Source organism: Chiloscyllium punctatum, chromosome 30 (genome assembly GCF_047496795.1).
Source record: "Chiloscyllium punctatum isolate Juve2018m chromosome 30, sChiPun1.3, whole genome shotgun sequence".
Lineage (NCBI taxonomy): Eukaryota > Metazoa > Chordata > Chondrichthyes > Orectolobiformes > Hemiscylliidae > Chiloscyllium > Chiloscyllium punctatum.
In genome coordinates this window covers 20,940,927-21,085,105 of record NC_092768.1, presented here as the reverse complement: position 1 = coordinate 21,085,105, position 144,179 = coordinate 20,940,927, and the positions used below count along the sequence as shown (strand labels likewise).

Here is a 144,179-nt window from a genome sequence, read left to right as displayed (position 1 = left end):
TGGGGGGAGATGTTCACAGGTAAAGGGATGGCTGGAAAGTGGGAAGCCTTCAGAAATTAGATAATGTGAGTTCAGTGACAGTATATTCCTGTTAGGTTGAAAGGAAAGGGTGGTAGGTATATGGAATGCTGGATAACTTGAAGAAATTGAGGGTTTGGTTAAGGAAAAGGAGGAAGCATATGTCAAGTATAGATAGGATAGATCGAGTGAACTCTTAGAAGAGTATAAAGGCAGGAGGAGTATACTTAAGAGGGAAATCAGGGGGGTAAAAAAGCAACATGAAATAGCTTTAGCAAATAGAATTAAGGAGAATCCAAAGAGTTTTTACAAATGTATTAAGGACAAAAGGGTAACTTGGGACTGATTAGAGCCCCTCAAAAATCAGCAAGGTGGCCTTAGTGTGGAACCGCAGGAAATGGGGGAGATACTAAATGAGCATTTTGCATCAGTATTTATTGTGGAAAAGAGCATGGAAGATATAGAATGAAGGGAGATAGATGGTGACATCTTGAAAAATGTCCATCTTACAGAGGAGGAAGTGCTGGATGTCTTGATTTGGAGATGCAGGTATTGGACTGGGGTGTACAAAGTTAAAAATCACACAACACCAGGTTATAGTCCAACAGGTTTAATTGTAAGCACACTAGCTTTCAGAGCGACGCTCCTTCAGCAGGTGATAGTGGAGGGCTCGATCGTAACACAGAATTTATAGCAAACATTTACAGTGTGATGTAACTGAAATTATACATTGAAAATTTGATTGTCTGTTAAGCCTTTCATCTGTTAGAATACAGTGATAATTTCACTTCTTTCATGTGTAAATCATAAAACCTTTTTTTTAAAAGTTGCATTCTCGGGTTAGCTGTTAACAATGGTGATAGCTAGACAATATGTTGAAGGTGTTAGCCCCCTGTGTTCTCTGTCTATGACCTGATGTTTAGATTGATTCTAATATGAAAAGTGAGATAACAGAGTTTTACATAAATTCATGCAGTTTTTGAGCTCAGCGTTCTACATGAATGTATGTAGTTTTTGAGATGGATACAATGTAACTCTGCAAGTACAAATTCACCCCACAAAATATATGTGTGCATATGGGTCTTTGTCTGTCTGTGTCTGTCTGTCTGGGGTGGGAGTTGTGAGTGTGAGAAAGAGTGTGTGTGTGTGTCTGTGTGTGTGTGTGTGTGTGTGTGCAGTGAGTGCAGAGTGTCTTAAGTCTGTGAGGGGGTGCATGTGGGAGTGTGTGTCTATAAGAGTGTGTGTGGGTGTCTGTATGCGCGTCTGTGTGTACCTGTGTCCGTGTGTATGTGTATGTATGTATGTATGTGTGTGTGTGTGTGTGTAGGAATATCTGTGTGTGTGTGTGTAGTGCAATGGTGGTCACCTGTAACGTGACATGAACCCAAGGTCCCGCCCGGTTGAGGCCCTCCCTATGGGTACCGAACTGAGCTATCAACCTCTGCTCGGCCACTTTTCTCTGCTGCCTGTCCCGAAGTCCACCTTGGAGGATGGTCACCCGAAGGTCCGAGGCTGAATGTCCTGGACCACTGAAGTGTTCCCCAACTGGGAGGGAACCCTCCTGTCTGTTGATTGTTGTGCGGTGCCCATTTATCCGTTGTCGTAGCCTTTGCTCGGTTTCCCCAATGTACCATGCCTCCGGGCATCCTTGCCCGCAACATATAAAATAGACAATGTTGGCTGAGTCACATGAGTACCTGCCATGTACAAGGTGGGAGGTGTTGCCACGCGTAATAGTGGTATCTATGCCCACAATCTGACACGTCTTGCAGCGTCCATCGTGACAGGGTTGTATGGAGTTGTCCTGAGTGCCAGGCAGTTTGCTACGAACAATGATCTGTTTGAGGTTTGGCAGTTGTTTAAAGGCAAGTAGTGGAGGTGTGGGGAAGGTCTTGGTAAGGTGCTCATCCTCATTGATAATGTGTTGCAGGTCACGAAGAACATGGCATAATTTTTCAGCCCCTGGGAAGTACTGAACAACGAAGGGTACCCTGTCAGTTGCAGCATGTGTCTGTCTCCTGAGGAGGTCATTACGGTTCCTTGCTGTGGCACGTCAGAACTGGTGGTCGATTAGTTGAGCATCGTACCGCGTTCTTGTGAGAGCATCCTTGAGTACTTCCAGGTGTCCGTCACGTTCCTCCTCATCTGAGCAGATCCGGTGTATTCGGGAATGGCTGTTTTAATATGTTTTGGGTGGAAGCTGGAGAAGTGTCGCATTGTGAGGTTGTCTGTGGGTTTGCAGTAGAGTGTGGTGCTGAGGTGTCCATCTATGTAAATGTCCATGTAAATGTCTATGTAAATGTCCATGTATGTAAACTCTGCTATCTCACTTTTTAGACTAGAATCAATCTAAACATAAGGTCATAGACAGAGAACACGGGGGCCAACACCTTCAACATATTGTCTAGCTATCACCATTGTTAACAGCTAACCCGAGAATTCAACTTTTAAAAAAAGGTTTTGTGATTTACACATGAAAGAAGTGAAACTATCACTGTATTCTAACAGATGAAAGGCTTAACAGACAACCAAATTTTCAATGTATAATTTCACTTACATCACACTGTAAATTTTTGCTATAAATTCTGTGTTATGATCGAGCCCTCCACTATCACCTGATGAAGGAGCGTCGCTCTGAAAGCTAGTGTGCTTCCAATTAAACCTGTTGAACTATAACCTGGTGTTGTGTGATTTTTAACTTTGGATGTCTTGAAATGCATAAAAGTGGATAAATCCTCAGGACCAGATCAGGTGTACCCTCGAACTCTGTGGGAAGGTAGGGAAGTGATTGCTGGGGCCCTTGCTGAGATATTTGTATCATCGATAGTTGTAAGTGAGGTGCTGAACGTCTGAAGGTTGGCGAACATACTGCCACTGTTTAAGAAAGATGGTAAGGACAAGCCAGGGAATTATAGACCAATGAGCCTGACATTGGTGGTAGGCAAGTTGTTGGAGGGAATCCTGAGGGATGGGATGTACATACATTTGGAAAGGCAAGGACTGATTAGGGATAGTCAACATGGCTTTGTGCGTGGGAAATCATGTCTCACAAACTTAATTGAGTTTTTAGAAGAAGTAACAAAGAGGATTGATGAGGGCAGAGTAGTTGCCGTGATCCATATGGACTTCAGTAAGGCGTTCGACAAGGTTCCCCATGAGAAACTGGTTAGCAAGGTTAGATCTCATGGAATACAGGGAGAACTAACCATTTGCCAGAGGAAGTGGTGGAGGCTGGTACAATTGCAAAATCTAAAAGGCATCTGGATGGGTATATGAATAGGAAGAGTTTGGAGGGATATGGGCCCGGTGCTGGCAGGTGGGAATAGATTGGGTTGGGATATCTGGTCAGCATGGATGAGTTGGAATGAAGGGTCTGATTCTGTGCTGTACATCTCTGTGACTCTATGACCCGATGATGCTGATCATGTCTCATTGTTGTCATTGTCTTTTGTTCATGATCTCAGTCCCTGTTGGAGGCAGCTCTATTGTCCCTCTTACAGGAAAGATGTTGTGAAACTTGAAGAAGTTCAGAAAAGATTCACAAGGATTTTGCCAGGGTTGGAGGGTTTGAGCTATTGGGAGAGACATAATAGGCTGAGGCTGTTTCCCTGGAGCTTTGGAGGCTGATGGGTGATCTTATAGACATTTATAAAATCATGAGGGGTATAGATAGGATAAATAGATGAGGTCTTTTCCCTGGGGTGGGTGAGTCGAGAAGTAGAGGGCATCAGATTAGAATGTGAGGGGAAAATTTAAAAGGACCTAAGGGACAACTTGATGTATGAACAAAGAAAGTCTGTGTCTGGTGTTGGTTTGAAATACTCACAACGTCAGTCACTTTGATCGAAGCTCCATTTGAACCATTTCTCTCATTGTCATGGGATTTTTATTTGTATCACTGTCTACTTCCTTCAGTCCAAAACCCAACTTTACTCTGGGTGGCACAGTGGCACAATAGTTAGCACTGCTGCCTCACAGTGCCAGAGACCCAGGTTCTCTTCCCACCTCAGGCAACTGTCTGTGTGGAGTTTGCACATTTTCCTGTGTGTCTGCGTGGGTTTCCTCTGGATGTTCTCTGGTTTCCTGCCAGAGTCTTAAAATGTGCAGGTTAGGTGAATAAACTATGCTAACTTGCCTGTTGTGTTAGGTGAAGGGGTAAATGTAGGGGAATTGGTCTGGATGGGTTGCTTTTCAGAGGGTCGGTGTGGACTTGTTGGGCCAACTGTAAGTAATCGAATCTAATGTTCAGTGAGAGGGGTTGAAGTCCCTCAGAGGGTGAGTCTGGTGAATAGATCGTCAGCAACAAGGAACTGGCGGAGGCAGAGAATACGTGTGTCTGTTTTCACTGGAGAAGACACAACTGAAATCTAAAATATATTTTGTATCCTTGCTAGAGGTTTGGGGGAGGGTGAGACTGCTGAGAATCCCAATGACTGGGCAAAAGGTGGGAAAACCATGAAAACCAAATATCCCAAGTCCTCTGGACCTGATGGGCTGTCTCCCAGGGTCTTCAAATGTAGTGGCTGCAGAGATAGTGGATGCGACGGGTGTGAACCTTCCCAAACTTTCCCAGGGTCTGGAAAGGTTCCAGTAGATTGGAACATCATTAATGTCCAAGGAAGAATATTCACAGAGAGCAGGAAACTAGGGTTCAGTGAGCTGAAGGTTTTGAAACACAGCACAAAAACACAGCTTTCTTTTTGAGCAATAACCCGCAAACCACAAGCTGGGCAACAGCTTACTTTAACCCAAGAAGTGGTGTGTACAGTTCTGGGTGCCATGTAATGAAGAGAATGGGAATGCACTGGACAGAGTACAGAAGAGATTGACAAGAATGGTTCCTGAAACAAGACCCTTCAGTTGTGAAGAAAGATTAAATAAGTTGGGGTTAATTTCCTTGGGGGGCAGAAATCGAAGAGGTGATTTGATGGAAGTCTTCAAAATCATGGACGGTTTGGAAAGAGTAGAGAAGGAACACTGGGCCCAGCTTTGATTGGACAAAGAGCCAGGGGCTGCCGTTTTAAAGGAATTTGCAAAACAAGCAAATTCAAAGTGAGAGGAAAGGTTTTGACTCAGTGAGTGGCTCAGGCCCAGTGTGTACTGCCTGGGGGTGTGGTGGAGGAAGATTAAATTTCCACATTAAACAATGTACAGAGTTATGAGGAAATGAGAAGGTATCGACACGGAGTTAAAATGCTCAGAGAGCAGTGCTAGACATGATGGGCTGAATGGCTACTTCCTGCACTGGAACAATTCTGTGAATCTGTAATTAACCACATTCACAATGTGAAAGGGGAAGATTTTTGAAGAGGAAAAGGGATGACTCTTTAGAACTGAAATGAGGAGGAATTTCTTCAGATAGAGAGTGGTTAATTTGTGGAACACATTGCACAACAGGGTCCACAGCAGTGGAGGCCAAGTCATTGAGTGTATTTTAGACAGAGATATGTAGGTTCATAATTCGTCAAAGGTTAGTGGGTGAAGGCAGTCGAATGTGGCTGATAAACATGACAGTCATGATCGATTGGTGGAACAAACTCGATGTGCTGAGTGGTCTAATTCTGCTCCTATCTTACAGTCCTGTGGTCTCTAACATACTTGAATTGTTCAGTTTGCTTTTTCGACTGAGCCTGATCACTTTGAGAAGTGGACTTCCTGTTCCATTCCTGAACCTGTTTACATTTTGTTCATCATCCCACCCACAAATCATTATTTTCTGTCATCTCAAATTTCCCAAATTGAAAAACGTGCTCCACAAGAAAAGTTACAGGACTGAGCATGATCGACATTACTTGGAGCTGATTCTTTAAAACAAAACCGGTCTGCCATGTCTTTATATTTGAAGAATGCAGAAACAGCAAGGAGCAAGTTACTTGTGGAAAACTCTCAGAGTGGGGGAAAGGTCCTCCTGCACAATCGCAGTTTCACATCTGTTTTTAAATCAACAAAGAAATCATTGTAGGAAAATCCGAGTCTATTGTTATACTTAGATACTTTGTAGGTTCATTTTGGGGGTAAAATGTGCATTTAACATTAAAACACTACAAAACCCCAGTTAACAAAAATATCTAACTCAAAATGTAGAAAGTAAAACTTTTACAGATATTTCATTTGAATTTCCTGCCTCCTCTTAAGCGCCAATGAACATGTTGTTAATAAATACATTCACATCCTCATAACAAATCCAGGTGATTTCATCACTCACAGTCATTCAAGAAATAAAACCAGAAAATTCGGGAAATATGAGGGGATTGTGTTTGGCCATGAGGTCACAGATGGAGCTGGATATAATTCTGCTGCTGCTGATGGCCCACAGCACCTCAGGGATTCCCTGTTCTGAGTTCTTTGATCTTTTGGAAAGCTATCCCATTCAGCATGGTGATAGTGCTGCACAACACAACAGAGGAGATTGTCAATGTGATGACTGGATTTTCTCTCCAAAAGAGCTGTGTTCTGGTTCCTTCTTCTGATACTACCATGGTCAGATGTATTTCTGATGGGTGGGTCAGTGGCAATGAGGTTAACTATCTGTTTTGCTCTTGCTGGTTCCTTCAACATCTGTCACTCACAAGTCAAACTGTTCGATCCTTTGGGACTGAGCCAGTTCAATGGATAATGGTGCTCCCAGCCAGCTCTTGGTGATGGACATTGAAGTCCAGACTTAGAATACCTTCTGTACATTTTCCACCCTCAGTGATTGTTCCAGTTGACTCTTTGGCCATATTGAACCTGTACCTACGAGACATCATGGGGTCCCAATTCAATGCCAAGATTCCCAGGGCAATCATTTCTGCCTCTATACCACTGCACTGTAACCTCTGGTGATGTGTCCTGTTGAATGATGAGGTTGCTGTCTTGGACAGAGGATTAACAGGCTGTTGGTCGATGACTCCATGGAATAGCTCTCCCAATTCTGGCACAAGCCCCGAGTCATTAGTATGGAATGTTTTGCTTGTTGACAGGACTGTGCGTGCCATTGTCATTTCCAGTGGCTGGATTAATGCCAGTGGTCCATCTGATTTAATTCTTTGTTGGTCATTTCTGCAGTGGGAGGACTGAGGGATGTCTGACACATTCGTCAGAGCACTGGCCTGGACTCATGGATGACACTTTCAGTGACATCATCACTGCCTTCCCCTTTGGTAACTGGTTACTTTTCAAACTGTAGGGAGGTCGACATTGGTGTTTCTTAATGCTCAGTGCTCAGTGTGTGATTAAGATTGTCTGCAGAAGGAATGTCCTGAGGTAACAGGGTTAATTGCAGGAAAGTTGTGATTTGAACAACAGTTAAAACTAAATGAAACAAAGAACAGAGAAGCTACTCCTGCTCAGAAGGCAACCTCCAGACTCGATGACTCCCGAAGGGAATCAATGTTGTGGATGAATGGATCGAAAGGATCATCAATGATGTCACACCAGAAACTTGACAAGGTCGAAAATCCCACAAGATTCATCTTCAGGATCTTTCAGTCCAAAATTTCCCAAATTTTCTCTCCCAATCTCAGGATTGGGTGAAGTCTTCCTTAGATTCTCTGACAGAGAAGAAATTGGCAGCTCTAGAATTGAAGCAGCAGCAGAAACAAAAGATTTCACAAATTCAGGTAAAAATCTTCCAGAGCTCAACATTGAAATTTGAGTTGTTCATTTGTTATTTTTAACACAGTAACATTTTGTTTTTATATTTCTCTGACAGGAGGAATCCAGCAGTCTGCAGACCCACGTCAAATCCGAGTTCACTAAAATGCACCAGATTCTCACTGAGAAGGAGCAGAGTTTACTCTGAGATCTCCGGGAACAAGAGGAAAGCGCTGTGAAAGCAATGGAGCAAAATCTTTGTGAAATTCAAGAGAATTTAAATTCTATTCAAAAGAAACTCTCAAGGTTGGAGAAACAGTTGGAACAAAAAGACAGAGTGGTATTTCTGAAGGCGAGGGATAATATTTCAGTGCAAGTGTAACTGAACAGTGCCAGCATGACTCAGATACCCATCCTCCTTCATCCCCCTTGTCATTCCCTCCCTCTGCTCCATTCTCTCTCATGGGTTTCTCTACTTTCCTGTTCATACATTTTCCTCAGTCATACTGTGACAGTGGATTCCATATTCTCATCACTTTCTTGATGAAGATCTTTTTCTTGAACACCCTGTTGGATTTATTGTGGCTAGATGATGTTCACAGATCCATTTTCAGATTCGTTTTAAGTGAAAACATTTTCAATGAATCAATTGAATTGACCACTTTCTTAATTTTAAACATTCAAATCAGATCTTTACGCCAGTAAAATATATTAATGTTTCTTTTAATCCTTTGCAATTGTTTTAAATTTTTATACATTATCTTGGTATTTAATGTCCATTGTGTCACATCCTCTTTCTATTCAATGTCTGCAACAAACAGAATTGACAATTCCCAGCAGCTTGTAACAATGTGAGTGCAATAGCTGCTTTCTGAATATAGACAGTCAGTGTCTGTCAACACAGATTGTGTTTTTTTTATTTCAGGAGGAAGTATCTCGGAAGACGGGGTAGGACATGCACTTTACTGCAACTCAGTTCACACTTGTGAAATTACTCAGAAAAGCCTTTAAAGTGACTTCATAACCAATTAATGTCTAATATTTACAGGATTAGTGATGAGGCTATCAATAGAACATAGAACATTGAACATAGAACAATACAGCACAGAACAGGCCCTTTGGCCCACGATGTTGTGCCGAACATTTGTCCTAGCTTAAGCACCCATCCATGTACCTATCCAATTGCCGCTTCAAGGTCACCAATGATTCTGACTCTGCCACTCCCATAGGCAGCGCATTCCATGCCCCCACCACTCTCTGGGTAACGAACCTACCCCTGACATTCCCCCTCCTGTACCTTCACCCTTCACCTTGAACTTACGTCCCCTTGTAACACTCTGTTGTACCCGGGGAAAAGGTTTCTGACTGTCTACTCTATCTATTCCTCTGATCATCTTATAAACCTCTATCAAGTCACCCCTCATCCTTCATCGTTCCAATGAGAAAAGGCCTAGCACACTCAACCTATCCTCGTTCGACCTATTCTCCATTCCAGGCAACATCCTGGTAAATCTTCTCTGCATCCTCTCCAAAGCTTCCACATCTTTCCGAAAGTGAGGCGACCAGAACTGCACACAGTACTCCAAATGTGGCCTAACCAAGATCCTGTACAGCTGCAACATCACTTCATGACTCTTGAATTCAATCCCTTTGCTAATGAACGATAATACTCCATAGGCCTTCTTACAAGCTCTTTCTACCTGAGTGGCAACTTTCAAAGATCTATGAACATAAACCCCAAGATCCCTCTGCTCCTCCACCTTATTAAGAACCCTACCGTTAACCCTGTATCCTGCATTCTTCTTTGTCCTTCCAAAATGGACAACCTCACACTTGACAGGGTTGAACTCCATCTGCCACTCCTCAGCCCAGCTCTGCATCATATCTAAGTCCCTTTGCAGCCAACAACAGCCGTCCTCACTATCCACAACTCCACCAATCTTCATATCGTCTGCAAATTTACTGACCCACCCTTCAACTCCCCCTTCCAAGTCATTAATAAAAATTATAAACAGCAGAGGACGCAGAACTGATCCCTGCGGAACTCTACTTGTAACTGGACTCTAGGCTGAATATTTACCATCTACTACCACCCTCTGACTTCGACCGGTTAGTCAGTTTTCTATCTAACTGGCCAAATTTCCCTCTATCCCATGCCTCCTGACTTTCTGCATAAGCCTACCATGGGAAACCTTCTCAAATGCCTTACTAAAATCCATGTATACTACATCCACTGCTCTACCCTCATCCACATGCTTGGTCACCTCCTCAAAGAATTCAATAAGATTTGTAAGGCAAGACCTACCCTTCACCTACCCTGCTGGCTGTCCCTAATCAAGCAGTGTCTTTCCAGATACTCATAAATCCTATCCCTCAGTACCTTTTCCATTACTTTGCTGACCACCGAAGTAAGACTAACTGGCCTGTAATTCCCGGGGTTATCCCTATTCCCTTTTTTGAACAGGAGCACAAAATTCGCCACTCTCCAGTCCCCTGGTACTACCCCCATTGACAGTGAAGATGAAAAGATCATTGCCAAAGGCTCTGCAATTTCCTCTCTTGCTTCCAACATAATCCTAGGATATATCCCGTCAGGCCCGGGGGACTTGTCTATCCTCAAGTTTTTCAAAATGCCCAACACATCTTCCTTCCTAACAAGTATCTCTTCTAGCTTAACAGTTCGTTTCACACTCTCCTCTTCAACAATACGGTCCCTCTCATTTGTAAATACTGAAGAAAAGTACTCATTGAAGACCTCTCCTATCTCTTCTGACTCAATACACAGTCTCCCACTACTGTCCTTGATCGGACCTACCCTCGGTCTCGTCATTCTCATTTTTCTCACATATGCATTAAATGCCATGGTGTTATCCTTGATCCTACCTGCCAAAGATTTTTCATGCCCTCTCTTAGCTCTCCTAATCCCTTTCTTCAGCTCCCTCCTGGCTATCCTGTATCCCTCCAACGCTCTGTCTGAACATTGTTTCCTCAACCTTATGTAAGCCTCCTTCTTCCTCTTTACAAGACATTCAACCACCCTCGTCAACCAACGTTCCCTCACACGACCATCTCTTTCCTGCCTGACAGGTACATACATATCAAGGACACGTCGTATCTGTTCCTTGAAAAAGTCCCACATTTCCACGACATCCTTCCCTGACAGCCTATGCTCCCAATGTATGCTCCTCACATCCTGTCTTACAACATCGTATTTACCCTTCCCCCAATTGTAAAACCTACCCTGTTGCACGCACCTATCTCTCTCCATAACCAAGGTGAAAATCACAGAATTGTGGTCATCATCACCAAAAATGTTCACCCACTAACAAGCCTATCACTTGTCCCATTTCGTTACCAAGTCCCAAATCCAATATGGCCTCCTCTCTGGTCGGACAATCTACATACTGAGTTAGAAAAGCTTCCTGGACACACTGCACAAACACCGCCCCATCCAATCTACTTGATCTAAAGAGCTTCCAATCAATATTTGGGAAGTTGAAATCACCCATGACTATGACCCTGTGGCTTCTGTACCTTTCCAAAATCTCTTTCCCAATCTGTTTCTCCACATCTCTGCTGCTATTGGGGGGCCTATAGTAAACACCCAACAAGGTGACTGCTCCTTTTCTATTTCTGACTTCAGCCCATACTACCTCCAAAGGCATAAGACCATAAGACCATAAGACATAGGAGTGGAAGTAAGGCCATTCGGCCCATCGAGTCCACTCCGCCATTCAATCATGGCTGATGCGCGTTTCAGCTCCACTTGCCAGCGTTCTCCCCGTAGCCCTTAATTCCTCTAGACAACAAGAACCTATCAATCTCGGCCTTGAAGACATTTAGCGTCCCGGCTTCCACTGCACTCCGTGGCAATGAATTCCACAGGCCCATCACTCTCTGGCTGAAGAAATGTCTCCGCATTTCCGTTCTGAAATGACCCCCTCTAATTCTAAGGCTGTGTCCACGGGTCCTAGTCTCCTCGCCTAACAGAAACAATTTTCTAGCATCCACCTTTTCAAAGCCATGTATTATTTTGTATGTCTCTATTAGATCTCCCCTTAATCTTCTAAACTCCAACGAATACAATCCCAGTATCCTCAGCCGTTCCTCATATGCTAGACCTGTCATTCCAGGGATCATCCGTGTGAATCTCCGCTGGACACGTTCCAGTGCCAGTATGTCCTTCCTGAGGTGTGGGGACCAAAACTGGACACAGTACTCCAAATGGGGCCTAACCAGAGCTTTATAAAGTCTTAGTAGTACATCTCTGCTTTTATATTCCAACCCTCTTGAGGTAAGAGACAACATTGCATTCGCTTTCTTAATCACAGACTCAACCTGCATGTTTACCTTTAGAGAATCCTCGACTAGCACTCCCAGATCCCTTTGTGCTTTGGCTTTATTAAGTTTCTCACCATTTAGAAAGTAGTCCATTCCTACATTCTTTTTGCCAAAGTGCAAGACCTCGCACTTGCTCACGTTAAATTCCATCAGCCATTTCCTGGACCACTCTCCCAACCTGTCTAGATCCTTCTGTAGCCTCCCCACTTCCTCAGTACTACCTGCCTGTCTACCTAACTTTGTATCATCGGCAAACTTCGCTAGAATGCCCCCGGTTCCCTCATCCAAATCATTAATATATAATGTGAACAGCTGTGGCCCCAGCACCGAACCCTGCGGGACACCGCTCGTCACCGGCTGCCATTCTGAAAAAGACCCTTTTATCCCAACTCTCTGCCTTCTGTTAGATAGCCAATCCTCAATCCATCCCAGCAGCTCACCTCGAACACCATGGGCCCTCACCTTGCTCAGCAGTCTCCCGTGTGGCACCTTATCAAAGGCCTTTTGAAAGTCCAGATAGACCACATCCACTGGGTTCCCCTGGTCTAACCTACTTGTTACCTCTTCAAAAAATTCCAACAGGTTTGTCAGGCATGACCTCCCTTTACTAAATCCATGTTGACTTGTTCTAATCAGACTCTGCTCTTCCAAGAATTTAGAAACCTCATCCTTAATGATGGATTCTAGAATTTTACCAACAACCGAGGTTAAGCTGATTGGCCTATAATTTTCCATCTTTTGCCTTGATCCTTTCTTGAACAAGGGGGTTACTACAGCCATCTTCCAATCATCCGGGACCTTTCCTGACTCCAGTGACTCTTGAAAGATCTCAACCAATGCCTCTGCTATTTCCTCAGCAACCTCTCTCAGAACTCTAGGGTGTATCCCATCAGGGCCAGGAGATTTATCAATTTTAAGACTTTTTAACTTTTCTAGCACTATCTCTTTCGTAATGGCAACCATACTCAACTCAGCCCCGTGACACCCTTTAATTTTTGGGATATTACTCATGTCTTCCACTGTGAAAACTGACGCAAAGGGCTTGTTAAGTTCTCCTGCTATTTCCTTATCTCCCATCACTAGGCTCCCTGCATCAGTTTGAAGTGGCCCAATGTCTACTTTTGCCTGTCGTTTGTTTCTTATGTACTGAAAGAAACTTTTACTATTATTTCTAATATTACTGGCTAGCCTACCTTCATATTTGATCCTCTCATTTCTTATTACACTCTTTGTTACCCTCTGTTTGCTTTTGTATCCTTCCCAATCTTCTGATTTCCCACTGTTCTTAGCCACTTTATAGGATCTCTCTTTTTCTTTAATACATTTCCTGACTTCCTTTGTCAGCCAAGGTTGTCTAATCCCTCCCCGGTTAATCTTTCTTTTCTTGGGAATGAACCTCTGTACAGTGTCCTCAATTATACCTACAAACTCCTGCCATTTTTGCTCTAGTGTCTTCCCGGTTAGCCTCTGCTTCCAGTCTATTTTAGTCAGTTCCTCTCTCATGCCCTCATAATTACCTTTATTCAACTGTAACACCATTACATCAGATTTCGCCTTCTCCCTTTCAAACTCCAGACTGAACTCTACCATATTATGGTCGCTACTTCCTAAGGGTTCCCTTACTTTAAGATCTTTTATAGAGTCTGGTTCATTGCAAAGCACTAGGTCCAGAATAGCCTGCTCTCTTGTGGGCTCCATGACAAGCTGTTCCAAAAAGCCATCCTGTAAGCATTCCATGAATTCCCTTTCTTTAGATCCACTAGCAACATTATTTACCCAGTCCACCTGCATATTGAAGTCACCCATGATCAATGTAACCTTGCCTGGCAGATCCCCCTCGAACTGCCTTTCTGCAGCCATTATACCATTTTTAATTAGCAATGCCACCCCCTCCCTCCTTTTTAACCACCCTCCCCAATCTTACTAAAAGATCTGTAACCAGGAACCTCCAAAAACCATTCCTGTCCGTCTTCTATCCAAGTATCCGTGATGGCCACAACATCGTAATCCCAAGTACCGATCCACGCCTTAAGTTCACCCACCTTATTTCTGATACTCCTTGTATTGAAGTATATACACTTGAACCCATCTCTGTGTCCGTACGTATTCCCTGTCAGTGCTACCTTCTCCACAGCCTGCCTACATTCTTGGGCATCCTGACAAACAGCTAGCCTACTTGCTGGACTACAAGTCCGGATCCCATCCCCCTGCCAAATTGATGTGTCATTAACAGATGGTGTCCTGTCCACTCAAAAATTCAACAGTTTACCGTTTCCAGTGTGGAGAAAAATGCTGGATGCCATTAAACCTGGTAAAGCTCAAATAAGTTCCTATGTCCTGATTTATATTTTGAACTTTGGGCTGTTATGTATACAATTACCAAAGTAGTATAATTAAGCATTTAGTTACAAAGAACACTGGACAAGTAATCACTTTAACTGTCAATTGACTTGGTGTAGCATAAAGGAGCCCTCACAAAACTAGAGTCAAAAGGAATCAAGGCAAAATTCTCCACCGATTTGAGCCAAATCGAGCACAAGGAAGGTGGTTGTGATTGTCTGAGATCAATCCTTTCAGATCTAAGACATTTTTAGAGGAAATCATCCCACATCTTCAGCTGCCTACATTTTCAACATCTCTTGTCATCCAGGGTTCATGAATCTTGTGGCCCTTATCTTTCATCCTCATAGGAACATCTTGGTTCTGAAGTCTTATATATGCCTTTTCAAATTCCCCCACTTGCCAGATGTGGACTTGCCCTCAAACTGCTGCCCACCCAATCTAATTCATGCAGTTCCTATCTAATGCTGTTGCAATTAGGACCCCCTCAATTTTGCACTTTCACCCAAACTTCACTTTGACCTGAGGGTCATAACTATCCTTATCCATAACTGACTTAAAAGTTAAGGAATTATGATCATTGTTCCAAAATTATCCCCCACTGAATCTGAAAGAGATAATGAAAATTTGATCATCTGGCCAGGCTCATTCTCCAATACAATGTCTAGTATGGTATTATCCCCAGTTAAACGAACTACCTATTGTTTCAAGACCCCCCCCCCCCGACTTCCCCTGGATATGCCAAACAAATTCTGTCCCATCTAAGCCCTTGGCACGAGGGAATCCCTTGGGAAGTTAAAATCACACGTTACAACAAACCTGTTATTTTTACATCTTTCCATGATTCGCCAACATATCTGATCCTCTACCTCCTTCTGGCTGTTGGGAGGCCTATAGTATAACCCCATCAAAGTGATTGCACCTTTCATATTCCTAACTAGATGAACCCTCCAAGATGATTGTGTTTAGTGCAGCTTTGATCAGTATTGCAACACCCTTACCCTGTTTACACCTCTCTCAATTATGCCTGAAACATTGAAACCCTGGAATGTTGAGCTGCCAGTCCTGCCCTTGTCTAAACCAAGTCTTTGTATTGCCATAACATCCATACATTAGTCTGGGCTCTATGCTTATCTGCCCTACCTGTTGTACTCCTTTGTTGTACTAAAATAAACACATCTCAGACTGCCGGTCCCACTGCATCCATTAACCTGGCACATTGTGTATGGTGCTGGAGGACATTGGTGGCGTGTTCATGAATAGTTCAGTTGGCTGGATTGTTGGTTTGCAGAGCAGTGTGATGCCAACAGCATGGGTTCAATTTCCATCACCACTTTAAGGTTACTATGAAGGACTTTCCTTCTCAACCTCTTCCCTCACCTGATGTCTGATGGCCCTCAAGTTAAATCACCACCAGTCACTTTTCTCTAATAAGAGAGCAGGCCCTGTGGTCTGCTAAGACTATGGTGACAGAACAAAAACTTCACTTTGCCTTCACTCAGGAGGAGGAGGAGGAGGATGTTGGAGGGGCAGGGACTGTGGGGTTCTTGAGGAGACTAACTTCAGAGGCAAGGAGATATTGGAGGTTTTGATAATGAACAAATCACCAGGTTCAGATGGGTTGTATCCCAGGTTTCTATAGGAAGTGAGGGAGGAAATTACAAGAACTCTGACACAAATTTAAAATTCCTTTCTGGCCACATTGGAAGTGTAAAGAACTGGAGACAAGCTAATGCGGGTTACATGTTTCAAGAAGGGTGGTAGTGGTAAATCAGAGAATTACAGACCAGTGAGTCTCAGATCAGTGTGGGGAAACTATTGGATAAACTCTGAAGGAGAGAATTAATCTCAACCTAGAGAGGAAAGGTGTGACTGTGTGGGTCAGCATGACTTTCTCAGAGGGAATCATGCTGAACAGAATTGATTGCACCTCCACACAACCACACGGCCCACAACATATGCGCGTGCGCGCACACACACACACACACTCCTTCCACCACACTGTCAAATTAATGCGCCCTCCCCCTCCCCCACGCACATACACTGTCACACGCAACCTCCCTCACAAGCCAAGAGACAACCTCTAATTTTCTGGGGGTTTTTGTTCTTAGTCTCACCTTGGATGTGGAAACTGAGAACCCATGGCTCAAGGTGTCTGAGGATCTGAAGAGTTTGAGGTGGACTGGGACCCAGAGGAGTCTCCCTGACACTGAGAAGAGGTTTACAAACTGTCCCTGTGCCCTGGGATCAGTGTGATTCACATTAGGGAAACACTACTGGGTTGTGGAGCTGGAGGGGAATCGGTACTGGAGTCTGTGAGTAGACTCAGAATCTGTGGAGACGAAGAAATGGGTCAGTCTGAGCCCAGAGAATGGATTCTGGACCATGGGGCAGATTGAGGGTCAGTTTAATATAAATTTCCACCCTCCATTCCATCCTCTTGTTAGTCAGATGCCCAGGAAGGTGGGAGTTTATCTCAGTTATGAATCTGGGACAGTTTCATTTTACAATGTAGACATCAAGTCCCATCTGCATACTTTCACTGGAAATAAATTCACTGAGAAACTTTATCCTTTCTTTGAAACATCTTACTTAAACCAGTTTCTGAGAATCTGATCCAGTTTGAATCTGGATCTGAGAAAGGAGCAGGAACTTGAGGTCACAACATTCCTGACCTCATAGTGATCTAATATCAGTGTATTCTTGAATCATGGGCATCTCTGGCTGACCAGCATTTATGCTTGTCCATAACTACTATTAAATTAAATGGCTTGCTCGGCCATTTCAAAGGGCAGTTGCGATTCAACCACATTGTTATGGATCTGGAGTCACATGTAGGCCAGACCAGGTGAGGATGGCGGACTTCCTTCCCTAAAGGACATTGATGAGCCAGATGCAAATTGTTTCATGGTTATCAATAACTTTTTGACACCAGTTTTCTTTTTAATTGAATTCAAATTCTACCATCTGGTGGGATTTGAATCTGATCTCCAGAACATTACCTGAACTTCTGGATTAATAGTCTAGTGATGAAATCAAGAGGCCATCATTTCCCCATGTCAGGGTGTTATTAAAGTATTAGGTTCTGGGTCAGAGGTCAGGGTTTGGGGGTCAGAAAACAGCATGAGCGAAAGGTTGTCATTCAATGTATCATTGAATTTCCAGTTGTATTTTATAAAATCCTAATCAAGCTGGAAATAAATTTAATGAAATTGCATGTGTCACAATATTAAAATGAAAAGTAAATTAAATCACCTGTGCCTCTCTTTCTTTCACTTATTCACTGCTTCAGTCAAACCCCTTAGTTCCACCTCCTCACCTGTTTCCCAGCCTGGAGCTGGGATTTCTCTGTGTATCCATCTCACATTCTGCACCTGGACCACGAAATCCTGAGGGGCAAGTCCAAACACTGAAGTGTGACAAAGCTGCATTTACATAGCATCCTCTATTAAGCTGCTTGTATCATCTGTTGGAAAAAAAGTGCAAAGTCTTATATCAGTTGATGTGAAAGTAAGAGGTGAGTCCCAAATCCTCTTAAAATCTAGGAAAGGTTCATTCCCAGTGGGATTGAGTGGATTTTATTTTTTGTTACAAGATCCCAATCAAATACAAGAAGTCGATCAGGGAGCCACTGTCCAGTGAAAAGTTAAAAACGTTTTTCAAATGTCTCTGATCAGCTGATTAGAGCCTGGAGCTGGTTCCTGTCGGCGTAAGGGAACAGGAGGGAGAGGCAACCTGAAACATTAAAGTCTCAGATACAAACAGAGTGACTAAAAACGAAACCCAGAAGTAAAAAGGAGGAATGTAGTGAGGCCTGTGAGATGAGACATGACCCACTGGGGTTTCCACTTAAAGAGAAATAATTCAGTCCTGTTCAATACAAGCTAACAGAACTTCTATAAATCAACAGCTCCTCAATAGTTTGTGGACGAAAGACCCCAGATAGTAGCCCTTTATCTACGTGTTGGGATGTAACTAATTTCTGGTCATATTTGGCAAAGGTTCTACTTTTGAATTTGGATGGACAGTTGTTACATGTCGCTGGAGTAGTACTGGAGATCAAGCCCTGCTATTCCTGCACTCTACGACACAATAAAATATAGGAGCAGATGCAGGTCATTCATTCCATCAAGTCTGCTTTCCCATTCAATAAAATTATAGCTCATCCAATAAACCTCAACTCCACGTTTCTGCTTTTTTCCCATAACTCTTGATTCCCTTCCTGATCTGTCAATGATAACCTTGAATATACTGAAAGATCCAACCTCGAAGCCCTCTATGATGAAGAGTTCAGGGTTCTCTGAGAGAAGACATTTCTTTATATCTCTTTTTAAATGTGCAACATTTTATTCTGAGATTATGCCTTGTGCTCATGAGAATATGAGGGAAAGATAGGTACAAACATAAAAAACAGAGAGGAAATGATTCTTCAAACATTTGAGAAAGAAAATGCTGAACAGCGGCAGTGCTTATCTTTTCCCCAGCACCATATTGTGAACATGCAGGAGTAGGACACGGTGAGGAACAACAAGTGTGTAAATCTTTATTTATATCCCACCACCAGGAAGAAAGGAAACACCAGTGTTGCCAATGACAAGCAGTGCCCTTCTCAGCAAAGGGCAATGCTGCATGATCAGTGAAGGGGAGGGCAAGGATTAAATTAAAATAGAGTTGGAGGGGGAAATAAACACTTCACTCCTTATGGTGCCCATCTCTCCCTGAAAATCTCGAGGGTGTTGGTGAACACTGCGTGCTTCTTCCCCAGGGACACCTGGGCTCAGATGTAACTATGGAAGAGGGGCAGGCAATTGGTCCTAACAACCAGCTCCACGGTATGTTGCCTGGATCTGTTTATTACTGGTTTGCCGGGCCCAGGAGCAGAAGGACTTTTGTCTTTCTTATTTTTCTTTCTTGGAATTTTTTCACTGCAGCAGCAAGAGTACATTATGTCTCCCTCCAACTCCAGTTTGATTTTGTCTCACCTTTCATGGTGGATCTCAGTTTCCCAATGAAATACCTCAACTGAGGCTGATATCCAGCATCAAGTCACTTGTTACTTACATGTGGAGAGTACCTTGACACTGATCCACCTCGCTCAGTGCCAGCTGTCAGTTTGAACTGAATGGCATTCCTGTTCTTTTTTTTATCTCTTATTATTCCCATGCTACTGCCTGACAGCGATAGTGCTGATTTTCCCCCAGCACCCACATCACGTATCTGTTAGTGTCGGACACAGTAAAAAACAACAAGTGTGGAAATCATTCTTTACATCCCACCACCAGGAAGAAAGGAAACACAAGAGTGGCCAATAACAAGCATTGCCCTTCTCAACAAAGGGCAATGATGTGTGATCAAACAGTGAAGGGGAGGGCAGGGATTAAATCAACATAGAATTGGAGGGGGAAATAAAACACTCCACACCCTGTGGTGCCTATCTCTGCCTGAAAATCTCGAGGGTGTTGGTGGACACCACATGATCCTTCTCCAGGGACATCTGGGCTCAGATATAACCACAGAAGAGGGCCAGACAATCGACCAAAATGACCCCTCCACTGCCTGCTGCCTGGACCTGTTTATGACCAGTTTGGCCAGGCCCAGGAGCAGAAGAATCTCTGTTTATTTTTATTAACGGCTTGGTTCTCAGCTGTCATCTGCTGAAATCTTGACATTTGAAATAACTCCACAAGAGATTTGTATCCCATCACCACGTCACACCTTCTTTACACATGAACAGTCCTTGGCTTTAGTGCCACCTCTTCAGGGCCAGCTGTCAGAGCGCCAGAATCTCTGACACTCCTGTTTTTTCTTTTACCTTGATACAGCTCCAACTACCTCAGAGCCAGCTGTCAGAGTGAGCAGGATGCCTGAGACTCCTTTTTTTTTCTTTAGGCAGCTCTCAGAGTGAGCAAACCCCTGACACTTTTTTTTAGCTAGCTCAGTACTGGCTTTTAGAGTGAACATAACCCTTGCCACTTCTGTTTGTTTTCTTCTTTTTTTTCCCACCGAACTGCGGTAGTGCTTATTTTTCCCCCAGCACCCATGGTGTGTGTGTACAGGTGCGAGACACAGTGAGAGACACAAGGTGCACGAATCTTTATTCAATTTACACCACCAGGAAGATAGGAAAACACCCGAGTGGCCAGTGACAAGCACTGCCCTTCACATCAAAGGACAATGCTGTGTGATCAAACAGTGAAGGGGAGGGCAGGGATTAAATCAAAATAGAGTTGGAGGGGGAAATAATGCACTGCACTCCCTGTGGCGCCCACCTCTCCCTGAACAACTCCAGGGTGTTGGTGGAGACCGCGTGCTCCTTTTCCAAGGACACGCGGGCTCTAACGTAACTGCGGAAAAGGGCAGGCAGGCATTTCGCCCTAATGACCCCATCCATGGCCCATTGCCTGGACCTGTTTCTGGTCAGTTTGGTCAGGCCCAGGATCAGAAAAACTTCTGTTTTTTTTTGCACACGCACACACACACACACACACACTGATGCAGCACCTCAGAGCCAGCTCTCAGAGTCAACAGGGGTTCTGACACTCCTGTTTATTTTTATTTCTTTTTTTTTGCAGTAGTGCTTATTTTTTCCCCAGCACCCATGGTGTGTGTGTGCAGGTGTGAGACACAGTGAGAGACACAAAGTGCATGAATCTTTATTCAATTTCCACCACCAGGAAGATAGGAAAACACCCGAGTGGCCAGTGACAAGCACTGCCCTTCACATCAAAGGACAATGCTGTGTGATCAAAACAGTGAAGGGGTGGGGAGGGGAGGGACTAAATCAAAATAGAGTTGGAGGGAGAAATAATACACTCCACTCCCTGCGGCGCCCACGTCTCCCTGAACGACTCCAGGGTGTTGGCGGACACCGCGTGCTCCTTCTCCAAGGACACCCGGGCTCTAACATAACCCCGGAAGAGGGGCAGGCAGTTGGCCCTAACGACCCCCTCCACGGCCTGTTGCCTGGACCTGTTTCTGGCCAGTTTGATCAGGCCCAGGATCAGAAGAACTTCTGTTTATTTTTTTTTTTGCTCATATTTTTTTTTTCTTTTTTTTTTCCCCAGCACCCATGGTGTGTGTGTGTGTGTGTGTGTGTGTGTGTGTGTGTGTGTGTGTGTGTGTGTTTAGGCGTGCAGCACCCTCCACCCCAGATCCCCGAGAGAAAGGGGGAGGACTCCTGCGTAGAGAGCCCCCCACTGGGGATCCCCACCGCCCGGTGGCAAACGGGCACGCCAAGGCGTGGGCGGACGGTGGATGAGGGAGAAGAGGTGGAAGGTGTGCAGCAGCAGTCGATACAGGGCCTTCCTTTTTAATGTCCCTGAAAGCAACCAAATTAAAATCCGGAGGCGGCGTAGGTTGTGGGGCACAGGCTCCCGCGGGAAGTACGGGACCTTGGGGCCAATGTGAAATTCCGCCCGGGCCGGGGTGAGCGCGGACGGGATCCCACCGCATACCTGAGCGTCCTCCAACCGGTGCACCACGTCGGGTCCGAGCACCGCCGTTTTAAGGCGTCGGATGGCGGCGGCCACGTACCGGACGTCTACCGCTGCCCTGCTAGCTATGTCCTGCGGCAGCGTCCAGCCCAGGCCCCCGGCACCCAGCACGTCCCCGACCCTGGTCGCCCTCGCCGCCACGGCCCTCCCCTCCGACAGCCACTCAAACCCGCGAGTACGGAGGTGCGGATTCCTGAGCAACGGCTCCCTGACGACAGCCGCTACTCCAGCCCGAGGGTAGGCGCGACGCGATTCGACCATGTTCCAGACAGTGATCAGGTCCTGGTAAAAGACAGGCAGCACCTTGAGGGCGACCTCCAAACCGTCGCGGTCGACGAACAAGAGCTGCGTGTCGTAGTTGAGGTTACGCACCTGGCGGAAAAAATACGTCTCCAGGGCGCACCACCTAGGAGGAGGCTCGACGTAAAGGTATCGCCGCAAGGTCTGAAGGTGGAACGTCGCAACCTGGGTGCGGACGCACACCAGCGACTGACCGCCCTCCTCAATAGGGAGACTCAGAACCTGCGCGGCGACCCAGTGCATCTTTTTGTCCCAGAAGAAGTCGACCAACGTTCTCTGGATGTCAGCGACAAAGCCAGGAGGAGGGACCAAAGTGACCAGCCGGTACCACAGCATGGCGGCCACCAGCTGGTTTATGACCAGCACTCGACTCCTGTAAGATAGCACTCTGAGCAGTCCCGTCCAGCGGCCTAGGCGAGCAGAGACTTTGGCCTCCAGCTCCTGCCAGTTGGCCGGCCAGGATTCCTCAGCCGGGCCGAGGCAGACCCCCAGGTAGAGGAGATGGGTGGTGCTCCAGCTGAACCCCCGTAACTCTTCCGGCAGAGAGTCCACTCGCCACGGACCGACCAGTAGTCCGGAACACTTGGCCCAGTTGATCCTGGCGGAAGACGCCGCCGAGTACACGGCCTGGCACTCGCGCATCCTCCCCAGGTCAGCCGGGTCGGTGAAAGTGAGGAGCACGTCGTTGGCGTAGGCTGAGAGGACCACCCCCGTGCCCGTGCCGCGCAGAACCAGCCCCGACAACCTCCTCCGCAAGAGGCGCAGGAAAGGCTCCACGCACAGGGAATACAGCTGGCCGGACAGGGGGCAGCCTTGATGCACTCCTCTCCCGAAGCGAAGGGGCGCCGTCAGGGACCCGTTAACTTTAACCAGACACTCTGCGGCGGCGTACAAAAGTCGGATCCGGGCGACGAACCGCGTCCCGAACCCGAACGCCCGCAGAGTCCCGAGCAGGTACTCGTGATCGACCCTGTCGAACGCCTTCTCCTGGTCGAGAGACAGGAAGGCGCTCGGCAGACCAGCCCGTCGACAGAAATGGATCAGGTCCCGGACCAGGTGGACGTTGTCGTGTATCCTCCGGCCCGGGACCGTGTAGGACTGGTCCGGGTGAATCATGTGGGCCAGCACGGAAGCCAGGCGAGAAGACAACACCCTGGCGAAGATTTTGTAATCCGTGCTGAGGAGGGAGACCGGACGCCAGTTCTTTAAGGAACGAAGGTCCCCCTTCTTCGGCAGCAGGACGATGACCGCCCTGCGCCAAGAAAGGGGCAGCTGTCCGGCATTTAGACACTCCCCCAGGACCTGTGCGTAGTCGTTCCCCAGGACGTCCCAGAACACCCTGAAGAACTCCACAGTCAGCCCGTCCAGCCCCGGGGTTTTGCCCCTCGAGAGCCGGTCGAGGGCGCCGGTCAGCTCCTCTAAAGTGACGGGAGCGTCGAGCCTTCCGGCGTCCTCCAGGCTGAGCTGCGGCAGGTCCTCCCACAGAACTCTGCGAGCGTCCTCGCTGGACGGATCCGGAGAGAACAGAGCCGTGTAATAGTTTCGGATGTGGGCCCTGACGCCCTCCGGATCAGAGACGAGGGACCCGTCGTCGGCCAGCAGCACAAGGAGCTGCTGACGGGTGCCGCGCCTTTTTTCCAGCGAGTAGAAGAAGGGGGAGCCGCGGTCCAGGTCCCGGAGGAGCTGGATCCGCGACCTCACGTACGCGCCCCGAGCCCCGACGAGCTGCAGGTCCCGGAGCGCGGCCTTCTTCTCTTCGTACACCCCGCGCAGGGCCGGGTCCGCGTCGGGCTGACCGAGGCGTGACTCCAGGTCGAGCGTCTCCCTCTCCAACTCCGCGATCCTGGATTTCCGCCTCTTGGTCGACCCCCTCGCGTACTCCTGACAGAAGACGCAGACGTGAGCCTTGCCCACGTCCCACCATAGCCTCAGGGAGGGGAAGCTTCCCCGCTTCCTTCTCCAGCCGGCCCAGAAATGACGAAACGAGTCCCGGAACCGCTCGTCCTCCAGCAGCAGGTTGTTAAAGTGCCAGTACGCGGAGCCGAGCCTGGCGCCGAACGGAAGGAGTTCTGCCCACACCAGGTGATGGTCCGTGCACGACACCTGCCGCGTGGAGGCCTTCGGAAAACAGGAGGCGTACGCCCACGAAACGTACAGGCGGTCGATTCTGGACGCTCCGACCCCAGGCCTCACGAAGGTGAAGGCGATGGAGTCGGGATGGAGATTCCGCCAGACGTCCACCAGGTCGAAGGACTCGACCAAGTCCCCCAACCTCTTCCCCGACGCGCAGCCAGTGCGGGCACCGCTGTGGTCCCTGCCCTCGAGGATGCAGTTAAAATCTCCCCCGAGGACGACGCACTGGTTCTCGTCGATGGAAGCGAGATGAGCGGACAGTTCTTCGAAGAAGCTCGCTTGCCTCGGCCCGGCCAGGGGAGCGTATACGTTCACCAAGTGAAGCACCGCGCCCCCCAGCCGAACCGTCAGGTGAAGCAAACGGCCTGGCACCGGCTCCCTGACCCCCAAGATCTCGGGCTGAAAATGCGGGGCCAACAGGATAGCCACCCCGCCAGATCTGCGGGTGAGGTGACTCATGTAGACCCCCCCCTCGCCACTCCAGGAGCCAGGTGGCTTCGTCTCCCGGGGTGGTGTGGGTTTCTTGCAGGAAGCACACCGCATACCTCCCGTCCCGAAGGACCGAGAGGGTCTGGAATCTGCGCTGTGACTCCCTGCTGCCGTTGATGTTGAGGCTGGCTATAGTCGTCTCCATGTCGGAAGCGTTGTGCTACCACCACCAATACAGTTAAAACCAAATACAATTACTGGGAGGACGAGGGAGGGGCACAGGTGTCCCTCGCCCTCACCAGGAGTGCCCCCAGGAAGTTCCTGACTCGCTTTCGCTCATTGGAATCGAGCCCAGGCGCCTGGCGAGCAGCGTGGGCCGACCAATAAACTTGTTCGAAAGAGCTCCAGCGGTCGAGCGCCAGTTGGGCTCTATCCCGGCGACCTCGAGTTTCCTCGACAAATTCCCGGAGTTCCTCGAGGGGGATGAGGGGGAGATCGGCGGGGGGCACCAGGGACTCAAAAACGTCACTGCAGACGGAGTCCGCGTCGTCCCCGGTGTCCGCCACCGATCCCGAACCCTCCTCCGGGAGGTCGCCCTCGGTCGCCGACCCCTCCCCCACCGAGAGGATGGGGGCTGGTCCGGCGCCGCCAACCGGCCTCGAACCCCAGGCGACCCCACCCCCAGGGTCACCGGCGGTACCTTCCTCGGCGCACCCCGTCCCAAAACGCCCCGAGTTCGGGTCGTCGGGCGGCGGAGGCTCGGGGCCCCGCGCCTCTCCCGACACCGGGACGCCCGGCTCCTCGGGGAAAAGATCGTCCCCCAGGGCCAAGGCCCCCGGAAAAACAGTCTGGGAGGGAGGAGCGGGGATAACACCTACCTCCCCTCCGCCGCTCGGCGACCCAGTAAAGGGTCCTTTGTCGTCACCCGCACCGCGGCCCTCATGGTTGTTGAAGGCCGCCCCAGGGGCCAGTGGAGTCGAGGCAGCAGGAAGCCCTGCTGTAGCCCCTGGGGGTCTTGGCAGGTCGGGCCGTGGTGCGGGATCATCGGGGGGTACCGTGGGCCCGTCCCCTGGAGAGGGGCAGTGCCGCCGGCGCGCTGCAGGACTGTCTCTCCCCTCCAAGGGCCAGCCTCTCTTCCCCAGAGAGACAGGGGGGGGTTTATGGGCCTTTTCCTCCCCGCCCGCCTTGGTGGTCATGGGGCCTGAGACCCCGCCCCCCAGCCTTTCCCGGAATACGATTGGCTGGGGGAAGGCAGGGGGCGTGGCCAGGGTGGGGAGGGTCAGCCGTGTCACTTCCTGCCCCGCCCCTGGTTTATCAGGTGATGGCGGGCGGGGCAGGGGCCCAGTTCCCTCTCCGGGGCCCGGAGACACGGTCGCTGCGGGAGATTGGGCAGCGATGGTCCCCCTGAGGTTAGTGCCAGGGTGTGGCGGGGCTTGGGCTCAGGGTCCCCCGGGCCAGGTGTTGCAGTGCCCGGGGCGGGCGTCGCAGCCCCAGGGGTTTCTCTATCAGGGTGGGGGGTAGATGTGGGGTCAGGGTCGGTTACGGGTTCGGGGGTCAGGGCTCCCGCGCCGGGGCGACGCTGGCACGGCCGCAGGGGCATTGTCGTGCCGGGGCGGGGCAGGTCGCGGGCTGGGTGTCGGGGAAGGGGATAGGGTGGTCTCCCCGTGGGCGGGCCTGACGCGTCGTTTCTTTTTCAGCGCCTTCCGGGGGGCTGGACGCTCACCCCCCTCCCTGCCGGAGGCTGGAGGATCGGAAGCCTCCGGCTCAGGCTCTGGTGCCGGGGCCTGTGGTGTGGACTTCGGGGGAGGGGGAGTGGGTGCGGCGGCACCGCCGTCAGCCGTTGGCGAGGGCTGGGCGGCCTTCTGGGTGGGGCAGTTTCTCCTGATATGCCCCACCTCGCGGCACAGGTGGCACCGCACGCCGTCTGCCGTCCAGAAGGCGCGGTAGGCCACGCCCTCGTGGAGGAGGGTAAAGGTGCCCTCCGTGACCTCCTCCCGGGCCAGGCAAATGAACACCTGGCGTCGGAAGGAGTAGATGTGCTGGAGGGCGGGGTCCTTGAGACCGAGCAGGAGCGGCTGGATCCCTGACCGGATCTCCCCCAAGGTGGTGAGGTGGGGGAGAAGGAGCTCGTTGGCAATAAAGGGCGGGACGTTGGAGATCACGATCCTCTGGGCCGTGACCTCCAGAGGGTCGACGGGCAAATGTGTCCCGCCCACAGTGAGCCCCCTCTCCACGGCCAGGTGGACCGCCTGCTCGGTCTTTCGGAAAAATACGGCCTTCCCGTACATCCGGGCCGCAGCGACTATGGCCAGTGGGCCGACCACACTAGCCATGGCCTTGCTGCAGGCCTCGATGCTCATGTTAGGGTGGGGATAGGCCTTGACCCCCAGGCGTTTTGTGAGGTGCCTGAAGGGGGTGTGGTTTGCAGCCGGGGCTGGGCCAGCCGAGCCTAAGGCAGCGGCTACCCCGGCGTAGGTGCGGCTGGGCCCCGCGACCTTCGGGCTCGCCATCCTCAGCTGCTGGTGGTGGTGTCGGGCCTCCGGCAGCAGCAGTGGTGGAAGTTGCTGGGAGTCCCAACCAGCGACGGTGAGGACCTGCCTCAGGCGACAACAGCAGTGGAGGCAGGCCTCAGGCGAGTCCCAGGCAGGCCCTCGGTCACTGGTGTGGGGCAGACCTGTTGGGGAGGATCCCCAAGGCAAGTCCCAGGCAGCCCCCAAAATCGAGTCCCAGGCAGCGGATGTGGAGGCAGGCCTCAGGCAACAGCAGTGGTGGAAAGTAGGCCTCCGGCAAGTCCTGGGCAGTTCCTCGGTTGCAGCTGTGGTGGAGGCAGACCTGATGGGGAAGGCCCCCAAGGCAAGTCCCAGGCAGCCCCCAAAATCGAGTCCCAGGCAGCGGTGGTGGAAGGCAGGCCTCAGGCAGCAGCAGCAGTGGAGGCAGGCCTCCAGCAATTCCTGGGCAGTTCTCAGTCGTAGCAGTGGGGGGCAGGCCTGTTGGGAAGGGTCCCCAAGGCAAGTCCCAGGCAGCAGTGATGGAGACAGGCCTCAGACAACAGCAGCAGCTGTGGTGGAGGTCCTGGGGAGTGGCCCCAAGGCGAGTCCCAGGCAGCACTGGTGGAGGCAGGCCTCGGGCAGCAGCAGCAGTGGAGGCAGGCCTCCCCTCAGGTGACAGCAGCAGCAGCAGTGGTGGAGGTCCTGGGGAGGGGCCCCAAGGCAAGCCCCAGGCAGCAGCAGTGAGGCAGGCCCCAAGCAGCAACAGGAACAGTCCTCGCACAGTCACAGAAATGGTCCAATCTCTCCAGAAGGGAAGGAAACACTCGAGTGGCCAGTCACAACTCCAGGGTGTTGGTGGACACCGCGTGCTCCTTCTCCAGAGACACCTGGGCTCTAACGTAACCCCGGAAGAGGGGCAGGCAGTCGGCCCTAACGACCCCCTCCACGGCCCGCTGCCTGGACCTGTTTCTGGCCAGTTTGATCAGGCCCAGGATCAGAAGAACTTCTGTTTATTTTTTTTATATAATATCCTTTAAGACTCTAAGGTGTAGACTACCCTGGAACCTGTTAGATTTTAGCTCCATTAATTTTCCTGTTACTTTTTCTCTATTAATCCTGACTGTTTAAGGTTTCTCCCTTCCTATTGTTCCATGCTTTTCTACTATCTTTGGGATTTATGTTTCTGTGAAGCCTGAAATAACTCCACAAAGGCTGGTATTCTGTCACCAGGTCACCCTTTACTTAGACATGGAGAGTCCTTGACTCTGAGCCAGCTCTCAGGGTGAACAGAACCTCTGACACTCCTATTTATTAATTTTATTTCTTTTCTCCTTTCCCCACACTACCGCCTAAGTGCGGTAGTGCTTATTTTTTCCCCAGCACCCATGGTGTGTATGTGCAGGTGTGAGACACAGTGAAAGACACAAAGTGCACGAATCTTTATTCAATTTCCACCACCAGGAAGATATGAAAAACACCCAAGTGGCCAGTGACAAGCACTGCCCTTCAAACCAAAGGGCAATGCTGTGTGAGCAAAACAGTGAAGGGGAGGGTAGGGACTAAATCAAAATAGAGTTGGAGGGTGAAATGATGCACTCCACTCCCTGCGGTGCCCACCTCTCCCTGAACAACTCCAGGGTGTCGGTGGACACCGCGTGCTCCTTCTCCAAGGACACCCGGGCTCTAACGTAACCCCGGAAGAGGGGCAGGCAGTCGGCCCTAACGACCCCCTCCACGGCCCGCTGCCTGGACCTGTTGATGGCCAGTTTGGCCAGGCCCAGGAGCAGACCCACGAGGAGGTCCTCGGACCTGCCCTCCCTCCTCCGTACCGGGTGCCCGAAGATCAGGAGCGTGGGACTGAAGTGCAGCCAGAAACAGAGGAGAAGGTTCTTAAGAAAATCAAAAAGGGAGTGCAAACGCCCACACCCAATATATACATGGTCCACGGACTCCACAGCACCACAGAACAAGCAGTTGGGCTGGGAGTCCGTGAACCACCGCAATCTGCGGTTGCAGGGGACTGCTGCGTGCAGCACCCTCCACCCCAGATCCCCGAGAGAAAGGGGGAGGACTCCCGCGTAGAGAGCCCTCCACTGGGGATCTCCACCGCCCGGTGGCAAATGGGCACGCCAAGGCGTGTCCGGACGGTGGATGAGGGAGAAGAGGTGGACGGTGTGCAGCAGCAGTCGATACAGGGCCTTCCTTTTTATATCTTTGAAAGGAACAAAACAAAAATTCCGGAGGCGGCTCAGGTTGTGGGGCACAGGCTCCCGCGGGAAGTACGGGACCTTGGGGCCAATGTGAAATTCCGTCCGGCCGGGGTGAGCGTGGACGGGATCCCACCGCACACCTGAGCGTCCTCCAACCGGTGCACTACGTCGGGTCCGAGCACCGCCGTTTTAAGGCGTCGGATGGCGGTGGCCACGTACCGGACGTCTACCGCTGCCCTGCTAGCTATGTCCTGCGGCAGCGTCCAGCCCAGGCCCCCGGCACCCAGCACGTCCCCGACCCTGGTCGCCCTCGCCGCCACGGCCCTCCCCTCCGACAGCCACTCAAACCCGCGAGTACGGAGGTGCGGATTCCTGAGCAACGGCTCCCTGACGACAGCCGCTACTCCAGCCGGAGGGTAGGCGCGACGCGATTCGACCATGTTCCAGACAGTGATCAGGTCCTGGTAAAAGACAGGCAGCACCTTGAGGGCGACCTCCAAACCGTCACGGTCGACGAACAGGAGCTGCGTGTCGTAGTTGAGGTTACGCACCTGGCGGAAAAAATACGTCGCCAGGGCGCACCACCTAGGAGGAGGCTCGACGCAAAGGTATCGCCGCAAGGTCTGAAGGCGGAACGTCGCGACCTGGGTGCGGACGCACACCAGCGACTGACCGCCCTCCTCGATAGGGAGACTCAGAACCTGCGCGGCGACCCAGTGCATCTTTTTGTCCCAGAAGAAGTCGACCAACGTTCTCTGGATGTCAGCGACAAAGCCAGGAGGAGGGACCAAAGTGACCAGCCGGTACCACAGCATGGCGGCCACCAGCTGGTTTATGACCAGCACTCGACTCCTGTAAGATAGCACTCGGAGCAGTCCTGTCCAGCGGCCCAGGCGAGCCGAGACTTTGGCCTCCAGCTCCTGCCAGTTGGCCGGCCAGGATTCCTCAGCCGGGCTGAGGTAGACCCCCAGGTAGAGGAGATGGGTGGTACTCCAGCTGAACCCCCGTAACTCCTCCGACAGAGAGTCCACCCGCCACGGACCGACCAGTAGTCCGGAACACTTGGCCCAGTTGATCCTGGCGGAAGACGCCGCCGAGTACACGGCCTGGCACTCGCGCATCCTCCCCAGGTCAGCCGGGTCGGTGAAAGTGAGGAGCACGTCGTTGGCGTAGGCTGAGAGGACCACCCCCGTGCCCGTGCCGCGCAGAACCAGCCCCGACAACCTCCTCCGCAAGAGGCGCAGGAAAGGCTCCACGCACAGGGAATACAGCTGGCCGGACAGGGGGCAGCCTTGACGCACTCCTCTCCTGAAGCGAAGGGGCGCCGTCAGGGACCCGTTAACTTTAACCAGACACTCTGCGGCGGCGTACAAAAGTCGGATCCGGGCGACGAACCGCGTCCCGAACCCGAACGCCCGCAGAGTCCCGAGCAGGTACTCGTGATCGACCCTGTCGAACGCCTTCTCCTGGTCGAGAGACAGGAAGGCGCTCGGCAGACCAGCCCGTCGACAGAAATGGATCAGGTCCCGGACCAGGTGGACGTTGTCGTGTATCCTCCGGCCCGGGACCGTGTAGGACTGGTCCGGGTGAATCATGTGGGCCAGCACGGAAGCCAGGCGAGAAGACAACACCCTGGCGAAGATTTTGTAGTCCGTGCTGAGGAGGGAGACCGGACGCCAGTTCTTTAAGGAACGAAGGTCCCCCTTCTTTGGCAGCAGGACGATGACCGCCCTGCGCCAGGAAAGGGGCAGCTGTCCGGCATTTAGACACTCCCCCAGGACCTGTGCGTAGTCGTTCCCCAGGACGTCCCAGAACGCCCTGAAGAACTCCACAGTCAGCCCGTCCAGCCCCGGGGTTTTGCCCCTCGAGAGCGCCGGTCAGCTCCTCTAAAGTGACAGGAGCGTCGAGCCTTTCGGCGTCCTCCGGGCCGAGCTGCGGCAGGTCCTCCCACAGAACTCTGCGAGCGTCCTCGCTGGACGGATCCGGAGAGAACAGAGCCGTGTAATAGTTTCGGACGTGGGCCCTGACGCCCTCCGGATCAGAGACGAGGGACCCGTCGTCGGCCAGCAGAACAAGGAGCTGCTGATGGGTGCTGCGCCTTTTTTCCAGCGAGTAGAAGAAGGGGGAGCCGCGGTCCAGGTCCTGCAGGAGCTGGATCCGCGACCTCACGTACGCGCCCCGAGCCCCGACGAGCTGCAGGTCCCGGAGCGCGGCCTTCTTCTCTTCGTACACCCCGCGCAGGGCCGGGTCCGCGTCGGGCTGACCGAGGCGTGACTCCAGGTCGAGCATCTCCCTCTCCAACTCCACGATCCTGGATTTCCGCCTCTTGGTCGACCCCCTCGCGTACTCCTGACAGAAGACGCGGATGTGAGCCTTGCCCACGTCCCACCATAGCCTCAGGGAGGGGAAGCTTCCCCGCTTCCTTCTCCAGCCGGCCCAGAAACGACGAAACGAGTCCCGGAACCGCTCGTCCTCCAGCAGCAGGTCGTTAAAGTGCCAGTACGCGGAGCCCAGCCTGGCGCGGAACGGAAGGAGTTCCGCCCACACCAGGTGATGGTCCGTGCACGACACCTGCCGCGTGGAGGCCTTCGGAAAACAGGAGGCGTATGCCCGCGAAACGTACAGGCGGTCGATTCTGGACGCTCCGACCCCAGGCCTCACGAAGGTGAAGGCGATGGAGTCGGGATGGAGAGTCCGCCAGACGTCCACCAGGTCGAAGGACTCGACCAAGTCCCCCAACCTCTTCCCCGACGCGCAGCCAGTGCGGGCACCGCCGTGGTCCCTGCCCTCGAGGACGCAGTTAAAATCTCCCCCGAGGACGACGCACTGGTTCTCGTCGATGGAAGTGAGATGAGCGGACAGTTCTTCGAAGAAGCTCGCTTGCCTCGGCCCGGCCAGGGGAGCGTATACGTTCACCAAGTGAAGCACCGCGCCCCCCAGCCGAACCGTCAGGTGAAGCAAACGGCCTGGCACCGGCTCCCTGACCCCCAAGATCTCGGGCTGAAAATGCGGGGCCAACAGGATAGCCACCCCGCCAGATCTGCGGGTGAGGTGACTCATGTAGACCCCCCCTCGCCACTCCAGGAGCCAGGTGGCTTCGTCTCCCGGGGTAGTGTGGGTTTCTTGCAGGAAGCACACCGCATACCTCCCGTCCCGAAGGACCGAGAGGGTCTGGAATCTGCGCTGTGACTCCCTGCTGCCGTTGATGTTGAGGCTGGCTATAGTCGTCTCCATGTCGGAAGCGTTGTGCTACCACCACCAGTACACAAAAACAAATACAGTTACTGGGAGGACGAGGGAGGGGCACAGGTGTCCCTCGCCCTCACCAGGAGTGCCCCCAGGAAGTTCCTGACTCGCTTTCGCTCGTTGATGTCGAGCCCAGGCGCCTGGCGAGCAGCGTGGACCGACCAGTAAACTTGTTCGAAAGAGCTCCAGCGGTCGAGCGCCAGTTGGGCTCTATCCCGGCGACCTCGAGTTTCCTCGACAAATTCCCGGAGTTCCTCGAGGGGGATGAGGGGGAGATCGGCGGGGGGCACCTGGGACTCGAAAACGTCACTGCAGACGGAGTCCGCGTCGTCCCCGGTGTCCGCCACCGACCCCGAACCCTCCTCCGGGAGGTCGCCCTCGGTCGCCGACCCCTCCCCCACCGAGAGGATGGGGGCTGGTCCGGCGCCGCCAACCGGCCTCGAACCCCCGGCGACCCCACCCCCAGGGTCACCGGCGGTACCCTCCTCGGCGCACCCCGTCCCGGAACGCCCCGAGTTCGGGTCGTCGGGCGGCGGAGGCTCGGGGCCCCGCTCCTCTCCCGACACCGGGACGCCTGGCTCCTCGGGGAAGAGATCGTCCCCCAGGAAAAGGTCATCCCCCAGGGCCAAGGCACCCGGAAAAACAGTCTGGGAGGGAGGAGCGGGGATAACACCTACCTCCCCTCCGCCGCTCGGCGACCCAGTAAAGGGTCCGTTGTCGACGCCCGCACCGCGGCCCTCGCGGCCGTTGTCGGGCAGGTCGGGCCGCGGTGCGGTGCGGGATTGTTGGGGGGTACCGTGGGCCCGTCCCCCGGAGAGGGGCAGCGCCTCCGGCGCGCTGCAGGACTCTCTTCCCCCTCCAAAGGCCAGCACCTCTTCCCCAGAGAGACAGGGGGGGATTTATGGGCCTTCCCCTCCCCGCCCGTCGTGGTGGTCATGGGGCCTGAGGCCCCTCCCCCCAGCCTCTCCCGGAATACGATTGGCTGGGTGAAAGCAGGGGGCGTGGCCAGGGTGGGGAGGGTCAGCCGTGTCACTTCCTGCCCCGCCCCTGGTTTATCAGGTGATGGCGGGCGGGGCAGGGGCCCAGTTCCCTCTCCGGGGCCCGGAGACACGGTCGCTGCGGGAGGTCGGGCAGCGGTGGTCCCCCCGAGGTTAGTGCTAGGACGTGGCTGGGTGGGGCGGGGCTCGGGCTCGGGCTCACGGTCCCCCGGGCCAGGTGTCGCAGTGCCTGGGGCGGGGGTCGAAGCCCCAGGGGTTTCTCGGTGGGGGTCGGGGGTAGACATGGGGTCAGTGGGGTCAGGGTCGGGTACGGGTTCGGGGGATTGGGGGTCAGGGTTCCCGCGCCGGGGCGACGCTGGCACGGCCGCAGGGGCATCGTCGTGCCGGGGCGGGGCAGGTCGTGGGCTGGGTGTCGGGGAAGGGGATAGGGTGGTCTCCCCGTGGGCGGGCCTGACGCGACGCGCCTTCCTGAGCGCCTTCCGGCCGGCTGGACGCTCACCCCCCTCCCTGCCAGAGGCTGGATGATCGGAAGGCTCAGGCTCCGGTGCCGGGGCCTGCGGTGTTGACTTTGGGGGAGGGGGAGTGGGTGCGGCGGCACCACCGTCAGCCGTTGGCGAGGGCTGGGCGGCCTTCTGGGTAGGGCAGTTTTTTCGAATGTGCCCCACCTCGCGGCACAGGTGGCACCGCACGCCGTCCGCCGTCCAGAAGGCGCGGTAGGCCACGCCCTCGTGGGCGAGGGTAAAGGAGCCCTCGGTGACCTCCTCCCGGGCCAGGCAAATAAAAACCTGGCGTCGGAAGGAGTAAATGTGCCGGAGGGCGGGGTCCTTTAGACCGAGCAGGAGCGGTTGGATCCCTGACCGGATTTCCCCCAAGGTGGTGAGGTGGGGGAGAAGGAGCTCGCTGGCAATAAAGGGCGGGACGTTGGAGATCACGACCCTCTGGGCTGTAACCTCCAGAGGGTCGACGGGCAAATGTGTCCCGCCCACAGTGAGCCCCCTCTCCACGGCCAGGTGGACCGCCTGCTCGGTCCTCAGGAAAAATACGGCCTTCCCGTACATCCGTGCCGCGGCGACGATGGCCAGTGGGCCGACCACACTAGCCATGGCCTTGCTGCAGGCCTCGATGCTCATGTTAGGGTGGGGATAGGCCTTGACCCCCAGGCGTTTAGTCAGGTGCCTGAAGGGGGTCTGGTTCGCAGCCGGGGCTGAGACAGCCGACCCTAAGGCAGCGGCTACCCCGGCGTAGGTGCGGCTGGGCCCCGCGACCTTCGGGCTCGCCATCCTCTGCCGCCGGGTGGTGGAGGTTGCTGGGGGGGTCCCAGGCAACGACTGTGGAGACCTGCCTCAGGTGGCAACAGCGGTGGAGGCAGGCCTCAGGCGAGTCCCAGGTGGGCCTTCGGTCATAGTGGTGGGGGGCAGACCTGTTGGGGAAGGCCCCAAAGGCAAGTCCCAGGCAGCCCCCAAAATTGAGTCCCAGGCAGCGGATGTGGAGGCAGGCCCCGGGCAGCAGCAGCGGTGGAAGGCGGGCCTCCGGCAGGTCCTGGGCAGTCCCTCCAGTCACAGTAGTGGTGGGGGGGGGGGGCAGGCCTGTTGGGGAGGAACCCCAAGGCAAGTCCCAGGCAGCCCCCAAAATAGAGTCCCAGGCAGCAGTGGTGGAAGGCAGGCCTCTGGCAACAGCAGCAGCAGTGGTGGAGGTCCTGAGGAGGGGCCCCCAAGGCAAGTCCCAGGCAGTGATGGTGGAGGTAGGCCTCTGGCAGCAGCAGCAGTGGAGACAGGCCTCTCCTCAGGCAGCAGCAGCAGTGGTGGTGGTGGTAGTAGTCCTGGGGAGGGCCCCCAAGGCAAGCCCCAGGCAGCAGCAGGGAGGCAGGCCCCAAGCAGCAACAGGAACAGTCCTTGCACGGCCACAGAGTCACAGTCACAGAAATGGTCCAATCTCTCCAGCAGGGAAGGAAACACACAAGTGGCCAGTCACAACTCCAGGGTGTCAGTGGACACCCACGTGCTCCTTCTCCAAGGACACCCGGGCTCTAACGTAACCCCGGAAGAGGGGCAGGCAGTCGGCCCTAACGACCCCCTCCACGGCCCGCTGCCTGGACCTGTTTCTGGCCAGTTTGATCAGGCCCAGGATCAGAAGAACTTTTGTTTATATCTGTCATCCAGGGATCCCTGATTGGACCAGGTTAACAGTAAGATGGATTTGCCATGCTAAATTGCCCATAGCATGGGAAAAGCAGGATTATAGAGATAGGGTATGGTCTAGGTGGAATGCCCTTTGGAGGGTTGGTGTGGACTTGTTGGGCCGGATGGCCTGTTTCCATGCTGTAGGAATTCTATGATCCTTCAGGGGGTAAAGACATCAAGGTTGCGATATCCACCATGGCCATCTCAGATTCCAAGATTTCTTTGACACTAGATGGAGGGATAGAATCCACAGATTCTGACAGCCTTGTCGGATCTGTTGTGTAAGTTTGCAGCTTTCATGTGGTCCAGGTGCTTGTTCAGAACTTCCCTACCTACCCAAACTTTGTACAACATGGAACCTGACCTTGCATTAACTCTTACGCACACACGGCCATTTCAGTGGTTTCAGCACCAAATTTCATCCCCTGAAATAAACTGCCTCTCTTATTTAGAGGAGTCTTGTGTCTGGCATTAGTGTTCCCGATGCCATTTCACCCTTCAACTCAGATCTGGGGAGATCAGATTTAACCGGCTGTAGAGTCTTTTTCCAATTAGCAACTCTGCTGGAGCTATCCCTGTAGTTGTATGAGGGTTGATCCTATAACAGGAATCGGGACAGTTTGGTATCTAGTGAAACTGTATGTTGTTTCTTCAAGTCTGCTTTCAATGTTTGGACTGCTCTTTCTGCCAGACCATTGAACAATGGATAGTATGGAGCCGACTTTATATGCCAAAAGCCATTCAACTAGTTGGCGGCACAGTGTTTAGCACTGCTGCCTCACAGCGCCAGAGATCTGGGTTCAATTCCTGCCTCAGGTGACTCTCTGTATGGAGTTTGCACATTCCTCCGGGTGCTCTGGTTTCCTCCCACAATCCAAAAATGTGCAGGTTGAATTGGCCATGCTAAATTTCCTGCAGTGTTAGGTGAAAGGGTAAATGTAGGGCAATGGGTCTGGGTGGGTCGCGTTTCGGTGGGTTGGTGTGGACCTTTTGGGCTGAAGGGCCTGTTTCCACACTGTAAGTAATCTAATCTAAATCTAAGTAAACTTTAGGAATTACTCAAATTCCCAGCTGATAAATGATGGCCCAATGTCTGTGACCAGCACTTCCAGGAGCCCGTTCTCACAGCTTTTCCAATATTGTTCCGATGATCGACAATTGAACTCTATGCACATCCAAATATTTCAAATGGACATCCACAATGACTAAGAACATTGAGCCCATGAAAGGACCTGTGTACTCAATGTGTAACTGAGTCTAAGCCATTCCCACAAATATGATGGAGTTGCTGGTGGTACTTTTTGTCCTTGTTGGCATTCGGGGAACTGCCCACTAATGTGGCTTTCTCTGCATTTAATCCTGACCACCAGACATAACTTCTCACCAACATCTTCATTTTGGACACCCCTAGGTGAACCTGATGGAGTTCAGCCTTTACTTGGGACAATCACCCTTGCTCCCCATAATACAATGCCATCCTCTCAGGTGATCTGGTCTCACTGGGTCTAGAAAGGTTTCAATTCAGGTTGTTGTGGCACTTTTGTTGCCTCCATCAATACCAGCTGTTCTAATTTTGACAGCACCAGATCTTTTTGCGTGCACAGTCAAATATTGTCAGTGGTGACTGGAAGGGTGTCCAGAAAGCTTAAAACCAGAACAGACTCTTCCAGTGGTGGCACCATTGCTGGTATATCTGACAGTGGGAGGCAGCTCAATGCATTTGCCTTTGCTACTTGGCTTCCTGGATGGTGTTCCAACTGTAATTATATGCATTTAGAATGACAGCCCACCGCTGAATTTGACCTGAAGCCAAGGCCAATATGGTCTTGTCCTCTTTGAATAGCCCGAACAAGGATTTGTGGTTCATTACTGTCACAAATTTACATTCTTAAAGGTATCGGTGGAACTTTCTCACACCGAAGAAGACTGCCAAACCTTTGTTCACTATCTTGGGTCTATTTGCACTCTTATCAGATAACGTCCAGGAAGCATGGGCTATTGGCTGTTCCTATCCATTGAACCAATCTGTGAGCCACACTACCCCAATACCAGAAGAGGAAGCATCACACCAGATCTTGTTTGGGATCATAGGCTACCAATGCCCCTTAGATGATGATAGCTGTTTCTTCTCTTCCCTAAAGGCTACTCTTGACTATGAGACCATTTCTAAGGCTGACCTCTTTCAATGGCAGATGGAAGGGGAGAAGAATTACGTCCAGATTACGTAATTTCTGTAATAACTCATCAGTCAAGGAAAGACCAAAACTCCAGTACAGGGATGTGATTTGAGGCACTTTTGATTACTCTCACTTTTCCTTCCAATGGCTGTAACACAGTCCTGTCAACTCTGTAGCCCAACTACGTTGTTGGGGTGCCTGAAACATACAATTTTCTTTTCTGAGGCATATGTGTGCCTTGGGGAAATGTTTACAGTTCAGGTCCAAGTTATGTAAGTCCTTTTTATTGTTCTTCCCTGTTATTAGCACCTCATCCAGATAAATGGCAACCTAGAATAGACCTTGTAAAATGTACTCCAGGGTCTGCTAAAAAATGGCACAGACTTATGACACCCCAAATGGCAGTCTCACATATTAATACAGACCCTTATGGATATTAATTGGAGCATACTTCTGGGAATCCCCATTTAATCATAAATGCAAGCATGCCCAGCTTTGTGAAGGACAGCAGCAGCAGCGCCCAGCCCCATCCTCACCAGCTTTGTGTATAAATTCTCTATGTGAGAGATTGGGTATTTATCCAGCTGTGAGAAGCAGTTTATCATTTGCTTAAAATCCCCACAAAGCTGATCTGATCTGTCGAGCTTCACAATTGTTAAGACTCACACAGCCCATCCTGCAAACTGGATTGGTTTACGATTCCTTCAATTTCCAGCCCCCTGATTTCTGCTTTTACTCTTGCACACAAGGCAAATGGCACTCACTCGGGCCTTGCAGAATCATGAAATTGCTTACTACTCGACTTGCAAAATGATCGTGGCTCCTTTGATAGTTCCTAGATGTTCCAGAGAATCTTCCAGGTGCTTAATTAGGACTCCATGCTGGCAGCCATTTTCTAAATAAAAAATCGAATGGATCAAGCTTCTTAAATAACAGCATGATACCAGAAATAGTTGTGTATATGGCACTACGATACCATACCTATTACAGAAACATGGCTCTGGGAATGGCAGGACTGGAAGCTTAATGTTCCAGGGTATAGATGCTCATACGAAGGTTGGAGAGGGGTGTATGTGTGTGTGTGGGGTGGGGTGGGGGGCGCAGAGCGGCATATTTGGTTACTGATAACATTATATGTACTGTAGATAGTGAGAGTATTCCTGGGAATATGTTGAGTGAAGTTATTTAGGTAGAATTGAGAAATAACAAAGGGTATGATCACCTTATAGGGATTGTCTTACAGGTCCCACAAAAGTCAGCAGGAAATTGAGAAGTCAATTTGAAAGGAGATCTCAGATATCTGTAAGAATAATAGGATGTTAATGGTAGGGGAATTTTAACTTTCCAAACATAGACTGGAACTGGTCATTATGTTAAGGGCTTGGATGGAGAGGAATGTTTTAAGAAAATTTTCTTATTCAGCATGTGGATGTACTGACTCGAAAAGGAACAAGACTTGACCTTTTCATCGGAAATAAGGCAGGGCAAGTGACTGAGGTGTCTGTGGGGAGCACTTTGGGGTCAATGATCATAAGTCTATTAGTTTTAAAATAGTGATGAAAAATTATTTTCTGATCGAAAAGATGCATTTCTAAATTGGATAAGGCTAATTTTGACGGTATTAGACTTTCAAAGAACTTTCAAAAGCTGATTGAGAGAAGTTACTCGCAGGTGAAGGGACAGCTGGAAAACGGGAAACATTCAAAAAATGAGCAAGTCCATCACTGACACAATAGACAAACATTTATTTAGGTTTGAGTTTGCAGTGACAAAGGAAGGCTACGCATATACCCTGCCATACCTTCCCCGAGAGAACAGTGAATATTATCCTCCAGACCCGCAGATCATTGCACCCAATAAAGATGGTGGCAGTAACCTCATCACCTGAGGCCCAGAGCCGGTTTTTTCCGTTTGCTGTAAAAGCGGGAGCAGGAAGTTCAATCTGGAAGCACACTTGTCCACAGGTTGTTTACGGAACCTCCCAGTCGATATTTTCTTTTCTTACAATTACATTTTAGCTTGCTCAAAAACTGCGTGAATCCCTGTAAGATTCTGTAAATCTCTTCTTTAGAAATAGAATCAGTCTGAATATTGGGACACAAACAGACAGACTTTAACCTCACACCTTCAATCAGCTGTCATGACATCTGTTGTTAAAGTTCCTCCCACTTCTTCTGAACCAATCACCTGTTCCACACAGCAACAAACACACCTCACAGCGACACTGCGTCTGCGCGCAAATTCCATCGGGAGGAATATCACTCCGATTGGTTGGAGAACCGCTCCCTCTGGGTCCTCCGAACGCCACCTCTTTTTCTATTGTCCGGATCTGCCGTCAATCACCCCCTGGCCCGAGGTGATCTGGAAAGAGACAAAAACAGTCGAAATAATCCTGAGCATGTGCAGTGTTTCCACGTTCACCAGCTGGTCCTCAGCTCCAGGAGTGAGGAAGGAATGTGTCTCAGGCGGCCTCCAACATGGTTCACAGCTCCTAGACCTGGAGCACAAGCCCCTTTGCAACTGGCGTTAGATTCAGCCAGAACAACGAAGTTGTCAAATCAGAGATTAGGGTCGAACAAGGATCTAATCCTGATTGAAAGTTAAATGGCTGCTTTAAATTTCCAGTCTGAAAATCACTGTGGTCGTCATGGTCCGAAAATTCAGAACATCTGTTCCTCTCAGCATAACGCAATATCTTGCACTTACATATAAACTTTTACAGAATATGCAAAAACAGAAAATGTGGAGAAATTCGGCATCTCATCTTGTTCCAGATAACCAACATCTGGAGTTCTTTGTTTTACTTTCACATATTAATCCACCCAAAGTGCCTCGCAGATGCTTGAAACATTGACTTAAAGAGGTCTATTTTATCTTGCACATCTTAACGAAGGTTGGAGAGATTTTGGGAATGAATTCCAAAGCTTGACTCCTTGGCAGCTGAAAATAAAGGCACCAATAATGTAAAAAATTACCCAACACCAGGTTATAGTCCAATAGGTTTGTTTTGAAGTACTAGCTTTTGAAGCACTGCTCCTTCATCGGGTGATTGTCTTTGTACACTCCAGTCCAACACCGGCACCTCCAAATCATGGCTACCAATAATGGTAAGCATAGTGCCTGAGAAGGGATTTGGCAAGTGTGTATAGGAAGGGGAATTGGAGAACTGCAGGGAGCTCAGAGGGTCTTTAGAGTGGAGGAAGTTTCTGTGTCATTAGGTTAACAATGCCTAACCAGGCTCTTTTAGAGTCTGATCAAAATGATTACCACGTTCTTCAGTTGACCCTGTCACCCTGTTTAACCAGGTAATCTCTTCCATTCATTTGGTAATCTTGTGTGTCAGACTGTGTCATAACTTGTTGACTGTCTGTAACATTTAATGTTACTACTTCAGATTTGAAATATTTGAAGAATTTCTTGGTTCTGCAATGCCAACACAAGACATAATCTTTATCAATAATAATTCAGTTCCCAACTTCATCTGTCATTTCTGCCTGGAACTGTGATTAATTATCGAGCTATTGAGCAGTTGGGAGTGTATTTAAATATAGTTGCAATCTATACCAGTTCCCCAGATTCAGTCACAGTTCCTGGCATGAATATGAAATGTTCGCTGAACATTAATAGAAGGTGCAGGGAGAGCAGAAGAAATATGGAGAATATACAATGTGTGATCAGTTTCTCAAGGTTTCGAATTCAATGTTGAAAACTTGACACTGTAAAGTCTCTAAATAGCAGAAGCGCAGAGAGCTGTGATCAGACTGGCAGATTATACAGAGTGATGGGATGTGAAATTCAAAATATTGGAACGTAAAAGGATCTCTGCTCATGAAGATAGATGATTTTCTACCTGTCGTGGAGGTCTGGGTAATACAAATCGCCATTATTATCGAATTCTGATCAAACTACGAACTAGAGCAGAACGACAATTGTAAAGAGAAATTTCAGTTCTGACAAGTGGTTTCTGGGCTCATTTTTAATCTCTGTCCAAGTGCTGCCAAAGCTGCTGTTTCTCCAGTGTTCTGGTTACAGAGAGAAAAAGAATTGCTCTGTTACAGATTAATTGGATGAGACGGATTGCCTAGATTGGCCAAGAACTCCAGAAATTCAGAATGGTGTTCGTTGAAGCTTGACTTTTAGCTTCGCTGTTCTGCATTCCCATTCTCGAACCATGTCCTCCAATCAGATACAGCTGCATGTAAAACATTCGCTAATGGCTCATGGAATACCCACAATCCCTTGTGCCGTGGAACCCGCTCTATTTGCAATCACGGGCTGGTCCTCCAACCAATGGGAGTGAATGAGGGACGAGACTGGAGAACCCGGCGAAGCGAGAGCGAGACCTTCAGAGAACTTATTATTTCAGTCCTTCCTGCCTCCATTACCAAAGCCAAGAACTACTAGATTTTTCAAACAGTTTGAGCAAATTACACTGTCTATACACTCCCGTTTAATTATATTCCTCAATACCGTTATAACACGCTTAATGCCATAACATGTCCTGAGATACATCTGTTAGTTTCAAGAAGACATATTTGACACCCAGTCATAAAGGGTGTCATTAGAAAGGACAGTTAATCGAAGTGATCATCGTTAATTGGGAAAGAATGGAGGAGAGGTTTCGGTTCGGAATTTCAGAGCTTCACACAAAGTCATGGCCGCCACTGGTGGAATAATTAAACCCAGGGAAACCAAAGAGGCCAGAATGAGAGGAACTCAGGGGGTGATGTGATTGAGGGTGACAGAGATAGGGAATGGACAAGGCCATGCACAGAGTTACTAACAAAGATGTTAATTTTAAATCTGAGGCATTACTTGCTCAGGGGCCAAAGTCGGTCAAGAACTTTCACAGGACTTCCAGGATTTAAAAGATCTTGCATTTGAATGAAATTCTTCTGTTCAAGCAGGTGAGTTAAGTGAGCCAAAAGGATGTCAAGTTAAAGTATTGGAGTTCTTTGAAGAAGTACTTGTGTTCCAGGGAAAAGAGAACTCATAAATGTATTGTACCTAGATTTCCAGAATTTGAGCTGGGCTACATCCAAGGTTATTACAGAAAATAAAAGTTCACAGTGTAGGGTGTAACTTGTTGCCATTGATAAGAGATTGGTTATCTTACAGGAAACAGGGAATAGGAGTAAATGGGTTTTTTTCAGGCTGGCAGAATGTCACAAGAGATGTGCTACAGGAGATGGTGCTGGAGCCTCAGTACATTACAATTTATGTGTATGGTTTGAATGAAAGGATGAAGGGCCTGTTAGCTAACTTTACTGATGACACAAAGATAGGTAGGAAAGTGAGTTGTGAAGGAGCTGATATAGGATGTGGAAATGTTAAGTGAAGGGACAGAGATCTGTGGGAAAGTGGGAAATCGTCCATTTTTGCAGGAAGCATTAAAAAAAAGCATATTATCTAAATGATAAGAGTTTGCAAAGAGATGCAGCGAGTTCTGGGTGTCCTTATTCATGAAACACAGAAGGGCAAAACTGATGTACAACCCTGAAGTAATCAGGAAAGTTAATAAGCATGTTGTGGTTTATTGCGAGGGGAATTGAATGCAAGAGAACGTTCAGTTACACAGGACATTGGTGAAGCTGCATCTGGGGCATTGTTTACAGTCTTGGTCATTGTACTCAGAGAGGGATATTAATGCATTAGAAACAGTTCAGAAATGGTTTACATGACTAACAAATGGAATGAGTGATTGCTGTATGAGGACCTGATAGACAGGCCTGTATTTTCTGAAGTTCAGAGTCCTGATGTGCTTCACTGAAATGTAAGTCCATGAGTGAACTTGATCATGCGAATGTTGAAAGGTTGTTTCCTCTTGTGGGAGAATCTAGAATTAGGACTCATAGTTTAAAAACAAAAGGGTGCACATTTCAGACAGAGATGAGGAAACAGTTTTTTTCTCTGAGGGCTGTGAGTCTTTGGAATTCCCTTCCTCAGAAGGCAGTGGATGTAGAATCTTTAAATATCCTTAAGGACAAGGTAGATTCTTGATGACCAAAGGGATGAAAGATTATTGGAGATATTAAGGAATATAGAGTCTAGGTTAAAATCAGATCTTATCAAATGGTGCAGTAGGCTTGAAGGGGTGAGTGACCAATTCTTGTGCCTTGCTCATGTGTTTGTAAGATCCAGGAAACATCTTTCTGCATCTACACTAAGCCATCTGAGAATTCAGTATGTTTCAATAAGATTGCCTCTAATTCTTCAAAACTTCAACAAGCCCAATCTACTCAACCTTTCCTGATAAGGCAGTTGCTTCTTATCTAGTATTAGCTAAGCAAACATTCTCTGAACTGCCTCCAAAGTCAATAGATTTTCCTTGCATAAGGGGCCCAAAACTGCTCCGAGTATTCTGATGATTATCTGACTGGTGCCTTGATTAGTTCAAACAAAACCTCCCGATTTATACACATCATTTTTTTTAAAAATAAAGGTCAATGTTCCAACTGCTATCCCTATTATCTGCTTAATTTTGATGTTAGCTTTTTGTGATTTGTGGCCAACACCTCCCAATTTCTATTTGCTGTAGCTTTCTGTAGTCTTTCCCCATTTAAGTAATATTGAGTTCTTCTATTCTTCTGCTGATGTGCATTAACTCATATTTTCCCACATACAGTCAAAGGACCATAGAGATGAACAGCACAGAAACAGACCCTTCGATCCAACTCATCTATCCTGAACAGATATACCAACACAATCTAGTCCCAACTGCCAGCACCTGGTCCATATCCCTTCAAACCCTTCCTATTCATACACCCATCCAAATGCTTTTTAAATATTGCAATTGTACCAGCCTCCACCACTTCCTCTGATAGCTCATTCCATACACGTACCACCCTCTGAGTAAAAAGGTTGCCCCTTAGGTCTCTTTCATATCTTTCCCCTCTCACCCTAAACCTATGTCCTCTAGTTCTGGACTCCCCCACCCCAGGAAAAAGACTTTGTCTATTTATCCTATCCATGCCCCTCATGATTTTATAAACCTCTACAAGGTCACCCCTCAGCCTCCAACACTCCAGGAAAAACAGCCCCAGCCTATTTAACCTCTCCCTATAGCTCAAATCCTTCAACTCTGGCAATGTGCTTATATATCTTTTCTGAACCCTTTCAAGTTTCACAACATCTTTCTGATAGGATGGAGACCAGAATTGCATGCAATATTCCAACAGTGGGCTAACCAATGTCCTGTAGAAATTTTGCCCACTCTCTTAATTGTCTATATCCCTCTTTGTGTCATCCTTATCACTTGAGTTCCCACCTATTTTTGTATCATTAGTAAACTTGACTATAGTATTCCAAGACTTAGAGGAGCCGGTGTTGGACTGGGGTGGACAAAGTTAAAAATCACACAACACCAGATTATAGTCCAACAGGTTTATTTGGAAGCACTAGCTTTTGAAGCTTTGCTCCTTCATCAGGTGGTCGTGGAGGTTAAGATCATGCTCACAGAATTTATAGCCAAAGGAGTCCAGAGTCATGGAGTTATGATACAGTGAACAATCTTAGGTTAAAACTCCCATCATTTATAATGGGAAATGCTGGTTTCTCTTCTTTGATATGTAAGTCCCAGAACTTCTTTTAAATTACATTCTCAAGCTTTGTGAAGTCTGTCTGTGTCCCAATGCGATGTCAGACTGACAACCTCTCTGTATAGTTTTACAGGCTTTTACATGGATTCATGCAGATTTTGAACAAAGTAAAATGTAATTCTGCAAAAACAAATTCATCCCATAAGCTTATATGTGTGCGCATGCAGGAACGACGGACTGAGTGTGCCTGAGAGTATGTGTGCATGTGGGTGTGAGTGCACATGATAGAGTGTGTGTGTAAGCTTGTTTAAGTGTGTGTGTGTGAGTATAATGGGGTATGTGTGAGAGGGTGTGTGTATGTTTGTGTGTGTTTATGTATGTATCGTGTAGTGTGACATGAACCCAAGGCCCCAGTTGAGGCCATTCCCATGGATACCGAACTTTGCTATCAGCTTCTGCTCAGCACTCTGCATTGTAGCTTGTCCTGAAGTCCACCTTGCAGGATGGTCACCTGAAGGTTTGAGGCCAAATGTCCTGGACTGCTGAAGTGTTCCTGTGAAGGATTCTGGGTAATCCAAGATGGAGGACAGGAAAAAATTCTGGCTGTAACAGCTGCCCCTTTTTTGAGGTATTTTAGGTGTTGGAGGTGATTTCCTCGAATTCCAGGAGCAGCAGTTACTGTTTTATGTGCTGTTGCATTGTTTTCAATGACTGTACAGGACATTGGTTAGGCCACTGTTGGAATATTGTGTGCAATTCTGGTCTCCTTCCTATTGGAAAGATGTCGCAAAACTTGAAAGGGTTCAGAAAAGATTCACAAGGAAGTTGCCAGGGTTGGAGGGTTTGAGCTACAGGGAGAGGCTAAACAGGCTGGGGCTGTTTTCCCTGGAGCTACAGTGGCTGAGGGGTGACCTTATAGAGGTTTACAAAATCATGAGGGGCATAGATAGGATAAATAGATCCCCTTTTCCCTGGGGTAGGGGTGTCCAGTACTAGAGGGCATAGCTTTAGGGTGAGAGAGGAAAGATATAAAAGAGACCTAAGGGACAACTTTTTCACACAGAGGGTGGTATGTGTATGGAATTAGCTGTCAGAGGAAGTGGTGGAAGCTGGTACAATTGCAACATTTAAAAGGCATTTGGATGGGTATATGAATAGGAAGGGTTTGGAGGGATATGGGCCGTGTGCTGGCAAGTGGGACTAGCTTAGGTTGGGATATCTGGTCAGCATGGATGGGTTGGACTGAAGGGTCTGTTTCTGTGCTGTACACCTCTATGACTCTATGACTGGGAGGGAACACTCCTGCCTGGTGATTGTTGTACGGTGTCCATTCATCCGTTGTATGACCTTGCCCACTCCTTCCACTTCTCACCTTTAAAAAAAAACACCAAACCTTAAATAGATTCATAGCAAACTGCCCGGCCTTCAGGCCAATAATACCATATAACCCTGCCACAGCAGCCACTGCAACACATGTCAGAGTATCAACACGGGTAACACCATTACACGTGGAGACACCTCCCACCATGTACACGGCAAATATTCCTGTGACTTGGCCAATGTGGTCTATCTCATGGACAATGACACTGGGCTCCATTGGCTATTAATTCTGTGAGCATGATCTTAACCTCCACAACTACCTGGGGAAGAAGCTGCGCTTCTTCTGTTGGACTATAACCTGGTGTTGTGTGATTTTTAACTTTGTTCACCCCAGTCCAACACCGGTGCCTCCACATCATAGGAAAATAGTTCAAAGAAAATAGATTTTGTACTTGTACATCCACTTCTGTGACGTTGAAGCTTTTTAATGAATTAGTCTCTGTACTCCGAGTACAGCCCCACATTGCTTACATTTAGTCCTTCTGACTCACAACTAATCTCAAACTGGAGAACTTCCCCCTCCCAACCTGGAATCTTTTGAATGTTGCTTACACTGACAGTGTGGAATTTCCCCAGAGGGACTTAGTGTGTGACAGGAGAACAGAAGTGGGAAGTCCAGGTCCATGTTTATTTTCCCTCCTTTTCTCTGATCGAATTCTCTTTCAGTTGTGAAGGAAGGCCCTGCCTAAGCTGTAGCAACATGTTCTGTTTGTGGTTTTGCCTCCAGGGGCTGAGAGTGCACTGTCAAACTGGACTGACCTTTGTACAGCTCGCCACCACCATCTTCTGGCTGAAACCGGCACTACAATGAACTGCGAAGGAAAGAGCTCAATTTGCAACTTTATCACTGGCCATGCGCACGTTTAGCATCCGTTTCCTTCTGTCTTGCAATTACTATTTTGCTCTTTAGTCTTTCGTCCTCTGCTTTGTTTTCCTTCGATCTTCCCTCTTGTTCTTTTCCCTCCACCTCACCTTTCCCTGCGTTTCTACAAGCGTATAATATGTAACATCTTGGGCCTTTCCCAGTTTTGACAAAATTTCACAGACACGAAACGTAAACTTTATTTGTCTCTCCGCAGGTGCCGAATATTTGCAGCTTTTTAAACAAGTTTTTTTTGGGATTGCCACCGTAAGATACTTGGGCTGCAGTTCCTTTTGTTGCCAGAAGGTGGCGGTCCTGTACCACCAGCGCCGCCACTTGGAGAATTTATTGCTCGCAGTACCGCGTACCGCCAGCAGGTGGGAATGTTGCAGCGATTATTTACCAACTGGGACAACACTGAACGACGTTCCATGCCTCAGGAGGGGGTAGGGGGGAGCGGAGGGATGTCTGGAAATTAAAGGTTTTAGTTTGGACTGAACACTCATTCGTCCTTTAAAAATATGCAATTGTTGTGAAGAATAACTGGAACGTAAAATTGTAGGAAATAAGGAAACCTGGGACCTGTTAAATTGGAAATTCCCTCGGGTTTTTTTCTTTCCCTAACTTCCTCGTCCACTTAGTGACACATCCCACATCATCTGAAACCATGAGTCTGATTCCTGATGAACATTTCAGACAGTGAATTCCACTTCACCAGCACCTCTCTCACCTCTACCAAGACATCTGTAAAGCTACTTGTTCCACGCACACTATTGGGCAAACTAAAACTTCTCCCAGGTAAAACCAATGACTGCAGATGCTGGAAACCATATTCTGGATTAGTGGTGCAGGAAGAGCAAAGCAGTTCAGGCAGCATCCAAGTAGCTTCGAAATCGATGTTTCAGGCAAAAGCCCTTCATCTCCACGCTTCAGGCTCACTGCCTTTATTCCTGATGAAGGGCTTTTGCCCGAAACATCGATTTCGAAGCTACTTGGATGCTGCCTGAACTGCTGTGCTCTTCCAGCACCACTAATCCAGAATAAAACTTCTTCCTGTTAAACGACAAACAAAACTCCAAGTCATTGCCTTTGATCAATACTGCAAACTTCACTGCCTCACTGGTAAAACTCAGTACTGCTCCACATTCTCTGTCAGTTGATTGCTGCAACCACAGCGTCCTATTTAATCTCACTCAGAGTTTCAGACCAAACACCTTCACCATCACCAAAATCACTGGCTTCACCACCACCAACACCACATCTGACTCCAGCTCTGTCAATGGTCTGAACCCCTTAGCCATGTCTTTAACCTCTCGACTCTTATTTCAGATGCCTAGGCCCTAAGCTCTGTAACCATCCTTCCCTACCACTCAAAATCCTTGCACCCTCCTCAGGGTTCCTGCTGGTCTTCTGGTCCTTCACTGAGTGATAGGTCTTGGAAAAACAGCTCATGGAGAACCAGCCACAGAGGCATCATCAACACCTGGGATGGGGGAACGTGCTCATTTCTTTATTCCACCAACACCTTTATTATCAACACTTGGGTCAGTCACAATCTAGACTACATACAGTGTGAAAACAGGCCATTTGGCCCAACAAGTCCACACCAACCTTCCAAAGAGTGACCCACCCAGCCCCATTTCCCTTTGACTAATGCAGCTAACACTATGGACAATTTAGCATGGCCAGTTCACATAACCTGCACATCTTTGGATTGTGGGAGGAAACCCACACAGACACAGGGAGAACGTACAAACTCCACACAGACGGGAATCAAACAGCCTGAGGTGGATATCAAACCCGGGTCCCTGGTGCTGTGAGGCAGCAGGGCTAACCACTGAGCCATCGTGCCACCCTCAGTGGATCACTGTGAAGTTTCAGTTCCACTGTGGTTCTCCTCTGCAAAGGTCAGGAACTGTCAAAGAGGTGAAGGTGGGCAGAGGGAGAAAGGGAAGGGTATAGATGCAAACAAAGAGAGATTCCAATACGCACGCACACAAACAGACTTAAGGCAAAGAGAGAGACACTGAAACAGAGAGATTCACGCAGATAAACAACACAAACACAGGCAGAGACAAAGAGAGTGGAACTATCATAGAAACACGAAAAAAGATGAAGAATTATAGAGGCACGGGGAAAAGCGTGAGAGAGAGTCATGCAGACAAACACTGAAGGTAAGGCACAATGAGAAATAAAGGGAGACATTATCATTAAAGGACTATCATTAGAGACACAGAGATATGTACCAATCGAGGGAGACACAGGAAACATAGGAATGGAATAGGCCATTCAGCCCATTGAATCTGCCCCACCTCGATCATGGCTGATCACCGCAATATCACAGTCCCTACTCCACTTCCATATCCCTTAATGTCATTAGTCTTCAGAAACCAACAGGTTTCTCTCTTAAACCAGATTAATGACTGAGTTACCACAGCCCTCTGAATTAGATACATCACCCTCTGAGTGAGACACACTGACAGAGGGAAAGATACAAATAGAGACTCAGAAAGAGAGAGAGACAGAGACAGAGACAGAGAGAGAGAACAAGATGGAGAGAGAGAGAGAGGAAATGAACAATGTCATGAGAGAGAGGGAGAGAGAGAGAGAGAGGTAGAGAGACAGAGAGACAGCGAGAGACAGCGAGAGAGAGAGAGAGAGAGAGGAAATGAACAATGTCATGAGAGAGAGGGAGAGAGAGGGGAGAGCAAGAGAGAGAGAGGTAGAGAGACAGCGAGAGAGAGAGAGAGGGAGAGAGAACGAGAGAGAGAGAGAGAGACACTGAGGGAAGAGAAATGGTAAAGCAAGACAAAGTGAAAATACTGAGAGAAGTGGATTACTGAATGGAATTGGGGTAGTGGATTACTGAACGGAATTGGAGCAGTACATTACTGAATGGAATTGGGGCAGTGGATTACTGAGTGGAATTGGAGCAGTGGATTACTGAATGGAATTGGGGCAGTGGATTACTGAATGGAATTGGGGCAGTGGATTACTGAGTGGAATTGGAGCAGTGGATTACTGAATGGAATTGGGGCAGTGGATTACTGAATGGAATTGGGGAAGTAGATTACTGAACGGAATTGGAGCAGTACATTACTGAATGGAATTGGGGCAGTGGATTACTGAATGGAATTGGGGCAGTACATTACTGAATGGAATTGGGGCAGTGGATTACTGAATGGAACTGGGGCAGTGGATTACTGAGTGGAATTGGGGCAGTGGATTACTGAACAGAATTGGAGCAGTACATTACTGAATGGAATTGGGGCAGTGGATTACTGAATGGAATTGGGGCAGTACATTACTGAATGGAATTGGGGCAGTGGATTACTGAATGGAACTGGGGCAGTGGATTACTGAGTGGAATTGGAGCAGTGGATTACTGAGTGGAATTGGGGCAGTGGATTACTGAGTGGAATTGGAGCAGTACATTACTGAATGGAATTGGGGCAGTGGATTACTGAGTGGAATTGGGGCAGTGGATTACTGAGTGGAATTGGAGCAATACATTACTGAATGGAATTGGGGCAGTGGATTACTGAGTGGAATTTTAGCAGTGGATTACTGAATGGAATTGGGGAAGTTGATTACTGAACGGAATTGGAGCAATACATTACTGAATGGAATTGGGGTAGTGGATTACTGAGTGGAATTGGAGCAATACATTACTGAATGGAATTGGGGTAGTGGATTACTGAATGGAATTGGAGCAGTGGATTACTGAGTGGAATTGGGGCAGTAGAGGTCACCATGCTCAGCACACAAACAGAAACCGAGTGATAACAGGAGGCGGAGATGTATTTGTTGATAACCATCAGGAGCTGTGCCTAGTGGAAGAATTTCACCCTTTCTGAATTCCTTCAATACCCCTCCAGCTTTTTTACAGGCCTGAATGAGTAACTTCAAAGTGAATGTTGAACCTGAAACCTGGTGTCAAAATTCTGCTGGAAATACTAGCTGCTTTCATTCATTCTTCATTTAATAAATAAATACAGGAAACATTGCCAGGCTTTCATGTAAAACCTAGCATTCATTCCTGCAGGAGTTTTTTTTCAATTCCTGTAAAGTGCAGCGTTTATCTCCCCCACTCTCTGAATCGTACTCATCAGCAACACTGCTGCCTGAGTGGGGAACTGGTCATCACAAACTGGTCGACTTGGGGCAAGGTCTTTGCAAAGTACTGAGTTTCTTAAAACTTTGACGGCTTGCTGACCAGGTAGTCTTATCATTACAGTGGAGGCTGGTGGAAGACTCGCACATCACTAACTGGTGAGTTTATTTCTCGAAATGCTGTTCTACGTCTTACATTTAATTGTGACAGAAACAGTTGGCAATTTTGGAGAAATAATGTACAATGAACAGGGTTTATCTCTTTTGAAAACAAGTGGAACAGAAGGGCCTGGGCTGTGTTCCCTACTCTAAGTGTCAGGGAGTGACCATCTCCAATAAGAAGAATCTAACTAGCATACCTTGACATACCATCACAGAATCTGCCATAACCAACATCTTGGGGATTACCATTGAACAGAAACTCAACTGGACCTGGGGTGGGGAGGTGGCGGGGGGGGAGGGGGAGGGGGAGGGGTAGGCTGAATAGGCTGGGGCCGTTTTCCCTGGAGCGTCGGAGGTTGAGGGGTGACCTTTTAGAAGTTTATAAATCATTATGGTCATGGATAGGGTAAAGAGACTGGGTATTTTTCCTGGGGTGTGGGAGTCCAGAACTAGAGGGCGTAGGTTCAGGGTGAGAGGGGAAAGATATAAAAGGGACCTAAGGGGCAACTTTTTCGCGCAGAGTGTGGTACATGTATGGAATGAGCTGCCAGAGGATGTTGTGGAGGCTGGTACAACAGCAACATTTAAAGGGCATCTGGATGGGTATATGAATAGGAAGGGTTTGGAGGGATATGAGTTGAAAATGTGTTGCTGGAAAATCACAGCATCCAAGGAGCAGGAGAATCGATGTTTCAGGCCTTCTTCAGGAATGAGGAAAGTGTGTCCAGCAGGTTAGGATAAAAGGTAGGGAGAAGGATATGGGCCAAGTGCTGGCAAATGGGACTAGATTAGGTTAGAATATCTGGTTAGCATGCATGAGTTGGACCGAAGGGTCTCTTTCCGTGCTGTACACCTCTATGACTCTATACAAATATAATTATGACAGGAAAGCAGTTAAAAGTTACATAACACCAGGTTATAGTACAACAGATTTATTTGGAAGCACTAGCTTTTGAAGCGCTGCTCCTTCATCAGGCGATTAGCTAGTGCTTCCAAATAAACGTGTTGGACTATAACCTGGTGTTGTGTGATTTATAACTTTGTCCACCCCAGTCCAACACCAGCCCCTCCAAATCATGACAGGAAAGGAACAGAGGCTAGGAATCTTGCAGTAAGTAACTCACCTCCTGACTCCCACAAAGCCTGTCCACCATCTACAGGGCACAAGTCAGCAATGTGATGGAATGCTCCCCACCTGCCTGGATGGGTGCACCCCAATAGCATGCAAGAAACTTTGCAGCATCCAATTGATTGGTATCAAACTGATAAATAATCATTCCCTCTACCATCGATGCTCAGTCGCAGCAGTGTGTGCTCGCTACAAGATGCGCTGCAGAAATTCACCAAAGATCTTCAGACAGTACCCTCCCAATCCACGACCACTTCCAGCATGAAAAAGGAAACACCACCAGCTATAAATTCCCTTCCAAGCCACTTGTCACCCTGACTCAGAAACATCACTGTCCCTTCACAGTTGCTGGGTGAAAGTCATGGAAGTCCCTCCCTAATGATATTGTGGGTCAACCCACAGCATGTGCAAAGCAGTGGTTCAAGAAGGCAGCTCACCCCTTCCTTCTCAAGAGGCAACTGGGGATGGGTAATAAATGCAGACCCAGCCAGCGATATACATATCCCATGAATAAATTGAATAAAATCCTAATTAAAACCTGCAGGGAGCAGTGTTGTGCCTGTTTTTAAAGTTCTATTTTAAAGCTGTAATATTTGCAGCTGTACTTTCCCAATTTTCAGTCCGTGTTTGTGTTTCTGCTGGGATTATTTCCACTTGTTTTGTTCCTGACCCACCTGCTTTTTATAAACTCCACTTGTTGTGAGCTTACAATATAAGGTGCTGTGCTTGGTTATACAAACCTCATCACAACGTTATAAGTTGCAGTGTTTATTAGGTGCCTATTATTGGAACCTAATCTGTAATAAACAGCAACATTGAGCCTAATACTAAGACAGCAGTCAGGCCGGAGGCTGTGAGGGACAGAGGTGCCTGTGTGCTTTCCTCTGGGAGATCTGTCAATTGTTAGAGACAGGCTGTCAGTTTGGGCAGTGTGTGCTGAGGACCTGGAGGCTGTACTTAAAGAGGAGGGTGGGGCTGAGATGGATAGACGAAGTGATTGACAAGGAGCTGAAGGCTTTCAGGGAGTGGGGCAGACAGTGAGATGGAGCTGACATGACATCCATGTCATGTGACCTTATTCAGTGGAAGAGTAGGCTTGAGAGGCTGAATTATCTCCCATCCCCATTGGCAGCACCAGGGCTCCCTACAAATCAGTTGGGTACCTGCACACTAACCAGTGGAGCAAGCAAGCGATGGACAGAGCTGAGTGCTCCCAGGGGTAAGGGATCAGATCTAAGCACTGTGGGTCTGCTACTGTCAGTCATGAATGATGCTGGACAATTAACAAAGTACCACAACATTCCCCACTCTCAACAACAGGGAGCTCCAGCACATCAGTATAAAAGATGTTCAGTCGGGAAGTGCTGAGTGGATAATTCATCTCGGTCTCCTCCAGTGGTCCCCAGCATCACAGTTACCTGTCTTCAGCCAATTCAATTCACTCCACGTGAGATCAAGAAATGCATGGATGCATCAGCTACTGCAAAGGCCATTGGCCCTGACAATACTAAAGGTGACAGCGTTGCAGACTTGTGCTCCAGAGCTTACTGCTCCTCTTGCCAAACTGTTCCAATACAGTTACAACACTGGCATCAACACAACAATGTGGAAAATTGCCCAAGTCCGTCCCACTCAGAGTAAGCAGATAAACAGGTTGGTCAGTCCTAATCTCCTCCCCGGGTTTTCAATACTATGTTCACTGTTTGGAGCCTAACTCCACCTCCCTACACACAAACACATACCCCAACTTGGCAGCTAAAACTCTCCCTGTTGAATAAACTAGGTTAATTTCAATCGCACTGTGTGATTGTGTCCTTGTTAATGTCCTACAGTGCTGGTGTACTGTGCATCTTGTTTTAAAAGCTGCAGTAGTGAACTCTGTTTCACTATGCACAAAGTCACCCTGATTTACATGTCACCCCCTTGTATGTACCTCACATCAGCATTTCCTGTTTGCTTCCAATTGTACTTTCCACATCAGCGTTAAGTTGAATCTCTTCATCAGGCATCAGGGAGATGTAATTACCAGTCAGCTCTTCACAATCTTCCTCCCAGATAATTGAAGAAGGTGTTTAGACACCTAAATGTTGATTGCATCTAATCAAAAAGAACACTGAAAGGACTGCGGATGTTGGAAATCTGAAACAAAAACAGAAATTGCTGGCAATTCTCAGCAGGTGTGGCATCATCTGTGGAGCAAGATAGGAGTTAACATTTCAGATCTGGTGACCCTTCCTCAGAACACGTTTGCTCTGATTTCTCTCCATAGATGCTGCCCGACCTGCTGTCATTTTCCAGAAATTTCTGTTTTTGATGGCACCCAATGTTTGACAGAATGAATGGTTTGCAGAAAGACACTGTCGTGAGTTCTGGAGGTGAGTAAGTTCCAGCAGGTGAGGGATCCAGGGAGAAAAGCAAAGTTAACCCTTTTAGCACGATAAACAATCCCAACCAGAAAGTGGTGGAGATATACCAGCCTCCGAGGTTGTGTGAAGTGGGATGGCAGGGAGAGGACAAAAGGGAAGGCTTGTGGTGGAAAGCCAGCTAGATCATTCACCAGAGGAACGATGACACAAGGCAAATGGGTAAAGGTAGGACTGAAGAAGTTGGGTGTGTCCTGTCTGTAGAGAGAAAGGCTGAGAGGAAGTCTGCTCGAGATTTTCAAAGTCATGACTGGACTAGACAATGTAGACAGGGTGCAGCTGTCCCCATTTATAAAAGGAAAAAACAATGAGAGGACATACACCTACAGCAATATGCAAACGAAGCAAAGGTGACATGAGAAAAGAACTTCTTCACACGGTGAGTAGCCAGGATCTTTTTAATATATTTATTTCCCATCCCTACTTGCCCTTTGAGAAGGTGATGGTGAGGTACCTTAATGGACTGCTGCAGTCCCCCCTGCTGTAGGTTCGGAGAAAGTGAGGACTGCAGATGCTGGAGAGTCCGAATCGAAAAGTGTGGCGCTGACAAAGCACAGCAAGTCAGGCAGCATCCGAGGAGCAGGAGAGTCGATGTTTCAGGCATAAGCCCTTCATCAGGAATGTCGATGGAAGGGTAGAAGGGAGCTGAGAGATAAATAGAAGGGTGGGGGTGGAGGTGCGGGGAAGGTAGCTCGGAAGGTGATAGGTAGATGCAGGTGGGGCGGTGATTGTGATAGATGGTGGGGAGAGGGGAGTGGATAGGTGGGAAGGACGATGGACAGGTCGGGAGGTTGGTGTCAAGTTGGAGGGTTGAATCTGGGATGGGGTGGGGGGAAGGAGGGGAGATTTGGAAACTAGTGAAATCGACATTGATGCTGTGTGGTTGGAGGATCCCAAGGCAGAAGATGAGGCGTTCTTCTTCCAGGCGTCAGGTGGCTTGGATTTGGCGATGACGGAGGCCCAGGACTTGCATGTCCTCGGTGGAGTAGGAGAGGGAGTTGAAGTGGTCGGTCACAGGGCGGTGGGGTTGTTTGGTGTGTGTGTCCCAGGGATGTTCTCTGAAATGTTGCACGGGTTCTGTCTCCCCGATGTAGAGGAGACCACACTGAGAGCCATCGACACAGTAGATGGTTGGGTGGATGTGCAGGAAAATCTCTGACAAATGTGAAAAGATTCTTGGGGTGTTGGACGGAGGTGAGTGAGGAAGGCATGGGCGCAGGTTTTATACCTCTTACAATAGCAAGGGAAGGTTCTGGGTGTGGGGGGGAGGGGTTGGTGGGGGGGTGTGGACCTAACAAGGGAGTCATGGAGTGAGTTGTCTCTGTGGATCAGGGTGGAGAGGGAGATATATCTTTGGGGGAGGGGTGTCTGATTGGAGGTGGTCGACATGAGGGAGGATTATGCGTTGTATCTGGATTACCTGCTGTAGGATGACCCAGAATTTCCTTCGGGATGGAATTCTAGGATTTTGACCCAGTGACAGTGACGGAGTGGCGATATATTTCCAATTCAAGTTTGTGAGTGGCTTAGCGGGACCTTGAATGTGATGGTATTCCTATGTACCTGCTGCCCTTGTCCTTCTAAATGGGCGAGGTCGTGGGTATGGAAGGTGCTGCCTGAGGATCTTTGGTGAATTTCTGCAGTGCATCTTTTGGATACTACGCACTGCTGCTACTGAGGGAATGGATGCTTGTGGACGTAGTTTCAAGTGAGTGCTTTGTCCTGGTTAATGTTAAACCTCTTGTGTCTAGTTGGGGCTGAAAACAGGAGGTAGTATTCTATCACACTCCTGACTTGCCCCTTGTAGATGGTGGACAGGCTTTTGGGAGTCAGGAGGTGAGTTACTTGCTACAGTATTCCTCGTCTCTGACCTGATCTTGTAGCCACTGTGTTTATGTGGTGTGTCCAGTTGAGTTTCTGGTCAATGGTAGCCCCAAGGATGTTGTTAAGTGGGGTTTTCAATTATGGTAACACCACTGAATGTCAAGTTATGCTGGTTAGATTGTGTATTATTGGAGATAATCATTGCCTGACATTTGTGTGGCGCAAATGATACTTGACACTTGTTGACCCAACCCAGGATATTGTCCAGATCTCAATGTACTTGAATAGGCACTACTTGGAATGCACTGTCTGGAAACGTGATGGAAGGAAGTTCAATTGAGTGATTCCAGAGGGAATTGGATGACTATGTGGATAGTAATGGTGTGCAGAGATATGGGGTAAGGCAGGAGATTGGCACCAGGTGATAGAATTGGTGCAGGTACACTGGGCTGAATGGCCTGTATCTCTACTTGACCTCATGGAAGGGCTCATTGACAGTGCTATCCAGCATCACTTACTCAGCAATAACCTGCTCACTGACACTCAGCTTGGTTTCTGCCACACAAGCTGACTAATTACCATTTAATCATGGTCAGTTGAGGTTAACAGGCTCACTAATGTTCTTTAAGGAAGGAAATCTGCCATCCTTATGTGGTCTAGCCCACATGTGACTCCAGACTTAAAACAATGTGGCTGACTCTTAAGGGCCTTCTGAAGTGACCCAGCAAGTCAATCAGTTGTATCAAACCATTAGGAAGTCTAAAGATAGAAATGAATCTGGACAAACCACCACACCATTGGCTGAAGCAGCAGAAATGACCATAATGAACACAATCCCATTGATCCCACAAATCCCTCCTTCCCAACATCTGGAGCCACGGTCAAAATGGAGACAATTATCTCATAGAAATGTCAAACAGTTCTCATCTACTTGAATAGTCACCTTAATTGAATCCTGCCTGACAGACAATGACCCATCCTCTACAGACCCAACACGAGTAGCAGCACAGAGGGATGCAGGTGGGGCTCTGGGAATCCTCAACAATGATTGGATCCCAACATAGTCTCATAGACTCAGATCAAATATGAGCAAGGAGACCTCCTGCTGATCACCACTTCCTACACCCACGGCACTTCAGCTGAACTCCTCCATGTTAATTAACACTTGGAGGAAACACTGAGGGTGGCAAGAATGCAGTCTGGGTAGGAGATTTCAATGTCCACCACCAACAGTGACTCTGCAGCAGCATTACAGATCGAGATGGGCAGGTCCTAAAGGACATAGCTGCTACAGTGGGTCTGCGGCAGGTGGTGAGGGAACCAATAAAAGAGAAAAACATACTTGACCTCCTCCTTACCAATCTGCCAGCTGCAGGTGCATCTGTCCATGACAGTATTGGTAAGAACGATCACTGCACAGTCCTTGTGGAGATAAAGTCCTGCCTTCACATTGACATTAGCCTCCATTGTGTTGTGTGGCATAATTACTATACTAAATGGGTCAGATTTCAAACTGATCTAGCAACTCAAGATCTGAGCTCTGCTATCCTGCCACAACCAGTCATGAATGGTGGTGGACAATTAGACAACTCACTGGAGAAGGAGACTCCACAAATATCCCGATCTTTAATGATGAATGAGCACAACACATCAGTGCATTCACAGCAATCTTCAGCCAGAAGTACTGAGTGGATGATCCATCTCAGCCTCCTCCAGTGGTCCCCAGCATTACAGATCCCAATCCAGCCACTTTGATTCAACATGACATCAAGAAATGGCTGAAGGTGTAAAGCAGTATATCCTGATGAACCTTCTGGATAATGGATTCAGCAAAGGCTCTGACACCATTCTCTCTCAATGTGGCCCAGACAATGGAGATCTGTTACCTCACTGAGATTAAACATCGAGTTTAATAAATGGGAGGCAGATCTTCTCCCACCAAGTTGCTCAGAGTCTGTCACAATTAATGAGGCTCACATTGTTTCTTCCTTGTACTCTGATCTTTGTTTTAATTTTTCCCCAACATCTCTGTTTCCATTTCTGGGGAGAGGCTGGTCACCAATATCAACCACAAACCCACCAACTCCCACAGTTACCCTGACTATATATTGTCACTGGGAGAAAGTGAGGACTGCAGATGCTGGAGATCGGAGCTGAAAAATGTGTTGCTGGAAAAACGCAGCAGGTCAGGCAGCATCCAAGGAGCAGGAGAATCGATGTTTCGGGCATAAACCCTTATGTCCGAAATGTCAATTCTCCTGCTCCTTGGATGTTGCCTGACCTGCTGCGCTTTTCCAGCAACACATTTTTCAGTTCTATATATTGTCACACTCTGCTTCCTGTAAAGACTCTATTCCATTCTCCCAATTCCTCTGCCTCAGTCACATCTGTTCCGATGAGGCCAACTTTGACAAGGGAGCCTCTGAAATGTTCACCTTCTTCCTCAACTGAGGATTCCCAGCATCATTATTGACAGGGTCTTCAACTGGGTCCAACTCATCTCCGGGATGAATGGTCCTGGGCTTTTGCCCGAAACATCGATTCTCCCGCTCCTCAATACTGCCTGACCTACTGTGCTTTTCCAACATCACACTCTCAACTCTGATCTCCAGCCTCTGCAGTCCTCACTTTCTCCAACGTCTCCCACTGTTCATCCCTCACTGTCTCTCTCCCCACCCACACCAGCAATAGGGTCCCCCTTGTCCTTATCTACCATCCCACCAGCAACCACATCCAGAGGATCATTAGCTTCCATTTCTGCCACCCACCGTGGTATGCCTCCACCAGACTCATATTCCCCTCCCCTCCCTTGTCTGCCTTCCACAAGGACGATTCCCTCTGGGATACCCTGGTCCACTCGTTCGTCACTCCCAATGCCCTCTCTCCCACAGCACCTTCCCCTGCAATCATAAAATATGTAACACTTGTCTGTTTACTTCCTCTGTCCTCAGTACCTGAGGGCCCAAACATAAATTCCAGGAGAAGCAGCACTTTAATGACTGGATGAGTGTGTAGAAGGATGGATTAGTAAATTTGTGGATGACACTAATGTCAGTGGATTTGTGGACAGTGCTGTAGGTTACAGAGGGACATAGATAAGCTGCAGAGCTGGGCTGAGAGGTGGCAAATGGAGTTTAATGTAGAAGAGTGTGAGGTGATTCACTTTGGAAGGAGTAACAGGAAGGCAGACCACTCGGCTAATGGTAAGATGAGCAGAGAGATCTCAGTGTCCATGTATATAGATCCCTGAAAGATGCCACCCAGGTTGATAGGGTTGTTAAGAAGGCATATGGTGTGTTAACTTTTATTGGTAGAGGGATTGAGTTTCAGAACCATGAGGTCATGCTGTAGCTGTACAAAACTCTGGTGTGGCTGCACTTGGAGAATTGCATACAGTTCTGGTCACTGCATTACAGGGAGAATGTGGAAGCTTTGGAAAGGGTTCAGAGGAGACTTTCCATGATGTTGCCTGATATGGAAGGAAGGTCTTACGAAGAAAGGCTAAGGGACTTGAAGCTATTTTCATTACAGAGAAGAAGGTTGAGAGGTGACTTAATTGAGACATATAAGATAATCGGAGGGTTAGACAGGGTGGACAGGGAGAGCCTTTTTTCTCAGATGGTAATGGCCAATACCTGGCATCATAGCTTTAAACTGAGGAGTGATCGATTCAGGACAGATGTCAGAGGTAGTTTCTTTCCTCAGTGTAGTAGGGGTGTGGAATGCACTGCCTACAACAGTAATAGACTCCCCAAACTTAAGGGCATTAAAATAGTCATTGGATAGACATATGGACGAAAATGGAATAATGTAGGACAGATGGGCTTCAGATTGGTTTCTCAGGTCATTGCAACATCGAGGACTGAAGGGCCTGTCCTGCGCTGTAATGTTCTATGCTCTATACTGTACTTCCCACAATCTCATCTACTGCATTCGCTGCTCACAATGTGGTCTTCTCTACACTGGTGACATGAAATGTAGACTGGCTTCACAGAATATTTACGTTCTGCCCGCAAAAAAAGACCCTGAGCTTCCAGTTGCCTACCACTTCAGTGGACCACCCTGTTCCCTGGCCAAAATCTCTATCTCAGGCTTGCTGCAGTGCTCCAGTGATGCTCAGAGCAAGCTGGAGGTACATCACTTCATTTTCCGCTTTGGAATTCCACAACCTTCTGGACTCAATACGGAGCCCAACAATTTTAATGCTTGAGCACTTTCCCCATGCTTCCCCCTCAGCCCCACACACCAGGCCTTGCTATCACATAGTCTCCTCTTACACACAACCCATTGTTAGCCATTACACAGTCTCCATTAACAGCTATTCATTCCCCCAGGCTGATCATTATCTTCCCCTTTGTCTGTCCAACTGATCTCTGTCTTCCGTCTCTACCTATCTTTTACTCCTTAACCCATACCTCGCTCACCCCCCCACCCCCCCCCCACCCCCCAACCTCATCCTTTGCATAAAAGATACCTTTCCCTGGCTCCCATCAGTTCTGAAGAAGGGTCATTGAACCTGAAACGTTAACTCTGCTTTCTCTCCACAGATGCTGCCAGACCTCCTAAGTTTTTCCAGCAATCTCTTTTTGTTTGCGGTGTTCCAGAATCCGCAGTTCTTTCGGGGTTTTTAAAAAATTGTTTGATTCTCTCCGTAGTGCGGTTATAATTTAAGGGTAACTCTGGGCTAAGCGATTAAATGAAAAATTGTCTATTCTGAATCCTGACTAAATCCCCTCAATTATTATCTATAGATGTAAAATGTATTCGGCTGTCCAAGACTGCTGCCGACTGGCCGTTCTTAACCCTTCAGTATACAGTATCTCTCTCTTTCTCTCTCTCTCTGAGACCAAGGAGTTGGCAGGAGATGGCTAACTGAGTGAAGAGACGGTTGGCTTTAAGAGCGATTACTCCCGCCCCCTTTCATCACCATCAGTGTTATTATAATTCCCTTCTGTTCTGAGACCCGGCACAGCTGAGTTTACAGAAAGCGGCAGTTTTATGTGTCTTTTTTAATTCTCCGACGAATCAGACAACATCTGGGTCACCTCTTGTTTGAAGCGCTGTCTGGTATTCACCCGCAATAAGATGTCGACAGAAAAACAAGGTATTGGGAAGCGGGGGGATGCGGGGGGGGGGGGGGTTGCTGTGTGAAATGTTTCTGCTGGCGTCTGACAATTGCACATCTTTGACAGCGATCTTCTGAGGCACCCGGCCCTGATGATTGTTTTTATTGTTATTGTTTTTGTTTCCAGGGGATGGGAATGTTTTGAAAGAGCTCAGAACTGCAGCAGCCTTTTTTCTCTGTCCACCCGTAGTGTTTCAAGCAGATATTGGAAGTAGCTGGATGCTTGAGGCGATATTGAAACCAGATCGACACTTCTGGGGATTGGGGAGGTGGGGGCGGGTGGGCGGGAAGGTGGGACGTGAGCGAGGCAGAGGAGGGGGGTGTTAATGGGGGTAAAGTTTGCCTCATACCCCAGCTGTACCAATCCGGCTCATTTTTATAACCGATTGCAAACCCAGGAATAGCAATAAAACTGATGGCGCAATAATCCTCTGCTACTGTACAGGAACTCTGTTTTTTTTGTCCTCAGGACCACTTGCAGCTTGTCTTTTTGTTTTTGCTGAGGAGGGTGGGTGTTGCTTGTGCTGGGAGTGGGGGGGGGGGGGGATGTAGGGATGTAAATAAAGGGGGGGGGGGTGAAGGCGGGAACATTCGAAATGATACTTCATTGTAAGGTCGCTGACTAACACTTCAGCAGTAATGTGACTAATTGTGGATCCCTAATGCATGGGTTCCTCACAAGTGAAGAGGATACCAACAGGACCCAATTATATTCCGTGCAGAAAGTGAAAAGTTACCACATTCTATAATTATCTCAGGCTCTGTTATCCCTTCACGTGGGTCTGAGATGGTCTGTGACATTATTAGCTACTGTCTCCTTTTTGTACACAAACAATTATAATTTCAATTTTGTTAAATAGCAAGCTCTTCTTTTTAAAAAAAAAGCGCTTTATTTGACTGCCGGTGGGTTGTGAATGCTGCCGTTTGATTTTTATTTTGCAGTGTGACATTATGTCCCCAGTCTATATTTTGCATGTTTGAACACTGTAATTAACAGCGGCGAGCTCTGAGATTGCTCGCCTTCCTCTCCCTTTTGTGATTTGCTGGCGATGGAGAGGCCGCTGATCTTGAGGCTGAGGGGGAGAAAAATGGAGGAAAAATAAACCTTTCTTTTCCCTTCAGGGAGGCTGTGACAGTTAAATTAAGGGGGTAATAAACTTTGTGATGAGGGCGACCTGACGAGTCTGTTGTTGGTGCCCAGGGAACGTCACTCAAAAGGGGCCAGCCTGAATCCCACTGCCTGCTTCCTGCTCTGATTTACCTCTCCTCGCCTGTCCTATTTTCACGGGGTCGCTGAAAAGGAGCGAGCGTTTGCAATCTGCATTTGCTGCGGGTGTTCTTCGAACCGCAGTTCCTGCAGTGCTCGGTTCCAGCAACCTCTTCTGACAAACTGGGAATGTTCTCAGAGCTTCAAAATGTGTTGCTGGAAAAGCGCAGCGGGTCAGGCAGCATAAACCCGAGACGTCGATTCCCCTGCTCCTTGGATGCTGCCTGACCTGCTGCGCTTTTCCAGCAACACATTTTTCAGCTCTGATCTCCAGCAAGTTCTCAGTTGTTCAAAAGCGACGCGTCCGGCAACCACTGGGCACTTGTCTGTTGATAGTCTCAGGACACATAACGTGCAGCTGGGGAGGCGGGGTACCCGTGTTGTACGCACCGCGGGTGGGAATGTCCAATAGCCATGTTGTAACAGGACTAGGCAGGGTAGATGGAGGAAGGATGTCCCCACTGGCAGGAGAGTCCAAGTGTAAGGATACAAGGCAAATCATTTACAAGTACAAGAAATTTCTTCGCCCAGACAGGGATGAGCCTGTGGCTTCGCTCCCACGGAAAGCAAAAACTCTATGATTTCATGAAGAGCTTGGATGAAGCTTTTGGGGCTAAAGGGAGAAGCAGGAACAGGCTGTTGACTGAACGATTGACCATGGTCATAGAATCCCTGCAGTGTGTGAGCAGGCCATTCAGCCCATCCCTCCGAACAGTATCCCACTACCCTATCCCTATGACCTTGCATTTACCATGGCCAATCCACCTAACCTGCACGTCTTTGGAGTGTGGGAGGAAACTGGAGCACTTGAAGGAAACCCGTGCAGACACAGGGAGAATATGCAAACTCCACACAGTCAGCTGAGTGGAATTGAACCAGGGTCCCTGGTGCTGTGAGGCAGCAGTGCTAACCACTGAGCCACTGTGCTGCCCATCATAATGGATGATAGAGCAGGCTTGAAGGGCTGAATGCCCTCTGCTCCTATTTTCTATGTTTTTACGTTATCAGTGGGGTGCTGAATGGTGTAATGGATTAAACAAGCCAGAGTAATTTTAACTTAACTCACCCAGCGGGTTTAGGTTGAGGGCTATGATTTAAAAGGGACCTAAGGGGCAACTAAGTTCAAAACAGGAAAGTAAGCCACGAAGGCAATCGATTTATTGTGGATATCCCCTGTCTCACTTCTGTTCTGACTTTCATGCTGTGAAGAAGTCACTGCTGTTAACTGTGACCAGGGACACCACCAATAGTACATATTATCCTGTACCGGAGCCTATCAGTCTCTCGGGACCCACAGCTCCAACTGGGTAGTTTCACAAAGAGGCATCCTCTCTTAGTCTTCTCAGGTGCTTTGTGCTTGTCTGGGGGAGTGGGATTATTCCTAAAATACTTGCCATCTTTAGCGCATTATAGCAGAGACAATGCAGCTGCATTTTGTAAAGAATTTCATTCCAGTTTATGGAGACTGACAGCTTTTTTTTTAAAAAATGGTGATTGACCTAAAAGAATTGCGTGTCAAGATTCCATGTTTTAAGACTTTGACTGTAACAAAAGACTTAGAACAACATTGTCTAAATATTACCCGATAGCTAGCAATATTCTAAAATATAGAAAAAAAATAATCTTTGTTAGTGCCTTAACATGGTCTGTAATCTCATACTGTATATATATAAAACACATTATCGAATTGTGGTCCTTACAGAAACAGTTCCCATATTCCCAGCTTCACTAAATCCTATCCTCTACCTTCAGAGAATTGATGAATTATGAGAGGTAAGGTCCATTCTGATAAATTCTTTTCCCATGCTCGGCAGGACAAATCTTCTGGAGTTTTTAGATTGCCACAGAATGTGTGCTTCAACCAGAGGCTCTCCTTCCTTCTGTATTCTGCCTGGTAACTCACTGAGAACTCACAGCCACCTTCTCTCCCCTGGCCACACAATGTGTTGTCTTTTGATTCTCTCTCTTGCCCTTTTCCTGTCCAAAAAAAGAGGAGACTGAAAGTCTGGTCACGGTTAACTCAGCTGCTCCTGCTTTATTTTTAGATGTGAACATTGTGCACCCTGCTCCCAGTGAGTCAGAAGTTGGGCCTCCCTTGTATATTGATCCTCCTCCAACTCGCTAACCTTTAGAAATTCTTCCAAATCACCCCCTTGAGCATCTTCAACTTTCTTTGACTTTATTGTAACTGTATCTTCAGATGCTTGGACACTAAACTCTGAGAGTGTGAGGACTGCAGATACTGGAGATCAGAATCAAAGAGTGTGGTGCAGGTTAGGCAGAATCTGAGGTGCAGGGGAATCAATGTTTCAAGCATAAACCCTTCATCAGGAGACATTCCTGATGAAGGGCTTATGCCTGAAACGTCAATTCTCCTGCTCCTCAGATGCTGCCTGACTGGCTGTGCTTTTCCAGTGCCACACTCTTGGACACTAAGTTCTGAACCACCCTACTTCCAATTCTCTCTCTTTTTATCTCTATTCCCACCTTTAAGACACTGCTGAAAATCAATCACTTCTCCAAAGGTTTGGCCATCTGTCCTAACCTCTTATTCTGTTGCTTGATATGAATATTTATTCCCTGATACCTCCTGTGAAGTGCTTTGAGACATTTTACTGAATTATACATCATCATTATTGCAATACAGCTCGTTTTCCATAATTGTCTAAGGTGAACCTTGACCCCACTATATCTGTACTGTCCTTGTGGTGTGCATTACCTTCTCACAGTTTAACCAACCAGACCTTTTTGAGGTGTTTGAGTTCTCGCCACATTTGAAACCGATACGTATAGATCTTGAGGCACTTTGTCAGAATTGTGGACAATGGAATGAGCTATGGAGCCTCTGTTTTGCTGAGGAATATTACCATAGTCCATTAAACCAACTGTGATCTGCATGATAGCACCATGCTTTTGTTGTAGCAGTGGGATTTATTATGTGGTAAATGAATCCCAAAGCACAGAAGCTTTGGAGATCTTAAAAGCCTAACTGTTCAATATTAGAAAGGAACTAATCCACGTTCAGCTTATCATCAACCTTTGCCCTATGTTCTTCAGAAGTCCTGAGAGAGTTCTGTTCCTTTTTAATTTGAGGAATGCTGAACCTCACATTAAGTAAACACTATTGGGACTACTGTGTGGAAACCTGTGATGATTATGCATCTCTTGTGAAGAGTAATTGTGTAGAGTTTCCTAGAATCCTGATGTATGAATATGCAAAGTTTGGGTTCGTGTGTTTTGTGGTGAAACTGGTTGTATTGTTTATATTTATGAGTGCTGAATGCTACAACTTGCTGTTACATGTGATCAGCAGAAGACACAGGGCTATGAGGAGACAAGAGAGAAGTCAGATTTATATCATAACAAAGAACTAGCACAGACACTTTGAGCCGAATGCTTTCTTTCCTAAACTTCGGTGGTTTTGTGAAGACTTTGGGAATCATGATTCCGGAGTGTGCTTGTGCGTAGAAATCTATGATTCCTGTGTCTGCTGGATTTTTCAGTTACCGTTGCACATTATAGCAAGCTGTGAAATATTATGGTTGGGTTTTCAGTTCCTCGCTGGGCCATAAACCTGGCATCATGAGGGAATTGTTCATTATCAAAATCACCCTTTTTAAAGATTTCTACTGAAGTCAGTGCAGATAGCAATTGAGGAATCTTTACGACAGACATTGGATACACAGCAGCAGTTTATCACCTCATTACGAATGGAAATATATCCAAATGGCTAAAGAATTGTGGAATCCTGTGGTTACTTTGTGCTTGATTCAAGAACATTGATTTCTGTACTGGATTTTAGAAACATGACTCCTGAATTCAACCATCTGCGTGCATCAGATTCTAGAGCATGGAGTGGAGTGCATCCAATTCTAGAACTAATAATTGTCTAGAACTTCCAGTTTCCCTCTCCCTGATTGTTTTGCCACCATTTAGATGGTTTTGTCTTGCTGCTTGCCTTCCCGTCAGTGGACAGCATGAGGTTATTGTGCCTTTGCAAATACAAATTGGCAATCTTAGACTGAGAAATGGTAACTCTTAGTCGCAAACATTAATTAATTTCTCTGTGTAGAGGCTGACCTGAGGGAAGCAGCAGCAATTGGACAGGATCTGATCTGAGAGAAAATGTTGAAGGACCCAGTTTGGGATAAAAATCAGTATTTAAAAGATCCATAAACTGGAGCAAGAACCATGTGTTCAACAGGGAAATGTAATGATTAAACTATTTTGGGGATACAAACCAAAGATGTGGAGTTGGATATTTGGGACTGAGATGAGGAGAAATTTCTTCACCCAGACAGTGGTGAAATTCCCTGTCACAAAAAGTGGTTAAAGCCAAAACATTGATGTTCTCAAGAAGGAGATAACTATAGTTAGGGCAAATAGGATCAAATGGTAGATCAGGAGAGCATGAACAGGGTACTGAGCAGAATGACCAACCATGATCATATTGAATGGTGGAGCAGGCTCGAAGGGCCGAATGGCCTACTCCTGCTCCTATTTTCTACGTTTCACTGAGGAAAATAGTTGAATTGCCAATGCGTTTTATGTTGCAACCTCACAAATGGTGAATTTATAATGTTACTCCAAAAAATGACAGTAGGAAGCGATTGAATGTATTTTGAACCAGTAGGCTGATTGGCTACAAGTGGGAGTTCTTTTTTGTATAATTTCACCAACTTTAATTTGAGGACAGTGCATAGCGTTATCTAAGATTACAAAGAGGTCTTGATTAATTGGGTCAATGGGCTGAAGTGTGCAGATGAAATTTAATTTGGATGAATGTGAGGTATCGCATTTTGGTAAAATAAAAAAGGGCAGGACTTATACGATTAAAATTAGGGCCTTGGATTGTGTTGTAGAACACAGGGTATATAATTGTTTAAAGTTTGTGTCACTTATAGACAAGGTAGTTAAGAAGGCATTTAGCAAAGTTGCCTTCATCACTCACTCCTTTGAGTATTGGAGTTGGGACGTCATGTTGAGGTTGTGCAGAACATTGGTGAGGTCTCTACTGTAATACTGTGTCCAGTCTGGTCGCGCTGTTATGGGGATGATATTACCAAGCTGGAGAGGTTTCAGAAAGGATTTATAAGATGTTGGATTAGTGGTGCTGGAAGAGCACAGCAGTTCAGGCAGCATCCAAGGAGCAGCAAAATCGACGTTTTGGGCAAAAGCCCTTCATCAGGAATAAAGGCAGTGAGCCTGAGGCATGGAGAGATAAGATGTTGTCAGGAATGGAAGGGTCGAGTTATAAGGAGAGGCTGGCTAGGCTGGGACCATTTCCACTGGAGCCTTGGTGGTTAGGGGAATAGAACATAGAACAATACAGTGCAGAACAGGCCCTTTGACCCTCGATGTTGCACTGACCTGTGAACTAATCTAAGCCCATCCCCCCACACTATCTCATCATAATCCATGTGCTTATCCAAGGACTGTTTAATCTCCCTAATGTGGCTGAATTAACTAAATTGGCAGGCAGGTATTCCACACCCTTACCACTCCCTGCGTAAAGAACCTGCCTCTGACATCCGTCTTAAATCTATTACCCCTCAATTTGTAGTTATGCTCCCTTGTACAAGCTGACATCATCATTCTAGGAAGAAGACTTTCACTGTCTACCCTATCTAACCCTCTGATCATCTTGTATGTCTCTATCAAATCCCCTCTTAGTCTTCTTCTTTCCAATGAGAACAAATCCAAGTCTCTCAGCCTTTCCTCATAAGACCTTCCCCCCAGACCAGGCAACATCCTGGTAAATCTCCTCTGCACCTTTTCCAATGCTTCCACATCCTTCCTGTAATGGGGCGACCATAACTGTACACAATAGTCCAAGTGTGGCCACACTAGTGTTTTGTATGACATGACATTATGGCTCTGGAACTCAATCTCTCTACCAATAAAACCTAACACACAGCATGCCTTCTTAACAGCACAATCAACTTGGGTGGCAACTTTCAGGGATCTATGTACATGGACTCCAAGATCCCTCTGCACATTCACACTACCAAGAATCTTTCCATTGACCCAGTACTCTGCCTTCCGGGGTTATTCTTCCCAAAATGATCACCTCACTTTTATCTGCATTGAACTCCATTTGCCACCTCTCACCCCAATTCTGCAGTTTATCTAAGTCCCCTGCAACCTGCAACATTCTTGCATACTGTCCACTACTCCACTGACTTTAGTGTCATTGGCAGACTTTCTAATCCATCCACCTATGCCGATGTCTAAGTCATTTATAAAAATGACAAGCAGCAGTGGTCCCAAAACAGATCCTTGTGGCACACCACTAGTAACTGGACTCCAGGCTGAATATTTTCCAGCAATCACCACTCGCTGCCTCTTTTCTGTACACTTTCAAGTTTAACAACATCTTTCCTATAGGAGGGGGACCAGAATTGAACACCAAAAGTGGCCTAACCAATGTGTCTGTGCAGCTGCAATTTGATCTGTCAACTCCTATACTCAATGCACTGACCAATGAAGGCAAATGCACCAAATGCCTTTATCACTATCCTATCTACCTGTGACTCCACCTTCAAGGAACTATGAACCTGCACTCCAAGGTCTCTCTGTTTGGCAATACTGTATTCCCTAGGACCTTCTTACCATTAAGTGTATCCATCCTGCCCTGATTTGCATTACCAAAATGCATTTATCTAAATTAAACTCTATCTGCCACTCTTCAGCCACTCTGATCAAGAGCCTATCGTACTCTGAGATAACCTTCTTCACTGACTACTACACAACCTATTGTGGTGTCATCTGCAAACTTACTAACCATGCCTCCTATATACACATCAAAATAATTTATGTAAATGACAAAGCAGTGGATTCTGCACTGATTGATGTGGCACACCATTGGTCACAGGCCTCCAGCATGAAAAACAATGTTCCATTGCTTTGTCTCTGACCTTGAAGCCAATTTTGTATCCAAATCGCTAGCTCTCCCTGGATTCCATGTGATCTAACCTTGATGATCATGCTGATCTTATCCCAGGATCCCATGAGTGAGCAAAATAAAGTACTTCAGAAGTGATCTCACCAATGCCCTGTGTAACTGAAGGATAATCTTCCTACTCCTGCATTCAGTTCCTCTCATAATAACAAGAATGTGCTATTAACCTTCCTAATCATTTGCTACTCCTGCTTCTTAACCTTCTGTGATTCATGCACTTGAAGGAGATAATGATCCTGCCAACCTGTTTCACTCATCTTGCAATGTTCCCATTTAAAATGATGCAACTCTCTGCGTGTCATTAAACAGCTGGAGAACTGAGATATTATTTTTTTAAAATATGTAGCTAATAGTGCAAAGCTGAAATAAACATGGGTATTGTGGTAATACAGCTGATGGCAGTAGAGGGGTAATGTTAACAGATGAGTAGTCAAGAGGCATGAGGTAATGGTTTGGGAGCTTCAGTTCAAATTCCAATATAGCAGGCAGAGAATCTAAATTCACTCCATTAACTAAAATATTAAATAAGATGCTAGACTCAAGAATCATGTCTATCAAAATACCAGATTAGTATAAAAGCCCACCTTGTTTACTGATGTTCTTAGGGAAATCTGTCAGCTTTATCATGAGTTTGATTCCAGGTCTAGAGCAATGCGATGGTCACAATAATTAGCCTTAACAATGGTCTTTAAAGCTGTAGAATGTACTCAAACTGCTGTGCCATGGGCTAAAGAGGCAGCTTGCCACCATCAAAAGAATGTTGATGGGCGCTAAGTGCTGGTCGTACCAACACAATGAATGAAACATATTAAAGTTACTCAACTGCCTGCAGGATACAGGGGGAGCCTGTGCTGTATGGTAACATCACTGCACTAGCGTCTTGAGGGCCAGGCCAGTGCTCTGAATACAAGAGTTCAAATCCCACCATGACAGCCAATGGAATTTCAAATCGATTGGCAAAGTACGGAACTGTCAGCTGGTGTTAGTAATGCTGGCTGTCAATCTTCCATCAATTGCCATAATCGGGTTCAATACTCTCCCTTAGGTTCAGAAAACTATTCTCCTTATCTAATCCGGCTTACATGTGTGGAGCGTCAGAGGCTGAGGGGTGACCTTTACAGAGGTTTATAAATCATGAGGGACACATGGATAGGGTAAAAAGACGAGGCCTTTTTCCTGGGGTGGGGGAGAGTCCAGAACTAGAGGGCATAGGTTTAGAGTGAGAGGGGAAAAATTTAAAAGGGATCTAAGGGGTAACCTTTTCATACAGAGGGTAATGCGTGTATGGAATGAGCCGCCAGAAGAAGTGGTGTAGGCTGGTGCAATTGCAAAATTGAAAAGGCCGATGGATGGTACATGTATAGGAAGGGTTTAGAGGGATATGGGCCAAGTACTGGCAAATGGGACTAGATTATGTTAGGCCATCTGGTCAGCATGGACAAGTTGGACCGAAGGGTCTTTTTCCATGCTGTATATCTCTATGACTCTCCAGACCTGCTGCAATGTATTTCAGTCTCAACTATCCCTTGAAATGGTCCATCAAGTCTCTCAGTTCAGTGGTCACATCCTACAAATAAACAAACTTTGGAAGGTTTTTCTATTGCTATAATGTTAAGCTGAAATAACTTATTGAGGCTCCTTTGAGCCAGAGTTTGAGAAAACCTAAAACACAGGAACAGAAAGAGCCATTCAGCCCCTCTAACCTTTTCTCCCATTCAGTTAGATTATAGCAGCTCTCACGTACCTGTCCTTGCTCCATATAGTCCCACACCACAAACATCTGCCAGTGTTAGATTTGAAAGCTTCGTCCATGTCCCTCCTCCCTACCACCACCATCTCTACTATATTTTGGGAAAAGAATTTTCAGTTTTTGCTACGTTTTCAATATAAAACGTGGACAAGCCCCAGGGAAATTTAGGGCCTTAACTCACAACAAACCTGTGTTCCTTCTTGTCTCCCTTGTTTTATTATTTTAATTTCAGTGTCTCATTTTCTTTCACCATCACTTCTTACAAATAATGCACTTTCCTTATTTCCCTTGACTGCATTAAATGTTCTTTTTCCAATAATATTCTGATTTAAATTATTTCTTACTTTGTTCTGACACCATACGTACACATAACACAAACCTGCATCGAATCAGACTCAACTTTAACAGGTTCATATTTCTCATTGATTGGTAACCACCAGCACAGCTCTCTCATTGCAGTCACTGTGGGATGAATCACAGACATGTGAACACAGGAACGGAGGTGGTATTTCATACATATTTAACGGTTACCGTTCTAGTGAGCAGAAGGATCAACCGACCTTTTGTTGTTGTTCTGTGTATTGATGGGTTTGGGTTGGAGAGCAAGGCATCAGTTTTAACTCCCAAAAGAGTACGGTGGAGAAGGAGAGGAAAAGGCTCTCCACTTTAACCTCGCCCAGTTATATCTCCATTAATGAAACCACAAATGAATTAGTTGAAAGCATGCTGGTTGAGGCTTGGACAGGAGATTCATGGTGAGTCCAGGAAGTGAGATTGATTTTCATTTAAAAAGATTGATGAAGATAATATTAAACAGCAGGATGGGAACAGATAAATCCCAGGGACGTAGAAGGCAGAAAGATAATTCAAACTCTTAAATCAGAAACAAAGCACAATCGCACTTTCTTGTTCCCTTTATTAATGGTGGTTTAGTCCATGTACCATAGGGTCAGGAGTGGCTGCACTGAAGAAGTCTTGTCTTTGTGTTGGAAGACTGGGGAGTGTAAGTCTCATTCATGAAAGTCACGAGCTACAATAGAAGCTGATGCTCCTAATGCAGTACAGTGGGAGTGCTGTTCTCTTGAAGGTGCCATCTGCCCTCTCAGATGAAGGTGCAGCTAAAATAAATTCTGTCAGTAACAAAGAACAAAGGAAAAGCATATGGTTGAGGAAAGACATAAGGGAATGATATATAGTTGGCAGAGCATAGACATTAATTAAATAGGCACCAGAGGTTAAGAAATAACTCCAAGAAACAATTACAAAAGCAAAGAGAAACTGTGAAATTCAATTATCAAGAAGCATAAAATATAACAGTAAAATATTTTTCAGACATATAATACAAAATAGGGCAGTTATGATGGCATTAGGACTGTTAATACTTTGACAGGACATTAGCACAGGTAATGATAAAGTTCATTCATTTTCAACGTTGCTTAGACAGGTCATTGCCATTGCATTGCAGCTTCTCTGGATTTCCACAATCCTCTCTCAGTCCACATGGCAAAGTTATCCACCCAATCAATTTTTCTTCTTCCTCTTCTGTTTTTACTTTCAATTTCTCCATCATTTGTTGTCAGAATTAGGCTCCTGGACTTTTGTTTCCAGTGGCCAGTGAAAACCTACTAAGTGTTAAATTTAAAGCACTTTGGTTAAGTAATAGTTAAGCTCACAATGGAAAAGTAAGAATGCAAAGAAGAACTATGCAATTCGATTATGGATTGCTGTGACAGGCATTCTAATTCCAAAGCAATCCTGTAGAAAAAAAAAACTGATGTGACTTCCTGGAAAAGTTGAAGTGGGCTGAATCCCACTTGTTTCTTACAGTCAGTTAGCTTCCAAAAAAATCCTTTTCAGGAACTTTCCCTAAGTGGTAAGGATGGCTTTCAATGGGTTTTCATCTCCCATACTCGTTGAAGAAAAAAAAATAGACTGTTGCATTTCAAGCAGGGCAAATCCCCTCTCACCAACATTAAATATGTAATATCTTATCTCATACAAAATGGACTACGAGGACCCTCTCTAAAAGTTCCCCAGACTGTATGATTCCATTTGAGTATCCTGTAATTTGTAGATGCAACATTGTTGATGTTGTAGTCAGTGCCTTTTCTGACGCAAGGTGTTCTTTATTTAAAAGTTCAAGATATATTTGCATGGATCCACACAACCTTCTAAAAAGTAACAATTGGATCACATAGCTTCATAATAATTTACTTAGAAACCACTTTGAAAGAGAGGTGGCTGAAGTATTATGTAACTATTTGGTACTTTCCAGAGAGGTAGAATGCTGACATAAATGTTGAAACAAGCACATTTTAAATAGAAAACAGGTTCAATGAAATAATCAAAGAGGATCAAGTCTTTTATCACCAAACTTCAAAGAAATTTAGGGAGAGACATTGTGACGCGTATTTAATATTAAATAAGTTGTAAATAATATTAAATAATATTAAAAAAGAGGAAGTGCCTAAGGGCTAATTGATATACTTGAATTAATGTCTTTAATAAAGAAGTGGGACAGAACATGTCCAGGGAATTATTGACCAGTCCATTTTACATCAGAAAGAAAGAAAATAATGTAAACTTTAATAAAGAAGACGATAGAAAAACATTATGAGTTTTTAAATAAGTATTTTTGGCATTGGGTGACACTGGCAAGTCTCGTTATTGATCCCTAGCTGCCCTTGAACTAAGTTGCTTGATGGGAGCATCCTGTCAGTAGAGAAAATCACTCATGGATTCAGTGTGCAAGTTGCAGCATGAGACAGATGCTTCAAGTATTGTTCAAATTTGTATGTAGATAGGGTTATGCACCAGTTTTGATCTCTATCTGTATTAGATCTAGAATAAAAATATTTGGCAACCATGTTTTATTCTGAAATCAGGACTAATTTAGTAAAAATGTAAAGCTGATTAACACGCAGTTTAGAAAGAGAAAAGTATAAATATTTACGCTTTTAAATAAACCCCCGAAACATGCATGCACACACATACCCATCAAAGAAAAGTAAACTTGTTCTGAAGAGATTCCTTTTGAAACAAAGAATCATTTCCAATAATTGTCATTTGTTTACAGAAATAAGGATAAGGCAAGAAATGTTCAAGATAACTTTCAGTTTACATTCAGTTGATAGCTGTCAGAAAACACCAGCAGTTATTAGTGGGATCTTTGAAGATATAGTTTGTTAGGAATCATTGATGATACAAAGACTTTTCAGGAAAAATACTGATTAGCTTTTTCCTTGTCACACTAGACCTTGCAAATAGATTTTTTTTCAGAAAGCCAGCAGATGGTCTGTACTCCAAATGAACTCCAAGCAACATCTAAACAAAGCACATCCCTTGCCAGCCATAAACCCAGGTCTGTGATTTCCAGCAAATAAGTTCAAGTATTTAGCTTAAAACATGTGACTTCCACGAAACATCTTTTTCAAAATGCCCCAATTTCTTTTTAGTGACCACAATTGATTTAAAATGGACATGAGGGGCAACTTTTTTACATACAAAGTTGCTCATTCTTGAATGAACTTCCAGAGGAAGTGGTGGATGCAGGTAAGTTACAGTGTTTAAAAATTATTTGGATAAGTACGTGAATAAGGGAAATGTTTGGAGAGATAAGGGCCAAGCACTGGCAGGTGGGACGAGTTTAGTTTGTGATTATGGTCGGCATGGACTGGCTGGACTAAAGGGTCTGTTTCCATGCTGTTTGACTCTATCACTGCCCATAAGCCTCCAAACACAAATCATCACAAACAAGATCTAAGAAATACCTTCATAAGATAGGCAATAACCATCTTTAACAAGAGAGAATCTAATCAACTTCACTTAAATGGCATTGCCACTATTATTGACTGAAATCTGAACTGTATCAACCATGTGAACACTGTGGTGACAAAATCTGGTCAGGTGCAGGGAATTCTGCATGTCACGGAGGACATCCAGGAGGTGAAGGGCGAGCAAGCCTTGCTTTTTACCTCAGAGGCCTCCAAGATAATCTTCCGTTCCAGGGGTCCGCTCCGTGGAGCAGGACGAGACATGCTCATGTTTCTTCTTCCAGAAGTGGACAAAGAGAACTCCATGCTCAGCAGCCTGGCTCAGTAATGTCATCTCAGGCTGATATCATGAGGATCAGCAAATCCTTCTATGCCAGTCTGTATGACTCGAAGTCAACTGACAGTGCAGCCTCCCAGTCGTTCCTGTCCTCCATCACGGGGGTCTTAGATGGCAGAACATGAGAGAGGCTGGATCAGCCGCTATCTCTGGATGAGCTGACCAAGGTTCTCGAGTCCTTCGAAAATAATAAAACTCCCGGAAGTGACGGCTTACCGGTCAAGCTCTATTCTGCTCTGTGGGACTTGATCGGCCAGGACCTGCTGGAGGTGTATCTCAGTGAATCCATGAGGAAAGGCATCATCACCCTCATCTACAAGCGGAAGGGGGAGAGGGAGGAAATCAGAAATTGGAGACCAATCTCACTGTTGAATGCAGATTACAAAATCTTGGCAAATGTCATCGCCAACCGGGTCAGGTCTGCTCTGGGGTCGGTAATTCACCCTGACCAAACCTGTGCTGTACCGGGCAGGAAGATTGCTGAGAGTCTCGCACTCCTCAGGGATACGATCGCCTACGTGCAGGACAGAGGGTTGGACACCTGCCTGATCAGCCTGGACCAGGAGAAAGCCTTTGACAGGATATCACACAGGTATATGAGAGATGTTCTCTCCAAAATGGGCTTTGGGGAGGGAATCTGCAATTGGATCAGACTGCTCTACACCAACATTGTCAGTGCAGTCTCAATCAATGGGTGGGAATCAGATAGCTTCCCAGTCAGATCTGGAGTCAGGCAGGGCTGCCCTCTCTCTCCTGCCTTGTTTGTGTGCTGCATAGAGCCATTTGCCGAGTCCATCAGGAAGGATGTGAGCCTGAGAGGGGTGACTATTCCTGGCAGCGGGGGCCTGCAGGTTAAGTCCTCCCTGTACATGGATGATGTCGCCGTTTTCTGCTCAGATCCGCTGTCCGTGCACAGACTCATGTGCATATGTGACCAGTTCGAACGGGCCTTGGGAGCCAAGGTAAACTGAGGCAAGAGTGAGGCCATGCTCTTCAGGAACTGGGCCGACCAATCCTCGATCCCCTTCACCGTCAGGACCGACCATCTGAAGGTGCTGGGTATTTGGTTCGGGGGGGCTGGGACGTGCGCCAAGTCTTGGGAGGAGCGTATCAACAAAGTGAGGCAGAAACTAGGCAGATGGAAGCTACAGTTGCTCTTCATCGTGGGTAAAAACCTGGTCATCAGGTGTGAGGCACTGTCATTGCTATTATACGTGGCACAGGTCTGGCCTATTCCCAGAACCTGCATCGCTGCAGTTACTTGGGCCATCTTCCATTTTATATGGAGATCAAAGATGGACTGGGTCCGAAAGGACTCAATGTACAAAGATCTGGGCAACGGGGGGAAAACACACCCAATGCCACCCTCACCCTGATGACCACCTTTGTGTGTGGCTGCATCAAGCTGTGTGTGGATCCCCGGTACGCAAACACCAAGTGTCACTACGTACTGAGGTTCTACCTGTCCCTTGTGTTGCGAAGGATGGGCCTGGCCTCGCTGCCACGGAACGCTCCGAGTAGTTGGACCGTTCCGTATCACCTGTCCATCATGGAGAAGTTTATGAAGAAAAACACCTTTGACCACAAGTCCATCAGGAAGTGGTCAGCACGTAGCGTCCTTGAGACCCTTCGGGAAAAGGAGAGGGCGGATCCTGTCGAGCGGTTCCCTGAGCAGACTGTCAAAGCCATTTGGCAGAATGTCTCATCGCCAGAACTTTCCAACAAGCACCAAGACATGGCTTGGCTGGTGGTGAGAAGGGCTCTGCCTGTGAGATTCTTTGTGCACGCCCGGACTCTCTGCCGCACCGCACGCTGCCCTCGAAGTGGCTGCGGAGGGGGGGGGGGGGAGACGAGACTGTCACACACCTCCTTCTGGAATGTGCCTACGCAAAGGAAGTCTGGAGAGGAATGCAGTGGGGTTTGTCGAGGTTCATCCTTGAGCAGGTCCGTGAGGCGGGACTCCGTGCTCTACAGTCTGTTCCCCGGAACACACACGGAGACGAACATCAACTGTGCCTGAAGGATCATCAACTCGGTGAAGGACGCTCTCTGGGCGGTCCGAAACCTGTTGATCTTCCAGCTGAAGGAGTTGACCCCGACTAAGTGTTGCAGACTGGCACATTCCAAGGTCCAGGACTACGTGTTGAGGGACGCGCTGAAGCTTGGGGCAGCTGCCGCCAAGCCGCGGTGGGGAAAGACCACCGTGTAACATCTGCCTGCCTAAAGAAGACCAGGGGGCCCACGCAGTAAGTGGGTTTCGCTGACACCTTAGCTAAACATATGGATGTATGATTGGTAAATGTGCAGACCTGTATATACGAATGATTAATTCCGATCTCCGTATGCAAAGAAATAGAATGTTTATGTCGTAGGGCATGACCAATTGTACATATCATCAAAATAATTTATGAGTAAAGTATATTTTTGAAATAAAAAAAGAATTCTGCAGTGAATACTTAATCTCCTGACTCCTCAAAGTCTCTGTGTCATCTACAAGGGACAAGTCAGGAATATGGCGGAATACTCCCCACTTACCCAGATTTGTAGAGCTGCCACAACATTCAGGGAAAATCAGCCCATTGGATTAGCATTCTGTCCACCAAAGTGAAAATTCGCTCCTTCCAGCATCAAAGCATAGATTCAGCATTGTGTACAACATACAACAGGCATTGTTGCAAATCGCTAAACCTCTAAAAAAGAATCTTACAAATCCCAAATCTCTGTAAAATCAGGAGACAATAGGTACATGGGAAAACCACCAACTGCAAAATTCTTCTAAACCACATACTATTCTGACTTTGAAATATATCATGATTCCTTCAGTATCGCTGGGCCGAAATTCTCAAACTCTCTTCCTGCCAGAAGGACTCAGCTGTTCAAGTGATTATATTACCACTATCTTCTTGGGGAAATTAAGAATGGGCAACAAATTCTGTCCTGACAAATAATGCTACCTATGATACCCAAGTCTTGTGAAAGTAAAATCAAACCACCAGCATAGACTGATTGGGCTGTTTCTGTGCTCTGTATCCTATGATATCCTATTCAAAGATTTTATTCTGAAAAGAATGGGGTGGCATGGTGGCTCAGTGGTTATCACTGCTACCTCAATGTACCAGGGACCTGGGCTTGATTCCAGCCTTAGGTGACTGCCTGTAAGTAGTTTATACATTCTCCTTCTGTCTGTGTGGGTTCCCTCCCACAGTCCAAAAATGTGCAGGTTAGTTTGGTTAGCGATGGGAAATACAGGGTTACAGGAGGATGGGTCTGGGTAGGATGCTCTTTGGTGTAGACTTGTTGGGATGAATGGCCTGCATTCACACTGCGGGGATTCTACAAAGGAAACAGATTTATCCCAATGTTCTGACCAATGTTTATCCCTCAACCAACTACAATAAAAGTGGATTATTTGGGTATCAGCATTCAGTCAATGATTGCTCTCTCTGTATTTGTGGTATCTGTGTTTCCTGCAATATAATTGTGATTACACTTTAAAACCAGCTGTAAATTGCTCTTGAATGTTTCAAGGCCATAGAAGACACTGTGTAAATGCATATCTTTCCTTTTCATCTGATGCACTCTGACATTCGGTAATGGATAAAGCGTTGCCAGTTCAAGACTGAGATGAGGAGGAATTTCTTTTTCCATTGAGTCATAAGTCTTTGGAATGTCTTGCCTCAGAGAGCTATGGCAGCAGGAACTTTGTGCCTGTCTAAGGCTGAGATGGATTCTTGATCAGCTTGGGAATTGAGGGTTGTGGGGAAACACAAGGAAAGTGGACATGAGGAATCTCAGATTAGCCGTGATCCTACTGAATGGTGGTGCAGGTTTGAGGGGCCAAATGATCTACTCCTGTTCCTATTTCTTATGGTCTCATGGGTTGCTGCTGTGTGATTGGCACTTGTTGACCTTGTCATTTCAGCTGTATCAGGGTTATTGGTGCCCAGGCAGTCAGTGGAGAAATCTCTTTGTCACGCTTATGATCACCAGTGGAGCCATAAGACTGAAAGTCAGTTTAAGGAATGCAGGGTTTGTGTGTTCAAGTTACCAGCTCTGCCCTTTCCCTATAAATTCTGCTATTGGCCTGAACATAGATGAGCTTAGAGCGAAGATGTGGAGATACCAGTGAGGAGACCATTTGGATTCTGACGATGCCAAAATGTGGCACTTGAATATCAGGGTAGCGAGCTTCAGGATAAGTTGTTACAGAGACCCCTCTTGGCATAACAATTTAAAAGAAATTATCGCAGATCTGAGGCAAATCGGTTACATTTTCTGAACACAGTTTTGAGACTTGTAGTTGGAAGAAAGCTGAGCCTTTAAGTTGATGATCTCGGCTTTTCACTGTGAAAGTCACAGTGGGTGAATGACTGATGCCAGATGGTCTCCTGTTCCCATTTGGAAATATTCCGAGGATTACATGAAATTCTGCTGACTACAAACACTGTCACAAATGGCCAGGCTGTTGGAAGGGAGAGATATAATTTTGGCGGATGTAGACACATTCCATTTATTCAGTTGTTGAAACATAACGAAACATGATCTGGCGGAATGATAGAGCTCCTGGAACTCAATAGCTGTAACAGGGTGTTTTAAATTCAGCTGAAGTCAAAACAAAAATCTGACGTGTTAGTTCTTCACCCACAGCATCGCTGATCGATAGGTCAGGACCTGGAGCACAGTTTTTCATGTTCACCCAAGTCGCTCTGTAGCTATGGGTCACTGCATCAATGCAACACAGCAACATACTTACTAAAACAATACCCCATTGGTCAAGGTGAAGCACAAATATTACCACAAGTAACCTTTATTCCCCAGGAAAGGAATGGTTATTAAACATTTGAAATGCTGTTTGTCCGTCATTTTACAAAATCTCTTTAACTTAGGAGGTTCCTTTATTCATCCATCCCGTAACCTCCGTCCATTGTCATGTAAAACTGGGTTGCCCAATAGGAAATGGCTGGTTAACTACAGCTGTTACTTTTGTATCATAGTTTTCACCTAATTTAGTCTTTTTGATGCACAGTATAAGTAAATATACCTAAAGTGTGTATTTAAACATCTAGTACGATTACTTATCGTCATAGAGTCATACAGCACGGAAACAGACTCTTCTGTCCAACCAGTCCATTCCAAACATGATCCCAAACTAACCTAATCCCACCTGTCTGCTCCTGGCCCACATTTCTCCAAACCTTTCCTATTCACGTATAACTCCAAATGTCTTTTAAATCTTGTAATTGTACCCACATCCATCACTTTCAAAGGAAGTTCATTCCACACTCGAACCACCATCTGTGTTAAAAAAATTGCCTCTTATTTTTACAGATTAGATTAGATTACTTACAGTGTGAAAACAGGCCCTTCGGCCCAACAAATCCACACTGACCTTCGGAGAGCAACCCACCCAGACCCAGTCACATACATTTATCCTTTCACCTAACACTACAGGCAATTTAGCGGGGCCAATTCACCTAACCTGCACATCTTTGGACTGTGGGAGGAAACTCATGTAGACACGGGGAGAATGTGCAAATTCCACACAGACAGTTGCCCGAGGCGGGAATTGAACCTGGGTCCTTGGCGCCATGAGGCAACAGAGCTAATCACTGTGCCACCGTGCCACCCACTTTAAATTATTATCAGGAATGTGACTTGAAAGAAGTTCTGGGATTTCCATGTTAGATTAGATTCCCTACAATGTGAAAACAGGCCCTTCGGCCCAACCAGTCCACACCGACCCTCCGAAGAGTAACCCACCCAGACCAATGCACCTAACACTATGGGCAATTTAGCCTATTCACCTGACCTGCACATCTTTGGACTGTGCGAGGAAACCGGAGCACCCGGAGGAAACCCACGCAGACACGTGGAGAATGTGCAAACTCCACACAATCACCGGAGTCTGGAATCGAATCTGGGACCCTGGTGCTGTGAGGCAGCAGTGCTAACCACTGATCAACCGTGCCGCCCCATTTCTTTTCAAATTTCTCTCCTCCCACCTGTCATCTTTCTCCTTAACTAAGTTTGAAAGGAGTTTATCAGACACACCACATTTCAGTGCAGCATTTGTAATTGGTATGATTATTGATTGGTAAGATGCACAAGGCACCCACTTCACCACTCCCATCCTCCATCAAGGCGTAGAAATCAAGAAACTTAGAAAGATTTGCAGCACCGAAGAAAGCCATTTGGCCCATCATGTTGGTGCTGGCTGAAAAAAGACCTATTCAGTCTAATCCCATCTTTCAGCTCTTGGTTATCCCCCTGTGGTGCACAGCACCTCAAGTGCATATTAAGCTTTGTTTTAAGGTGCAGTGAGGTTTTTGCTTCTGCCTTTCAGGTGGTGAGTTCCTGTTCACCATCACCATCTGAGTGAAAACAATCCTCAACTTCTCTCTAATCCTTCTATCAGTCACTCTAAATCTATGCCACCTGGTTATTGGCCTCATTGCTTCGTTCCTGCTCAATCTATTTAGACTCCTTATACCTTTATATACAGGAGCCAGTTAGCTCAGTTGGCTGGTTTGCGATGCAGAGTGATATCCGCAGCCTGAGATTGAGGTATTGCCTGGGCTCAACCTTACCCCACACCTGAGGCTAAATGACCCTCCGGTTTAACCACCACACGTTGTCTCTTTCTGTAAAGTGTCTGGGATTATGGCTGCTTTCCTTTTATAGCTCTCCAATTATATCTTCCCTCAGCCTCCTCTGTCCAAATTGTGCTTCCTAGCTAAAATCTCCAACTCTGCCAACGTCCTTGTGAATCTTTTCTGTGCTGTTACTTCTACAGCCATGTGTCACCGATAATGTGGTAACCAGAACTCTACCTGGTATTCCTGCAGTGGTCTAAGCTGCATTTTGTACATTTCTGGCATTACTTCCCTGATTTTATACTCCGGGGTTTCAGCCAATGAAGAAGAGGATCTCTCCTTGATCACCATATCCACCTGTCCTTCTATCTTCGCAGTTAGCCTGCAAACCAAGGTTCCTGTTTCCTTTGCAGGAACCTACTGGTTGCTGTGTATTTTCTTGCTTTCTTTGTCTTCCTCAAGTGCATTACCTTGCACTTCTCTGGATTAAATTGCATGTGCCACTGTTTTTCTAACAACCCCGTATTCCCTCCATCCCCCAAACACCCCACAACTGGTCCGTTGATGCACTGTGCACACAACTGTGCACTTTGCAGTTTTTTTACTCCGCCCTCAGCCATGTGATCAATTTCCATGTCATTTGCAAATGTCTTCATCATACTTCTCACATTCAAATCCAAATTATTGATTTATACATCACAAAAAAATTGACCCAGTAAGTAAAAAGATGTTTCTCATGTTGCCTTTGATGAATCACTGCCCAGGGAGACATATGTTTGGTCACAAGGAAGGTGGTTGATATCAAAGCGCTGTATAATTACCCCATTTTAACTTTTGGTGAAAGCATCAGTGTGCAACCCCAAGCCCACTCTCTACCTCCCACAAATGCGACCTGTTGAAGCAGCGTAATCAGCTGGAATTTTAAGGATTTTCAATAATGGAAAAATCCGGAAAAATTGTCACTTTTTAAGTTCCACCTCCTGTTCTCACCATTCAATAATCTAATATTGTTCCAGTGCATTCCAGATGTGGCAATTCATCAGGGAACCCGGGAACACTGAGAAGATTACGTAAGTCATGTTATGAGAAACAAGGGAAGGTGCTCAATTGTAGGTCACACACATGACTGAGGAATGGAGTGAGGTTGCAGTAGAGTGGGAAGATCCCATATTCAAAAGTCTCAGGCAGCCGGGTCTGTAGATTGGGAACTCCGTGAACTCAGACCAACTGGGAAGAATATTGAATCAGAAAAAGTGTTTAAGAGTAGAAATTGCAAATTTAAGCAATGGAGGATGGGAATGTTTGAAGCAAAATGACAGGGAAGAAGTGACACTTAATGAAGAAAAGTAAAAGATTGGGCACACGAGCAGGTCATTCAATCTCTCAGCCTGCTCTGCCATTCAATATGATTGTGGTTGATCATTGAGTTCTATGCGCTCTCCAGTCTCTGGGTGAAGAAATTTCTCCTCCATCTCAATCCAAAAAGGTTTACCCATCACCCTTAACTATGACCCCCTGATTCTGGACTCCACCATTGTTAGGAATATCCTTCCTGTTTCTAACCTGTCTAATCTTTTTAGAATTGTATAGTTTTCTGTGAGATCCTCCCTCATTCTTCAAAACTTCAGTGAGTACAATTCCCAACTTAATCATTCCTCATACATCAGTCCTGCCATCCCAGGAATCACCTTACAGGAAATGCATGCAACTTGTAACACCTTTCATATATGAGCATTCAAGAAGGAATTGGATTGTCATCTGGAAAGGGAAAATGTGCAGGATTATAGGGAGAGGTTGGGTGTGGGACATGAATTAGCTTGCTCCCAATAAAGAACTGACACAGATATCTTGGGCTGAAATGGCCTCTCTCTGTACTGAAATGATTCAGTGGTTCTGTGTTATCCCAGAGAGATACAGGTGGAAAGAAGTTCGGGTGTGTTCCTTTGTCGGATTCCATCAGTGAGACAGATTCTGCCGGATGACCCAAGGTGCTTTTCCAGCATGAGGGTCATTTTAACTGTTTCAGGAGGGAAGTCATAGGATTCTGACTTCGGTTGGTCATCCTGGTTGGAAAGAGGCCTTTATGGCTGTAGCAAATCATGGTTGGGAGAGGACCCTTACCAGGCAGGCATTAGGGGTAACTAAAAGCTTGGTCTGCATTTCTGTGACATATTCAATGTAATTTAGAGCAATGTTAGTCCCAGGTGAAAGTATTTAAAAAAAAGTATCAATGCCTCTTCAGCAAATATGGTTAGTTCCTGTGGAATGTTTCTCACAACTATAAACATGGGCTGATGTTTTATATATGTATACATAGAGATGTTAATGGATTTTATTGCATTACACGACTTTACTCTTGCCACCTTGCCTATGAAAAATGATAACCCAGTGTCATTGTGTGGCTTACCTTTCACAACCCAAGGCATCCATGAAACCATTTCCAGAAATATGTATTGCTCTAAAATGTGCTTCATTTGTAACTTTTTGTTAACTCAGTGTGAAACTCCAATGATCGTTCCTGATTGTATAAGGAGCCCTGTTGTGCTTGCCTTTATAGATCAAGAAACCTTTTAGCTAAACAGGACAGAGCACTGTAGCCATACAAACAAACTTGATCTGCTGCCATGGTGCTTACACAGAATCAGTGAAATGTTAGTGAGGGAGGCCTCAGCATTTCTTAGTATTGAGACATGCAGTGGCACATCTGCAGTAATCTCATTGAAGGCAGGCACTCGTGTTAATTTAGTGGCTGCAGTGAAAGTTTTGAAATGGAGCGATAGCCATCACAAAAGGATTGGAGATGGACAGATAGGCACAAAGGAGAAATGGTGATGGAGGGGAAGATATAATAAGAGATTGGAGATGAAGGGACAGAGATACTGAAGCTGGGGAGATTGTGGCATGTATGGATTAGCAGTAGAGAGATAAGCACCAAATGATTAGAGATGGAGGGGGAGAAATACTGAAGGAGTGGAAATGGAGAGTTAAACGCAGGAGGACTGAAGGTAGTGGTACAGGTAGATTGAAGCAGGGATATGAAAGGACACATTTTATATAGAAACATAGAAAGTAGAAGGAGGCCATTTGGTCCTTCGAGCCTGATCTGCCATTCATCATGATCATGGCTGATTGTCCAACTCAATAGCCTAATCTTGTTTTCTCCCGATAACCCATTTGTGAAAGGTTAGAGAGGAATGAATGATAAAGAGATGAACTAACGATGGAGAAATTGAGAACAAAGAATAGCAAGACAGGCAAATGCGTAATGGTTGGGAACTTATCATATTTTTAAGCAACTGTGTCACTTTAATATGAAACTCTGAAAGCGGGAAGCAGCTATTAGCTGATTTTGGAGGGTCATTTCCTAATCATGGTTAATGAATAAAAATTAAACAACAAATCATAGACTGACAGATTGTGTATTGCTGTATCTTCAGGTGGTTGTCAACAATGTAATAATTGACCCCAATTTTTAATTTTATTTCATAAAAGTTTAATTTATATGAGGTGCTTGGTAAGCTTTGAAACATTAATGTCTGGGCCATAACAAGGTTAGTTTTCATAAATATTAAGCAGTTGACTTCAATTCCAATTATCCTTTTAATGAATCTGGCCGCTGTGTATTTTATCCAAATGAAATTACTTTACGACCTTTTTAGGTTTTGCCATTTTTAATTATATTTTGAGAGGTCAGGTCACTTTGAAAAATCATTTCTTGCTTGTTGAACATCCCCAGTGCTCAGAGATCTTGATCCATTGTATGAGGTTATGCTGTCAAATAATGCCAAGAACCCAACGCAGGAAATAAAGGAAAGAAGGGTTTGTATTTATTCTATGCCTTTAGTGATGTTGAAATGTAGCAAAAGCTCATTTTTGTGCAGCACATTTGCTGTAGTAATATAAGGGAATGTGGCAGCCAAAACAGTGATCCAAAATACAATTCCGCTGATGGTGTGGCACTTCTTCAGCACTGCATTGGATGTGTTGGCCCAGATTTTGTTGTCAATCTTCAGATCTTGAACCCATGCTTGCTGAATCAGTAGTAGCAAAGCTACTTATCTAACCATGACTGGACAATAAATACTTGCCCAAACTGCAGAATCTACAACTCAAGAGTGAATTAAGAAGGCAAGCACAGTTGGGTTTGTGAGATTTAGAACATGCCTACAGGGCTAGCAAAGAGGAAAAGACATCACAGTCCAAAACATTTGTGATTTGCAAATGTATGAAAGAGTAGAGATTGAGTATGAACATTTATTCAGTAGAGACATGGGCCCTATTCCATTACTCAGCTTAACCCAGTGGATAAGCAGATGCTGTAATCTGTACTGAAAACGAAAAGTGCTGGAAATCACAGCAAGTCAGGCAGCATCTGTGGAGAGACAGCAAGCTAACATTTTGAGTCTAGATGACTCTTCATTAGCTCTGATGGATAGGTTAATGTCTGAATTACATGTAACTCAAACTCAGTTAATTCATTTTTAACATCACAGCTATCTTTCATTGTACCCAAATCTCCCATGCTGTCTGTAGAGCAATATTACCAATTCTGTTTTGTCACTTTTACATGGTGGTTTTTCCCATTATAAATTCCAGTATTGTCACTCATAACGGAAGTAGCCTGTGCTGCCCATCATTGACAATCTGATAGTATCTGATAGTAACTTTCAAAATCGATACTGAACAGAAACAGCTTAATAGCTTCTCGAGTCATAATTTAAACCCTCCTTACAACTGTGCTTAAAATGAAGAGTCCACTCGCTAATGAGTTTGAACCTGCAATGCCATGGGATATTCTTAAACAATAGATGATTAGATGAGGAGAAATTTCTTCATCCAGAGAGAGTTGGCCCTGTGGAATTCACTGCCACTAAAAGTGGTTGAGGCCAAAACATTGTGCATTTTCAGAAAGAGGTCAGTACAGCTCCTGTGGCTAAAAGGACCAAGGGATATGAGAGGAGGGTTGGATTAGGGTACTGAACTCACTGGTCAGCCATAATCATAATGAATGGTAGAACAGGCTTAATGGGTTGAATGGCCTATTCCTGCTCCTATGTTTCTATTAAAGGTCTAGTGTATAATGTTTGTTTTTATAAATGACAAACTTGCTTCCTGTTGTGCCTCAGCTGGAGTACTTCCTAAACTTGAGAATACACATCCTATATCCTCTTAGGACAGCCTCACTATCCCAGGAAGCAGTCTGATGAACCTGTGTATTACTCCCAATGTGCAAAATTATATCCTCCTTTGACAATGGAACCACAACAGCATGTTGTATTCTGAGTGCATTGTAATGATTATTCTATACATTTGAAGCAAGACTTCTTTGCTCCTATGCTCAAGTCCTCTTGTGATAAAGGCTACCATACCATTGGCCTTGGCTGCTGTCTCAACCAGTCTCTCCTAAACAGTCTATCTTCATAGACATGTCAATGTGGTTTATTAAGTCTCCAAGAGTTTAATGTGTCAAATTAAAACACGTGGGATTAGGGGTAGCACACTGAAATGGATCGAAAATTGACTAGCAAACAGGAAACAAAGAGTAGGAATAAATGGCTGTTTTTCTGAGTGGTGGGCAGTGACTAGTGGAGTACCACAGCTGCTACTAGGACACCAGCTATTCACAATGTATGAGGGAACTAAATCTAATATCTCAAAATTTGCAGATGATACAAAACTGTGTGGAAGGGAACAGTTGGAAGATGCAGAGATATCGTAGTGTGATTTGGAGAGGTTGAGTGAGTGAGCAACTGCATGGCCCATGCAGTACAATGTGGAGAAATGTGAGGTTACACATTCTGGTAGCAAGAATACGAAGGCAGATTATTATTTAAATGACTGCAAATTGAGAGTGAGCACTGTTCCATAAGACCATAAGACATAGGAGCAGAATTTAGGCCATTCAGCCCATTGAGTCTGCTCTGCCATTCAATCATGGCTGATTAGTTTCTCAACCTCATTCTCCCACTTTCTTCCCATAACCCTTGCTCCCCTTGATACTCAAGAACCTATCTGTCTCAGTCTTCACTATATTCAATGACCCAGCCTCCACAGCCTTCTCTGGGAGTGAATTCCATAGATTCACCGCTCTCTGTCTGAAGAAGTTTCTCTTTATCTCTGTTCTAAAAGATCTTCCCTCTACTCTAAGGCTGTGCCCTCGGGTCTTAGTCTCTCCTACCAATGGAAACATCTTCCCAACATCTACTCTGCTCAGGCCATTCAGTATTCTGTAAGTTTCAATTAGATCCCTCTTATCCCTCAAAACTCCATCCAGTATAGACCCAGAGTCCTCAAATGTCCCTCATAGGTTAAGCTTTTCATTCCTGGGACCATTCTCATGAACCTCCTCTGAACACGCTCGAGGGCCAATACATCCTTCCTGAGATATGGGACCCAAAACTGCACACAATACTCCAAATGTGGTCTGACCAGACCCTTATAGAGCCTCAGAAGTATATTTATGTCCTCTCAAAATAAACGCCATCATTGCATTTGCCTTCCTAATTACTGACTCAACCTGCAAGTTTATCTTGAGAGAATCCTGGACTAGAACTCCCAATCTCTGTGCAATTTTGGCTTCTGAATTTTCTCTCCATTTAGAAAATAGTCCATGCCTCTCTTCTTCCTCCCGAGGTGCAGGACCTCTCACTTTCCCACATACTCCATCTGTCCATTCTTTGCCCCCTCTCCTATCCTGTCGAAATCCTTCTGCAGCCTCCCTGCCTCTTCAATCCTACCTATCCCTCTACCCACCTTTGTATTATCTGCAAACTTAGCTAGAATGCCCTCAGTTCCCTGTTCACCTTGTGCACCAGTCACTGACATTAAGTGTGCAGGTGCAGCAGGACAGTGAAGAAGACAAGCTGTATGTGAACCTTTCATAGTGAGAAGATTCAAGTACAGGAACAAAGGTGTCTTGCTGCAATTATACAGGACATTGATGAGGCCACACCTACAATATTGTGTGCAGTTTTGGTCTCCTTATCTGAGGAAGGATTTTCTTGTTGTAGAGGGAGTGTAGAGGTTTACCAAATGTATTCTAGGGAACGACAAGACTGAGATATGAGGAGAGATTGAGTTGGTTAAGGGTATATTCACTGGAGTTGAGAAGAATGAGAAGGAAGATCTCTCAGAAACCTATAAAATTCTAAGAGGTGTGTGAGAGTCCAGAGGTTTATGGTGTTAAGTTTAAGGTGAGTGAGCAAGAGATAGGTCAAATTGTCATGTGTTTTCAAGAAGGAGCTAGATACAGTTCTCGTGGCTAAATGGATCAAGGGATATGGGGGAGAGGGTGGGATTGGTATATTAGCTCAACGATCAGCTATGATCACTTTGAATGGAGGAGCAGTGTTGAGGAGTCAATTGGCCTCTCCTGCTCCTAGCTTCAGTGTTTTGTATGTTTGTATGTATTCCTGATTGGGACCATGATCAGAGGTGTGAGGGCAGGTTCCTGGCATCTCTAAACCAGACAGCTCCAGGTTAGTTAGGTCAGCCTTAATAAGCAATCTCCACAGGACAATGTAACTTTGACTTCAAATCCGACAGCTATGGGTTAACTGGCCATGTATACATTGGCTGATGATGCAGAAGATCATAAATAGTGCCAACGAACTGCATGGTAATGTCAAGGATGGATGAGCCATGTCATTCTGCTCAGCAGGTCAGCTCTAAAATCTTGTCTGCCTCCTTTTCCACTGCCACATTTGTGGCACATATTGCTCCAGTGCAGTGTCTAGCTGCCTTGGATCAGAGTGTAGGGAGATCTCCTGCTCAAACCCCATCCGCTTCATTTTACTCAATGTGCAGGTCCTTCAGCAGGAGGTAACATCAAACTTGGCTGTAAACCAGACTTTCTTTATTCTGAACACTCATCTGTTAAAATAAGAGAATCCACACCAAATTGCTCAGTAAAAGCTCCTTGCTTATGCCTCTATTAATGAAACAAATGATGCAAAAGGAGGCTCATCGGATTGATCTCAGACCTGAGGGGTTGTTTTAGGAAGTGAGATTGAGCAGTTTTGACCTGCACTCTCTGGAGTTTAGAAGAATGAGAGGAATTCTAGTTGAGGTGTATAAGATGTTAAAAGGTATTGACAAAGTAGACGTAGAGAGGATATTTCCTCATATCGGGTAATCTAGAATGAGAGGTCATAACTTTAGGCTGAAAGGTGACAGAGATGAGAAATTATTGCTGTCAAAGTGTCCTGAATCTGTGGAGTTCACTATCTTAGAGTGCTGAGGAGGATTGTGGGTGGCATGGTGGCACAGTCGTTAGCACTGCTGCCTCACAGTACTAGAGACCTGGGTTCAATTCCTGCCTCAGGTGACTGACTGTGTGGAGTTTGCACATTCTCCCTGTGTCTGTGTGGGTTTCCTCCCACAGTCCAATAATGTGCAGGTTAGGTGAATTGGCTGAGCTAAATTGCCCGTAGTGTTAGGTGTAGGGGTAAATGTAGGAGAATGGAGTCTGGGTGGGTTGTGCTTCGGTGGGTCAGTGTGGACTTGTTGGGCTGAAGGGCCTGTTTCCACACTGTAAGTAATCTAATCTATAGGACATTGAGTATCTTTAATGAAGAGATATAAAATGTTTGATTGAAATTTTGTGTTGAAGGGTTATAGAGAGCGAATAGGAAAGAGAAGGTGCGGCTGAGATGAGTTCAGCCGTGATTGTATTGAATGGCAGAGCAGGCCTGAGGGGCTGAATGGCCTCCTCCTGCTTCTAGTTCTTATGTAATATATTGATGTGATATCTGGTCAATCAAAACTACTGTTGCCACTGGGGACAAACACTGCAGCTCTTATAAAAACCACAAATGGTTTTATGAATTGGCAGGTTTGACAGCGGAGGCTGACATGCCTAGTGTTGTCAATTGCAAACCTGGCCTCTGAGCTTGTCCTCTCTATAACCAATGTAAAAGCATCAAGCAGGTAGTGGCTGATAGAAACTCTGGCCTGTGTGCCAAGTATTTAATGACCAAACCCAGTGAATAGGTGCCATTCATTCCTAGCAGTGTAAATTTGGACTGCACCACTGTAGGTGGTGTCGATCTGAAGCTGGTGTTAAATCATGTTGAAAATGTCCATAGGAGACTCTGACTTCAAATTCTACAAGAGATTAGCAAAAAGAAAACAATTGCTTTCCTATTCAGGCATTTTCCTTTAAGAACAAAATTGCCTCTGGATTCTTCGATGGGTTAAAATGGATAGCACGCAGGGTGGGATGTTAATTATACTTTTCAACTGGAAGATGCAAATTATACAGCCAGCACACAGAACGCAAGCATCAGCTGGATGTTAGCAGAAATGAATCTATGGCAGGAGCACACAACTGTGTGAAATAGCACCAGTTTCCAGCTCCAGAATTTCATCTGAGAAAGTCCCTGTTTAATGGCAATTTGGAACTGAGGTTGTGACAACAGAAGAGTTAGCATGTATAACCAAGAGAGCAGAAAAAGGGGCAACTGGTCTCACAGATGCCTTTTCTCCTGAAAATCAAACAATAGTCTTGCATTTATGTAGCACCTTTCATGACCACTGGACATCTCCAAAGCACTTTACATACAATGAACTACATCTCATGTAACAGAGGAAATCAGGGAGCCAATGTGCACACAAGTTCCACAAACAACAGTGTAATACTGATTGAATAATCCATTTCTGTGATGTTGTATGAAGGATAGATATTGGCTAGGACACCCAGAAGGACTCTCCCACTGATATTTGCACCCACTCCACCATTTAGTCGGAGTCCACAGTTCAGCATCTCATTTGAAAAACAATACCAGTGCAATGCTGCCTTGTCAATGCAGTGAACTGTGAGTGCTGGCTTTGATACTCTGAGCCCAAAGTGGGACCTGAACTCAGAACCTTGCTACTCAAGAGCATTGAGTGTAACAAACTGAGCCAGAGCTGGCACTGGCAATTAACAGCAGAACCATGTGAAGAAAGCAAAACAGGTAAAGTAATGAGGTAAAAACAATGACTGCAGATGCTGAAAATCAAATACTGGATTAGTGGTGCTGGAAGAGCACAGCAGTTCAGGCAGCATCCAATGAGCAGCGAAATCAACGTTTCAGGCAAAAGCCCTTCATCAGGAATAAAGGCAGTGAGCCTGAAGCATGGAGACATAAGCTAGAGGAGGGTGGGGGTGGGGAGAGAGTAGCATAGAGCACAATGGGTGAGTGGGGGAGGAGATGAAGGTGATAGGTCAAGGAGGAGAGGGTGTAAGCAAAGTCTTAGGGGGGAGTTGTATGGTTCAATGTGATCAGCATGCTGTCTTTTTGTTAACAATGGGACTTGGGTTTCAATCCCATCTATTCCTGAGACAAATAATCTTCTGTCGGCAAGAAAATCTGAAAGCGCTGGAACTACTCCACAGGTTTTACAGTGTCTGTGGATGGAGAAACAGGATTAATATTTCAAATTGAAGATGATTTCTTCAGAACTATAGGTAGATCTGGGACTGAGTAGAAATGTCAATGGCAAAGATGTCTTCAAACAAAAGGCAAAGGGAGTGGTAATGGTTATAATAAAGAAACAATGTGTTTGTCCAGAGTCAATCTGAATGGTAGGAGAGGAAAACATATTGCAAGTCCCATTGTGGATCTTCAGAACAGTTGAAGGAGAAAGTGGGAGAGTCCAGATAACTCTTCAATCATCCATAACACTTTCTGTACTTCCATAGCATAGCACCCTTCTGTGCAAGCACAGGAGGTGTAACATCACTTACCTCTTTGTTCTTCATTATCCAAGGTCCTGAACACTCCTTCCAGGTAAAACAATGATTTACTTTACTTCTTTCAATCTTGTTGAAAAAAAGTACCTTGTTGAAAATGTTCAGCTTGCACTAGTTTGTATGCATGAAAAGAGCATGCTGATTCATTGACTCATGGATTCTGAAGGGTAGAGGCCTTGCCATGTAGAATGCACCCGCTAGATGATGACTGACTATTAGCTGCCAAGCTTTGTTTAAATTTAAACCAGGCAGGTTGACTCTGATTCATCAAGAAATTGCCCTGAAGAAAGAACAAGAAATTAGCTCTCACTGACTTTATTCAATTGAAACTGGTGCAGTGTGTGTGTCCTTTCTGCCTGGAAAAAAGTGAGGACTGCAGATACTGGAGATCAGAGCTGAAAAATGTGTGACTGGAAAAGCTCAGCAGGTCAGGCAGCATCCAAGGAGCAGGAGAATCGATGTTTCGGGCATAAGCCCTTCGTCAGGAAATGCCTACAGAGAACAGGTATTAATATGTAGAGTATTAATATATAGAGCTTAATGTGCAAGCAAGTGTACATTTCAGCGAACCCCAACTGACAACCTTAAGTTGGTTGTCAGCATAATTTTTAGCATGTAGTGTGTTATTTATCAATAGTTGTCCAATTGCAAAATCATATCTCATGTCGATTATTGTTGTAGTGCTTAGTATTGGACAAGCATTGGCTTGTTAGTACATTCAGTATCTTGCTTGTTGAAATGCCTGGAGGGAAATACTGTTTCATTCAATCTTCCAGTCTTTGGGATGTATAGTCTACATGCTGAGCATCACACCATCATAAGCCATATTATTCATTTGTGTAATGGGCAGAATGTTTTTAGGTTGAACAGCAGGATTCTGTTAGTGGCAAGCACTATTCATGGTGCTACCGTATAATAGCAGCATTAGGAACTACCTTTGCCTCTGACTCAATTGTTTGAGATACCATACATTCCCATGCAAAGCTCAAACTGCAATGTTTAAGCTTCGATGAGACTGTGCAGTTAGATAGCATTTACTAAATAATCCTGAGTATGCTAAGGATACACCAATAACCAATTTAAACTTGTTACTTGATCTTGCATTGTGGCATGTTTGTGTGTTCTAGAAGCATGTTTGTTAATACACAGGACCCCAATCTTTGCATACACATACACTGCACCTCAACTCAGCAAAATAAGTGACAGGCATTTTCTACTTCAGTCCTCCAGGTAATGTCTGGTTTAAACTTAAGCTTGCGAGTTAACTGTCAGCTATCATATAACTGGTTCATTCTCTATGATGACAATCAGAGTCCATTTGCCAACCAATGAGCTCAGATCTTTTTTATACTGTTTCAAACAATTTAAACCTTTTACATTGGTATTTTTGCAAATTGTCCTGATGAAAAGCTGTGATAAAGTATGCTTTTATTTCAACAGTAATCCAACTCTATACTGCCAAATGACTATGCTTTCAGTCTCGTCTACTGTATTCACTGTTCACAATGTTGTCTACTCTGCACTAGCTTTTATTTTATTCTCTCATGAAATGAGGGCGTCACTGACTGGACTGGTATTTATTGCCCATCTCTAGTTGTCCTCGAGAAGGTGATGGTGAGATGCTTCCTTGAACTGTGCACTCCATGTGCTGTCGGCAGACCCACAATATCCTTAGGGAGGGAATTCCAGAATTTTGACCCAGCGATAGTGAAGGAACAGCGATATATTTCTGAGGGAGGATGGTGAGTGGCTTGGAGGGGAACATGCAGTTGGTGGTTCCCATGTATCTGCTGCCCTTGTCCTTTTAGATGGAAGTTGCTGTCTGAAGATCTTTGGTGAATATCTGCAGTGCATCTTGTAGGTAGTACACACTGCTGCTACTGAGTGTCAGTGGTGGAAGGACTGGATGCTTGTGGATGTGGTCCCAGTCAAGCAGGCTGCTTTGTCCTGGTTGGTGTCAAGCCTCTTGTGTGAGTGAGTATATTCCATTACTCTCCTGAATTATGCTCCACAGATGGTGACAGGCTTTTCAGAGTCAGAAGGTGAATTATGCGCTGCAGTTTTCCTAGTCTTTGACCTGCTCATTTGGCCACTGTATTCATATGGTAGGTCCAGTTGAGTTTCTGGTCCATGGTAGCAACCAGGATGTTGTAAGTGGGACATGTCAAGGGACAGTGTTTAGATTGTCTCTTCTTGGAGATGGTTTTTGCTTTGCATTTGTGTCTAGCAAATTTTGCATGGCATTTGTCAGCCCAAGCCTGGTTATTGTCCAAGTCTTAACGGCATTTAAATATGGGATGCTTCAGTGTCTGAGGAATCGTGGATGGTGTCAAACATTGTGCAACCATTGGTGAAAATCCCCACTTCCATCCTTATGATGTTTATTAAGAAGCTGCAGTGTGGATCGGATGCATTATTTACTCAGACAAAAGGAAATATGCAAACAGTGATGGATGAGAATGCTTTAAGATCCTGAATCTGTTCTGTAGAATGGAGAAGCAGAGGCAGTGGTTTGGGATTAGTCGGCTGATCATCCCTGACATCTCTCAGTCTTTGCTGGTAACAGCCATTGCTCTGTCCTCGAACTCCTAGTCATCTCTCAGGAAGGAGATCTTAGTCACAATATTTCATTGAATAATTTCATGCCATGGGCTCTCTCCCCCCAATTTGATTGTGCTGTTTTGCCATGTGTTGGTCTAATCATGTTTCTCATGGTTCTGCTTCCAGGCACAGCTGTTCATTATTCACTCTCCCCTTGAACAAGTGCTTTGTTCCTTTGTTACTAACAATACTATTTCCTTTGCCTTCTGTTCCATGACATCTTTTACTGTTTACCCTTTATCTGATCCCAAATTTTCATCTTTGTTCTTCCCCATCATCTTGCATCGGTATAAAAATCTATTATTTTTGTAACCTCTGTACAGTTCTGAAGAAGAGCCTAATTGGATTCAAAACATTAACTCTTGCTCTTTGTTCACAGGTTGTTGTTACATTTCTCCAGCATTCTCTCTTTTCCTTCTAGATTTCCAGCATCCATTGTATTTTTCTTTTAATCTCTGTAGAAGCTCTGTGCAAAAAGCACTCCAGCAGCCTTGACCCAGTTCCTGATCGGTGCAGGTTCCCAGCATAAATCTGACCTGAATTTGGCACTAATTGGGACTAAAATTGTCAGTCTCAGAGAGGTGCCAATTGTCCGAGAGACAGAGATAGATCTTAGATTTATAGAATCGCTTTCAAGGGCTCAGGAGGTCACAAAGGTATTTTCAACCACGACGTACTTTTGAAGTGAAAAATAAACAAAAGAACTGTGGGTGCTGGAAATCAGAAACAAAAAACTGAAATTGCTGGGAAAGCTCAGCAGGTCTGGCAGCATCTGTGGAGAGAAGTCAGAGTTAATGTTTCGGGTCAAGTGACCCATCCTCAGAACTACACTTTTGAAGAGTGAGGTCTCTGTAGTACTGGATGAAACGAGGCAGCCTGTTTGTATAAAATAGCAATGTGATACAAAACATCGATTTCAAAAACATTGCTTAGGAGAGAAGTGTTTAACAAGAACCTGTGTGTATTCTCCTGCAGAATGTTTCGGGTAAAAGTGAAGCTGAGGCCACAATCAAACCAGATGCGAAGTTACTAAATGGCTGAACAGGCTTGAGGGACTGAATTGTCTATCCTGCTCCTGTTGATGGACCTTTTCATCCAGCTGAAGGCAGATCCCTCTTGGTTTAACACTAAAACAGAGATGGCTGGAGAAACTCAGCAGGTCTGGCAGCATCTGAGGAGAGAAAGCAGTGTCAGCGTTTCGGGTCCGGTGACCCTTCTTCAAAATGTCTGAGCTTCTTGAGGAAAGGTCACCGAAACGTTGCCTCTGCTTTCTCTCCACAGATGCTGCCAGGCCTGCTGTATTTCTCCAGCCATTTCTGTTCGTGTTTCAGCAGCCGTGGTTCATTGTTTCATCTTGGTTTAATGTCCCATTCAATGGGCAGCACCTCTGGCAATGCAGTGCTCCCTTGGTACCAATTTGAAAGCCTCAGCCTTGGTTTTGGGCCCAAGCCACTGGAACCTGAGACCATTGAGCTTGAGCCTGAGAGAGGAATGTTGCTCATCAAGCCACGCATTCCTGCTGCAGAAGTGTTTGATTGTGTGCATTGGACTGGGCTTAAGGTGTTGGGGTTTATTTGGGGCAATATTGGGATTGGCAGCAGTGGAATTGCAGTGACGTCGCTCTGCCCATGCGCCCCCTTTATTTTCCCTGGTCATCATGGTTGCAGGATGGGCTACACATTAAAAGATTTTCACCTCCATCCACCGAGATTTGAAGCTGGGTCCGAGAGAAATGACAATCAACCCTATCCAGCCTCATAAATGATGGTCTTCACATTCACAATTCCCATTGCTAAACATAGACCCTGTCAGAGACATCTGTCTTAGGCGCTCCAGTTTCCCCATTGTGTACTGCCTCTCCACAGATACCTGGCTGATGGACAAGGCTTTGCCTACTGTTTATCTGGTATAAGCTGAATAAATCAGTGTCATTACAAAATAAATGAAAGGATTTGTCTCTAAAATAAACAGTGTTTCCTGGAGTTTGCAATTGAAGTTGTTTGACAATAGAATGAAGTGAGGATTAACAGAGTGAGCCTCCTGTGTACAGTGACATGCAACGTAACCAACATATTAGTATTTCGTTCCACATTAGATTTGATGGTTGTGCGATTTATCAACAAACCAATTCCTTACACCAACCCCCAGGCCCACTGCTCCTCTCCCCCTCTCATCAATAGTGTTCTGAGAACAATTTCTCTCCCCCATTTAAATTGGTCAGGTCTGGCTTAAAAACATATCTTACAATGCAGCCTACTGTGAAGAGATTCAGGGTTTTTGCTGCATAATTCAGGCTCATTTGCATCAGAGTTGGTGCAGGAACTGGGGGAAAGGGCTGTCTGTCCTTGATTCACAAGACAGAACTTTCCCTGACTCAGGTTAAAGAGAATGCTCCCCTTTTTCTGCCTTCTCTGAGTGGGGGGGGGGGGGGGGGGGGGGGGGGGGAGTTACTGGAGTGGAAAATGGGGTGGTTAATGGAATGGAGGTGTTAATGGAATGGAAATAGGGGTTAATGGAATGAGGGTTTAATTGAGTGGGGAATGGTGGGAAGTTAATCCAATAGGGAATGGTGGGGGTTAATTGAGTGGGGAATGGGGAAGGTTAATGGAGTGGGGAATAGGGGATGTTAATGGAGGTGGTTAATGCAATGGGGAATGGTGGGGTTAATGTAATGGGGAATGGAAGGGATGTTAATGCAGTGGGGAATGGTGGGGGTTAATGCAGTGGGGAATGGTGGGGGTTAATGGAGTGGGGAATGAGGGGGTAATTGGAGTGAGGAATGGAGGGCTAATGGAGTGAGGAATGGAGGGCTAATGGAGTGAGGGATAGGGCCTAACAGAGTGAGGGGTGGGGGCTAATGGATTGAGAGATGCGGGCTAATGGAGTGAGGAGTTGAGCGAGGGTGTATAATGAAAGTTATTGGAGGAAGGAATAGGCTGAGTGTGATTTTATGAGTGAATGTGGAACTGTCTAGAGTTTCAATGTCATTCTCAGGCTCCATCCCTCTCTGTCTGATCTGGCTAGTATCGTGAGGTTCTCATTACTGAGGTGGGAGTGGGATCAACTGCTGCCTTGTTGGGGAGACAATAGACAGATAAATATAAGATAATGAGCTGTCTTTTAGTGCGAAGCTAACTGTTTTGTACATACAGGAATACTCTTTACAGATAACCTGGTTTAAAAAAAAACACCATGGCAACAAGACACTGAATTTGTCACAGATCATCTGAATGAGATGGAAAGACCAACGCTATCTTTGATGTTGGAGAATTGCATCATTAATAGTCAATGACACTTCAGAATTCTGTATGTTGAGGCTTGTCGACATAATTAACCTCCTGCTTGCTCCAGCTCAGACTTTCTGACCACACGTTTGTGAGATATTCGGGTTAGATTGATTTAGGGCAGATAACAGTCGGAAGGATTACAATAGAGCTTTTAGTTTAGTCAGCAAGTGCTTCGCTGGATTGAATAGACCACGATCCTTTAACTGTTTGAGGGTATTATTAATGATGCAAATTTAAAAACCTTTTCACATGAGCTATTCACAACTGGAATGCACTGCCTGCCAGTATGGTGGCGAGGGCAGAGTTAATTGAGGCATTCAATAGGACATTTAGATGGTTACTTGAACAGAAACAATGCCGGAGGTAATGGGGAAAAGGCAGGAGAATGGTATTAAGTCAGAATAGTGATCGGAGATAGTGCAGGTGGGATGGGCCAAATGGCCTCCTTTTGTACGACAACTGTCTTTCTGTCATGAAATACCAATCAATTTGGCATTATTTTTAAGGTTATGAGGAGACCGACTCTGATATAATTCTTTACTCAGAGGATTATTGAAGCAGTTTGCTGTTGGGAATAATTGAGGGACAGGCCATTATATCCACTGATGGAGCGTTGGATAAATATTTGAATTTGAGATTGATGTAGGATTATGTCGAGATAGCTGGACAATGGGATCAGATTTAGAGTGCTCTCCAACTGTTGTCACAGTGGGACACATTGACCTTTAGTACTGTAAACATAATTAGTTTGTGCTTTTGATTAAACTACATAAACATTAGAAAGACGACTGAAAATTAGTCTTTGAGCAGCAACATTCCAGTTCAACAATTGAACAAAGGACAGTACAGCACAGGAACAGGCCCTTTGGCCCACTAAAACTATCCAAGGCATTATCCCTGTTTAAACTGAAAACCTTTTGCCTCTATTTCCTGCCTATTCATGTATCTGTCAAGATGCCTCTTAAATATTGCTGTTGTATCCACCTCCACCACTTCCTCTGGCAGCACATCCCAGGCACTTACCACCCTCTGTGTTTAAAAAAAAGTGCCTCTCACATCTCCTTTAAACTTTTCCCCTTTTACCTTCAACCTGTGTCACCCAGTAATTAACATTTCTACCCTGGGCAAAGCACTTTGACTACCCATTCTATACAAGCCTCTGATAATTTTGTGAACTTCTATCAGGTGCCCCTCTCCCCCTTTATCCTTTGACATTCAAGTGAAAACAAATCAAGTTTGTCTAATCTCTTATCAAAGCTTATACCTTCAAAATAGGCAACATCCTGGTAAACCGTTTCTGTACCCTCTCCAAAATCTCTGCATCCTTCTGGTAGAGTGGCAACCAGAACTGTACACAATATTCCAAATGTGGCTTAACTAAAGTTCTACGTTGCTGCAACATGATCCTTGCCAATTTTTATACTCTTTGCCATGACCAATAAAGGCAAGCATGCCATATGCTTCTTAACCACCTTATCTAGTTGTGTCACCACTTGCAGGGAACTAGGGTTCTCTATGCCTAGATCCCTTTGTATGCTGATGTTTCTAAGAGTTCTGCCATTTACCATATACTTCACCACTGGCAGGGAGCAAGGGTTCGAGATGCCTGGATCACTTTATATGCTGATGTTACTAAACGTTCTGCCATTTACTACATACTTCCCTTCTGCATTAGATATTTCAAAATGCATCACCTTGCATTTTTCCAGATTAAATTCCGCCTGTCATTTCTCTGATCAAGTCTTCAGCCTATCCGGAAATCCTCCTCACTATCCGCAGTGTCCACAACCCTTGTGTCATCCATAAACATACTAATCAGGCTTTTTACACTCTCCTCCAAATCATTTGCCCTTTCAGCTGCGATACCTTTCGGAGAAAGCTCACCTTCGCCTTCTCCACGGCAGTAAATCCTCACCTAGCCAGCAACACCTGTATGCTCAAAACCCAAAAGTATAAAAGAAGTCTGGGCTACCCCAATATGTTACCCCAGCATGTTTAAAGATGCAACACAGAATCCCACTGAAATATTAACTCAGTGCTAAACTCACACTTGAGGACTGAGAGTGTGTCCTTTTTTTGTGTGTAATTTTAAACTAGGATCGTATCTGACCTTTCAGGTGGACATAGAAAATTCAAAGCTGAGTACTCTAGCACTTCTTGATGTCCTGCTCAACAGTTTTGTTTCTCGGAAGGGCTTATGCCTGCTTGATGTCCTGCTCCTCAGATGCTGCCTGACCTACTGTGCTTTTACAGCACCACATTCTTGACTCCTTCCCTGAGTTGTAGGTGAGTATTCATTGCCTATCTCTAATTGCCATCAGAGGGCGTTTGAGATGCTACTTCACTGCTATTGTCACAGGTTGGGGAGTGGGTGAGGATGACTCTTTCCCGAAAGAGCATGGGTTTTTCTGATAATCAATAAATGTTTTAAGGTCAGCATTACTGAGACAAGCTTTACGGGGTTTGAATGAGGTAGGCTATGGTAGGATGTGTGACAGTCTTGGGTAACAAGTACAGCATCAGGAACATGCTCACGCTGTTATAATTGTTTTTCACAAGTGGCCGGTGAGATTCTCACTAGGCAGTGGTACGATGTCAATTGACGCAAATTAGCACTTGTGAAAAGTCTTGTTAATGATTCATCTCATTAATACGTGGCCTCCCATCTTACCAAACTTGCCAAACAAGCTCGATGATGGAAATACTCGACAACGAATTGAAACCTGGCAGATTTGGTTCACCACTTGCTCTGATTGACCTCTATGTTGGAAACTGGGCACCCAACATCTCAGGGGATACTTCACAGGCTCCGGCCACATCCATAGACATAGACCTCCTACATGTGCCAGCCTCTAACAACCCTCCTGGCACATCTCCGATCCACTTAGTGGCTGCTTCTGCACTTCATTGCTGCACTGATCATTCTCACTGTAATGTTGCAGCAAGTACACTGTGGGATCAGGGATACACACCCAGCTCAGGGACTGCACCAGGGTCTTCACTCTCTGTCACAGCACTCACTCAGTCTGAGCGTACCCTGATCCTCACAGCATCCCTGCCATTTCTTGACTTGCCCGTTAGTGTTTTGTTTCTCACTCCCTGGTCCCTGTCAAAGTTTAACAGAGTCATATTACTGCATGCTTAACACAGAGCCAGGATACACGTGACAGACCTGAGGCAGGTCAAGGGAAATAGCTTCCTCAGGGGCCCCTCAGGTGACAGTAGGTCAAAAGCAGCCTCGAATACCAGGCCATGCCCTGCTCATGGTGGTCAGAGTCAAAATCCTCTCCTTGTAATGGGTGAGAGCAGAATGATGGGCAGTGCGACACCTGCACTGTGACTCCTTCTGCCCTACTGTTGACTGTTTTCCTCCTGGATTGAGAAAGAGGGACAGATATTAGGAAGATTAAAGTGGGTGGCACAACTGTTACTGTTGGTGCAGGCGGCAAGGTGGCCCAGAGTGAGACAGATGAGGCAGCACAAAGGGCATGTGCTCTTGGTGGAATCGGAGGTACGGAGAAGGTGCTGCCGAGTGAGGGAAGATGTTGCAAGCATTAGTGAGAGTGGTACAGCCTTGGTGGGAGGTGAGCACAGTTACGGAGATCGAGTGAGCGTGAGGCATTGGACAGAAGATTCTATGGCGCTGGCCATCCCTCCAGGCAGTTTAGCACAGGCTGGGCATGGGTTGGTGTTGGAGCGTCCCATTGCTGGTCCTAGGGGAGGATGATGACTTTACTCCACCCCGTCCAGCACAACTTCCAGTGGCAGGGACCTGATTTTCCCCTGTTTGCTGTGCCCATGGCAAATGTTAGTAACTGTGTAGGGCAGCTCCAGACTGCTTGACACTGCTGGTCTGGGTGCATAATGAGAGATTTCAATAACATGGGAGCTAAAGGTGCTGGTGAAATCTGAGATAGCCACTAGGTGGCGAGATGTTCCAAGAATGGTGCATGGTAAGGTGGGTCAGACATTGGATGTGGGAGAAGCAGTAGGGGTAAGGTACTTCTTTAATGAGGCTGGTTTGGTAAAGTGAGGAAACTCGCTGGGTGAAAATCCCTCCAAAACAACCCTACAAGAACTCACACTTAGAGCTGCATCTTTCATTCTTTGGCTATGTTACAGATTCTTAAATTCCACCAGTATTAGCCCTGCTCCCCTCGATTGTGAGTCCAGTTAGGGACAGTTAATGAGTCCAAGATGAGGAAGGAAGCTGAGAAACCAGAGCTGAATCTTCCAGGAGTGAAATTAGGGAAAGGTGGGCGAAGTGAGAGACTGTCTTCAGTCACTGTCAGTCAATATTTGAACAATTGTTCATTTTAAATCTGAGACTGATGGACTTTCATTCACCAAGCGTCGTCCCTCAGGATTTGCTTTCACTTCAGTTCAATGGGATCTCAAGCATTTCCCCTGCCCTCCTGTGAGTCTCCTGCTATCGCCAAGTTGGTGCAGTTGCTTCGGCAGTCTGGGGTCAGGTGTATGAACAACATGCCTCCTCTTCCAGTAGCTCTGCTTTTCACTGATTAAGACCTTGATATTGCCCTGGGAGAGGATGCTGCCATTGACCTGCCTTTCATGTGACTAGGTTTCGATCTTATGAAGGCAGCACTGGTGGTACCTTTTCCAGTGCTTTGAGGTGCCTGCTGGTCTCCCATGTTGAGGGATATGAATGAAGCAAAGGAAGTAATGCGGTGTTAGACCACAAATCAGCCACAATCTCCTTTAATGTTAGTTCAGACTCAAGGTATTGAATGGCCTCATCCTGTTCCTATATTATTGAAAGGGGTGCTATAATTGGACCACAGTGTATAGGCACAATTCACTGATGCATTGTCTTTTTATGTTATTATAAGCTCCCATTTGTAATGAGAAGAGATTACGTAAAGGTGTTGTGCTTAATTCGCACTCCCACCAGAGGCACAAGTTTACAAAGGCAGTTCCCATTTATAAACAGGGATTTACAATAGAGGAACATTGACAGGAAGTGTGCGTGGGTGTGTTTTTTAAAGTATTATATTGTAGATAATATGCAGGAGTAGAGCAGAAGAGCAAGATACTAATGTCATTCAGAGACTCATCTTATTTTTTTAATAATCCCGTTATTCGGATTTGGATGAGACAAAAGCAGCATATGTAGCTTACCCCTTGAACTGAGTGGCTTGCTGGGTCCTTTAGAGAGCAGTTAGATGTTAACCATATTGGCACGGATCTGGAATCAGATTATAGATGGTAAGGAAGGTATGGGATGGGTTTTCACAACCATTGACAATAGCTTCATGGTCACTGTTGCAGAGAGGAGCTTTTCATTCAAATTTGAACATTGCGGTGGGATTTTAGCCTATGTACCCCAGGCTTTAGTTGGGCTGGATCATGAGTCTAAAGACAGATCCACTGCACCACTACTTCCCGTTATAAAACAGGATCGTGTTCAGCGTCTTGAGGGGAATTCTTCCAAAGCAGCTGGGCATACCGAAATATGTATGTGACTGTTTGATCATTGAAATGAGCCCCTGGAAATTCAGTGTGTGTTTGAGTTTCTGATTGGTGCTGTTGGCTGAAGGGCTTTGCCGCGAGACACGTTCACAGGAGATGGAGTCGTGGTTTCCCCACTCATATCGTAACCTGGAAGGGCAGATCCCACACCCAATATTGAAGTGCCTGGTTTTCAGGGTCCCATAATGGCCGATTTTCCCAAATGTTTTAGAGGGTGGTGAATGTTAAAATAGCTCCGCACAAGGGAATTGTATCGTCTTTTTAAAAGACAGCTTAAACAGAAAGCTTGCATTGCATATCACAGGTACAAACCCTTTTTCTGCCTCCTGCAGAAATTATCACCTGTGTAAAATGGTCAGTTTGTATGAAGGATATTATCATCTCCTTCGGGGAATTTTCAGACTTGGTGGCCATTATTAACTGCTCTGCTGTAAGACCTATGTCTAAATTAAATGACAGAACCATCAGTAATATTTGTTGTGTTATGAAACTTGTCACTCAAAGCTACTTGTCTTAAACTGGCAGTGGGGACACTCGAGATATGTGCACTTTAATGCTGTACTATAGCTTATCACATGGAGAGAGTGTGAGACATCAAGGAACAAAGGATGCTGGGTTATATTGCAGGCTCGTTGCCAGCAGTGCCTCAGTGGGTAATGCTGTCAACTTTGAGTCAGAAGGTCTTTGTTGCAAGTCTCTCTACAGAGACCTGAGCATGCCATCTGGACTAAAACTCTTATACTGAGGACACACTGTGCTATCGGAGGAGGCACCAGCTCTTGAATGAGACTTTAAACTGTGGCCCTGTTGTCCATTCCAGTGAGCGCATATCATCCTGTAACACTAATTCAGAGAAGAGTTGGGAGTTCTCTACCTAATATTCAACACAAGTTGACCTCAAAGTGGATGACCTGCTAACTGTAAGGTTGCAAGGACTTCTTTCGGTGCAATATTAATGTCCTTCAAATTGATGGCCACAGAAGGTGTGTCATTACCCAACCAGATTGATTATCTGATACATTCTGATAGATCTATGTCAAAGAATAGTCCGGGAGATTCTGGTGGTCAGCTGGAACTAATTGATAGCTGCAGCACAACTGTCTCTCCACATTAAATCACCTATGTGCAGGACTTTGACATCACCCAAAATGTACTGTCATATACATTACTGTTGGTGGGAGGTTGCAGAGCTAGGATTGGCTGCCAACATTACAGTAGTAACTAAACTCTAAAAGTGCTCAATTGGCTTGATAAGGGCTTTGGAAAGTCATGAGGTCAAGAAAAAGCCTCCATCAATGTTGAATTTAAAATTGCTGAGGGTCGTATAGAAATTGGATAGTGATCTGACTTAGCCTTATCTGAAATCTCTGGTATTATTCTGGTTTCCATGTCCAGTGGCCTTACAGAAAGGCATAATGCAGGGAATTGAACAAAATTAGCCTCTGGCTTCAAAGAGAGAAGATCCAAGGAATGGAGTTGAGAACTTTCTACTCAGGAAAGACACAGCATGGGAGAGAGAACTTCCAAATGGTCCTGAATCATCACTATCACCAGGTGTGGTCTGCCCAAAGACAAGTCCTTGGTTCAAAATAATCTTTCCAAGTTTCATTATCTTTTACTAGTCTTTTTATTTGCCAATACCTTCTTTGAATTTTCAAGCCGTACACCGTTGACATTCTCTATTTTGTTCTTCCTCGCTTTTTCTTGAAATCCTTCCTCCGTATATCAGTGACTAGTCTTTCTACTGAAGGCGTGCCCTAACCAAACTCACTGTCTGGTCCCAATTATGGCATTTGGGAAATTTCTTTATTCACTCACTCTCCTCAGTACTTGTTTCTGTTCCTGGCCAGATAACCCTTGCCATTCTGCTCCAAACCCGCAACTTCAAGACCAGTCAGCAAGTTGTTCTCCTCTTTCTGTAAGATCCAAGCCTCACATCGGTACAAAATGTTGCTCCAAATCAAGCTCTTTCCAAGAGTCCTCTTGTGGTTTACATTCAGTTTTCTGGATAGAGGTTTGTTTGCTGAGCTAGAAGGTTCATTTTCAGACGTTTCGTCATCAGACTAGGTAACATCTTCAGTGAGCCTCCGGACGAAGCACTGCTGGTGTTTCCTGCTTTCTATTTATATGTTTTTATAACATCACTGAAGTTGTTACCTAATATGGTGATGAAACGTCTGAAAATGAACCTTCCAGCTCAGTGATCAAACCTATATTCAGAAGCTCAACCTGAGCTACAAATCATCTCAAAACTCAGTTTTCTCGTTATTACTGTCTCTTCTTACTAGGTATGACCCTTCCCACTGTTGTCTTTGTTATTATCCTTTGTTACATCTTCCATTTGTGGATATTGTCCTTAAGTACTTGAATTCTTGCATTTATTGTAGTTGTTATCCTGCTATGAATATACAAATACTTCTTGGTGATTTTGAACATGCAAGACTTTGGTTTTGTCAATGTTGATGCCTACAATTACCTATCCATGGAATAGTTCTTGTAATCCTCCCTCAATGCATTGTCACTTGCAAATGGTGTTTTCATTCTCTGCCTCCCCACCTCCAGCACAGTCTTAATGCTGGATGCTGAGGCTTCAACAGCATCTTTGATCATTGTTTTTGCATTGACAGTGAAGAAGACCAGTGATAAAAAAAAAACACCCTTGTCAACCTCCTCTTCCCATTATACATGGTTCAGACAATGCGGTGGCTGCTCTTACTGTGGCAGACTGACTCACGAGCACGGATTTCTTTCTGAGATGACTCTCTTTCTCTCTCCCATCCAGTACAATGCCTTGCAGTATTGTCAAGAGCGTAATCTATTCAACTTGATTTAATGCTTTGGTTTCAGTCCTTCAGAAGAGTGAGAAAGTGCTTCCAGAATAACTCTTTCAAATAGGTCAGCAAGCGGGTTAAGAGGAGGTGAAAATTGGTCAATATTGTTGTGGTTCTGTCCGCCGAGCTGGGAATTTGTGTTGCAGACGTTTCGTCCCCTGTCTAGGTGACATCTTCAGTGCTTGGGAGCCTCCTGTGAAGCACTTCTGTGATGTTTCCTCTGGCATTTATAGTGATTTGTATTTGCTGCTTCCAGTTGTGAGTTCCAGCTGTCCACTGCAGTGGCCGGTATATTGGGTCCAGGTCGATGTGCTTATTGATTGAATCTGTTGATGAGTGCAATGCCTCTAGGAATTCCCTGGCTGTTCTCTGTTAGGCTTGTCCTATAATAGTAGTGTTAGACAACACTACTATTATAGGACAAGCCAAACAGAGAACAGCCAGGGAATTCCTAGAGGCATTGCACTCATCAACAGATTCAATCAACAAACACATTGACCTGGACCCAATATACTGGCCACTGCAGCGGACAGCTGGAACTGACAACCGGAAGTGGCAGAGACAAACCACTACAAATGCCGGAGGAAGGATCACAGAAGCACTTCACAGGAGGCTCCCAAGCACTGAGGATGTCACCTAGACAGGGGGCGAAACGTCTGCAACACAAATTCCCAGCTTGACGTACAGAACCACAACAACGAGCACCTGAGCTACAAATCTTCTCCCAAACTTTGAATTGGTCAATATCTATAATGGCCAGCACGTAGAAAATTCACTCTCACCTCTGCATTTGTTAGCTCCTGGTGACTTTGATCTCCTCACTGTGACTGGATTATCCATAGTAGGTGGGGGCAGATGCGTGATTCAGCGTCTGAGACACTTTGAACACGTAACAAAGAAAGACCGGAAATTCATGTTATTGAACAACTCAGTGTACAATGAAAACGCTTCATTTCTTATGAAAATAGCACAATAACAAACATCTTTCAAATGATTTCTGCCCCTATTAACTGAAGTGTGCGTAATCTCTAGGATCACCAATTGAGTGGAATAAATAGCAATAGGTGGAAATGAAATCGAAGAAGCCTTCTTAATTGTTCAATTAGATTCCGGATTAGATGCCCTCTTTTCTCGACTATTTTCCTAATTGATTCTATTTCTCACTTTGCTGTCAGTTCAATGTTTCCATTGTGGGGAGCTTCCATTTGAGCTGCAATATTTTTCTCTGGTATATTCCTCTGTAGCTATTTGTACTGATGCTGAAAGAGAGCCTAGAGATAACTTGGATCAGTTTCTTTTCTTTGGGATTGCTTTCGGTATGAATTGGTCTGCAGATGTACTCAACCACAATGAATCAAGTTGTTTTCCTGTCCTTTAGAATGGTTAAGGTACAGAAGAGGCTATTTGCCCCATTGTGCCTGTGCTGTCTCACTGAACATTTTAATTTAGTGCAAAACTCTTATCTTGTAGTTTCTAGTGAAATTATGACTGATGCACTGCTTCCACCAGACTTCCAAGATGTTCATTGCAGGTCCTAAATATTCACTGCACGGAAAGGTTTTTTTTCCCACCTCATATTAAGTCCTTCTGCAAAAACTCTACACCTGTGTTCTCAGGTACTCTATCCTTTTATGAGCAGAAGCAGTTTTGCTCTGTTTATTCTGTCCAGGCCCCTCATGACTTTGAAAATTTCTATCAAATCCATCCTCATGCACCTTTTCTCCAAGGAAAACAGTGTTAACTTCTCCGATCTCTCCTTGAAACCATTCCTGTAAATCTCTTCTGCACCACCTCCAGTGCACCACATCCTTCTTGAATGTGACACCCAGAACAATGTTTCAACTGAGATCCAACAAGTGTCCTGCATAAGTTTGGCATAACTTCCATGTACATGGACTATATGCCTCTAATAATAAAGCAGAGATTACTGTGTTTTATTAACAGATCTCTCTATCTGGCCTGCCACCTTTAATGACTAATGCACATATACACCTACATTGCTCAGCTCCTGATCACCCTTTACAACAATACACTTTATTTTACACTGTCTCTCAAAAATGAACCAAAATGTATCACACACTTTTCCTCATTGAGCTTCATCTGCCCAATCCGTCTGTCATTTTACTTATGAACTTCTACACGGTCCTCCTCACAGTTTACAATTCTTTCATGTTTTGTGCTACCCTTAGGGCTCTGGTGTCTTCTTTACTGGAAGGGAGGATTTGGGTACCGGTGGGGTATTCTGAGCAGGTGGGCGGTAAGTCAGATCCCAGAGGTGCAGAGATGGGCTGTCAGGTCACTGTGTGTGTGTGTGTGTGTGTGTGTGTGTGTGTGTGGTCATGTTGCAGGAATGGGGGGGGGTGTGTCAGGTCACATTGAAGGAGTGGGGGTGTCAGGGCACGTTGCAGGGCTTGGGGGGTATCAGGCCATGTTCCCAGGGGTGGGGGGATGTCAGGTCACATTGTATAGCGGAGATGTCAGATCACATGGCAGTGAAAGCGTGTGGTGTTCAGGCCCGAAAGGGGGCATGTGTTGTACGGTGTCAGGTCCAGATGGGGGTGCTGTCTGGTGACAGGGGTTTCAGGCCTGAGCGGAAGAAGAGAGTGTCAGAAGCTTTTGAGACCCCAGTACAGAGTGGGGTGGGATCTTGGTCAGAGCAGGAGGTGGTCAGGGTCTGTATGAGGTGTAGTTGGGGGTATGTAAGATAATTTGGGGTCAGTTGAATAGTTACTGAGAGGTTAGACTAATAGTCTAACTTTTCTTATAGAAACGTACTTAGCTGTGGACCTGTCTGAATTCACCAATTTAAATTATAGACTCCCTACAGTGCAGAAAGAGGCCATTTGGCCCATTGAGTCTGCAATGACCCACCGAAGGGCATCCCACCCAGAATGACCCTCCTATCCTATCCCCATAACCCTGCATTTAGCCAATCCACCTAAACTGCCCATTTTTTTGGACTGTAGGAGGAAACCCACGCAGACATGGGGAGAATGTGCAGACTCCACACAGATAGTCGCCCAAGGCTGGAATCGAACCTGAGTCCCTGGCGCTGTGAGGCAACAGTGCTGACCACTGAGCCACCATGCTACCCACTGTCTGCCCACATGGAAACTTTCAGAAGGCTCCAGACAGAAGGGAATCTTTAATTTCCTGCATAATTTCTTTAGAGGCTGTTACACTGGAGATTCTGTAGGGACCCACAACTCCCATCTGCACTTCAGCAATGACTACTTGAGTATTGGAAAATCCCCTGTTCTCCAGGGGAATTTTGCACTGTGTTGATAGCTGGAACCTTCAGTGTATTCCTTGCTACACTGCTAAGCATTAATTATTGCAACACACTCTGTCAAGGACTCATTGTGAGATGTTTGTATTATAGTCGGATTGCTTGGGGTAATGCAATGTCATGCTGAAATATCCCAGGCCCAACCATCTTCAACGATTACATCAATGATTTTCCTTCCACCGTATTTGGCAGGTAGTGGGGATGTTCACTGATGATTGACAGTGTTCCGTACCGTTCACAACATCTCAGATACTGAAAGAGCCCATGTCCATATGCTGTACAATCTGGACAATGAGTGACAGTAGCATTCCTGCCACCCAAAGACCGTGACCATCTCCAAGACAGAATCCCCATTTGATGTTTAATATCATTTGCTATGGCTGAAACCCCAACCGTCAATATCCAGATGACAACCATTCAGCAGAAACAAAAGTAGATGAGCCAGATAAATATTGAAGGGATCGGAGGCTTGAAATTCTGAGGTGAGTAGCTCATTGTTTGACTTCTCAAAACCATCTGCGAGGCACAAGTTAAGAGTGTGGTGGAATACACTCCACTTCTCTGGATAAATGCAGCTTCAATGTGACTTACAATGCTTGGCAGCCTCCAGGACAAGACATGTTATTGATTAGCATCCCCTACACCACTTTAAATATTCACCACCTGTATAAAGTGGTAGCAGAGCATACTATCCACACCATCCACAATGTATGCTGTACAAGAAATACTGCAATGACTCACCAAAGCTTCTTCAACAGCACCTTCCAAACCCACAACCATGACCACCCAGAAAGACAAAGGCAGCAGATACATCGGAACCTACTGAGACACACGCCATCCTGAACTGGGACTCTCCTTGTTCCTTCAATGTCTCTGGATCATAATCCTAAAACTCCCCCACCAACCGTGAGGGTATTTAAGAAATCAGCTCAATACCTCTTTTTCAAACAACAAAAGCTGTTGTAACAAGAGATACCTAGAACCCACGACTGGAGTTTTAAAGAAAAAAAACACAAATGAGATCAAATAGGAACCAACATTTTAACAGGTCCCAGTTATGCTAAGTTGTTCACTTCCACAGGTGCCAAGTTAATTTGCACCAGTAATTATTATTTACTATGAGCTTCTTTTCTGCTTGAGTTGTGCAGCTTACAATCATATTTTGCTCATGCCCATCAGATGCAAATGATTGTAGCTCCCTCTGGAAGGGTGGTGCAATTAAAATCACACCAGCGGTCAGGGCCAACAGGCAGACGGACTGATTTCACACCTGCTAACTCTGAAATGGTTCATCCTGGCCTGAAAGCCTCTCTAAGGAGAAGTATGTCACATTGAAGTAAAATCCCCTTCCAGTACAGCTTTCCAATTATTGTCAGGCCTTTTTAATGTGTGGCAAATTTAAAGTGACAATAACAAGACATCCTGCTGTGATCTGCTCAATGGGGCGATGTGTTTTGTCATAATGTGGAACACTGCCAGAAGGAAACACTGTGTGAATATGGGAAGTTACATTTGGTATATCTTGAGGGGGAGAGCAGAATATTCGGAAGTGTGGAGTGGGAATGTTGGGGAGTAAGGTTTGGCATATGCTGAGATGTAAAATGGGAATGATAGGATGTTAGATCTGGGAGATGATTGATGTCCGTAATGGGAAAATGAGGAAGTTGGGTCTAGGATATGACGAGGTGTAGAGGGCAACAGTTAGCATGCAAGATTTGTAATGCAGAGTTGTGTGTAAGCAGGGCTGTAGTACTACATTTTGAGGTGTCGGAGCATGTTATTGGATTTTTGTTTGTTTAAACCATCACAAAGATAAGATTCCTCCAGCAAGTTTGGAGATGAAGGAATAGATGCTCTGACCATACGATATCCTGGTGTGGATGAGTAACCAGCTGGTCCAGCTTGTAGTGCTCTGAGCTCAAAGCCAGAATGGTGTATATTCAAGGCATTTTCCAGTGTGTGGGCTTACTAAAATCAAATTCAGCATCTTTGTATCGACAGAGGAAGTGTGCCTCTGGGTGAGATGTTAAGTCCCCTGCAGAAGAGCACTCTGTTTTCCTGATTAAGATTTGTCCCTCAACCAATGTTGCCAGAAGCGAATGAACTGCTCATTCACTTTGTTTAATTCAATAGACTGCATTTTCAGCTCATAATATGGTGTCCTCAACATTGAGAGGGTTTCATAGAATCCCTGCACTGGAAAAAGTCCATTCGGCCCATCAAGTCCACACCAACCCTCTGAAGAGCATCCCACCCAGACCCACCTCTCTACCCTATTCCTATTACTCTGCATTTCCCATGGGCAGTCAACTGAATCTGCACATCTTTAGACTGTGGGAGGAAATCGGAGCACCCAGAGGAAATGCAGATAGACACATAGAGAATGTGCAAACTCCACACAGACAGTCACCTGAAACTGGGATCAAACCCAGGTTCCTGGCACTGTGAAGCAGCAGTGCTAACCATTGAGCCACCATGCTGCCTGAAGGGCCACACAGAGTCACAGAATTGTTACATTGCAAAAGGAGACTATTCAACCTAGCATGGCTCTTCAAATTCAAACAATTCCCTAAAGATCATTCGTCCACCTTCTCCCTTAACATCATGCCTTTTCTGAAAACAATCAAAATCCTCTCTGATTGTTTCAGTTGAACCTGCCTCTATTGCACTCTTAGGCAGTGAATTCCAGATCTCAGCCAATGTTTGTACAGAAAAAATTTCCTTCATGTCACTTTTGCTTCTTCATTTCCAAATCACTTTAAATCTGTGCCCTCTCATTCTGGATTCTTGCCTGAATGGGGACGGTTTCTCTCTATTTACTCTGTCCAAAACCTTCACAAATTTTAATACCTCTCTCTCCCTGCTCTCCTCCAATGAAAGCACTCTGAGCTTCTCCAATCTGTCTTCATAACAGAAATTCTTCATTTCCTCAACTACTCCTGTGCATCTAAAATGCATTCTCTTTCTGAATGTGAAGTCCTAAGAACTGGATGGAATACCAAAAATGGGTGCCTGCTTTTAGGCACCTCAATTCAGTCCAAAAACATGATCCTGAGCTCCCGGTCCCTTATTGTTTTAACCCTCCACCTTACTCCCTCTCTGATTTTTCTGTCCCTACCCTCCTGCAGTGTCTCACTGAAGCTTAACACACACGGAAGGAACAGCACCTCATCTCCCAACTTGGCATTCTACAAACATCTGGACTCAATCTCGAGTTCAGCAAATTTAAATTAGAATCTCATTTTGTTTTGTTTCCGTTACAGGTATCCCCCGCTTTTCAAAAGTTTGCCTTACGAACATATGCTTTTATGAAAGACCTACATTAGTACCTGGTTTTGCTAACCGAAAGAAATTTGAAGAGGTTTTGCACTTTTATGATAAAAGGCGAAATTTTTCCCATATAAATTATACTTCTTCGCCTTACGCCATTTCAACTTACGAAAGGTTTCATATGAAAGCTCTACCTTCAGATAGCAGGGGATACCTACACCTGTTTTGGCTATTTCCTCTGATCTATTTCTCTGTTCTTCTGATGATGAGTTTACTGACCTGAAATATTAACTCTGTTTCTTTCTCCATAGATGTTACCAGATCTGTTGAGTATTTCCAGCATTTATGTCGTTTTCTCCATTTATCTTTTTGAAAACTTTCCATGTGCAAATAAGGACCATGATTTGTAAGAATAATTCATCAGCTTGCTCGTTCCCTTTCTCTTAATGACACATTTACCCACCTCACTTTGCATTGAAAAATGCCCATGTAGGTGTGTTTCTGTTAACGCCAAATTACATTTGTACAAACATGTCTCTAGACATCTAGCTCCATTTGTCTGTCTGCTTGTGTTTGTAATGCAATGTGTACATCAGCTAATATTAACACCTACCCATCTTCTATACATTTTTGTGCATCTGACTATCGATCTGCTTCTCTCTGGCTGACCTTTATTATGGAAAATATATGTCCCTGATAGCATGAATTGGTCATCCCATTTAAGAACATACGAACCAGGAGCAGGAGTAGGCCATCTGGCCCATCGAGCCTGCTCCTCCATTCAATAAGATCATGACCTGATCTTTTTGTGGCCACAGCTCCACTTACCCACCCGCTCATCACAATCCTTAATTTCATTACTGTTCAAAAAATCTATCTAGCTTGTCTTAAAAACATTCAATGTGGTAGCCTCAATGGCTTCCCTGGGCAGGTAATTCCACAGATTCACAACCCTTATGTGAAGACGTTCCTCCTCAGCTCAGCCCTAAATCTGCTCCCCCTTGTTTTGAGGCTATGCCCCCTAGTTCTAGTTTCACCAACCAATGGAAATAACCACCCTGCTTCTATCTTTTCTATTCCCTTCATAATTTTACACGTTTCTATAAGATCCTCTCTCATTCTTCCAAATTCCAATGTGTTTACTGAGACTATACTCAATCTCTCCTCATAAGCCAACTCTTTCAACTCTGGAATCAACCTCGTGAACCTCCTCTGCACCCTCTTCAAGGTCAATCCATCCTTTCTCAAGTAAGGAGACCAAAACTATACACAGTACTCCAGGTATGGACTCACCAGCATCCTGTACAGCTGCTGCATAACCTCCTTGTTTTTAAACTCCATCCCTTTGGCAATGAAGGACAATATTCCATTTGCCTTCCTAATTTCTTTTGGAAAAGTCATTTTAGCTGTGTTTTGAGAGCCTTAATTTAGAAATAATCAGCGGCACAGCTGTATGGCTTAACGAGGTAAAATGTTAGTTTACTGTACAACTGTAGCTGAAAGTTACAGAAATAGAGAATCATGCACTAAAACACAGATTTAAAGTGAGTAAGGATAGAAGTTACGTGTAAAGTTAAAAATGAGATCAGTCCGTACAATTGCTCCATGCCTGTCTTGCTTGGAGATTCTCTGTCTGGTGCGCAGAAGTTCAAAACTTGAAGTCAATTTCAGGAACTGTGATGTCCTCTATAGTCAAATAGTTGATCTTCTAAAAGCATTCAATGTGATACCACATAATAGGAAGAATATCTAATTCATGGAATAAATGGGACAGCAGCAACGTGGATACTAAATTAGGTTAGGGCTAACAGTCATGGTTCATGGATCTTTTTCTGGAGATAGGTTTGTAATAAATTTCCCCAGGGCCCAGTTTCTGGGATCCCTGTTTTTCCTGATGTATATTAATTATTGAGATCTTGCTATGCAGGGTCAATTTGGAAGTTTAATTGAAAGCACTATAAACCATGAGGACGACAGAGAAGTCTGTGGTGTGGGCGAGAGGTGGCAGATGAAGTTCCAGGCAGAGAAATGCGAGGTGATGCACTTTGGTGGAAACATCCCGAAATATAACTTAAAGCATGCATCCCAGTGGCTGTGTAAGAGCAGAGAGATCTAAGTGCATAAATCACTAAAGGTAGCAGGACACATGGAGCAGGCAGATAACAAAGCATACAGTATCATAGGCTCCTTTAATCAGGGCATAGAGTACATGAAAGGTTGGTCCAAAAAGGTAAGAGCACATAGGATCGAAAGCAAACTGGATCCAAGATTTCTTGCAAATAGGAGACAAAGGGTGATGGTGCATGGTTGTTTCTGTAATTAGAAGCCTGTGACCAGCAGTATATCACAGGAACTGGTGCTGTTCGTTATGTACATTAACAACTTGGATGTGAAGGGAGAAGTTATAATTAGTAATTTGCAGATGATACGAAAATTGATGGTGTTGTTGATAGTGAGCAGGATGGTCTCAGGCTACATTCAGATATTGATCAGCTGGTAAATTGGGCAGAGCAATGGCAGGTGGAATTTAATCCTGACAACTGTGAGTGGTCCAATAAAAGAAAGATTTACATAATAAATGATAGGTCCCTCAGAAGTACTGAGGAACAAAGGCGCTGTACAAGTCCATAGATCACTGAAGGTGTCAGCACAGGTAGACAGAGTGGGGAAGGAGCGATACAGGATGCATTAGTCAGGGCATAGAATACAGGAGCAAGGAAGTCTTGTTACAACTTTATAAAGCATTGTTTAGACCACAGATGGAATACCTTGTGTTGTTCCAGTCACCATATTATCAGAAGGAGGTGATTGGACTGGAGAGGGTGCAGACGAGATTCACCAGAATGTTGAATGTTGCCAGGGCTGGAAACTCTCAGTTACAGGAGAGATCGGATAGGCTGGGCAAGAGAGAATGCTGAGAGGGCGATCTGACTGAGGTACTGAAACTGATAAGAGATGTAAACAGGTTGACTGTGACGATGTTTTCTCTATGGCAGATGTGTCTAAAACCAGATGGCACAAGTTCAAGGTGGGCAGTCAGTGGTTTAGAGGAGATCTTCATCCAGGAAGTTTCAAAATAAGAAATGCACTGTCTGAGAGGGTGGTAGAGGCAGGTACTCTAGCAACATTTAAGAAGCATCTGAATAAGCATTTAAAATGCCAGGACATGATAGGCTATGGACCAAGTGCAGGTAAGTGGGATAAGTATAGTTTGTTGGTCAGCATAGACAATTGGTGGGCCAAAGGGCCTCTATCAATACTGTGTGAATCTATGATTCCAACTCTATGACTCCAGATGCAAGTTTATACTGAATCTGAATAAGACACCAGTTATGGGGCTCTTCTGACATATTAGGAGCATCTCTACGTCAGTGCCAGGAGTCCTGGGTTCAAGTCCCTCTTGCTCCAGAATTGTGTAGTAATATCACTGATCAGATTGATTAAAAAACATATAAGACACGAGTTCAACCTCAGCTGGAATATTGTATTCAGTCCTTTAGGTAGGATGTGAATGCATTGGAGAGAGTGCAGGATAACTTTCCAAGAATAGCTCCCAGGATGAGAAACTTCAGAAGGTACATTGAGGAAGCTGGAACTGTTATACATGGGGAGGGGAAAGCTAAAAGAGGCAAAGATTTGATAAAAGTTTTCAAGATCACAAGAGATCTGGACAAATCAGATGGAGAGAGACTGCTCCCTCTCATTTGAGGATCAAGAAGTAGAGGATTCAGAACAGCTGTTCAGGGTGGTATTAAGGCCACTTTTGGAATATTGTGTACAATTCTGGTCTCCCTCCTGTAGGAAGGAGGTTGTGAAACTTGAAACTGGACCATCGGAGACTAGGGAGGGTGGCCTTATAGAAGTGAGGGGCATGGATCAGGTTAATAGATAAGGTCTTTTCCCTGGGGTAGGTGAGTCCAAAGCGAGAGGGCATAGGTTTAGGGTGAGAGGGGAAAGATTTAAATGGGACCGAAGGGACAACTTTTTTGCATTGAATATGGTGTGTTTATGGAATGAGCTGGCTAACAAAGTGGTGGAGGCTGGTACAATTACAGCATTTCAAAGGCATCTGGATGGGGATATGAATAGGAAGGGTTTAGAGGGATATGGGCCAATGCTGGCTAATCAGATTAGGTTAGGATATCTGATCAGCATGGATGGGTTGGACTGAAGGGTCTCTGCAGAAAGCAAAGAGTGGAGATAAAAGGGTCTTTCTCAGGTTGGCAGCTGAAGACAAGTGGTGTTCTGCAAGGCTCAGTGTTGGGACCACAACATTTCACTTTATACATTAACAATCTAGATGAAGGAGCTGAGGGCATTCTGGCTAAGTTTGCAGATGATACAAAGATAGATAAAGGACAGGTAGCATTGAGGAGGGCGGGGAGGCTGCAGAAGGATTTGGGCAGGTTAGGAGAGTGGGCAAAGAAGTGGCAGATGGAGTGCAACGTGGGAAAGTGTGAGGTCATGCAATTTGGGAGGAAGAATAGAGGCATGGACTATTTTCTAAATGAGGAGAAAATTCAAAAATCTGAAATGCAAAGGGACTTAGGAGTTCTGGTCCAGGATTGTCTCAAAGTAAACTTGCAGGTTGAGTCAGTCGTTAGGAAGGCAAATGCAATGACGGTATTTATTTCAAGTGGACTTGTATATAAGAGCAGGGATGTATTTCTGAGGCTCTATGAGGTTTTGGTCAGGCCACATTTGGAGTATTGTGTGCAGTTTTGGGCCCATTCCTCAGAAAGGATGTACTGGCCCTGGAGAATGTTCAGAGGAGATTCATAAGAGATGTCCCAGCAATGAAAAGCTTAACATGATGAATATTTGAGGACTATGGGTCTATACTTGATGGAGTCGGAGTGGGGATTTAATTGAAACTTACAGAATACTGAAAGACCTGGACGTAGTTGATGTTGGGAGGGTGCTTTCATTGGTAGGAGAGACTAGGATCCAAGGGCACAGCCTTAGAGCAAAGGGAAGACTTTTAGAATGAAGATAAGGAGAAACTTCTTCACCCAGAGAGTGGTGAATCTATGGAATTCACTCCCATAGAAGGCTGTGGAGGCTGGGTCATTGAGTATATTTAAGATGGAGATGGATATATAAAGGGGATCAAGGGTTATGGGGGAAAGTGGGAGGATGGGATTGAGAAACTTATCAGCCATGATCGAATGGCAAAGCAGACTCGATGGGCTGAATGGCCTAATTTCTGCTCCTAAGTCATGGTATTATGGTCTTATGGTCTGTTTTCATGTTATATATCTCTATGTCTCTATATAAGGTAACTTGCAATAGAAGCAAATGTGACTTGAGAAAGTTAGGGTGGTGGAGGTTGGTTCAGTTGAGGCTTTTGATATAGCATGAAATTATTCTTTAAATAGAAACAATATCCAGAGCATTGTGGGAACAGCAGAAGAATGGCATTAAATCATATTGCTCAGTCAGAGAGCCAGTGCGGGCATGATGGACTAAACGATCTCCTCACACCGAAACAATTCTGTGACGTAACATTCATCTTTCTGTTGTCGTATCTATCCTGCAAGGAAAACACTTTAAGTGGTCATGGGAGGCAAACTATGTTGGTCTGAAGGTTCAGTGAGGTTTAGCCTCCTCCATGACTCTTGATGAACTACTGCACTTGATGAGGTCTGGGGGTCCTCTAGGGGATGGGATCAGTCACGGTGGTTGGAACTGAGTGAGTAAAAGTGTAACCCCAGCTTGACAGAGTTGGGCCTTGCTGTCTGATTCCCACCATGCCTGTTGCATACCTACTCCTAATGTGACCCCATGAGGTCAGGTGTCACCCAATAATATCCCATTGCTGCTCGAGTACATGGATACTTGACATTCACAAAACATCCTGGGCCACCATTTCCTCCATCACTGAGACAATGTGGAGGTTTCCCTAGAGATGTGGGTGTTGCTGATCAACAATAAGCTTTTGCACATTGGTTGTGCTGTTTGACTATTTCCTGACTAAAGGAGCTGTGGATAGTTGTGTGAGTAAACATGACTGTCTATGTGCAGTGCACATGTGTGTGTATTTGAAAAATTTAACAAAATGGAGATCCTCAATGATACAACAGGGTATTTCCTAACTAGTGTACCTTGTGTTTGCACATGTACATGTGTGTCATCTGTACTTCAGTTGGTTAACTCATTTGGCTGTATTGCTGGCGTGTGGGCCCAATTCCTGTCACCAGCTGAGATGACCATGAAGGACTCTCCTTCCCAATCTCTCTCCTCACCTGAGGTGTTATGACCCTCAGGTAAAACTACCATCAGTTTTTTTTCTTTCTCTCTCTCTCTAAGAGAGCAGTGCGCTGGTCGCGTAGGACTGTGGTAACGTTACCGTAAGTCAGGATGGGATAAGTTGGGTTTCAGGAGCCCAGTAAAATTAATCTCCTGGACAAACCTGAGAGAATAACCATTGGATCATTTAAAATAGATGGGTTTTCCTCCATTTTCTTTGTTTGCTTTACTTAATTAGTTGCAAAAGTATTACAGTTGGCAGTTAAAGAGAATAAAAACATCTTCCAGTTAGGCATCAAGAGTCTGTTTGCTTTCAAATGGGGCATAGAAACCTGGGGGAACCACAATGGTAAACATGTCAGCTGACCAATGATGGTAGGTGTGGGGTCAGGGCAGTGGCAAGTCTTGTGTTCATATCTCCAGAGATTCAACCAGACTTAGCGATCATTCACTGATGAGCTAATTGCTATCTGCGTTTTAAAATTCTCATTCTTAAGTACAAATTCCACCCTGGCCTTGACCCTCCTATCCCTGTAATCTCTTTGAAACCTTGAACCCCTCCCCCCCCCACAATTGGTGCTCCTCTGATTCTATCCTCTGGCTTGTTCCTGATTTTCCACTAGTCCCATCATTAGGAGCAGTGCTGTCTGCTGTCTGAGCCCTTGTACACCAGGATTCTCTCCCGAAACCTCTCTGCCAGTCTAACCTCACTCTATGCCACCAAGGCACTCATTAAAACCCAGAGAAAGTGAGGACTGCAGATGCTGGAGATCACAGTCGAGAGTGTTGCTGGAAAAACGCAGCAGGCCAGGCAGCATCCGAGGAGCAGGAGAATCGGCGTTTTGTTCCTAATGAAGGACTTATGCCTGGAATGTCGATTCTCCTGCCCCTGGGAAGCTGCCTGACCTGCTGTGCTTTTCCAGCAACACACTCTTGACACTCATTAAAACCTACCTTGCTGAACCGGTTCTCAAGTATCTGTCCTGGCAATGCATTCCTCAAATGTTTTGTGTCAAAGTTTATTCGTTGCCACAGTGTCACGCCTGTTGGATGTTATACTCTGTTAAGAGCCTTGTGTAAAAGGCAAGTTGTTGTTAGTGTTGTTACTTCCTGGCTCTGAAACAGCCAGTGCACAGATTGTGATTTTACATTTCCTCTCAGCAGTTTTCTTTCACTTCAAGAGAGGCCTGGATCAGTTTCAGTGCTAAGTAGGACAGCATGAGGAACAGAAACTGTTTCATACTGTCTTGTAGCACCCAATCTAAGCCAATTGGGAGGGGGGGGGGGGAATTTCAGGAGATCAGTCTCCACACCCCTTGCCTGAAAGAAGCATATGATTTCCTGAAATTTGCCTCGCTAGATAATACCTGAAAAATGTGTTGCTGGAAAAGCGCAGCAGGTCAGGCAGCACCCAAGGAGCAGGAGAATCGACGTTTCGGGCATAAGCCCTTCTTAAGCAGGCACACCATCCTCATTCCTGAAGCTCATGCCCGAAACGTCGATTCGCCTGCTCCTTGGATGCTGCCTGACCTGCTGCCCTTTTCCAGCAACACATTTTTCAGCTCTGATCTCCAGCATCTGCAGTCCTCACTTTCTCCTCACTAGATAATATTTAAGGTAACAACTGTCAAAGCATTGTGTAGAAACAGGACAGTGCAGATCCAAATAAGCAAGATTGGTTTGTGGTAATTTAAGCCTCGCTGCAGTGAACCTCCAATTCAACTGACCTCAATCAGAATATATTTCTAACCCTTAGTTTTTAGCCGACGCATCCTGCAAAATCCTATCCCTTGGGCTCAGTGATGTTATTTTGTTTCTGCATTATCAGACTGAAATTGTCATTAGCGTCATAGAATAAAGGCATAAGTTAACAGATAGCATTTCTGCCAAATTAAAGACAAACATACAGAACTCGCTTCAATTTGTACCTAATTGTTCAAGGGGGGGAAAAGAGGCAACTGTCCACCACATGTCTTTCTTGTGCTTTGATTGTAGACTCAGTGGAAAAGGCCCAGGCAGTGTGTAAAGTAAGACAAAGACCTGAACCTAATGTATTCCCAATCTGTGTTTGAGATACAATCAAGGCTGGCATTTCTGATTATCCTTCCTCTATCTCTCTTATATTCCTGTTTCCAGTTATATATGATTTTTCATTTTCCAATTCCATTTAATTTCTTTTTCTCTCTGTCATAGCACATCAGAGCTTTCTAAAACCCCATTCTCTGTTAATTAACTATTTTTCACACTCCCCTACTTGAGTATTGGTCTAGTTCAGTGTGTGACACTGTTGACTGTCAGCAAGCTATAATTTCAAAACCCTCGACAGAACCATAGTTAGACTGATGTAGTCCCAACCCCCTGCCATGGACAATGCAAGAATTTGAATGCAATTTTTTTGAAACAAATTGGTCAAACAAAAGAGGCCATGAAATTATTGGTTTGTCATTCACTCCTACTTGTATTAAATTGTGACAAAGAATACAAAGGAACTTCATTACGTGAACTACATTAATTCAGGGGGCATCCCAGTTCCATCTTTTCTGGGTAACTGGAGAGGGACAGTAAACTTGCCAGTCATGCTCACGTCCCAACAATGAAATTTAACAAAGTATAGTTCATTGTTGGACCAGCCATCATTCTGATGAGGTGATGAGCTGTGGTCATGATTGAATGTTTAGTGGTTTGGCTCAGATTGAAGTCAGGAATTCTCCTAGCTACTGACCATTTAATTTAATACCATGTATAAATGCTACATACAAATTGGTTGCCATTTTTCCCCATGTAGCAGCAGCGAGAGTCCTTCAGAATGTATTTCACTGGATGCAAACCCTATGGGACTGTTCTGTAATGAATGAGAAAGTGTGGTATAAGCACATATTCTTTCCTTTCTCTCACAGCTCTCGCCATCTATTTTGAAGGGAGGAGCAAAAATTTATTTAAGAGCTTTCAACAGCTAATTAGAGGACTAAAGTCAATGACTAACTAACTTGTGGTCAGGAAATGCTTTCTCAGGATCGAACACCGTTGATATTTCCTACGTTTAGGATTTGCAGCTAACAGCTGGAGCTTCTGCACCTGAGGTTGATGGTTCAGTTCCCATTGCAGGCAATTGCAAGTATAATCCAAGTTTGATGCATTTGCTGCAGGGACAGCTGGGTTGCTAAAGGTGCTGCATTTAGATGAGACACTAAAACCTGTGGGCTGGATGTTAAAACCTCTACAGCCTCTACTTAAAGAGGAACACTGGAGCCCTTCCTGGTGTCCTCTATCAACACTCATTCCTCAGTCAGCATCAACAGAAGCACTGGCCTGTGTCATATTGATGTCTGTTGGAATACAGTTTAATTACTGTGTTGGAAGATTGACTCCACTTCAGATGCATTTGATTATTGTAAAACTCTGCAATTTCTCCTGACAGTACAAAATGTAGTCGTATTATGAACTGTGAGGTGGACAGCCTCAAAGGACATAGACAGGCTGGTGAAATGGATAGACAAGTGGTGGATGAAATTCAAAGCAGAAAAATATGAATTGATTAATTCTGATCAGAAGACATAAGGAGCTATAGAAGTAGAGGTGACCTGGGCACGATCAGTGCAGAAATAATGCATAATAATGTTTAGAGAGAGAGAGAGAGGAAAAGCAATTAATGAGAACATACAGTATCCTGAGTTTTATTACTAGGGACATAGAGTGCGACAACAAGATGGTTATGAACAGTAGGATCTGTGTGTCCCAGGCAAAGACTCACATGTTGTTTGTGAGTTCCCCTCTAGCTGTTGCGCACATTGGCTGAGTAACTCCATTTCAGAAGTTGTTAATTGGCTGTGAAACACTTTAGGATGCTGTGAAATCATGGATCATAATTTTTTTGTTTTAAAAAAAAATCTCCTCCATGATATTGCCCCTGGTTCTTCGCTGTATTTACACCCCGGTGAAGCTGACTCCTCATGCAGTTGGAGAAAGGAATACTTCCTTCTCAGCAGCTCTATTACTGGCTGATAATAAACAGTGTGGACACCATAGGTTCAGATAAACACACAAGATGGATAAAGTGAGTGTGTGTGAGAGAGAGAGAGAGAGAGAGAGAGGCATTGGTCCAGCCAATCAGGGGCATGACAAAAGGAGGAAAGAGCAATTATTTTGCTGTGTCATAGTCCAATGTTGTTAGGGAGTCGAAGCAAAGATGATGTCATTGAGTAGCAGAGTTTTGCTGGACACAGGCCATTCAACTCTAACCTTGTTCTCTCCTAAAGCCTTACAGGATGGAGGGCACCAAACGCCCATGTCACCTCCACCTTACCCAGTGCAGGAGGCCACAACAAACAGTACATCGCCAGCCTATTCCATGCCCATGCACGCTCCCACAATGACACTGGGCACAGAAGGCTTCGTCCAGGAGACACAGTTCAACGGCTCATCACAAGGATACCCCATACCCGCAAACCATCCAGCAGGACCAATGGGGGCAGCAGGGTATGGGCACCAAGGCTATCCCATGCAGTACCAGCCCTGTGCTGCCTACGTACCAGTTTATCCAATGACGAATGTAAGTAAGACTCTCTACACATGGCTTGTCACGGAATCAAAGGGGAATGGCCTGGAAGTAGGGCATTGGTGGGTGGCAATGGTCTGTATTGCCTGTATTGGACCAATGAGGTTAGAATGGACTTCATAGGTTCCCACCGGAAAACAGTGCAATTAGTGAAAGTACTCAGAGGCCAAGAGCTAGGTTTGAGCTTAACACCAAGTTGAGATTGCTACTAATAAAGGTTCACTCCAGCACCAAGTGGATATTAATCATTGTGAGCTTTCTGTGCATGCACTTTCTCCTGTTAAAGTGAACATTTATGGTGCATGATTTGGGGGTGCCGGTGTTGGACTGGGGTGTACAAAATTAAAAATCACACAACACCAGGTTATAGTCCAACAAGTTTATTCAGAAGCATTAGCTTTCATAGCGCTGCTCCTTCATCAGGTGGTTGTCACCTGATGATGAATGTTCAACCCCTTGATGAAGGAACAGCACTCCGAAAGCTAGTGCTTCCAAATTTATGGTGCAGGGTCACAGCATTGGAAACTTCTAGCCCCTTACATTTCTTCAGTTCCCAGTGGAGGGTGGGGGAGACAGAGTAGTGCATTTCTTTAATTCTTCCAGTAACCCAGCATTGTAGCAAATCATAGAGACCAGCATGCACCAGCTTACATCCTGTAGTCTGCGTTGGTCTCAGTAAGGTTGGGTGTGGTAATCAGTACAGGAAAAGCTTTAAGGTGAAGTATATCAGACAGGCTTCTTGCATCAGATTGTTACATGGTGACTCCCCTGTCCACCTTCCCTGCACTAAGCACCTCCTTCCTGTCACCCTCCTTGCTGGATTGACAGGTGAGGATTAATCGAACAGATTTGCCTAGCCTCTGTTCTTTCCTGTGCACTGAAAGGACGCCATGGCCACTATTTTCAAAAAGAGCAAGAGCAAACTTTCTATGTCCCGGCCAATAATTATCCTTCAACCATCAGCTTCTTTTAAAAACACAACACCTGTTCCAGAAGACCTGAAGCTGTGAAAGATGCATCAGAAATCTTCCCTTTCTTCCTTCTTTCATCCATTCCTTCCTTCCTCCTTTCCTATTTTTCTTTCTTCCTCCACCTCTCCATCCATTCTATCGTCTCATCCTTGTTTCCTTTTCCGTTTGTACTTTTTGTTCATCCATTTCTTCCTTCCTCCATTTCTCCCTCCACCAACTCTCTTCCTCACTCTATATTGACAGCAGTGGATATAACTGCTGGAGAGTTGTTCACCCTTTCTTTGCCCATGATGAAAATGGGAGATGTGCATGTCTGAATTTCCAGTCAGGATAGTGTCCCCAACGAGTGACCATGCAGAAGCTTTATTAACAAGTTGAAGTTTATCTCCTCCCACCATTAGATGACAGATGATGGACCAATCTGTACACTGATCTTTGATGGGGCAGTAAGATGCTATTTAACACTGGTTAATGTGTGGTGTTTCCACAGGTTAGAAAAGATAGATGATAAATATGCATTTGCTTTCGCAAATAGTAGCCAGGGTGAATAAACGACGTAGGACAACAGTTCAAAGACCAGACAGAGTGTTGGGATCTCTCACTGAATTTGGAGTCTTCTTATCGTATAGATCTTATAAGGTCCACTAGAACATTGTGGTGAGCATTCAAAGGAGAGATTAGCAAGGCAGAAGGGGGGGCAGCAGGAGAGACAGCATTGAGCTCACATCTTCCCCATTTGTTCATTGTGGGGAGATGTGCTTCACTGTCAGAGGCAGCATCTATTTCCCAAGGTGGGGATTGAGGAGATATAAAGTTGGAGTCCATAGGGTTAGTTGCCGTTGGGGGTGGGAGGCGTGTTGTGTCAGTGAGCGAAAAAGTAAACTTGGAAAGCATGGCCACAGGTGGCGAATTTTCCAAACAAAGGGGATTAGAATGGACACCAGAGATGTCACCGTAGTGTCATTTGTGTGCTATTGCCTGTGCATATCATCCCCTTGCTAGCTCTGGGAGGGCCTGTACTGGAGGAGACCAATGGCTACAATACTGAGATTGACCAATCTCTGGTCTGTGGCCCAATCCAGATCACCAGTTCCTCACTGGGAGAGAGCTCAGGACTTTCGGGGCTGCCTTCACACTTCCTCTACCTACAGCAGTAGGCTGTGTGATGTGAACAATCAGGTAACATGCTTCTCCTCTCCTCAGAACGTGGGGTTGTATCTCCCAGGAAACAACGGAGTCGTGTCAGGTGGCCAGCAGATGCCAGCAAACGTCACCATAGTGAGCCCTCCACGACCCCCTCACGATTACTTACCCATCGCAGTGTTGACTACAGTGTGCTGTTTCTGGCCAACTGGGATTTTTGCCATATTCAAAGCTGCACAGGTGAGTTCATTCTGCCTTCTCTCTGACCATGTGTCACCATCGGCTGGAGATCTGTAAACGTAACAGGCCACCCAGAATCCAGACTGCTTTTTAGATTGAATGTTTTCCGGCTAAGGGGTTTAGCCTCTGTTGTTCCCATACGAGGACCCAGATTCCTCGTTAAAGTGTCTTTCAGGTAGGGAATCTCACCATCAACATCTCATTTCATGGGAATGCCACACAGACATCACCATGTAGTCTAACCTCAAGGCAGAGATTGATAGATTCTTGTTGACTCAGGGAATTAAGGGCTACGGGGAGAATGTGGGTAAGTGGAGTTGAAGTGCCCAGCAGCTATGATCGAATGGCGGAGTGGACTCGATGGGCCGAATGGCCTTACTTCCACTCCTATGTCTTATGGTCTTATGGTCTAACCTCTGGTTGAGTCTCTGCTTCAGTTGGAAATTTGTCAGTGAGTTTGTCTTTACATAGAACATAGAACATTACAGCGCAGTACAGGCCCTTTGGCCTGCAATGTTGTACCAACCTGAGAAACCAATCTGAAGCCCATCTAACTTACACTATTCTGCTCTGGTCCATATGTCAGTCCAATGACCATTTAAATGCCCTCAAAATTGGTGAGTCTACTACTGTGGCAGGCAGTGTGTTCCACACCCCTACTACTCTCTGAGTAAAGAAACTACCTGACTATCCTACATTTATCACCCCTCAGTTTAAAATTACGTCCCCTCATGCTAGCCATCAGCATCTGAGGAAAAAGGCTCTCACTGCCCACCCTATCTAATCCTCTGATTATCTTACATGTGTCAATTAAGTCACCTCTCAACCTTCTTCTCTCTAATGAAAACAGCATCAAGTCCCTCAGCCTTTTCTCGTAAGACCTTCCCTCCATACCAGGCAACATCTAAGTAAATCTCCTCTGAACCCTTTCCAACGCTCTCACATCCTTCCCATAATGCGGTGTCCAGAACTGTATACAATACATTAAACAGTTTTCCCCTTGCCTAGGCGTTATAAACATCTTGAAAGTACCACTGTAAAATGTGATCTGCTATGGAAGAGGGAGCAAATCAACTAGATTTGAAAGTTAATTTGAGAAATGGTGACCATGAAACTACTGAATTGTTGTGAAAATCCATCTGGTTCATGAAGTGGGTGGGAGATTACCTAATGTTCTAACCTGGGCTGGTCTACACGTGACTCCAGACCCACAGCAATGCGACTCTGCCCTCTGAAGTGGCCAGACAAGTGACTCAATTGTATCAAACTGCGACAGACAAGTCTAAGTTACCAGAGGGAGTGGAGTGATTCAAGAAGATCCTGTCAGGTTGTGGTCAGATGGTAGGGAACTCTGGAATCTTTGCTGATTCACACTGTATGAGTACTGATCACGGGTTACACAGCTGAAAGTGTAAACTGGACAAAAATTCACAGCTTTAACCAAAGCTAGGCTGAGGGCGGTGTAGAGCTGGAATTATCGGAGTCATAGCTGTAGTGAGGATTATGAGGTCAACGTGTTGAGCTCATGGAATATAAGTTCTCTGATTGGGGCTGTTAACCTGGTCTAATCAGAGAGCCCTGGCTGACAGATATAAACAGGAGGTTCAGACATCCTGTGCACTCTGAGAGCTGGCTGTGAGGGAGTTGGATCAGTGGCAAGGACTTTTCACATGGTGACTTGGGTGATGGGATATCGGCCTCTATGGAGTTATTTTAACAGCCATGGAAATCACACTTACAAAGCTGCACTTTTATATTTGAAATTAACAGCCATTTTTGTGCCTACCTTCTTTTTTTTATATTTTAAAAATATTTATAGCTGCAAATGGACACAATATGTCAATATCGGATGTTATTTCTTGAAAAGCTCCTACTTAATTTGTGTCTGACCTAATCAATGCTTAACAGCCTTTAAAATATCCCAAGGGATCTATTCGACAGACTGATCACTCAGACTCTTTTCTCAAATATTGTTTCTGCAGATTAGATTTGATCTTATCCCCTCCAAGTGCAGGTCATGTCCTCTGTTCAATTGTTGCAGAGAAGGTGACAGAGCTCCCTATGGTTTATCATCAAGCAATCTCCTAAAAACAGCAGTGGAGTTACCTAGCAACCATCTCTTTCCCAGTGTGAGCATGCTCATAGACCTCGCAATCCAATCCTTCCACTTTCTCATCATTCTATTCCCTCTCGTTCGATTGCTGCAGGTCTGAACTGAGCAATTCCACGTAACCAAATCTTTCGATTTGAGCCCCAGTGGTAGAACTGGATTTAATATTCTAACTGGGACTTAACTCATCCATCTCTATTGGTTTAGGCTTATTGCAATGCTACTGTTTTATCACAACCTAGCTCCCTAATGGAGTTCATTTTCCAGTTTAATCAACTTCCCTGCTTTCTGTTGTAAAAATCAACCCCAAATTGGCGACTTGCCCTCAGATCTACTTGGTCCAAATCCAAAGTCGATCCCAAATAGGAAGTTTGCCCTCAAATTTACTTTGTTGTTTCACTGAATGGAAAGTGAGGGAAACATTAAATTTCCTGGACAGCTGCCACACACTCCAAGTACAGAAATGAAGATGAATAAGGGCCCCATAAGTGATGAACAAGTGGCACAAGCTGTGAAATATTGGCATTCTTTACAAGTAGAAATAGTTAAAATTAGCAGCAAAACCAGGCTGTTTGGCCCACAGATCTATGCTGTCCATAAGCATCCCACAGTATTGCATCTCAGCCTTCTCTTTTTTTGTCCTTTATTTGTTTATTGAGTTTCCCTTTAAATGCAAACACATTAGTCAGGGGATGCAATGGTCCAATGGTATTATCGCTAGACAATTAATCCAGAAGGTAAAAACAATAACTGCAGATGCTGGAAACCAAATACTGGATTAGTGGTGCTGGAAGAGCACAGCAGTTCTCCGTTGGATGCTGCCTGAACTGCTGTGCTCTTCCAGCACCACTAATCCAGTAATTAATCCAGAAGCTCAGCTAATGTTCTGCAGACTTGGGTTCAAATCCTGCCATGACAGATGATAGAATTCATGTGTCTGATAATGACTATGAAGCCATTGCTGATGTTTGAGAAAACCCATCTGGTTCACTAATGCCCTTTAGGGACAGAAGCTGCCATCCTTACCTGGTCTGGTCTGCATGTGACTCCAGCCACATAGCAGTGTGGTTGACTCTTAACTGGTCAATTAGGGGGTGGGCAGTAAATGCTGTGAGTAGATAATTCACCTCAACCATTCCATTTCTTACTATTCACTAATGAAGATGTTTCCACAGAATTCCCTCTTGGATTTATTATCGTCCACTTTGTCTTGACAGCTGTGGGTTTTGGAAGCTCTCAGGTTTCCTGACCCTCTGCACTTGGTACATTCCACTTCATTTATCCCGAAGTGCACTGGGAAAGCCCATTGAGAATTTGGGTTTGTGGAATTGCTCAGCCCAAAGTAGGAGGCAAACAAATTCGGGAGAAATGCACCTGACATGAGCAATCGCGAGGATATTACTGGCCTCCAGGATTGATCTAAATTCTCAAAGAATTCCAGGTCACTGCTAGGAGAGAATTCCAGGGAGAAAAATCACTGTGAGGAAATTAAAGGGGAATTGTGGGGTCTTGACCTTCAATCTCTTTGAAAGTCTCCCCTATTTGTAATAAAAAATATCAGAATTGGCATTGGTCACAAGTGACCCAGTTAAGCCATTCAAAAAAAATGTTGGCTTGCTTTCCAATTGGAAAGACAAGATCAGAGACTGAAGCAAGTGGGAGATGGAGGAAGAGGCTGAGAAGGGACACGATTGAGATGTATAACATTGTGAGGGTAAGCAGGAAGGAACATTTCCCCTTGATAGCCAGAACACATAGATTTAAGTTCAGGTGCAAGAGGTTTCGTGGGGATGTGAGGCAGATTATTTTCACCTGGGGGGCAATGGGAATCCAGAACTCACCGTCTGTAAGAGGAGAAGAGGCAGAATCCTTTGTAACATTATAAAACATATGTAAACATGCACTTGTGATGCCAAAGCCGAGTGCTAGAAAATGGGATTAGAATAGACAGGTGCTTACCTTTGAGCTGCCATACAGTGGCTGGGCTGGGTGGCCTTTTTCTGTGCTGGGAGTCTCTATGACTCTATGGAAAGTCTATAGTGAATCTTCCTGGAATATTTCTAACCGGAGTTGGCAGCCCTAGCGAGTGCATCCCTCCAGCCCTGATCGCGACAGAGGGTTTTCTTTCAATCCTGATTTCATTTGTAACTAACATCCATGCCTCTCTCCGTGAATAGGTGCGGGCCGCCATCGCACGTGGGGACATGGTGTCAGCGGAGATCGCCTCCCGTGAAGCCCGGAATTTCTCCTTCATCAGCCTCGCCGTGGGAATCGCCTCCATGGTCCTCTGTGCCATCCTGACCGTGGTGATTGTCATAGCTGCCCAGCACCATGACGACGAGTGGGATCCTTAACCAGCCACGGACAGGCACAGCAGGCCTTCTGCATACTTCAGGTGTCACCACACAGGAACTTCGCCACCAAGCTGCACAACCCATCCCTTCCCCTTTCACATCCCCATCCCATCCCACCCCACCCCACCCTAGCCCCTCCCCTCAGCCCCGTTTCCACCCCCCACCCACCATCCTCTTCAACTCCCACTACACTCCTAGTTTGCAGACGTTACACATCTACCCAAAACCACCTGACACCATGAACAATTAATCATTTCCGCCCGAATAGTAGCCTTGTATTTTACCTCCATTGGTTCTCTGCATCGATAAAGGGACTGAGAATGTTTTGTGAAATTGGTTAACCGTGTTTTGTTTAAATACAGGCGGACACTGTCCATTTAAGATGATTGGCTCCGGCAGTAACCTGCATAGATCCCTCTCTGGGCACTTTCTGGGATAGATGGAGGTGGGTAAGGAGATTGAACAGGGGATAGGGAATCAGGGATTAGGCCCCACTTGGTGAATCTGGAATTGAGTAGAAAGGACAAACAGATCTCAGAAGCAGGCTGGTACTGAGAATTTGAGGTTAAATCCGATATGATCTTCCTGAATGGTATGAGGGATTGTAATCATCTCTTCCAGCTCCTGCTTCTCATGCTCTGTGTAAAGTCTCCATACCCCTGTTTTCTCATTACAGAGAGAGATGGCTGGTGGTGGTTTAACCATAGGGTCATCATGCCTTGGGCAAGGGAGTTAGATTGAGAAGATGGCACTTTCATGGTAACCCCTCCTGGTTTGAGAATTGACGTACACTGTTGGCATCAAACCAACCATCCAGACAAGCAACCTTCATCTTCTGTTCGATATCTGTTGGTTTAAAAAGTGATATTTGTACTTTTTATTCCCTCATTTAACCTTTAGTTGATAGTGTCAAACAGATGGTACTGGGTTGGTTACTTTGTTAACACATCTCCCTTCCTGACTTCCCTCTCTATTGAACGTCTGGAGCTCAGTATTGCCCTTTGTGTGTTCATGCCCACAATTAAAACTGGCATCCAAATCTGACCCTGCAACCCTGTGCTTCAATGTAAATCCCTGCTGTGTTACAGATTTGTCTCAGAAATAGACCCAGCCAGCGGGTGATAATTAATTAATGTTTTAATCATTGATCCAAAACAAAAACAATTCCTGTGTGGGTACAGAAATGTTTCCGCTCTCAACAGCAGGTGGTAGTGTTGCACTTTGGAATCATTCATGAACAGCTCAGAGTAAAAACCACCCGGGTATTTTCACAGTGATCTGGTAGAAAGCAGACCCTCAGCCAGTGCCAAGTAGCATGCAGTGTCGACAGTTATTCCATTCCTGCCGTCAGCAATTTACGTCAAGAGATCTCAGATAATATTATTAACACAGGAAGGTGGAATTCGCATGTGACGGAGGAGGATGTGCAACCAATTGGGCCCCAAGGAAACCTGAACAAAAATTCCTTCTCTTGTGGGTGAACGTTTGAAGTTCGAAGCCACCTAACCAGCCTTCATGCGTTTTAGGCAAAGATTCAAAAAGCTTAGAAAAGGAAACCTTCCAATTTTGAACTTGACTCATTCCGATGCCAGGAGAAAGTGAGGACTGCAGATGCTGGAGATCAGAGCTTAAAAATGTGTTGCTGGAAAAGCGCAGCAGGTCAGGCAGCATCCGAGGAGCAGGAGAATCAACGTTTCGGGCATGAGCCCTTCTTCAGGAATGAGGAAAGTGTGCCAAGCAAGCTAAGATAAAAGGTAGGGAGGAGGGACTTGGGGGAGGGGCGCTGGAAATGCGATAGGTGGAAGGAGGTTAAGGTGAGGGTGATAGGCCGGAGTGGGGATGGGGGCGGAGAGGTCAGGAAGAAGATTGCAGGTTAGGAAGGTGGTGCTGAGTTCGAGGGTTGGGACTGAGACAAGGTGAGGGGAGGGGAAATGAGGAAACTGGAGAAATCTGAGTTCATCCCTTGTGGTTGGAGGGTTCCTAGGCGGAAGATGAGGCGCTCTTCCTCCAGGCGTCGTGTTGCCATGGTCTGGCGATGGAGGACGCCAAGGACCTGCATGCCCTTGGTGGAGTGGGAGGGGGAGTTGAAGTGTTGAGCCACAGGGTGGTTGAGTTGGTTGGTCCAGGTGTCCCAGAGGTGTTCTCTGAAACGTTCCGCAAGTAGGCGGCCTGTCTCCCCAATATAGAGGAGGCCACATCGGATACAGCGGATGCAGTAAATGATGTGTGTGGAGGTGCAGGTAAACATGTGGCGGATATGGAAGGATCCCTTGGGGCCTTGGAGGGAAGTAAGGGGGGAGGTGTGGGCGCAAGTTTTGCATTTCTTGCGACCTTCCCCTGCATCCTTGGTAGTGGGGTCTGTTTAGAGGTGGCAGAAATGACGCGTCCACCTCCAAACAGACCCCACCACCAGGGATATATTTCCCTCCCCACCCCTATCAGCGTTCAGGAAAGACCACTCCCTCCGCGACTCCCTCGTCAGATCCACACCCCCCACCAACCCAACCATCACTCCCGGCACCTTCCCCTGCAACCGCAAGAAATACAAAACTTGTGCCCACACCTCCCCCCTCACTTCCCTCCAAGGCCCCAAGGGATCCTTCCATATCCGTCAGAAATTCACCTGCGCCTCCACACACATCATTTACTGCATCCGCTGCACCCGATGTAGCCTCCTCTATGTTGGGGAGACAGGCCGCCTACTTGCGGAACATTTCAGAGAACACCTCTGGGACACCCGGACCAACCAACCCAACCGCCCCGTGGCTCAACACTTCAACTCCCCCTCCCACTCCACCAAGGACATGCAGGTCCTTGGACTCCTCCATCGCCAGACCATGGCAACACGACGGCTGGAGGAAGAGCGCCTCATCTTCCGCCTAGGAACCCTCCAACCACACGGGATGAATGCAGGTTTCTCCAGCTTCCTCATTTCCCCTCCCCCCACCTTTTCTCATTCCCAACTCTCGAACTCAGCACCGCCTTCTTGACCTGCAATCTTCTTCCCGACCTCTCCGCCCCACCCCCTCTCCGGCCTATCACCCTCACCTTAACCTCCTTCCACCTCTCGTATTCCCAACACCTCTCCCCCAAGTCCCTCCTCCCTACCTTTTATCTTAGTTTGCTTGACACACCCTCCTCATTCCTGAAGAAGGGCTTATGCCCGAAACGTCAATTCCCCAGCTCCTTTGATGCTGCCTGACCTGCTGCACTTTTCCAGCAACACATTTTTAAGCTCGTTCTGGTGCCATCCAAATGCACATGGAGTCCTGAAAATACAGTGCAGATTTCAGATGGGCAGAAATAAAGAGAAAGTCAGTTTAGAGTAATCTCCCTCAGAAGCCTACGACATACGCATTTGGTCCTCATTCAGAACAGATGTAAATGCAGCAAACTCCCTCCCTGGTCTTTGCATGGGGACTGAGCAATGCAGGGATAGATATAACACACAAATTTAGGCCCTGGGAATTTCAGTGTGATGTAAAATAGACATTAGTCATTTTGGCACAAATTCTTGCGACTCTCTGTGCTGACAATCACATTTCACTGCAGTTAGCCCTTAGGCCCCAGGTCCTATGTTTATTTCTGAGTACAGGTTGTACCTAACCCTGCAGCCTCAGGAATAGGCCTTTGCCGGACTAGAGAATTTGCCGGAAAGTCGGTAGGTCATGCATCAGGGTCAGCTTTTTAAACATGTTTAGAAAGCTCAAAGTATCATAAAGCAAAATGAAAAGCAGTTACTTTTGAGAATGGAGATTGCATGATTAGAGTTAGAATTCTGGAGTTTAGAAGCGTACACTTAACTGAAGCATTGGAGATCCTGAGGGGACTTCCCAGGGTGCATGTGGAAAAGATGTTTCCTGTTGTGGGAGAATCTAGAACCAGGCTTCATAATTTAAAAATAAAGGAGTGCCTATTTAAAACTGAGAGAGGAAAGAGGGTTTTTTTTTCGATCTCAGAGGATTCTGAGTCTGTGGTATTCCCTTCTTCCAAAGGCAATGGGTGCAGAATCCTTAAATAATGTTGTTGTGGTTCTGTTCGCCGAGCTGGGAATTTGTGTTGCAGACGTTTCGTCCCCTGTCTAGGTGACATCCTCAGTGCTTGGGAGCCTCCTGTGAAGCGCTTCTGTGATCTTTCCTCCGGCATTTATAGTGGTTTGTCTCTGCCGCTTCCGGTTGTCAGTTCCAGCTGTGCGCTGCAGTGGCCGGTATATTGGTCCAGGTCGATGTGCTTATTGATTGAATCTGATACTACTATTACAGGACAAGCCAAACAGAGAACAGCCAGGGAATTCCTAGAGGCATGGCACTCATCCACAGATTCAATCAACAAGCACATTGACCTGGACCCAATATACTGGCCACTGCAGCGTACAGCTGGAACTGACAACCGGAAGCGGCAGAGACAGGCCACTATAAATGCCGGAGGAAACATCACAGAAGCGCTTCACAGGAGGCTCCCAAGTACTGAGGATGTCACCTAGACAGGGGACGAAACATTTGCAAGACAATTTCCCAGCTTGACGAACAGAACCACAACAACGAGCCCCCGAGCTACAAATCTTCTCCCAAACTTTGAAATCCTTAAATAATTTTAAGGTGGAGGTCAATAGATTTTTGATGGCCAAGGGGGTGAAAGTTTGCTGGGAATGTGCAGAAATGTAGAGTTGAGGTTAAAATCAGATCAGCTGTGATCTTATTGAATAATAGTGAAGCAGTGTCAAAGAGTCACGTTCTTGTTCTATTGTTGTTCCTTGTTTGTTTGTATCTCTTTCTCTGCCAGTATAGTTCTAGTTAGTGGTCGGTGTTACAGTCTCCATGGTGCTCACAATCCCTTTCTATCAGGGTGAGCGAAAACCAGGTGCAAATCCTGCACAAGCTGGAACAGGTGCAGATTCTGGGTCACGGACGTTATCAGACCCGAGAATATCAGATCAGGATGGTACAACATGTACAAGCCTTTCTTATTGCGCAAGGCCTCACTCCTGTCCTCATTTCAAATACGTATCATTAGAGAAGCAGCAGGAACACTAACCGTTGTAATAAACTGGCAGATTGCAACAGAGAGCCGGGCTCCTGATAATTCTCAGAGACTCCTCACATTTTGAAGAAACACAGCCTTTTTCCGGTCAGCTCAAACTTTTTTCTGAATTCATTCATGGGATGAGGGCATTGCTGACTAGGCCAGCATTTATTGCTTGTCCCTAATTGTTAAGGGTCAACCATATTGCTCTGGGCCTGGAGTCACATATAGGCCAGACTAGCTAAGGATGGCAGCTTCCTTCCCTAAAAGGCATTAGTGAACCAGATGGGTTTTTTCCTGATAATCAACAATGGATTGATTCATGGTCGTCATTACACTCTTAATTCCGGACATTTATTGAATTCAAATTCCACCAGTTGCCATGGCGAGATTCAAACCCAGCTCCCCGGAACTTGGGTCTCTGGATTAACAGTCCAGCAATAGGAGCACTAGGTCACCTCCTCACCTATGCAGATACATGGAGTACTTGACCACTGCCTTGTGTCACTGTTTCAGTCCAGCCTCATACTCTGGCAGGATTTATTCCTGCAGGCCTCATCACCCAACTGCAATCTCCCCCAATCAGTCATTCAGCCACTTTCTCTAACCCTCTTCTATCTCCTTGCCAGACATCCCCCTCAACCCTTATCACTATCTGCAATATCTTATAAACTAATAAACAAAGGCAAGTGGCTGTGGAGAAATGGGATAATGAGGAGAAACCAATACATTGTGTTTGTGACACATTGATCCGATTCTTAAATACTTCAAAACGGGCATCCACTAAATGTTCATTTCCAAGTATTACAGGGGTATTTTGAACTACCTTTTTATTTTTCTGGGATATATAATTGCAACTTCTCCAGGAATTTTAGATACAGGCAGAAAAGCAAACATTGCTAGCTCCCCAGTGCATCTTGTTTTCCCATGGGAACTGTTGAGTGACACAGTGACACAGGTCCCCTTCCATCACGTCGGAAAGTGGGAGTGGGGTTGGGGGTGAAGGGGGAGGGAAAGGGAGCCTTTGCATCGCATGCTTAATGTGACACTCGTGCACAGTCCCTTGTTCCTTGTCTAACTTCCAGCCATCCGAACCAAAACTGGAGCTGAGGGAGATCAGCCAAGACCTCAGTGGATGATGGGAAAGTCTTGCATGTGGCTCACTCTTTCACCTGCTCTTCTGAAACTGTTACTGATAGCTGAGGGTGGGTCAGTGGAAGACATCACTGGGGAATTGGATCCATATTTGGAATTACAGGTCCAGAGGGAGGAGAAAAGTGGGAAATGGAATGAACTGGATAGCTCTTCCTTCACGTTGGTGAAGAAGCAATGGGTCAAATAGCCTCCTTTTGTGCATTACTGTATGATTTTACAAACACACTTATCTTCTAAGGATATAGAGTAGGCCACTTAGGACTGAGATGAGGAAACATTTCTTCACCGAGATAAAGGTGAGTCTGTGGAATTCTCTATCACAGAAAGCGGTTGAGCCCATAACATGGAATGTTTTCAAGAATTGAATTGAATTGAATTTATTATCATATGTGCCAAGGCACAGTGAAAAGCTTTGTCTTGAGGCATTACAGACAGATCACAGAGTTAAGTAGCATAGATAAGTAAATAATAGATAAACAGCAACAAAAACAAACACACAGGTACAGACGAATGTTAAGGGTTTGTGAGAAGGAGACAGATGTAGTTCTCAGGGCTAAAGGGATCAAAGGGTATGGGGAGAAAGTGGGGCTATCTCTTTGAGTTGGATGATCAGTCATAACCAAACTGAGTGGTGGAGCAGGCTCAAAGGGCTGAATGGCCTACTCCTGTTCCTTTGTTCTACATTTCCACATTCCAATGTTTTAACCACCACCGCCTCCTTTTCACCAGACAGGTAAAATTAGATCATTTAGCGCAGATTGGGACTTCAATTGAGCATTCCTCTACTCCTAAAGTTCAGTATTGCAAGACAAAGTGTGAGCTTAAACATCGGATAAGCCTCTGAATCTGTTAGCATGTCAGTCAGTCAGAAAGTGATGGCCAAGAGCAGTGGGGGGTGACATGGTGGCTCAGTGGTTAGCACTGCTGCCTCACAGCATCAGGGACCCTGGGTTTAATTCCATCCTCGGGTGACTGTCTGTCTGTGTGGAACTTGCATGTTCTCCCCGGATTTGCTCTGGTTTCCTCCCACAGTCCAAAGATGCGAAGGCTAGGGTTATAGGGTCGGGGGCTGGGATGCTGTTCGGAGGGTCGGTGTGGACTCGATGGGTCAAATGGCCTCCTTCTAAATTGTAGAGATTCTGTGATTCCAGGATGCATAAAGGGCTGAACTCATCAATTATTAATCCCTGCTGTCTTGTTTCCGTGTCCCTTGACCTCAGCTTTTATTGATGGTATCTGTCTGTATTTATTTCTTGGCATTTTGTTATTAGTGATGATATTTATTTGCTATCTCTCTCTCTCTCTCTCTCTCTCTAAGTGATCAAGCATGTGGAACTGGCACAGTGCCTTTCAAGTGCCCTCATCCTGTGGGTGGGTGCATAGCGGCAGGTTTGTGCCATTTGCTGAGGGGGGCAAGGTGATTTGACATGCCAAGCCAAAGGGCTGAGGTCAGTGCCAAGTCCTCCTTAACCCTTTGAATTTAACTCCTGATGGGAAACACGAACCAGAATGAGGTCACTTTCACAATGAAGTAAAAAGTAAATAATTGAACTGGTGAATTCTCTGACAGTGTACCACATCCAGCCAATGACTGACTGTGATAAACACAGACTCCATCCACTCCCAGGTACTCAAAGGGTTAATGGTCACAGGTTACCGCAGATTGTCAGTTTGCAGTCAATATATTCTCTCCCTTCCTCTGGTAGGCAAAAATGAAACGGTTACAATGAAATTACCGGCGAGGGATTCTTTTCTTGAAACTTTGCAATAAATTATTGCTTTCAAAGTGTTTTTTTCTCTCAGTGTAATAAACATGACCTGTTGAAAATTCCACCTTCTTTTAATAGAAAAATTGTGGTACTTTGCACAGCTTTGTCCTTCCTCGTGAGAATCACTGGCCACTTGTTTTTCAGTTTCCCAGGGAAGGTGCTACGATACATGCATCGCTCCAGCAGTTGAGGGTAATTTACTGCATCGTTCCAGGCTGCAATTCAACATTAACCATATTGCTGTTAGTTTGGGGTCATTTACAGGCCACACAGGGGCAGGACAGAAAATATCCTCCTATAAGGGACATTAATGAACATGTCTGTGGTAACAGAAACAGAGTTAGCATTCTAAGTTTAACGTAGCTCTGTTTCAGAACTACCACAATGCAGTTAAATTGTAGTCAGTGGTGCTACTTCTATTCAGTTGGCTTCTTAGCAGAACTATAAAGAGCAAGATTTGGGATTGAGAAAGGATCACATGGAAAAGAGGACCCATGCAACCCCATCAACTTGTATCACCATTCCATGGCTGACCTCTGAGATCCATTTACCCGTCTTCTATATCATTGATTCATCTGCCTGGCGCATTCCATACATTGAAAAGAGGTGTTATTGTAAATATCAGGCAGGAATTTAACTTCAAAGGGTCCAACACTCATTTTTTTCCTTGTCTGAAAAGAAAGACTTAGAAAAGAAGACTTGCATTTGTATAGCACCTTGAGACCTCAAGACATCCCAAAGTACTTTCAAGCCAGCTTTATTTTTGAAGTGTTGGTGTTGTGATGTTGGAGTCACAGCAGCCAATTTCTGCACAGCTCACCCCCACAAACAGAAAAGTGAAAATGACCAGATAATTTATTTCCTTGGTGATGTTTATTTGGGAATAGACCTTGTCTCAGGCTAGCAAGGGAGGATTCCTCTGCTCCTTTTCTAAGTGGTGGCTATTCGATCATTTCCATTTGTCAACAGAACTCAGATGCAGCCTTGGTTTGACATCTCATCTGAAAGGTGAGTGCGTACTTCCTGGTGTAGAACCTTACACCTTCCCTGAAAAGCACACTGTGGGAACAAAATGAGACTCGCCTGATTTCCCAATGTATGCTTTTCAGGAGTCAGGCTCCACACCTAATGTGTACAATCCTCCCACACTCTCAACTCTGACTCTGCATGAGATTTAGTTCCACGAGTTCCCAGCTGTCTGTCTGTCTGTGGTGCCAAGAGCCACATGTTATGATTCTGTAAAATGGGATTTGGAAATGTTCCATTAGCCACCGCCTGGCTCTTGAGGAATGAAATTGGCAGCACTGCCAAATGGAGTGTCTTAGGGTAGAACGCCAAGTCAATGATGTTCTGTTAATGCAATTGTTGTTAGTGATGACAAGAAATCACTTGTTCTCTCTAGTTTCCTCCTATCTCTGTTTTCCTGGCCTTAAATATTCCTTGGGTGGAGTACAACTTTGGAAGGAACACAGCATAGAGTCATAGAGATGTACAACATGGCAACAGACCCTTCGATCCAACCCATCCATGCCATCCAGATATCCCAATCCAATCTAGTCCCACCTTCCAGCATCCACCCCATATCTCTCCAACCCCTTCCTATTCATATACTCATGCAACTGCCTCTTAACTGTTGCAATTGTACCAGCCTCCACCACATCCTCTGGCAGCTCATTCCATACACATACCACACTCTGTGTGAAAAAGTTGCCCCTTAGGTCTCTTTTATATCTTTTCCATCTCACCCTATGCCCTCTAGTTCTGGTCTCCCCCACCTCAGGGAAAAGACCTTGTCTATTTATCCTATCCGTGCACCTCATGATTTTATAAACTTCTATAAGGTCACTCCTCAGCCTCCAAAGCTCCAGGGTAAACAGCCCCAGCCTATTCAATCTTTCCCTATAGCTCAAATCCTCCAACCCTGGCAACATCCTTGTAAATCTTTTCTGAACCCTTTCAAGTTTCACAACATCCTTCCGATAGGGAGGAAACCAGAATTGCACACAATATTCCAACAGTGGCCCAACCAATATCCTGTACAGCCGCAACATGACCTCCCAACTCCTGTACTCAATACTCTGACCAATAAAGGAAAGCATACCAAATGCTTTCTTCACTATCCTATCTACCTGCAATTCTAGTTTCAAGGAGCTATGAACCTGCACTCCAAGGTCTCTTGTTCAGCAAGACTCCCTAGGACTTACCATTCAGTGTATAAGTTCTGCTAAGGTTTGCTTTCCCAAAATGCAGCACCTCACATTTATCTGAATTAAACTCCATCTGCCACTTCTCAGCCCATTGGCCCATCTGGTCAAAATCCCATTGTAACCTTCTTCGCTGTCCATTACACCTCCAATTTTGGTGTCATCTGCAAACTTACTAACTGTACCTCTTATGGTCACATCCAATTTGTTTCTAACTCCATTACAAAGTGGAATATCACCTCACTAACCACCCACCAGGCCCAGTCTATCTCCTTGAGTGTCATGGCCAGGCATAGTTGTACTCTGCCTGTGAGTTTACAACATGGTACATTGGACAGAAAGCAGAAGTGGGAATGCTAACTCTTTGTTCCCATCCCACTATCACTGACCGATGGAGAGGATTGGCCTCACGACCAGCCCTGCACACTGAGAGATTGCAACCAGGGCTTGCGTTGTCTATTGAGCTCACAGGCTTTTTCACCCCTGATTGGTTATCAATGTCTAAACCTGTCATATTGGGAGATTCACTCTGAGTGATCCAATGGCACTGTACAAGCAAAATAGGAGACTAAAAAATGCCCCCAAGTTAAAATGATGAATCACACAGACTAGGCTTGTATTTTCTTGACTTTTGAAGATGAAAGTATTTAAGATGATAAGAGGATTGAACACGTGCGATAAAGAGAAACTATTTCCCCTTGCAGACAGGAGCCCAGATAAAGAGGGGAGGATAATCATTTTCACACAGAAGGTAGTGGAAATCTGTCTTCCTCAAAAATCTGTCAAAGCTCAGAGCTAATTGAAAATTTCAAAACTGAGATCAATATGACCAGTTCTTATCCCAGTAGGTAAATGGAGTTATCAGTTTTAATCCAATTGCACCAAGCCCAAGGGGCTGATGGTCTCCGAATGCTCCTACAGTTTCGACCTTGCTATTACCCATTTTCCCTGTGTTTCTGTTTCTCCGGACCTCCAATGTTTCTCTAACCTTTGTCCTTTTGCAGGTCCATCTCAAACTCCACCATGCCCCGGCATGTCGTTCTTGCTCTGAATCCAGGTGCCTTTTAGTTTCATTGCCAAGTTCCTGACAGCAGGCTTTGAGGAACTGTGTGGAAAATCTGCACATCGGGAATGGGAACATTTAGACGACTCCTTATTGTATTTTTAAAGAAAAGTGCTCACTTAAAAAATAAAAAAAAATAGATTAGCAAAACAGTAAAGCAGTATTGCACAAGAGGTGATTACCATGGGAACATGAAGCATGCAGATACTGACCCAGCCACATTATGGGTCACTCAATCTGTTGAGGCAATGCTGGAGGATACATTACAAATAGACTTCAAGTTGAGCTCCTGTTCTGACGAGGCATTCCCGTTCCTCCTTACGGCCCAGTGAAGCTTGTGGGAGAGTGAGTGAGTCCGTGAGATTGGGAATCGAGTGTGATGAGGAATAGACTGTGATAGTCCACCTTGGGGGTTGACTAAATTGCTCACATTCACTGGCAAAAACAGCTTTTGAAGTGGAAATCTGAGGCTGGGAACAAGAACAAACTGGATGCTGATAGAACACAGCAGTGGAGGAATCAGGAAACCAATTTGACACGTGCAGAGATCAGGAACTCAAAACCTCGGCTCAACTGCTCATATCAACGTGTTACAGAACCGGCTTGGCTGAAGGGGTTACTGTGAAAATGTGTTAGCAGAGTTTTGAGTTCTGACACTCACATCCAACAGACACA

At 45.9% G+C, this 144,179-nt stretch overlaps 1 protein-coding gene and 1 long non-coding RNA gene across 2 annotated transcripts; one reads left to right on the top strand and one right to left on the bottom strand.

The window, feature by feature from the left end:
* The first annotated feature begins 62,196 nt into the window (after positions 1 to 62,196).
* Positions 62,197 to 133,947, top strand: prrt1 (proline-rich transmembrane protein 1). The gene is made up of 4 exons (XM_072549971.1): positions 62,197 to 62,464; positions 125,175 to 125,467; positions 127,648 to 127,827; positions 132,115 to 133,947. The coding sequence occupies exons 1-4, from the start codon at positions 62,446 to 62,448 to the stop codon at positions 132,289 to 132,291; spliced, it is 669 nt and encodes a 222-aa protein (XP_072406072.1). The 5' UTR covers positions 62,197 to 62,445; the 3' UTR covers positions 132,292 to 133,947.
* A 6,041-nt stretch (positions 133,948 to 139,988) lies between these two features.
* Positions 139,989 to 144,001, bottom strand: LOC140455245 (uncharacterized). The gene is made up of 3 exons (XR_011952803.1): positions 143,687 to 144,001; positions 143,430 to 143,559; positions 139,989 to 140,452 (listed from the first exon to the last, which is right to left on the bottom strand). It is a non-coding gene; the product is annotated as an uncharacterized lncRNA (long non-coding RNA).
* Between the last annotated feature and the right edge of the window lie 178 nt (positions 144,002 to 144,179).

What these genes read in the sequence shown, in the direction of transcription:
- prrt1 (XM_072549971.1), top strand. An exon ending in CAGTTTATCCAATGACGAAT is followed by an intron (nt 125,468 to 127,647) that starts GTAAGTAAGACT and finishes TCCTCTCCTCAG; the next exon opens with AACGTGGGGTTGTATCTCCC. An exon ending in CCATATTCAAAGCTGCACAG is followed by an intron (nt 127,828 to 132,114) that starts GTGAGTTCATTC and finishes CTCCGTGAATAG; the next exon opens with GTGCGGGCCGCCATCGCACG.